Here is a 132063-nt window from a genome sequence, read left to right as displayed (position 1 = left end):
ATTCCAGTCCATCTCACTGAAGTATTATCATGAGGTGTTCACAGACATGCTGGGACTAGCCTTTTACTTACAGGAACATATATCCATGGGGATCTAGTGTGTTATGCAGCAAGAAGCTGCAAGAAGGAGAATGAATTTATTGTTTTCATTTACAGTCAGTAGCCTGAGACTTTACTGTGGCTTTAGCTATTCTTGATTAAGTTCATATGTGGACGCTCCTGTTCCAGAATAAAAGTGGCTTGCATGAAATAATTTAATTCCTTCAGTTTCACTGGGGGGGTAAGCATATCCACACACCTGGCATTTAAATATGAGAGAACTATTTCTCTGTGAATTTACACCCTGCTATGTTCTGGATCAGATCTTATGTGTTCATTTAATGAGACCTGTTTTATTGTTTTAAATGCTTTCTTTAGGGAAGTATCTTGTTGAAAAAGAAAAATTCTGCTTGTAAGTATAAGATGGTCATTGGAACAGGCTGCCCAGGAAGGTGGTGGAGTTACTGTCCCCAGAGGCATTACAAACATGTGTAGACATGGCACGTTGGGCCATGATTTAATGGCCATGGTGGTAGGTTGATGGTTGGGCTCAGTCTTAAAGGTCTTTTCCAACTGAAACAGTTCTATGATTCTGTCAGATGTTATTCTAATGCTTCTTTTGGAAACATCTGTCTTTTGACACTTCTTTTGAGATAATACTTCAAACTGAGAAATACAGCTTTGAAACATGGCTTGGAATGTATAGGTTTTCTGCTGTGAAAATGTGTTTTATGTCTCCATGATCATATCTTCTGATGAAAACACAGCTGGCAGAAATGGTTTGGATTGGCTTTGCAATGCCCAGGTGTCAAGGTAAGAAGCTGCACTCAGAAGTTACTGTATTACACAGTCTCCATGCTGGATGTGGTTTGAGGTCCCTAGGCACAACCCAAGGCTGCTGCAGGGTCTCAGCAGCTGTGGTTAGCTCAGTGTCTCTTGTGAGACCAGTAAAGGAGGAACTGATGAGGGGACAGTTTTCTCTCTAACCTGTCTTTCTGCTCGGGCTCTGAAAAGCATAGTGTCCTCAGGCCTCTTGAGAAGTGTGGTGGTGATGGTAATGTGTTGTCTGGTTCCCAGTGTGACTTGCCTGTTCTGCTGCAGTGCTGTAGTTCAAAGCCTACAGCCGTGTGGATCGAGTTCAGCTGCCAGAGGGGTCTTGCTGTCAGAGGACGGATGTTCACTTCCATAGTGCAGCATGTGCGCTGTGAAAGCACAAGCACAGGGGAGAGCTTTCCTGAAGATGTATTACTAAGCTCTTTAAGATCTAATACTCCTAGAAGTTCAAACCCATGCAAGGGAAGGCTTAAGCAGCTTAATGGGTTAAAATGATCCATGAGTGTGTCCTTCAGACAGTTTAAAGACCCTGCAGCAACCCAAGCGGGCCACCTGTTCCTCTCCCAGACAAACAGGTTACCCTCCTGACCTTTATTCTGCCACCCTTCAGTTTTGCCTGGCCTGGCTCCATTTGTGGAGTGATTGTTCTGAAGTTTGTCATTGTTTAAAATGCCACTTGCCAAAGTTTAATGTGCACAGCTGCAACCTGAGCCATTGCTGTGTGTTAATAAGACTAAAACCATTGGACTGACACCAAAAGATCTGCTTGCACTTGGCATGTCATAAATTAACATCATTCTTACCTGCCAGGGATGATTCACTGCTGGCTCAAAGCATATTTAAACTTTAGAGGATGCCAACAAACTGGGCGGTGGTTTGACCTGCCACGTGGCCTGAGACTGCTGCTTTTCCCTCTGCCTCCCTTCCCTCGGCTGCAGTGTGTGGGGAAACAGAAGCTCTTTATGGCGTTATGAGAGCTTGTGTTTGTGTGCAGCCCTGGCCCTCCTGCCCCCATCTGCCAAAGGGCTGGCCCGTTTGTGGGAAGATCCTCACTGGCTTTCAAATTCCTAGCTAGATTGTTACTGCTGTTTTGGGGAGTGTTCTGGGGACTAATGCTTGACTACACTGTAGCTTGTCATTGCAGCAGCTTCTGCAGGCTTTCTTCCCAGAAATCCTGCCTTCCTTAGGCAGGCAGCAGAGTTGTGACAGCCTCCTAGCATCGGAAACTGCAAGCAAGTTTCATGTTAGTGGAGTGCACTTTCTCAGCTAACAGCCTGGAACAGGTGGGTTAAGATGGTGGCCCTGGTAGGCAGCATAAGAGGCGGAAAGGGATGCCCCACGTGGAAATGATGGGGATCATGTTTCAGGAGTATATGCCAGAGGTTGAACGTGCTCCTTGGAGCCCAGACTCTCGGGCTCCAGTGTCACAGCAGCTGCCCAGCAGTGGGGTGCTGGTCTGTCCTGAGGGACTTGCTGAGCAGGGGGCAGTGCTGCTCTCGGGATTGTTCACTTGCTTCCAGGGAACTGCAGGGTCACAGACTCAAGTCCTGCCCAGGGAGTGGAAATGATCCCCTGGGCTGTAGCATGGCAGAGAGAAATGAGAGATAAAGGGAGATAGTTTAAGACATTTTTGCTCTTCCTCATTTAAATCCATGGATGGGTGGAAAAGATGTGTATCTGTGGTGGCCAGGAGAAGTATTCATGTATGTCCTGATACAGAGTAGGTCTTTTTTATAAAGACTCAAGATTCGACTTCTCACACTAATGCATTCCTTGTAAAACAGTGTGGAGGCATAATGTGCTGCTTCAGTGGAATCTGCTTCTTTACTTCCATTGGTGTCTGCATTGCCTATTTACCTTGGCTCATCCAAGTCATTTGTTAAATACCAAGGTTGCCTAAGCAGCCCTGTGTGGACTTTGGACCCTTGAAGTCTTGCTCTAGACATCAGGAGGGATAGAAACAGTCCCTGTTTCCATCTGAGATGTGTTTGAATCTGGAAATCCAAAGCGTTGTATGGAACAGGGTGTAACCATGATTTGGTTAGGGGTAATTATGGTAGGCAATGCCAACAGGAGACTACAGCCCTTCTCGTGTTCCTCACCGCAGCTGCACGCAGCCTGGCAATTTAACCCTGATGGGACGGTTTTGTTAGAGCCATCCACTGTCTTTTGGTTTCTTTGCCAGCAGGAAAACAAACAACATTACAAATGGTCCACTCTGTATAGGTAAGAAATGAGAAATCCTGGAGATGGATCATGCTATGCAACAGGGCAGACAGGAGACCTGACGCTGCAGCCCCAGGTTACCTGCACTTCAGCATGCTCACCTCCTTCATCAACACTGCTGAAGCACATTCAGAGCAGGAGCAGAGGTTAGACAGTGTCTAGGACAAGGATGGCAGCTCTGCTCTGCCCACCTTGCAGACACATGTAGATTGCTGCTGGAGCTGCATGAAGGCTTAGGCTGCCTAGATTTTCTTTTGTGGGTGGTGTGGGTGGCTGGTTTTATTGGTTTTCTCTTTATACATGGCCAACATGGAGTGTAGGGCTGGTTGCTGGGCAGTGGGGTTTGCAGTTGGTAATAAAGGTCTGTTTTCTCACTTTCTCTGTTTTTGTCTCTGGGCAGGATGAGGCACATGAGGGGAAAATCTGACTTGAAACAGAAGCTCAATTTGAAGTTGGAGTTAGTCCTACTGAGAGATGTTTCCTTGCACCACAGCTGTCCATCATCTCAGGGCACATGGCTGTGACTGCTCATGCAGTGGCAGCCCCTGGGGTTCAGGGCCCCTTCTGTCCTGGACACTAGGCCTCAAGCAGGGTACAGTATTACATCAAACCCTGATCCCCTCATTAGTGTGCAAAGTGGCGTTTTGATATGTGGGGCAGGATATCTGCCTGGTTGTCCCCCAGCTCCTACAGTCATGTGAAGATAGTGCAAAGGTGACATGTATTCTCCTGTCATGAGGGAATGCTCTTTATCAGGCATTGGAGTCAGGACTCCTGGGGCTTACACCTTTTTTTCCTGTTCTGGGCACCTACAGAAATCAGATGGATTCTCTCAGCACAGAGATGTCTCTCTGAGTGTGAGACCCCGCTGGTGGCCTGTTACTTGCAGCAGGATTTTGCTTGCAGGGAGAATTTCTGCAATCACCAAGTGAAAACAGTTCTTTGGAAGAGCTCTGCTTTTGGTACAGACCTCTTGAATCTCTCCAGGTGAGTCTTTCCAACAAGGCCACCGGATATGCTCACATGAGGGGCTGAGTGAATCCAGCTGAGCTGCATTTGTGTATGCCCCCTCTAAAGTGAACTGCAGTGCTGATAAATTCTTTACTCCTTGCCCCTGCCTTCTCTGCAAATCATAGATTATTTCAAAGCTGAAGTGAAAAGTGTCAGACTGCCACAGCCCATTGCAAGTTCAGCTGAGAGACAAGCTGCAGCAAGCCTAGGCATGTCCTGGGGTCACTGCCCAGTCTGGGAGAGGGGATGCCAGTGGTGCTGCTCCCTGGACGGCGCTGGGATGTTGGTTTCTTGTAACCAGTTCGAGGCAAGGGAGATTCAGTTCTCAGCACTGCTGTAGGTAGGAGGAAGGGCTTTCCCCTCTGAACTGCTGGTCAGTGGATACTGCAGCAAGAATCTATAGCTGATACTACTGGTGTTTTGTTTTTGCTGGTATAAAGAAGAGCAGAATCTGGCCTAGGCTGAGGGTGTTTGTGCTTTGGCAGTGGGTGTGAAAGGAGAAACTCCAGAGGGTTGGGCGGCATCATGCTCGTTCTGTTCTCTTCCGTAGATGGCCTTCCGGAGACACGCTGGGTGAGTGGAAAATGTAATGAAATTCCCAGAGCCTCCTGGTGTACTACCAAGGTATTCTTGCCAGCTTTCCAGCCCGAGATGTTGGTGCAGCTGTAGGGGCCAGCCCTGCAGATAGACCTGATTGCAGATTAGCCCCCCATCACAGCGGGAGGATTACTGAGAGAGACCTTTTTTTTCACCTGGGAAATGGCACACACTGCAGTCGTGGTGGCCTTTGGGGTGAAATTAGCTGAATCAAGGGCTCAGAGTAGATCAAGCTTGTTCCAAGCTGCCCTTCTTTTTTGAAAGCTTGTTTGTTTGTTCTGGTTCACAAACTGAGCAGTACAAACATCAGTAAAAATGTGATGCATCCCAAATTCTAGCTGTGAGGATGGGTTTCATGGCCACTGCAGTCTGCACAAGGACTTTAGATCCAAACCATCTGTGGGGTTCAGAGTATGCAAACTATTCATGTTGTCCTAAAGGTTTTCCAGGGAGCAAGGCCTTAGTGTGCCTGAATCTGTAAGAACGCAGAGACCTGCACCACTGACAGTCCTGAGGGTCTTGTTTTCAGTTTCTGTTGAATAGATTGATCATTGTTCTGCAGCATTTAGTGGTGGAGAAAAAAAGTCAGGAAGGGAGTTTAACAAGTGTCTCATATGGTTTATGTTGTCTCTGCTATGCTGAACCTTTCTGCTCACACAGCAGGGTTTTTCTTTGCCTCTGTTTCCTTAGTGCAGATGGCAGCAATAGGTTTTGCCCCCCCCCCCCCCAGCCTTAAAATTAACAGCCTTGGCAAGCTTTCATTTGCTGGCTAGTTTTGGGTGGTGCTGGAGGATTGCTCCACTCAGTACATTTCCAAGACTGGCTGTTTAACCCAAGCTCTAAAAAAACAAACTTTTTTTTTGTTTGTTTATTTGTTTGAGAGAAGGGACCTTGGGAAAGCAGATAGGAAATTTGCTCTGACTGTTTTGTCCTCTAAAGGAGTTAGCTTTGAGTTGCATTAGAATAGCAGATTGGCTTCTTGCACAAATCTCCCACAAGAAAGGGCTGAATTGGGAAATGCTGGTGGGCAGAGGTACTGCAAACAGTCTTCTGCTGTGTTTAAGCATCCACAGGAGGGACTAACAAAAATTCTGGCCTCCACAGCAAAGCTTTCTAGTCCATCCAGTTGCACAGATCAGCTCTAGAACACAATCTCCTAAGCTTGTGAATTTGCAGCGTGATTTTCTCTTCTTTTCCCCCATCACAGTAACCCAAGATGGTATCAAAGAGCAACTGTAGGATGACAGCTTCTCACCATTCTCCAGCATGTGCAGCAATATGTAGCTTACAGAGAAATTAGTGGCCTGAACTGCTCTATTAATACAGATGCTGATGCAAGTGGATTCTATCCAGAAACAGGTGAAGAATTACCATTTTTGTTTTGTAAGTGGAGCAGTTAATTCCAAAGGAAGAGATGGGCACTATGGTTCTTAAACATCTACAAAAAGCCTGTGGGAGGGACATAAACTGAGTCAAGTACTCCTGAGTCCAGGTCCTTATATATTTGTGTGTGTGTGTGCATGTATCTATCAACATGAAAATACTTAATATCTATTTGTACAGTATATACAGTTTATATGTCAAAGGAACTTAACACAAATTTGAAGTTCTTTCCTTGCCTGCCTACATGCCTTTCTAGCTCAGGAAGCTCTGCTCTTGGCATCCTTCTGTAGTACAGCAGCATGTGTGGGCACATCTAGATTGGCAGCGTTGTGCATACTTGGTGCATCTTCACCTATCGGGGCTTACTTTGTGGCAGAGACCTGTAGCATACTAGAGACTGTAGGACCCAGATTTGTGGCTGTCTCCTCTGTCTTGAGGATGTAGTTTGAAAGATTCACTCATCAGGTGTTTCATTTAAACTTGGTTCTACTTGAAAAAGAACCTGAATATCCAATGTGCTGCCACGGCAGGAGCAACAAAAGATCCAGAGCCACTGCTCAGCCTTGCATTTGTTTCTCACATGTGTTCCAGGACTGCTCTCAAACCTCCTCACTGGTTGTTTTCATCTGTTGCTAGAGCCGTATGTCTGGAAGGAAGGACCAGCTCTGCCATTTGAACAGCCCTTCTCCATCTGCTGCTACTGCTCCTGTTGCTGTAGCTGTGCATGGAGGCAACTCAGTGACGCCAGGCTTGCAGACACTTCATCAGTCTATCTGTCATTGCTTGTGTGTTTCCAATAACCTGTGAGCTCATCACAAACTTGGCATTATAGCACTGGGCTTCAGAGGTTTAAGTTTGCTAAGAATAAGACCACTGCCATTGCCAACTAGGCTACCTAGGATAAAAACACCCTGGGCATTCAGGCCCACTGTTCCTGGAGAAACAGGAAACCACTGCCCCTGAGAGCTAGCTCCCAAATCTGGTCTTGGTAAGACTGAACAAAAACTAGTCATATCTGTGCCGTAGTTCAGTTCTCTGTAGGCGAAGCTTATGCTCTAGGATAAATTCCCATCCCCACTAGACTTCCACTTCAGTGGAAACAATCTGTACAGCCAGCCTCAAATTTCATGGAGGGTATGCAAAAATGGGTTAGAGATGCTTATGAAGTTTTCTGTCCTTGTCAATGTGCAACACTGGAAGTAAACCCAGACATTTCACAGAGCATTCGAGAAGCCAGAAGGTCTCCTTTGCTCTGTGTGTGGTTTTACTGAGATGGATATGGATGCACAGCCTGGAACACAAGTTGTTTGTTTCAATTTACAAATTAAAAATAAAGCCATGTTTATTTGCATCAGTTGAGGGGTCTTTTTCTTACAGCTGCTTGAAAAGTGAGCTCCAGTTGCCAAGTAAAATAAGATTCAATGTTACAACTTGTGCTGGGAAGGGCAGAGCTGGTAATTACTCTGCAAGCAGCAAGACTCCAGTAGGTACAACACAGAGAAATCCATGTGAAGTGCAGAAGCTGGCTGGGGCTTTGGGCAGATAAGAGGAGTGAGGTGCGAGGAAGGTGTGGAGAATGGCAGCCACCTACAGCAAGTAACCCCTGTGACTGTGTAGGTGAGGAAGCTGTGTCCTCAGGGATGCTCTTAGGAGCAGTTCCCTCTTGCCACACACTAGCTGCCAACCCATGCCTGGCGTTCCTGTTACAGTTAGCTAGTTGGGAGGTGGCTAGAATCCCTGGTTTCCTTTCAGGCCTTTCTTGTCAAGCTTTGTGCTCTGGTGAACACTTGAAAACATGCTTGTTATGTTGGGCAGTGGTTTGGTCCTTAAAATTGGTGAGGAGAAAGCTCATCTGCCCTGGTCTGCTTTCTCCTATTGCTGTGTGGACGTGTACAGCGTCTGTGACGTCCATGTGGGCTTGGTGTTGGGGACAGCTCTTTGCCTGTGAGATACCCACAAGCCTGCAGGGAGGACAATTGCCAGAGGGCCATCTTTTTTTCTTTTTTTTTTTTTTTTCATCTCTGTTCAATGCTGATGAAGTGGTTTTTGGGGTAGTGATGGCTGGTGTGGTCTCAGCTGTGTTTCATCTGACTCATCTGGTACAGTGGAATAGATGACCAAGATCTAAATGTAGGTTTATTGTGGCTGAATCTGAAAGCCCAACTATCAGTACAACAGTGTGGTGCTAGGTACCATATCTATTTATGGGCAGAGTTCCCCTGTCCTTTAGGGGGTAAATGCAGGAAAAAGAGAGTAGGCAAGGCAGAGGAGGCTCAGACTAGGCTGTTTGACATCTCCATGAAGGAAGCAGAAGTTCAAGTTAGGTTTTTTGGAAGGCTACCAGAATGACTGACTTTGCTCTTGTTAATGAAAAGGAAACATGGTGGAGTCTGACTATAGCCCAGATCACATGGACTGACAGCATCCTCTCAACTCCTGGAGGGTCTCAAGCTGGTTCTTAGAATCACAGAATAGTTTAGGGTGGAAGGGATCATAAAGTTCATCTAGTTGCACCCTTCCTGCTATAGGTAGGGATGCCTTCCACTAGACCAGGTTGCTGAAAGCCCAGTCCCACCTGGCCTGGCTGCAGTGACTGCACTGACTGAGGAGTGTTGCCTGCAGAGCAGGGTACAGTTCTTACCTGCATCTCGCAGCATGACAAGCCATACGCCTGTTCTCTGCTGCTGCTGCCAGAAGCCTTCTGTTGCTGGCCCTCCTCAGCTCTGGATTGCTTTGGGACCAGAATTTAACGAGGCAGTTTACAATGGCTTTGACACCATTTGGGTAGATGAAGCTGGCTCAAAAAGCATCCACCCACTTGCTAAACAATGCCTCAGGCTCTGAACGCATTAAACTGTTGCTCTGCTGCCTACATGCAGCTTTCCAGGTGGAGTTCGTTTTTGATGTTATCCATCCCCCTTGATGGCTAATTCTGACTCCACCTCCCATCTCTCCTGTCTATAATTTGTAGTATAATTTTGGGAGCCTGGTTGTTGCAAAGTCCTGGGCAGACAAAGAATGGTCTTTGTTTCAGAAAATGCCTCTGCCCTTTCAGTTGGTCAATGTGAGAAACCAGGAGCAAGACTTCAATGAAAAGCCAAAGGACACTTTGCGCATTTATTGGAAAGCTCCAAGTCCAGTTTAAGGAATTCTCTCACAGGGAAGCTGATAGGGCTGTCCCTGGTTTGTTTAAGAGCTGGTGTTTTGGTGCTGCATTTGACTTACTGGCATTGCAGAGAGGTGAAATTTAGGAGAGAACTTGATTGAAGTTCCATTCGATGTGACGGAGATTCCAGTTCTGAGTCAAGCTTTGTGAAAACACCAACAATCATCCCAACAACAACTACTTTCTTTTTTTAGCCAGAAGCATATAATCTTCCTTGGACCTTTTCTGAAGCACCAGAAGGGCAAAGAGGTGGATATTGTGAGCTAGCACAATTGGGGTGGTGAGCATCATGCTGTTGTAGATTTCATTAATGCAGATCAACGTGTATGTATGTTGAAACTTCGAGTGAGTAAAGAGCAAACAGCTAGCTGCCATTCTGCCAGAGCTGAATGGGAAATGGCCCAAACACGGGAAAGGGTGGGGGGTTTGCCTTTTTTTTTTCAGAGAGAGAGAGAGAAGAAAAGTAGCTGTCTTCAGGTATGTTTGAAATAATGAAAAGAACTGATGTGCAAAGCGATTAAGAGATCTTTGAGGATCAAAAGCCTTGATTCAGTTTTGCCAATGGAACAAAACTTTTCATCTGTTCTTACGTGGACCTTAAAGTAGGGCAGAAGGGTGTAGTTTTTAAATTATATCATTTCAAAATTTACTTTGGGCAGGGGGAAAGGGTTCTTTCTGTTTGTTCTTGCTCTTGTTATTCAGTGTCCTTAACACAAAAGGCCAGCCTGGCTCTGAAATGAAGAGCAGGGTCGTTCTATGAACTGGTGGTTCATTAGTCTCCTTTTGATATGTCAGAACAGTAAGGGACCCTTTTATTTTTTTTTCCCCTTTCTAGTAATGTCTGTGTTCTTAAATCAAGACATCTTCCCACGTCATGCTGCAGAGGCTGAATCTTTTTTCAGAGATTTCCTAAGTGGGTTGCACCAATAACGCTCATTGTGTGCACACAGAGCATACAGACAAAAGTTTGATGCATAAAGAAGGCAAACCCTGCAGCAAATCCTACTTCCCAGAGCTGTGTTTATGTGGAGATAAATGCCCCCCACCAGGTTAACTCTGTTTGTTTTCTTTGGTAGCTTCTTGCCAGCAGGACCATAGAGCATGCCTAGCCTTGGGAAGGTGAGATAAGGGAGTCTCAGAAGAGCAAATTGCTGAATTCCAGCACTTCAGGCTCATGAACTATGTGCTTTTTTTTTAGGGAAGGGCTGATAGAAGTATCAGTGAAAGAAGGTGAAGGGATCCAGGGCTGTGAGAGCAAAGACAAGAGATTGGGAAGTACATGACAGGGCTCCAGAATGTCCTTGTCTTTGGGTTTCTGCAGGGGACAGTGGAAGAGCTCCCTCTTCCTGTTCTATCCTGCTCTAAGCATTGTGGAAAAAGCCTTCCTTTCAGGCTGTGGCCTCAGCACCCATGAAGCACTGTATTTGCATGCTGGAGGATCCACAGGACAGCATGGATTTGCTGCATAGATTCACCAGCCCATCTGCTGCGTCATACACTGCCACTGAAGGGTTGGTTTTCAGAGCATTCACGGACAAGCACGGTAGTTTTAGGCTATGCCTTTAACCACCACCACCACCACCACAGGAAGTTGCCGGTTTGTTTGGTTTAATGAGAGTAATCACCTTGATGGTGTTGGTCCTGCAGCGCTGCAAAATGCTGGTGCCAGCAGAAAGGTTCTGTGTTTCTGTTGCCATTGCAGATGCATTACTGAGTCAGGCATGTGGTGCCACAGCAGTGCAGGTGCTTCCTGTGACCTGGAGCTCATGTCCTTCCGGTGTGTGGTTTCTCAGTATGGCCTCACTCAGGTCAGGTGGTAGGTGTACTGTAACCCCATCAGTATGGCAGCTGTGACACTCTGATGGCCCAATCCTCTTTTGTATCTAAACAATGCATGTGGTGGGACCAGGCTGATAGCCCTTAATGACTCTGGTGTCTCAAACAAGGTGTGACATACCTGGCACCCCGTCTGATGGCCTTAACAGCTCTGGAGGAGACCTGCTGGCTGCCGTGTCACAGAAATTGCACTGCAGGGGCCGTTGTGATTTGGAGAGACCCCAAGCCCCCTCACTGCCAAAAGGGTATATAGAAGGACCTCAACTTCCAGGGGTCCACGTGTTGCATCTACCACAGAAGATCTAGCTGGGATGTACACCTGACACTGAAGGACTTGGACTGTGAAAACAGCTCTGGATGCAAGGAGTGGTAATGTCCTTTTTCTCTGACTTCTTAACTCCCTCTCTCTCTTTCCCTCTCCTTTTTCTTCCCATTTGCCCTCTGCTCCAGTCCATTTTAGAGACAGCTTTCACTGTCTCTAAAAACCCTACTCAACAGCCCTTTGGTGCCACTTTGCTTTGATTTACTCCAAGGGATTTTTTTAATCTTAGCACAGTCTTCCCCGCTGCCCAGGGTTGGGTTGGGATCCTGGCAGATAATATGGTTTAAACCATATTATATTCTCTCCTCTACAATTTAATTAATATAAGTCCTATTTGGTCCTCACGTGTACAGCAGAGGTGGCAACTCCCATTTATGCTGTTATGGGAACCACATCTGTACACCACACAAGCTCATGCTCTAGCTCTATCCAACAGCAATAGTGGAAACATGAAAACAACATCAGCAAAAGCTGAGAGCTGTGTATTCCCATCACAGAGTAACTCGGTCAGTGGCAGGCTGGAAAAGATCTGCTGATGTGAACTGCAGAATGAATTCATCTGCTTTCTTCTTAGAGAGTCACAGAATGGTTTGAGGTGGAATGGACCTTACAGATCATCTAGTTCACCCCCACTACCTTGGGCAGGGACACCTTTTACTAGACCAGGTTGATCAAAGCCCCATCCAACCTGGCCTTAAACACTTCAAAGCCTGAAGTATTCACAGCTTCTCTGAGCAACCTGTGCCTCTCCACCATCACACTGAAGAATTTTTTCTAATATCTGATCTAAATGTAACCTTTTGCAGTTTGAAATCATTAGCCCTTGTCCTATCACCACGCTCCCTGATAAAGAGTCCTTCTCCAGCTTTCCTATCAACTCCCTTTAACTACTAAAAGGTCTCCCTGGAGCCTCCTCTTCTCCAGACTAACTCCATCTCTCTCTGCTTGTCTTCACTGGAGAGATTAGCTGTTTCTGTCTGTTCCTAGCACTCCTATGTTGGTATCAGTGGCAGGAATGAAATGTCACCATTGATACAAGCCTGGTGTAAAAGCTTGTAATTATAAGCCATTTTCTGAGCAATATGACGGGTGAAAAAATGACCTCCTGTGGGCTGGTGATCTGCACCCTCTTGGGCTTGAAAGCAGGCATGCATTAATTTATGGCATACATTAGTTTACTGCCTAATTTTCATACTGCTCTAACATCATGGTAAGCATGTGTCATTGCAGCATATTATCAATTCCAATGCAGCTGCTGCAAGCAGCAAAAGAGAGGAGAGAGTCTTCATGCCTGCCTTCGGGGTTGAGGGGTGGAGCTTAGATTGTCCATGTGTTCTGTTGTGACAGTAGCTTCTCTCCTGGGGTTCACGTAAATGGCTATTTTTAGGAAGTTCATATATTTCCCAGTAATTGTTTTAAATGCATCAAAGAGCTTGCTGACATAAAGCCTGTGATTTATGGGTTCCTGCTACTTTTTAATAGCTGAACTTAAATCCTGGATTCACTGAAGCCATTTGGAAAATTGGGATTATTCCAAGCTGGAGCAAAGGGAGGGAGACTGGTATTTTGCCAAGATCAGCAGTGATTCATTCCCACATTCATGCTCAGCATCCAGTGAAGGGCAGAAGCTGGGAATGCTGTAAGGAGAGCTAGCAAGAGATTATCATGTTGAAGGTGAATCTGCCCTACTCACTGCCTCTGCTGCTAGATAAGGTCTTTTGAATGAGAAGGACCAAATTTGGTCGTGTTTTTCTGTCATCCCCTCTAAGAGCAGATTTATTCACAGAAGCCCCAAGTTGACTGACTTGCCTGCTGTCTGTAAGGCATAGAGAGAACTGATTATTGGCTGTCCCAAAGAATGTCCCCATAGGGGTGAAGGACCAGAGAACACCTCAGGATAAATATACCTTGGAAATCCCTTACAAAGGGATGTTTTAGTGACTGCTTGGAATGAAGCAGTGTCTGTATCAGGTTAGCCCAGCAGTCTCTGGCAGTGCGAGCAGGGGCCCTGAGGGACCAGTGAAGGGACAGGGTGGACCCAGGACTCATTGCTGGCACATTCTGTCACGCTCTGGTGATACTTGTTCCCTGGAGACCCTGAGTGAGAGGTGAGTTCCAGATAAATTAGATTGGTGATAATATAATTGAGATTAGGTGATAAATCTTGAAGTAAAACAAAAAGTGGAAATTTGCTGTGGTCTAAAATTTACTAGGGTTTAGTTTAGCCTGAGGACATTTATGCTTCTGGTGCCTGCACCCAGGGTTCAGATTCCATCTCCTAGGACAGCTAGACAAACAGTCACTAATATATGGACGTGAGTGATGAAAGGGGCAGTCTGTCCTTGCAGCAGCCTGTCCTCCCTCTGTCCCTCCTTTGTCCATGCTGCTTACCAGAACTGTGCTCCAGCTGCATGTCCAGTAGCCATAGCTGTGCTTATGGGGAGAGCAAGACTTTTATGGCAGGGCAGCTGAAATACTTCTTAGTTGTGAGCCCCTTGGGAATTGCCTTTCCTCAGAGAGATCTGTTCTCCTTGTCATAGGGCCAGCTGACAGCAGAGTAACATTTCTCATCATATTTCAGTTCTCTCAGTCCTGGGAGAGAAGCACAGGAAGATGGTAAAGTAAATGGAGCCAAGTACCCCATGGTTCAGTCACAGCAAAAAGGAAAGGACTTTTTTCTCTCTTGTATCGCAGAGGCACAGCCACAGTGTTTTCTTCTTTTCCTGACACGATATCCCTGTTGAGTATGTTTGAGATACAACCATTCTGAGAGCAAAAATGGCCAAATTTATGTTTGTGGCTAAGAGGCAGTAATAAACCCTTGAACTTTCAAACATATAGAGGGGCATTGACACCTAAATACCAGAAATTCTAAGCCCTTACCTTGCTAATTCATGTGGCATTTGGAGGAGCTGTGGATTTTTATTTCATCCTGGTATTTGTGGTATTTCCTGCCATTAGTATAGGAAAACCCTTGTGTGGTAAATGGTGTCTTTTTCCTTCGTTGGTGGCAGCCATTGAGACTTGGGTTCATGAAAGGCAAATCCTCCTGTTCAATACTGAAGGATCTCAGAGGTACCTGGGAAGGAAAATCTCACTGGGGTTGAATAAGGATGTTGGTGCTGTGACTGGCTGCCAGCTGAACAGCTTGGAGCAGAATCAGATCTTGTCTTGAGATCCAAGAAGTCTGGGACTTAGAAGTCTATGGGAGGTTTCAAAAGCTGTAGCTTGGATACTATGGATAGTAATTTTGTTATAACCTTTTTAAAGTAAGGTTTCAGGTACAAGTATTGCCCCTGCATCAGGTACCCAGCCTTCAGAACTTGCTGGGTTTATTGCAGATTAAACTGTAGATTGGGCAGTTTAGATTTGTAATGGAAAAATATTAGCCAACGTACTTTCCTCCCCTCCACCCTCTATCATCAGGGCATATATCAAATTGCACTATCTGGCAGGGACTCCCAAATGTTATTTGAGAAGAGAGAGGAATGCAAGCGATGTCAGCAGAAAACAGCTGAGTAGTGGTTAAATCTCTTTGGCCTGAACCTGCTCCACAGGGAAAAAGAAATGCAACAACTGGACTTGTTTCATTTCACCCCAGTACAAACCATCCTTTGGAAGCAGCTGATGTTTATGAGCAACTTCTAGACAGAAGCTGGCATTTTGGGATGCTGCTGGGTGCATGAATCCTGCTCTTCTGTGGACGTGGCAGGTTGCTCTCAACGAGGCCGGCACTGGCCACGATCCCTCAGTGGAAGCACTGGACCTTGTGAGGCTCTGGGTATTGCTGATTCCTTGTGCAGCTGGAGTCTGTTACTTTAGAGGAGCAGGTTTAGGTTGCATCTCTATGGCTTGTTAAATGTTTTATCTGCATTGGCTTTAAAGATAAAAGCCTTGAGAGCTGGCTCAAGTGAACTTGCCCAGTGCTGCGAAAGAGCAGTGGAGGTGCGTGCAAGGATACTGTTAGCTGAGAAGTTGGACAGAGTTAAATGGTACCCTTAATCCCCTTGATACTGGCAGAGTCAAGTTAAAAGGTCTTCCCCACTTGGGGTGAAGGCTTTGCACGTGTAGATGCTGGTTCACTTAAGGGCAACACTGTCTCTGCGGGAAAGAGCCCTCTTCTCTGCTGGCATTTGCTTTATTGCTGAGGGAAGGAGTTGGTTCTGCAGGGCCTCACGTCATGAGCTGGGGATGTGTGTTGAATTTTTGGTCCATGGAGGCTTTTTAAATAAACAACAATAAATGGCTAGAAGCAGAATGGCTGAACAGGAGAAGAAAACTAAAGTAAATATAGTCCTTGTTTTCCTTTTGCCAGTCAAATAGTGTCATCTGACTCCTGTGCCTTAAACTCCCCATTTCAGTTGGAATTTGCCTGGTTATTCACATAGCAGAGATCCACATTTTCCTTCTCATTCTCACAGCTGTTGCAAGCAACAGGAGGCTGCAGTCCCCTGGCATGGTTCTTAGGATCTTGTCTGCTGGGGTTTAATGTCCAACCCCTTGCTGTGTTTTTTTAGCTTGCCCCATTTCCTGCCTCTGGACCCCTCTGATAGGACTGCTTGGTCTCCTCTGGAATGAAAATCCACGTGAGCATGGGAACAGGAGCCGCTTTTCTCTGATCTCTCCTCACCTCTGTTTCAGCTCCTAGAGGGAGATTTTCAGCAACAGCTACACAGCAGCCCTAACTGGATCCCTGAATCAGAACTTTTTCTAGCCCCTGGTCTTTAGGATTGCCTTCAGCCTCAGGCAGTGTCCGTAGGTCACAAATGTTTCGTATTGAGATATTTTCCAGGTGGTAGTGTCCAGAATGCTTCAGGTACTGGAGCCCAATTTCCATTTACTTCAGTAAGAGTTACACAGCGATCATTGCAGAGAGTGGATGGGTTTTGAGGTCACTTTGGGCAGATTTTATAGTTGAATGCAAGAGGAGCAAAACAGGCCTAAGGAAGACATGTTTTCTGCAACCCTACTTCAGCTGCAGTCAAAGAAAGCCCCCCTATTCATGCTAATAAAAAGAGAAATAAAGTGTAAATCAGGAAATTAGAGAGTTTGCAGGAGTTCATTTTTTGGGGAGTTGGAGAAAGTACACCTGACAGTAGGGATCTTCATCTTACACTGGAAATAATGTGGCCGAATATTTCTGTATGTAAAATTAGAGTCTTAAATTGCTCGGATAGTTTTCCATAAGGGACTGCAGGAATGACATGAATGTATTGAAACAGTATGTTCAGGATCCTAAACAGAACCCTGTGTGGTGCTCTGAATCCTTTGTCTTTGGGTGTGTTTCCTCTCTTTCTCAACCCAGTTGTCGATGCACTGGTTATGTTGCCTAGTACCGCCTTCTACAACAGATACATTTTTATTTGCATGCAAATTGGTAGGAGGCAGCTTGCCTGCAAATACTGTGCTAATCATTACAAATTCCGTGGTTCATCAGGACTCCGATGCCTAATTGGCTGCTGGATTGCCTGTAACTCTCAACAGCCTGATTCGGAGCAATAGGAATTGTTGAATCTACATAATAAAGGGAGTGTGATGAAAGGTGAGTGCACACCTACTTTATATGTGTGTTATCATTCTCATCAAGGTCAAAGCAATTTTTTTCCTTCCAGATATACATATTCATAGAGTCTGTGCTCAGCTAATGAGTCGGAAGATTAAATGGTTGTGGATTAAGAACAAACCCTACTGTTCTCTTAATTAGATTGAAAGTTACTTAGTTCGTCTGATTAGAATTCTGAATTCAAACTAGCACGGCACTCCTCGTCTACTTGCAAAAGCTGAGCCTAAGAGTCACAACAACGGATTAACATTCTGCTTCATCCAGTCCCTCCCAGTCTCAGAGAGGCCACCCCTGAAGGATCACCAGACCCCCCTCAAATTTACATAGGGTGGGACTGACCCTGGGCAGACTGCAGAGCGGCTGTGCTTCCAGGGTTAGCCAGCACACAGGATCTCAAGCCAGGATTAGGTTTCTGTAATATTATAGCAGAGACATTACCTCTTCTAGTCCCTGGTAATGGGCACATTACCTAAGGTACTGTCAGAAAAGTTCTTTGTCTTACAAGTGCCATGCATTAAAATGTCTGTCTTTTTAACACATACTTAGGTATGTAATTAGCAGCCATGACTCCAAGGAGTCCTTGCCCTGAGCCTGGAGTGTCACCACTGCTCTTCCCTTAGGCTTGGTCCCAGGGCTTGGAAAAGGCTGCAGCATCATCAGGTTTAGAAAACCTTGGGAGACAAATGGCCAGGTCTAACAATAGGTGTGAGTCAGTTGCTTTACAGTTAGGTGATTTGATTTCCTGTTGCTCAGCTGGTCTGGGCTGCTTGTTTTGGGGAACAAATCCTTATTAATGCTTTATCTGTAACACCCTTGCTTCCACCAAAAGGATCCCTCTGTGCATTATTTTCCTGACTTGTGCTGTGTATCACTTCCTCCTGCTCCCCAGCCGCGCAGCTGCTCCTGCTCCAGCTGCCTGAGTGAGGAGTTTTGGCAGAGCTCCTTAATGAATGCGGCTCCAAGATGCTTGGCTTAACTTCATGGCACCCATGAACATTTGTCCTTTCCCTCTAATCTTCTGAATTGCAGGAGTGTTCAGTATTTGGGCTTTAGATCCTTCCTGGTTTTATTTAGGTGTAGAAAAGAGAAGGGAGGGTGATGGAGAGTCTGTTTAAATATAGGAAAAAAAGACCAGGGTTTGGTGCTGCATTTGGTGCTGCATTGTCCTAGTGCTTGCTTCTGCTTTTTTGTTCAGTTGGGGTGGGCATGTATGAATTATTTTAAGTTTTCTGATTGAAGGTGGGGAAGAGACAGAGGGTCAGACCTGTGTATTGAACAAAAAGAGAGCACCAAATGAGAGAATTTCAAGAAGTTTTCACAGGTCTATTAAAATAGGATAAAATTCCTGTTTCCTTAATGAAAAGCAATGTGTGTCATTCCACAACAGATATGAAACAAAGAGAACTAAGAAATGTGTTGGCACTCAAAAAAGCAGGAAAGAAACACTGTTCCTGTCACTGTTAGAAGGTTAAAATCCTGCCTGGCCGCCTATAAACTATTTAAACGATCCTACAGAAATTCCACTTACTGAATCATCTTTGGGATTTATAGCTAAATCCTTCACCCCAGTTGAAGACCCAATGTACTCACAGCCCTGCCAGCAAATACACCTTAATGAGGGGAAATTGTAAAACTGGACAGAAAAAAAAAAGCCCTCTTCAGCAGAGGTCCTTGCTGCAGTGCTCACTTCACATGGCCATTGAGATGATGGCAGCTGTGCTGCTGTGATCATATGTGACCTAGATTTTCCTCACAGTAGTCCTGTGCTCTCCCTGATCTTGTGTAGGCCTGAATGAATTGAATAGAAACATTTCTGGATGCTTTCAGAGAGCAATGATATCTTTTTCTTTCTCTCTTTTTCTTCAAACCACAGCATCTGTTCCCTTGTGGTTTTCTCCCTTTGCTCTCACACAGTGGTTGTGAAAGAGGACAGGGCTGATGTAGCTTTAATTTGGGTAATGGTGGACGAAGAAATCGGGGCAGGTGCGATTCCTCCTTGGTGTACTGCGACACAGCAGAGGGTAAAACTCAAGTCCATGGATTTTAGCACTGACTGCATTAGAGGAAGACAGGAGGGCTGTTGGGAAGATCAATGCGTGAGGCTATAGCATCAGGAAGCCCTGATTTTCTGTGCTGACCATGGGTCTGCACCTGGTATCAAGAATGCTTTCGGGTACCACTCATATTGTACTTTCCTGCCCAGGGTCAGAAATTGCCTTAGTGCAAGCTCCTAATTCTTGGGGGGGAGAAGACTTGGAGAGACTCAGGTCCTCAGTGTGTGCCCAAGCTGTTGTTAATGCTGTTTGGCTGGATTAAGTGTGGGCAGGAATGAGCTCATCTACATTACTGCACCCAGCAGAAAGGCTGGACTCTCCCTGGCTGCTGGTATGGAGGCTGACAGTTCTCAGACCCACTCTCCTGAACATAGCTGTTGACTTTTGACTGCCCAGCCCAATACCATCTGTTTACTTGACCAAAAATCACTCAATTTGGTTAAGGTGCTTGGAAGAGACTAGACAGGTCTGATTTGATTTCCCTTGGGAGAACAGCAGGGTCTTGCAGCAAAAAAGGCTGAAGCAAACTGTAGGGCTGACTGCTAATATTTCCTTCATTCCATGTAGTTCCTGCTGAGCCTGAAAATTCAAGTTTTTAGGATTGAATGTAAATTTTTTTAAACTTCAACCAAGCAGCCAGCACTTACAGTCAGAGTCCAGTGAAGACTTCTAGATACTGTTCTGACAGGAACAAAAATAAACACTTATTCTCTGCTTCAGCTCATATGTAAAATGAAATTGTAATGATCCCATCATCTGCTTGGCAGAAAGCTGTGAGGATGACTTCTCTTGGTGCTGTCTTCAGTTGCAGAGCTGTTCTGACAGTGGCGAGTGAGTGTTACAGGTGGTGGGTGGGGGTTCCTTCCGAAATTTTATATAACTCCAATATTATCTGTTCCTGTGATTGACTTGACACATGAATTTGAAACAGTTGGAGCTTCTCTCCCACTCTGGTGTAGCAAACTGGATGTGAAAATGACACTTCCCCCTGGGAGCTGATAGTTTGCTGTTCGGTGCCTGGTGTTGTGTTCCTTTGTTCGTTGAACGTGGCACTTGGCAAGTGGTTTTTGCCACTTCAGGGCTGTCAGTTCTGTCTGCTAGAGGCCAAGATAAAGCTTCACAAAAAGCCTTTCCCTCCAAACAAATCTTCTCTGTAAAGTACTGAGTCGATGACAAAGCAACCAGGATCTTAGAGGTGATTTGGATTTTTTTCCACCCCAAAGTGTGCACTCTTGTCATGCTTTTTATTTTAATGTGGTATTTCCTACCCTGCTGTAAACACCAGGGTGGGTTTTGTCTTGTGACTCCGTAGTGCTTTGCCACGGCATTCCTTTCATAACGCGTTGCTGATAGCACTTAGATGTGCTGCTGGCTGCTTCCAAACCTTATCAGAGGGTTTGTACCAAGAGCACTTAAATAATCCCATGAGGGGGGCATTAGCAATAAGGAACCTGTGTGAAGCACTGTCGTGATACATTTGTGACAAAGCAGTATTAAAATACATGGGAACAGATCTGTGGTCCCCCAGAACGTTATCATTTCGATACGGCCTGGGGAAGCAATGTACATAGGGTGTCCTGGGCCACGGCGGCGTTTCGTCGGTCAGGTGGCCTCGGGGACTTATGCACAGCATAGTCCCAAGATGCAAAGTTGGGCAGCAGCATCTGTCCTTCTGAAGCCTTTGCCAAGATTCATGTTGGTCTTTATCAAGGTAAGTAGCAGAAATGAGAGAAGTATTCATACCCATGGAACTTGCCCGGCTTTTGGGTTTAGTGGCAGAAAATAGACTGAATTTGTCATAGGGTTCACAAAGGTGTCTGAATACTTAAGAGAGATCTTCAGCAGCCATCACTAGATCCATCCTAGTGGAATTTGCAGCTTTGCCTGTTGAGGTGAAGCCTCATCACTTTGTGGCTGAGTTTTTATTCTGTTGTATTATCCCTTACTCCCCAACAGCACAAGGAATTGGATCTGAATTCAGAATTACCGTGCTTTCAAATTACATGCAAATGGTCTGACCGAAGCCATAAATTGCTATTTTGGCTCATTTTTACTGGCTCCTATAACACAGAATACAAATTACAAGCTGCCCAGAGATACTGGATCCTATTTTGTGTACTGTGCTTTTCCCCTGCAGCCTGGCAGTTGTCTGCTCAGCTCCTAGTGGGGGAGCAGGGCTGGGATACATACAGGGACAAGGCAAAAGCCATAAATTCATGGTCAGACAGGAATAAAAGGAAACGTTTATACTGAAGGGATCTCTCCTGTGTGTTGTGTCAGGACTGTCACAGCCTCCAGCTGCCAGAACAACCTCCAGGGCAGTGGGATAAATACTGAAATGTGGGAAGGCAGCAGTAGTAGGTAATGAATCTGCAAAACTAGAGATACAATACATGCAGTCCAACTGCAGATCCAATTATAATCAATTTAGGTTGTTTTAGGGACTTTGCAGAAACCAGGATTTGACTTCACAAGATGAAATGAGAAATTTAACAAGGATGAAGAAAGGCGTTACCATGCTATTCATAACACTCCTTGTTAGAAGCTGCCAGCTTCTTCCTGCATAAAATGAAGGAAGCTACAGGTGATGGAAAAATAAATTGGTCCCTGTGGGCACAGTGATTTTGACTATACACATGTCTTAGAGATGAGACTGGTGCGCTACCAACTGCAGGTGAAATGGCAACAGTGGGACACAGAAACCTGGTACGTGTCAGTGATGCTGGAGAGCTGCTCAGAAATGGTCAGGGAGTAATGCCACATTTTATTCAGGCTGAGGCTAAAATAAACCCTTCCAAGAACACAGAGTTACTTGTTGGAAGAGTAAATGGCAGATTGTGTGAATACTTCTGAATTTTCTGCCCCCTTCTCACAGTTGCACCTGGCAATGTGGGGCTTGCTAAAGCTATAGGAGAACATTGTGGTACAACAAGGAACTGGATGCAGTTTCCTACAGGTCAGACCTAGCTCCTCATTGCTGGCTCTTTTCCTTGTATGCACTTTCAAAGTGCTGAGTTGTATATGGTACTGAAAAAAAATCAGCTTTTATAACCCCCCCATACAGCTTTGGCTTCAGTCTGAAGCACAGTTATGTGGGCAGAGAGAAAATGTTCTCTGAATGAATCCACCAAAAACATAGCGCCTGTCCTGTAACAGCTGGGGTTGGAGAATAACAAACTAATAAACCAAAGTCTTTTCTTTTTTCCCTTCTTGTAGATCACATACTGAAAGTATCTGAAAAGTGCCTCTGTCTCTCAACCACAAGGCAGGAGCAGAGACAACCTTACAGTTTGCATAGTCAGATGTGCTGAAGAAGAAATATTTGCTGGGTTTGCCTGGAAGCTCACAGCTAGGGTAGGTTTTAAACCTAAATGGGCAAGGTCAAAGTTTTTCAGTAGCTTTGTCTTGTCTAGAATAGGGCTATCTAGATGAAGATGCCTCTGACCACTCCACTGAGGCTCTCTTGTCTCTTGAAGGCTTTCTGGTCTGCCATTACCCCTGGATATTTAGCACCATGTAACATCGCAGAGCTACTGCCATGCTCATGTGGCTATAGAGAGCAACTGTGACTGGGCTATGGGTACAGGACTTGTGTGGTTTTGTCTGAACTTCTGTGAGATGGGTGAATAGTGACAGACAGAGAGGAAGCAGGCTTGTCTTGAGGACCTGGGTTTGCTTGCCAAGACATGGAAGTCCAAGCAAAATCTAAAAGCTGCTTTCATCTCTGGCTGTGCTGCCCAGAAAGAACAGAGTGTGGCCTGACCTTGTTCACACTGCAGGTTTCCCCATGAGCACAAAGTGAAAGACAACTTTCCTCAGTCCTGTCCTACCAGGAGTGTGTAGGATGAGCCCATTCCTGGAAATACATATAAAAATAGAAGATGGCCTTGCTGCCTAAGAGAACTTAGCACCTCTGTTCTCTGCCCATTGGGATGTTGGCTTTTTATCTGTCCTGTGGCCAGTTTTGTGTTGACAGCTTTACATCCAAGAGCTTTTTTTGTGATGCATGGAGAGCTTTGTGAAGCTTCTTTCAGCTCTGTTACAAACATGAAGGTTGTCTCTTATAGTTCAGGTGTACAAAGATAATGACTAAATGGTGGAGGAGAATTGGCCTTAGTGGGGTAATTTAGTACCTTCTTTCAAGCTACAGCACATGATGCTTTTCTTTAGTAACAGGACTCTAAGCTCACCTAGTGCTCCTTCTGGTGACAGTCTGTAAACTCAAACCAGTTTAAGGAGTAAGATATCCCTTTCCAAGGGAGCTCAACAGGCAGTTATGGTGCTGAAAATGCTGGATGCTAAAGCAGTGGTTGAATTATAACAACAAAGACTGGAAATGTTGATCTGGGTATTCAGGTTCCTATCAAAATCAAACAGGCCCCCATTTCAACTATGAAAAAGTCTTTCCGTGGAAGCCCAACGGCCACCCAGAGTGAAGCAGTGGATTTTTGCATAGAAGAGAGATCATACAGGGTGTATCTACCAAGTTATTGCTTCTCCCTCACATTGCTTTTCACTGCCATTTCTCTCCCCAAGCTCTGTGGCCCGAACGCTCCCTGACCTCCACAGGCTGAGGCCAGAGACATCAGGAAAGTGTTGCCTCAGATGAGTTTTTCTCTCCAGTCTTTCTCCAGTACCTTCACAGTTTCTCTGTCTGGTTTATTGCTTTTGGGGACAAAGATTTTATTTCTTTTTTTTGTTGTTGTTTTTAATACTGTGCAGATAATATGATGGTCAAGTACAACATTTGGTAAGTGGACAACCTGTAATCTTGTTTTCACAGCTCTTTTTTTATGCTTGTATCTTGAATGTGAGATGTGGATTTGCACATTTTCCTGCTTCTACAGCACAGCCACCCTGGTACAAAGCATTGGCTGTATTGTATGTAACAGGTCCTAGAAAGTTGCTTCGGTCTTTATTTCTGAGCTTGGCACAAAGAGTATGGCATGAGCATTTTCAATGCTGTTCTCATTACGAAGGTAGAACTTTTCCCTGGAACTCTACAATCATTTTCAGAAAAGAATTGGGAGCAATAGGAATGAGTGACAGCTCTTCCCTCAAACCTTTTCTATTAACCAACAAGAAAGGATGCCATTTGCTTCCTTTGCAAATAAACTGGATAAAATAGTACTAGTGCTACCTGAAAATGTCATGGAGAAGTGGTTGGTAGGAAAAGGCAGCCCTGGTATCTGTTGAGAAAGGATGCTGTTCTTACTCAGTCACAACGAGAAACTTGCCTTCCAGAGCTGGCCACATAGCAGGCTATTTTGAGGGGACAGTCTCTTCACATTGCTTGACTGTTCAAGGCTTAAAAAACCCCCAAAAACCCAAACACACACAAAAAACCCCAACAACAACAAAAAAGTAAATGCAGGCAGTACCACTCATGCATTCAAATGCAAGCTCATCCAATCTTTGACAAATCTTCCTTAATATTATATAATAAGAAATAGATAACTGGGCTTATTTTTACCCTAATTTGCTTTTGTTTGATGATATTTAATAGTAAGATTTATTATTACCCACATGGAAAATATCCTGCCTGGGGGTGGTTGAAACAGATCCTGCAGACAAGTCATCAATCAGCTCATGTTTATCTCTTCAGAGATCAGTGATATCAGTGGCAGGAACAATTTCAACCAATCCAAGACTATTGACTGATAATGAAAGGAAATGTTCGTGTGGATTTCTACTGCATCTCTCACCAGAGGTCACACAATGTTTGTGCAGGAGGGCTGATTTATTGAGCCTCGTTTAAAGATGAGGCGTGGAGGGCTCAGAGGTGCCTGAGCTCTCTCAGCCAGGGGCGGCCGCCCTTAGCCCAACAGGTGCTCCGGCCATCGGCGAGAGGGTCTGACTTCCCTCGGAGAGAGTGGCGTGCAGAGGGCTTCAAGACAACGCTGGTCTCCCTGTCCTTACTGCTGACGAGTTCAGCTAAAAGGATTTGAGACTAATGCAGACAAAAAGACTTTTTACATCAGATGAATAGCATGCAGGAGGGTTGTCGTGGGTCTCTGAGGAGTGAATTGTAGCTTCTAACTTAACTCTCCTTGTTTTAAAGCAGAAGGTTGTGTGTGTGTCCCTGATAGAGAGGTTTTTCAAAATTTTATGAGAACATTCAGAATATTTATAGGTATTGACTGCAGGGTTCAGGACAAAGACCTGTTGTCCTTGAGGCAAAGTAACAACCCTGACTTTACCTAGCATTTGCCTCTCGGTCTAATCAGTCTGGAACTAAGACTGCAATTGTTATTTAACCCATGTGCAGCAGCTTTCTTTCTTTGTCAAAGTCAGTATTGATACTTACTGAAACAAAGGGCACTTTGAATTGCAGCGTGCAGGGTATAGTTTTTAGAAAGTTATAAAGGAGTCTTTTTTAATTTAATTTTTAAAATTGTTCTTGTCTGAGGAAATTGACTGGAACATTAATTTCTCTTTGAGAGGAAACTTGCTGTATGTGGACAATAAAGATGTTAACATCAGGATGAATGTCTATGGGAGATAATAACAGTGAATAAAAAAATGCATCAGTCCAGCGCTCATATTTTCCAGGAACTGCAAGAACTCAGTTCTGGGTTGTGTTGTAAATCTAAGCCCCATTGTTCCTGGCTGGGTTCTGAGTCTGTCAGAAAGACTTCTTCTTTGTTCCTTTGATGAGCTTCAATCTGAAGCATTTGGACCGGTTTCATGCTTTAAGCATGATTTTGAAGATGTACATGTATTTTCCTTCTTTTGGCTTTAGAATGTAAATCAAAGCAGCTTTTTGCCATTTCCTGTTGATCACGAGCAGTGCGCGCTGACACCAGCAGGAATCGTTTGAGCGCGGTACGTGATACGTGCCATTAATACACTGCTCCCCTCCTGCCAGGGAACATGCCTTGTGAGGCCACACAGCGCTAGTGAGAGCTTCACCTCAGGCATCCTGATAGCCTGGCATGTGTGCTGTGGTGATGCTGGCTGTACAGGCTGACACGATTTGTCCTCCAGAGAGATATAAGGTGGGTGAGAACATTACTTTCCTATTGATGCTGGTGCAGTTGGTAGCAATATTATACACTTGCAGCATGGGGACTGGGATTTAGTTGTGCTTTTTCACAGGTGAATGCCCTAGACTGGCAGTGCAGAATAATTTTTCTTTTCTTTTCTTTGTCAGTCAATATGGGGTTTTTACAAAGCAAATGACACTTCAGCTGCGAAGCACTGAGGGTGACCAACCCTCTAATGCTTTGGCATTCACCTTGGCTGCCCTCAGGGGCCTGGGAAGCTGATTCCTGGTCACAGCTGGGATGTGTTGGTAGGTAGAGTTACTCTCCTTGTAAGAGAAGTTATTTGGAAATGCTGTCATTCACCCTTTTGACACACACAAGTTAAACTATTTGCTTTTCAGAATGTTCACATAGGGTTTCCTGGCCCAGCCCAGCCCCCACATTTTGCCCATGTGGCTGTGTCACATCATGCATGAAAGTCTTTCATACCAAGAACCAGAAGAGTCCTAGATGCCTTGTGTCACACTGCATTTGTAAGCCTGCCTCTGCTATTGACAGATCACCAATCTGTGCGACGGCTTTGACAATACAACCTGGCAAATATTAGCCTGGAAAATACTCAGGAGCTTGTTGCCATCAGCAGACCTGGGGTCCCCAAGAGGTCGTTGTCAGCAGCTTGCGGGTGAAGCCATCCAGTACAATCGCGTTAGTGCTAGCACAGAGCATGAACTCCTGAGAGGGGACTTGGCACTGGCTTGTGCTCAAGGGCAGTTGTTGGAGCAGCTTGTGAACAGGCTGCATGCCAGCTAGATGGGCATAGCTGTGGACAGCTAATGGACTCTGTGTGTGTGTGTGCAAGGAAGGCAAGATGCACAGCCGGGAAAGGGGAAAGAGATTTCTATAAACTTGTGCTCTGAGGGGGAAGAGTACGTTCAGGCGATGCCAGTCCACAGAGGAGTAAATAAATGATTTCTGGCAGCTAAGACAGGTTCTTGGTCTGTCTGAATCTGACAGAATGCTATGGGGGAGAACTGGAGATGTCATGGTTAATGAGTATGGAAATTGTATCAGTAGCTTGGCCATCTAGGTTTTAAATGTTGTCAATCTATAACATGCAATACTTCAGTCTAAGGTTTTCTGGCTGTCTAGTTTAAGGCATAAAAGCAGCCAGCCTCTCTGTAATGAGTTGTTATGTACAGACAGCAAGCTGTTTATAGCAAAGCAGAAATCTTGGCTCCTCATCTCAACAAGTGAAGTTTAAATTAATCAAAAAAGATGGTAGGCAGAAGAGGAAAAGGAGTTGTTTTCTCTTGTTTTCACATTTTTGACTCACCTGACAAACTGAATTCCTCATGATGCTTCTGTCTCCCCCACAGGCCCACAGGAGCCTTGTCTCGGTTCCTCTCTTCTCGGCTCTGTGCACCCCAGCTCATGAACAATGCAGGGACCCTTTGGCCCAGCTCATCTTTGCATCTTGGAGTGCGTTTAGAATCTGCACCACGAATGCTGGAACAAGACAAAACCTATTTACTGTAAACACACAGTTTTGCAGTCTAGCAAGGAATAATTACCAAAACTCCAAAACAAAGGGTTTGTCTATCTTCTAACTGGTGCATGGAAAGGATTCTCTTCACGTCTAATGATTCTGTGGCTGTTGCAGACATCCAAGTGGGCCTTGCTGTCTCCAGAAGAGACAGAAAGTGACTCTGGGAAGGCAGAGTGTGGAATCTGACACTACTGTGTAATTGAGGAAAAAGAGGCCATATGCATTATTTATGAGCAGAAGGCTGGGCTTAATGTTAACAAGTGAGAAGAAAGTGGCTTCAAAACACTCGCTTTCTGCTCTTCTCTGTAAGAAAGGTTTCTGTTTTAAATTGCTTGCATTTTAGAGCAGGAGGGAGACAGGGCTGTTATTTATACTGTGCCTTATTCGGTGTGTGTGGTGCTGTACAAGATTGAGGGAGAGGCAGGGATTGCCCTAAGCAGTGCACTCTGTTCAGTCAGGCTGTGGCAAAGATGTGTCATACATGCTGCCCTGTCATCGGCTAATCCTCGTCGGCTCCAGGCAAAAGATTTCACTGCAAGACAGAAGCCAGCAGAATTGCTACCAATTTGGCATTTCCAGTGAGCAGGGACAGTTTTAAAGAGCTGAGGAATTTTCTCTGAATCACTCTATCCACCAGATGTATTGGCCATGCTCTCTACACGTCCAGCTTTGGGGTTAGATGAGCTGTTGTTGTGGCTTTTGTACTCTTTCGGCTCTCTCACCAGCAGGGTCTCTCCTGCCTGGTGTTGGGTATGTACAGGAGCTGGCTTGAGCAGTCCAGCTCTGGCTGCAGCAGTGTCTCACTGCAACAAGCATGCTGGGGATTTGGGTTTCAGCTGCTCTCTGATGAGAAACCAGGCCTGGCTGGCTAATGTCACATTTTGCTTTTAATGTGTGATGTGTGATCAGTGCCAGCGAAAGATATTATGTTCTGAAGAGCACAGGATGCTGAGCTGCCTCTCTCCCTCGGAAAGCAGTGTGGGCTGAGGCAGGGCAAGTCCCTCCCTGTGGAGTGATCCCCTTCCTTACTGAGCAAGTTGCTGTGGCTGTCTGCATGGCAGTCACACCTTAGAGGTCCCAAGCAGAGCCTGAACACTTACTGGAGCGCTTTCCAGATAAGAACATCCATTAAAGGCTCCACCACAAAGGGGTAAAGGGCTCTTCCTCCTACGCCTCCCTGATGGAAATGACCCTTGCTGCTTGTGGCTGCTGACTCTAACCCTGCTTGGGCTGGAGTCCATAGTCAGAATGTTTGTGTGGTAAATCTGGCACCCAGCACTAATCCACGACCTTGTATTTCCAAAAGATGTATCCTGTTACCTTCTGCGGGTCCCAAAAGGTGAAACCCCAATTCACTCTCTTTGTAAAGGCCGGTGGCTTCTCCTGTCCCCATTTCTGCATTACAGACAGCTTGTCCTTCCTATGGCCTACAATCCTGATGCTTTTTGTTTTGGTTTGTTTTTTTCTTCACTTCCTGACTGCTTCCCAGTGTGATCCCAAGCAGACAGTACTTGGTTTCTGGGAGGAAAAGTAGCCAAGTGGGATAAGAAGAGAATAACAAGGCCTCTGTAAAAGTCAGGAAGCAAAAAGTGAGCACCATTGCACTGGAACTGATGGGGGAAAAGCTCTCTGTTCCTTGATTTCTAACACTGGCTCATTGATTCTTCTCTTGGTTCAATCAGCAGTTACTGCTTCTCCTTAAACCAGGTTCATAACTACTTAGTGGAGTGCGTCCTTAACAGAAATCCCCCTGAGAAATCATAACAACAGGGTGGGGGGAAGCTAAAGAACACTGGCGTCTTACCGGTGGCCCAGAATGAATGCATTAGAGCAGGGAATTGCTGCCTTTAACAGACCTGACTTGAAAGTCACTTTGCAGATGGTTTGTGGCTGCACAGCTCCAGAGTGTGTGCACGTCCAGAGGGGCCAGGAGATAGACACCTGAGTGGTGGAAACAACTACTGTGACGTTTTCCTTCTCCCCAAACTTGTTACAGCAAAGAAGGCAATGGTAAGAAGGAATAAGGATGATTTCTGTAAAGGTGGGATTGGAATAGGAGAGCCTGGAGGTGAGGCATAGTGGTGGGGGAGGGAGGCAGCCGTATGGGGACTAGTGAGTCATGCATCCTCCAGCAAGAAGCACTGACTCACTGGGAAGATGATCACCCTGCTGTTCCATTTCTGCTAAGACTGAGGAATAGTCAATTGATGCTCAACTGTGCTCTGCAAGCCCCCGGGTTAGAGAGTGAGATGTAGAAACCACCATGGAAAGATGAAGTGAGAAGTGAACCCTGGCAATTGTAGCTGAGTGGTTGGTGTGTCAGTGGAGGCTCTCTGCAGCAGCTGGAGCAGCGAATCCCCCGGTGCACGGGCTGGGTGTGGACCAGCAGTTCAGCTCCTACAGCCAGGCTATGCACCAGAAGCTCCAATCCCTGTTTGTGTTCCCTCTGCTGCAGGGCCTAGGCTCAGGTGCTCTCAGTCTCTTACAACCGCTGCTCCCAAGGAGGCAGAAAAACTTCATAGCATGCCACCTGGGGGAGGTGACGCCCACCTCCGCTGTGGATTGGAGTTAAGTACAATCAATGGTGAGGTAGTTCTGATGCATGTTATCTCCTGTCCAGCGCATACTGCTTAACAGATGACGACAGACATCATTTGATCCGCAGTATCTGCAGATTTCTAAAGGAAAATAGATCTTTTTATTGCTTGTGTACACAGGAGAGTAATTCAGCATGGCTGAGGAGAGGAACCAGGGGGCCACGTGATTTCTGCCTCCTCTGAGGTAAAGGAGGAAAGAAAACGTCTAAAAAGAATTTAAAATTACCCCAAAAGCTGATTTGCACACAGATTGTTGCAGCTTGAAAGAGGTTGTTTTGTTGTTGTTGTGGGTTTTGTTGTGGGTTGTGGTTGTTTTTTTGGGTGGTGGTGTTGGTGGTGTTTTGTTTTGTTTTTTAATGAGCAAAGTGTAAAGAGCCCTGATACACAACGTGGTGGTGTAATTGTTTTCCAAGCACCGAATGGCTTGGAGTGTGTTTGTGCAGCAAGTGCTGAGGGCAGGCGCTGCAACTGCAGAGTACAGCCAGTCCCTGACTCTGGGATCAGAAAATGTGATGCTGATTGTAAGCCAGTGCTGCAGTTTTCTTTTGCTTTATAAGTTTTATGTTGGTAATGTGAAGTGATTAATGAACCAGAGCAGTGCTGCAGAGGGAGAATAATTTTAATGTTCTTTTTAAAGATGCTACTAAATCAATGGGGCAGTTTAAAAAGGAACGATAGCCTGGAGATTAGGAAACTTAATAGGAGAAATTAGGCAGGGTTTTGAGAGTGATCGAATCTTAAGTAGGCAGGTACTTTGTGATGTGCTGCGTGGGCATTTGTGTGTTTGGCATACACTGGCAAAGGCAGAACTTGCCGAGTTGTAGGCCTAACTACTCAGACACTGCAATCTCGATTGGAAATAAAGATCCTCAGGACCTGGAAAAGGCACTGAGAGGTTGCAAAACACAAGCTACACTCCTGCTCTCCACTGCGCAGGAGCGGTATTTTTCCACTCCTGTCATAGGTCTTCTGGCTACCAGCTACAGAAGCGATGTCTACATGGTCTTTTGAAGGCAGATATGAGCTTACTCTGGCTGCTGTCCAAGAGAACCAGAAGCCATGTAGCTGCAGCTAATGTGCTACATGCCCAAATTACTGTGGCCTGCTGAGAGGCAGGATATTAGCTTGGGCTTAGGGCGCTGGCCAGCTCAGACTATGAGCAAAGTTTTCACCTGCATGCAGTAAAGCATGTAGGCAAGGATAGCCAAGTTGCATAGGATTTGGAAAACCATTTTTATTATCAGTTAGGGCAGGTTAGTTGACCCCATGAAGATCAGGCAGACACAATTTACTGTGTATCCTGCCCCAAGCACAAAGAGCAACACCACATGGTTGGCTTCAGAGCCAGACAGCTTCTCAGTGGCCAAAGAAAACTGCTTTGTGGGCTTGATCCAAATTCTGTGGGCCTCCAGTTGGCCTCCTGTTGTAGGCATACCCAGAGTTTCTCTTCTGTTTTGCATGGCAGTGACTCATTATGGACAGGCAGGGTTTGAATTCAGTCTTCACTAGCCCTGTGAGTTTCTGCAGGAGCTGTGTAATGAGACACCTGGTTGCCCACACTGAATTCTGAGCCCTGAAGGTCTACATGCACATGCAATGTGTATACACAGCCCAACAAGTTAACTAAGAAGAAAGGCTGTCTCCATTTTGCATGAATTTGTTTGCTGTTTTTCCCTTCCTAAAGTTTTTTTCCTTGTCTTAATTTTGAATAATGCTTTCCCTTGAGATATGTCACCATATTTAATGCTAATGAAGGCAGAGCTCTGTGTACATATATATGTATGTGCATATGTACTCCTGGCATGTAGAATACCAGAAAGCAGGTATGTTTACATGTAAGCACATCTACAGGCTTTCTTATCTCAGAGTGATACACACAGATATTAAACATCACAAGAAAATCTAAGACCACAAATGCACTGTGTACTAGTCAGTAACATGGTGCAGTGTATCAGGGACTTCTTTTACTTCTCACTCAGAACACGTAGCCTGCCTCTCCTGCTCTTCTGTTCCCCCATCTGCAACATTTCTGGAACATTAAAGCATTTTAAAAGCAGGAATTTGGGTAGTCGTCTCAGTTACTGAGGACTGAACTGCAGTTTGAACAGGGAGAAGCTTTTATTAAACCCATCAAGTGAAGTCCTGGCCCTGTTAGGGCCAACAGCACAACTCTCACTGGCCCTCCACAGAGTCAGGATTGTGCTCCTATCTTGTAACACTTTCCTTTTCTGAATTTGAGGTCTTAGTCCTATAATGGAGTAGATTAGCTAAAAATGGAAAACAGTCTGACCTAAAATAATTTGACATCCATATCATAGTGCTTATTGTCTGTGAATACATCTAAATGACATGCTGATTAATCCTGAACTGAGGAAAATGTGATTCACTGGAAAGAACTGGGATTGCACCAATAATTCAGTACCAGGAGCTACACAGCCATCGACTCAGTGTGCAGTGTTTCCAGTGAAACTTTATTTGCAAGCTGTCACATTCATCTGCCATTTTCCCAGCTACTTTGGTTCACTTCTGAGTGGCCTGGCTGACATATTCCAATCCAGTTCAAGTGGGCTATCAGCTACTTTACTGAAGCAACTTTTTCCTCTGCCTTTTACTGAAAACAAAACAGTCACAACGAGTCAGGTTGCTGTGAGCAGCTTTTAAGAGAGATGTCGGTTGCACTTAGCACACAGCTGGGGCCGAAGTGAAGCCGTGTAAGTGCCTGAGCTATTCAGCTGGAAATTACATCTTGTGTAGGAACCTAAATGTCAAGTTCCCCAGTCCCCTTCACAGCCATGACTCCGACAACTCCCCTTTTCCCATGACTCTTCTTTACTTTCCTACAGATGTAACTGTGCTTTCCTTCAGCTACAATAAATCATGGCTTGGAATGTCACAATTTAAAGCAAGGCAAGCTGTCACCCAGGACTTCAGATGATACTTAGCCACATTAACGAGTAAACAGAGTCCACAGAAAAGATGCGTTTTGAAATGCACTCTTTGTGTCAGCAGTGCCAAAGCTAACAAAACAAAACAGTGAGGGGAAAAAAGGGAATCATCAGATGCACCTAAAGCTATAGGCTATGAAGTCAGATTGAGCACGAAAAGCTCAAATATGAGTAGATCTCAGAGACAGTACATGCATTATGTTTTCCTGAAGCTGTAAGCCAGCATATACTCCCAGCCATGCACTAAGAGGAAAGCACTAAAAGAAAGACTAAATGTAACCATGTGAAGAGAAGAGAGCAGGAGTCGATGTGTTTTCTTGTTTGGGAACCTTCTCATGGCAAATAAGCAAGACTCAAGCCAAAGTCTTCGGGACACAGAAGGAAGCTGGAACTGTTACACTGTCGCATGGCTCACAAGCAAGCTGGCATGAAGAAAGGGATCAGCTATACGTTGTTTAGATGAGCCACACAGAGCATGCAGCATAACATGCATCCCCAAGGCATTTGGAGGCAATGACTACCAACAGTCAATGGAGCTGGTCCAAATTCACAGCAATGTAACAATGATCATTTCACTGTTGATGATGAAGGAACGGAGATGTGCACCAGAAATAAAAAAACCCAAAACTGGTGGTAGGCTACAGAAATGGTGCTGGGGAAATGGCTTTGCTTTACTTGCTAGCTCCTTCAATTCTGGCTCTTGTAGTACTCACTCTAAAGCTGGTTACTCCTCCATTGAACCACTCCTTAAATAATAATCCTCTGAAGGAACTTTTCAGATCGCTAACACGATGAGAGGAAAACAGTATTAGCTACAGTTCTTGTATTTGTGGTTACTTCATGTTGATACAAACAAAAGTGCTTGGTCTTGAATTGACAATAGCTGTGGTTTAGGTTTTCTTCCTTCAGTGATCCCCAAATTACGCTTGCATGTGTAATTCGCTACTAGAGGCAGAATAAACATCAGCTGTAATAGCTGATTTTTTTTTGAGGTTATTAATGGTAAGTACATAACATTCATGTTCTTCTGAAGAAAGCATGCATGCTCAGGTTGAGGGGGCAGATGAAAACCATGTCTTTGAGAGCAATGGCTGATGGCTTAGTTCTGCATGATCAAATAAATAACTTCGATTAACTTCAAGCTCCAGTACCTCAGATGTTTGTTGTCACAGGGCAGCAGCTTGGCTGATGGGCAGCTCTGGTTTAGTCGACATGTGTTAGCTGAAATTGCTCAATTTACATGGAGTGCTTCAATCTGCTGGTTTAGAAGTCTGCTTCACACAGACTAGCATTTCGGCTTGAGAATAAATGGAGGACTTGTAAGGGTCATTAAAGAAATTGCTAAAGCTTCTGCAAGTGCTGTAGGCCAGATTGCTGACTGAGACGCATAGCATGCACGTGTCACTGCAGATACTTCCCAGAGAATGGTGCTGATTAGGATTTTAATCTGGACAAAGTGCTAGAGGCAACTTTCTTTCCAACACACAATTATCCTGATAATAATATGCTTATTTTCCTCCTGTGCTCAAAATGTGTGGTTTGCTGCAACTGTGCAGTGTGTGTATAGTGCCATTGGTAGGGGGGGGAGGGGGGGCGAAACCCAGTGGACAGAATTCCTGCCACAGCAAAGGGCACTTAGAGCACAAGTTCCATTTTGTGGAGGACAATGTGTTTTTACCTTGGATGGATGAGCCAAGTAACTGGCATGAGAAAGGGCTGCATTGCTTCCCCCAGTCTGCAGGATGACTCCTTACTGGTTCTCAACAGCCACATAGGAATGAATTTGAAGCCCAGCCTGCTGTTAGGTCTATGTAGTGCACTGGGGGGGCGGGGGCTGTGGCAAGACTATCATTTTACTGTGCTTATACATCTTGTAACCTCCCTAGTGGGATGCTGAGTTTTGACAGAGTCTTCCAACATCTCACACAACACAAAGAATTTAGGCTAGTTTCCCACAGACATCCGCCATAAAAGAACTTCTTTAGAAGAGATAACTCAGCCAGGAAATGGGAACTAGGGGGGCAAATTCCTTCACTGAAGTCACCCTCCCATTGGTAGAGGGTTTAAAAAGTTGTCTCTATATGACTAATCCCAACTATGCTTCCCTAATCTCAGCAAGAGTTTTGAGGGATGAAGGGTGAAGCCTTTTGAGAAAAGCAGGCTTTATTTGCTTTTCTTTATTAGGGAGTTTTCTGCTAGATTGAATTACTAGTAACACTTTGTTTATTAACATTTATGAAACCTAGATTTACTTTTCGGTATCTTTAGCATCTTCTGCTCCTTAATACTTTTCATCAAGCTCAAGGAATGAAAACAAACTCAGCTGTTTCATGTTTGTTCACAATCAACTTTTACCAGGATCACCTCAGCACTGTTACATCCTCGTTAGTCAGTGATGGCAGTGTGCACATTTCTGAGACAACACAGGAGACCTGTTCTTACCTTCAGCACTTTACAGCTGGAAATGATTGAGTGTGCCAAACCTGCTAGGAGAGCCAGATAAGGTATTGCTGCTTTCACAGCTTCCTCTGTCCCTCTCTCAGCAGATAGCTGTGCATTTGGCTCACTTTCTTTGTGTCCAATTGTATTTGTTGCTTGGAGTGAATGCACATGCCCTAGGCAATGCACATAAGATTTTTGGCTTTTTATGGCTAGTTTAAAGTCTTTCCATTTATTGAGATAAAGCTGGACTGGATTTAGTTAAGCTAGTGCTGGGCAGCCACTTTTATTCTAGACTAAGCGTGATTTGTGTCAATTTACCTTAAATCCATTCCTAATTGACTTGCACTGAACTGAACTAACACCTGATTTATACCCTCAATTATCCCATTTTAACCAACAGCTCAGGCATGCTGTCCAGTTCCAGCAACTTAACGAGTTGCTGCACATCAGTTGAGCCAGGGTAACCGCAGCCTGCTTCTCTTTAGCCTGCAGCAAACGTGAGGCTCAGTGTGTCAGCTTAACCTCGGGGCCAAGAAAAAGAAAGGCCTAAACTGGTTTCTTCCATCCGAGATGGCCACAGGCGAAGAGCAAACACACATGGTCAATTACCGCGGCTCAGATGATGCATGGTAAGTTGTCAAACATGTCAGAACATGAATGAGATCACTCATTCATGTATTCAGACCCTGGAAGTATCATTTTAAACTGGTGTTACATAAACAAGTATAGCTGGGAGATGGACACATGGACAGATTAGCGTGGGGCCAACAGGGCTTTATGTGTCAGCTTTTTCCATATGCATACATGCATGAAACGCAGGTATGCCTCTCCTCTTGTACCCAGGGGGAAGGTATAGCTGAGGCATGTTAAATTCAGAGTGTGACTTCTGTTGCAGTAGTGGTTTTAACTTAGTTTAGAACAGTTCAGCCTGGCTGAAGTGTAATAAAATAGCTTAAAACCACTTCTACACCAGTTAAACTATACCTATTGTGTACTTTACTCTTTGCTTAGGTGAGGCAGATTGGCAGATAACATCTTTGAATTAATAAGAGGCTTTCCATTGATTTTTTTAGTGCAGTATTTACAGAGAGGTGAAAAGACCCTTGATTTTATAGTCTAATTTAAAGAACAACTTGTGTCTTTCTTAAAAACATTAAAACAACAAACAAACACAAGCCAAACCAACAAAAACCAACTCAATATAATAAACCAAACAATCCCAAGCTCTCACTTTTCCTCCCACATAACACTAGTTTTCTTACTCCACGCTGTGGGAGAGTTAAGAAGACATTTCCATCTTTTCAATGAGGAACATAACAGGATGTGCTAAACTGAAATTAAAGATAAAGAAGTTCCAAACCTAGGATGAGCCTGGACCCTTTCAAACTCTTGACTGAGGCAGGCCAGTGAAACACAGGATCAAACACTAAAACTTTGAATGCTTTTCTTTTTTCATTCAGTAACTTGAACTCAGTCACAGTTAATCTTTCCCTACCTCCGTATGATAAAAGACATTGGATTAGGTTATGTGAGATCACACAGACTGATTCAAGGCATGGCTGCAGCACCAGGCATTATTATCTTGGCTAGCACGGACACATTTTGAACACTGCTTCTCACTCTGCTATCAGCCACCGCCACCTCTGCAGTAATGTGACAGCAAGAGAAAAAGGATGGGAAGGCGATAAAGTTTGCCCACGCAAGTAGAAAAGAACTTTCTGTCTAAAGCCAGCTGGCTTGGCTTGGAAGAGAAATGGCTTTTTAGTATGAGGTGACCTGTTTATGTGTGTATCAGAGCCCTGTCTCAAAACACTAGTCCTAGGGGCAACAGCACAGGGTCTGTGAAGTAGTTTATTGATGAATAACCATAGGAAACAGGTGAGCTGTCTCAGTGCCAGTTCATCTTCTAAGCTGTTTGACAGATAAGAAACCATCCTCAGAGACTGCAACAAATGTGCTGCCGCATTTCATGGTTAGAGCTGAGCATATTTTTAGTAAAGGGTTGAGAAAGTATGTAATAATCCTAAATCACAGCCAAGAAAACCATAAACCCCTTAACAAATGCCTGTTCAGATACAGAACTCAGAAATGTGCACCATTTGATCCATGTTAACACTCTGGTAAAGTTTTTAAGACCTATTTCCAAACTCAAGCAAGCTTCCAAGAGAGGGTCAAATGGCATTTTTGCCTTTACCTGAAAGGGCCAGAGGGAGAAGGGAAGCTGATGTCTGTTATGTATCTTGTGGGACACAGAAGACTGACCCTATGAGTAGCCTGTCAGAAATAAATGGGAAATACACCCAGGACACATGTACTGAGAAGTCTGGACACCATTACAAAAGACCCCAAAATGCCCAGGTAAATTGCCTAAGCTGATGAAGTGAACTATTTCATGAGTTAACTGCTTTAAAAGTCTCATTCCTGTGCCTTGTACATTATATGAGATCACGCAGGGCCGTTGTGGGCTACCTATATGAAGCCTGAAGATCAGGGCAATAGAACGTGCCATTTTGTATGTGGAATTTAGTCAGTGGAGTTTACAATGCAGCAGATCAACTGCAGGAAGAATAACACTTAAACTTACATGTTAAGAGCAGCTTGAGCTAATTGCAGTAGGAGCTGAGGGTCCTCTGCACAAGTCAGGAAAAACTTATCTGGCTTTTAAGAGTTCCACAATCTTTTGTGCCTTGAAGGGACACTGTTAACTTCAAATCTACTTTAAAAAGTAGTTCAAAGACTTTTCAGGTGTTATGGTCTCCTATATCTATTTCTATCCCTTTTGTTTCCTAACCACATGGGATACTGACCACACGTACTGCTGTCAAATACAGAAATTAAACTTACACTAAAAAGGAGACATTTTCTCTTTAATCTCATGGAAAGTCTCCCAGACTAAAGCTTAGTTCTTAAATTGATAATATCCCTTTAAGAATTTATTTGCCATGCAATGTTAGAAGAAAAAAAGACTTTAAGGTCAGTTTGAACATTAAAAGGACCCCCTTCCAAATCCATTTCAAATCTCTATTAGAGATAGTGGCAAGCAGTGTTTGAACACGTTTCCAGATATATTTAACAAAGTAAATAACTTTTAAAGCCAGTTAAATGATTTCTAGATCGTTGGGAAAAGGGCAGGACCTATCCTAAGAAATACTTCATGGCATAAAAATAGTAACTATAGTTGAGCATTGCAATATTTGACAGTCATTTATGAAGTGGCAAAATTGTTAACAGATGAAGGCTTGCAGCATTTGAATCATATAGTAAACAGGATTGGGTTTTTTTAGAGGGGTAGAGTAATACAATACCATCAGAAGAGGAAAATACATTTTAATAACAAAAATATTGAACATAACTATTTTTCTTTAGATCTGCCTAGCAATCTGTGTGTTCTCTCTAAGATGTCAAACTATAGCATGCATATGTACACTTTGCTCTCTCTCTAAATATACATGTGCATGACACATTTCTAAAGGCAGTAAACGAGTGCTGGGGAAATACAGAAACAATGAAGTTCCTAAGAGAGGCTTATTTTTTCAAGTTATTAAAAGAAGGTGGCAAGCATTCATGAGGATATGAAAATTTAAAGCTGTCTGCAGGAAACTCAGAAAACCTCTGGTTAAGGCTGCTGCCAAAAAATCTCAGCTATGTTATGTCAGAATGTTTAATTGCAAGCTGCAATTTTAATGAATGGAAAGATATGGCAAAAGCAGGAAGTTTCTGAAGCAACATAAAGGAGCCATGAAAATAAAATACCAAAGGTTGTAATCTTGAGCGCTGCAGGAAGCAGGAATTTCCATCCACGCTCTGACTCCTTTTCCTACTGTGCAGAATTTGCCAACTGTCTGGCTGAAGAGAGGTGAGCTGCGCTGGATATCATCTCCTGGGCTCAAGGCAGCACTTGGTATGTCTGCGTGAGGAAGTCAGCTTTGCATTTGTCATTATGGGTGTTTACAGAAATGCAGCTTAGGAATAAGGGGAGGAAAGGCAGATGTCATAGTGCATTAAATAACGTATTTTCCTTACTTTCCAAGAAGCTTGCTCGCAGCATGATGTTACTATTTATATCAGATCTCTTAAACCCAGCTGTTGGTTCATGTTAACATGCAGAACGGTGAGAAAATCCCAGCAGAAGAGCGTGAATCCCAGCGAGACTTGTATTCTGTCATTGTGAGTACCTACAAAATATCACAAGTTTTGCTGAGGTATGGGCCAGGCATGCAGGCAGCAAGGCGTGCCATACAAATATTTCCCATGCTGAGCCTCCAGAAGTAGAAGGCCAACAGCAAAGCAAAATGAAAAGTGCCAACTGCTGCAACAGGCAACTTCGGATAACTGCGCTCAAACCCCTGGCTGGAAAAGTTTGAAAGAGAACTTTCACCTGTAGCTCCAAACTAGCAGATATACTGTACACCCACACTACAGCATTCTTAGACAAGCTGTGCCTGATCTGATCTTACGCACCTTGGCCGCAGGTTTTGGAAAAGCAAATAATCCCAAGGCAATCAGGTTGCTGAATGTGCTGTATCACCATGTGGAAGTACCAGCGGTTTACAGAGGGCACTTTATGAAATGGGTTGAGAGAATTTAATTCATGCATTGTCAGCCAATTTGGCCTTAACTAAAATAAGGAAACCTTTACTTGATTATATCAGCCTTTAGTGGAACACCAGAGCCAAATAGTGTAAGAGCAATACTCCCAGCCACAGGCAGGGAGATCGGGGCAGTTTGTTCCAAGCCAGCTTTCTGAGAAAGTCTGTCTGCACTGAAGCGGTCACTACAGGGTTAACAGGGTCACCCGACGTGTTAATGGGAAAGGAACCATTATCTGCTCCTCTCTGATTTCCTGCTCCCTAGGTGGGAGCCCCCCCTGCCCCTACCCTTTGTTTCTGATTCCAGTTCCCATCCTGAAATGCCCCGAGTACAATTTGGTTTTGTTGCACTAAGTGGTCCTTTACGAAATCTTCATTCACGGAGTATTTCCACCATTGTAAGTGAAACAATGTTAGGAATTAATCTGGCCTGCGATTTTAAGAACCTTGTTCTTGAAACCTTGTTCTGAGACCCTTCTTCCCTATGAAGGGTAACTGAATTGTTTGGCAAACATGCGAAAGCTGCGTAACGTCCCCTGCTCCTCTTACCTACACTTTTAGAAGTCTTGCATTTTGTGTTTATACAAAGTTCTCCTTTAGAAGCCTGAGACTAAGAATTTTTCTCCAGGAAGCAAGATGAAAAAGCTGATTTCTGCCATATAAGGAACATTTGTAAGGAGGCCTGAGGAACAGTCATGGTACATCTCTGGAGTGTTTTGTGAGAAGGTCCTAAAATGCAATTTAGAAGTTAGTGGAGATAGGATTTAGGTGGTAGTGCCTCCAAAATACCTTGAATGTATGGGTGGCAATGCACTGGAACAAAGGTGCAAGGGCACCTTTATTGCCACAACAACTGCTGGGTGATGGCTCTATTCAACTGTAAGGCTATTCAGTTAAAATGAAGAGTACTGCTGTCTTTTTGTCCTATTTTTCTCTGCAGTGTGGATTTTTGTTAATCACCTACAGCTTTGTATCCTTTGGATTACCCAGGTGCATTTGGCCTTTGCACTTGTTCTGGAAATCAAACCCCATGCTGAACATGGCCATCAAGTCAAGTAGTGGTTTTAATCATTCTGATATGTAAATTCTTCTGTGATTTTACTTATGTCACCCTAAGGGGTGATATTTTTCATTTATGCTGTTGTGGCACACGTGGACATCTGCAACCTCCCCACCACCCTTTCTCTTCCACTCACAGTCCCAAGAGGGTGCTGGAGAAGCAGGTGCAGCAGCACATCTTAGTGTGTGGAAAACAACATCTGTAATTTCAATTGGAGGCTGTATTTTGCACTTCCTTTTCTCAATTGTTACACAGGGCAGTGTTTCAACTGAAGGAGGAATATGTTTCATTGGGAAGGATGCTGCTCTAGACCCTTACCCATTGTTTGCAAGGCATATAGAGAAATCTCTAGAGCAACACGTTATGCTTATTATTGGAGTGCCACTGTAAAGGACAGAGTAGAACTAATTATTTATCTCTGGCTTCCTGCTCCACTTTTGCCAGCTTAGAGTAATATGATTACATACTAAAAATAATGAGTATATGCAGAAGTCCTTGCTCAGGCCTTGTTTCAGCATCTTACTCAGACTCCCACTGACTTTCGTAACATAAACAAAGAATTCTGGGTTTTATCTAAAATCTTTTCAGCATACTGTTGTCATGAGAGGATTTCATGGTGTTAATCACTGGATGCTAGCAACAGACCCTACAGATGCTATGGATGATAGGTACAGTAATGAAGAGAATAAGCCACTTGTACGAAAATCGGTGACATTTGGAGTGTTTGAGAATTGGAGGAAAACTGTATTTAAATCTCTTTTTGATGAGTACAGGTCAGTAACCATCAGCCTGGAAACACAACAGTACATGGCAAGTATTTGTATTTTGTTTATTCCTTGCCTTTCACACCTCTTATTAGCTTTTCCCTAGGTCCACAGTAAGAAGTGCATACTCTTGTACTTCTGTTTTGAATGGAAGGCGGATGTTTCAGTTGTTGTTCAACTTCCTTATTTATTGGCTGTCTATTTAAATCCTAGGTAAGCTTTACATTATAAATCCTGCATTCCAAAGTTTCTGTGAGCTCAGAATTTCTGCTCTCATTTGGGGTGTTTGGAGATGGACAACAGAAATTTACATTAATTTTTTGGCAGATCTAGCTTTTTCTTTCCCATGGTGTGGTTCTTACACTGCAGGTTTGGTGTTTGTGTCACTGCTTCTTGCATCCTGATTTCTAATCACTTGTGGGACTATTTTTTTTTTTTTTTACTGTTAATGATGGAGTCTTCCCAAAGTGCTCTTTATAGAACAGCCTCTGATCTCCATTTTCCAGAGAGAGCACCTTTGATTCTTGTGTCCTGAAGCAGAGATGAGATCTCTCCATCAGGGATTTACTGCTTTGCAATGGCTCGCACCGTTTCACTCTCAGGCTATGGCTATCTTGCAGGATCAATCTGGAAAGCTGTAGAGAGCAGATAATTTTTGGCAAGTATTTTTTTATCATCAGGTTTTTTTTGGGGGTCATTCTTCAGTTGCTGCCTCCTGTGAAGGAGAAAAACGCCAATTTTGTGTCTTTTGTTGTGTATTCCCAAGTTGTCTTTTCTACTTAAGGTAAAAGTAATGGCAACTGTGACAAAGATAACATAGAAATCGATGGAGGATCCAAGGTGGACTGTCACCTTAGCCTGAAGGTGAAGGCAGAGGTCCTGTCCTCACAGAGCAGTGGTTTTCATAGAAATCTAAACAGAAAAATACTATATATATACACACATATGTATATGTACACTGGGGAGGTGGTGGTTTCTGGGAGGGTGACAGAGCCAGATCGACTATTTGGGGGTGGCAATTGGTGATAATCTTCTTCACCCTCCAGTGACCACGTCGTGCAAGAGGGTAATGGGGCCCTTAACAAGACTTGCTTTAATTATTTCAAGGTCACGGGTGTGGAGCCTAAGAACCAAGCTTTGCCTCATTGCAGAGATGACAGCGGGGGGCAGCAGCTCTGCAGGGGCCTTCCCGCTCTGGTTTCTCCTTCTACGGAGGGAGCTGGGCTTACGCAGCGGTCTGGCGGCCGGTCCAGGACAGGTCCCGACTGCTTGGCACCGCGGTGGACAGGGAGGGAAAGACGCCTCGAAGCCGCAGCCGTTGCCCCCGGCAACCCCTCTGCACGTCGCCACCCGGGCTGGGCCCGGCCCTAGCCGGGGCGAGCACCTCTGCGCAGGCGCTCCTCCGGGGCGGGGCGAGCCGGGCCAGGCCCGGCTACGTGCGTCACTGGCGGCGCAGAAGGCCAGGCCTTTATGCGCAGGCGGCACCGCCGCGATTGGGAGGAGGCGGCACGACCAAGGGCTTCCTCCGCCGTAGGCCCGCACCTGCTCGGCTTCGATTGGCTTCCGGTTCCCCCCCGCCTTGCTGATTGGAGTCTTTCCCGTCACTCAAGTCCTCCACGTTTCGTTACGCCCCACCTACCAACTGCCTCCTGGTTGGCCGGCACCTGGGTTTCTCGCGGGCGCTGTGATTGGTGCTGCTGTCCCTTCACTCCGGCGCGGTACCCTATCGGGTCACGGCACCACAGGAGTGGGTCGGCGGGGAGGAATGTAGAGCCGGCCGCTCCCCATGATAAAACAAAATAATCCGGCGATGCTGGCTGTGCGATCTGGGGCACTCCCAGCCCCGCCACCAGGCGCAGCTTCACCGCGTGTTTCCCTAGGCTTTCCGCCTTGTTCCGCCCCTGCGTGGCTCGGGTGAGAGCTCTCGGCGGCTTCTGAGCTGCTAGGAGAAAAGGGCGGAAGGATATATCCGGGACGTCGCTGCTCCGCTTGAGGAGAGAGTGTGACAGGAAAAGTAGTTCCGGCCCCGATTGGGCCTTGTTTCCCAAAAATAGCGCCCAGCGGGTATCCGTCCGCCGGTGTCAGTGTCTCCTGAGGAGCCTCAGCGGGGAGGAGGCAGGAGTGGCGGCGGCGGGCAGCGAAGGGACGCGGGCGGGTGAGTGAGCCAGGGGGGTCCTTGCTTTGGGGGGGTGATCCGGGAGGGCGTTCTCTCAGCCCGGCGGCTCTGGACAGTGACGAGGGTCGGAGGCGAGTAGCGGGGTCGAAGGCAGGGGCAGCGGGTGACGGGCGGGGGCAGCCACCGAGGGGGCAACTCGGGGTGAGGAGGGGAGGGAAAGGAGGGACGAGGAAGGTTGTCCTTCGCCGTTCCCTGCCTGCTGTTTTCCCGTTGTGCCTTACCGAGCGCAGCGGAGCCAGGGCTGCCGGCGGGGAAGTTGTGGCGGGGGAGGGGCGGGGGCGGCGGGGTCCTGCGGGTGGGCAAGTTCCCCACGGCCGGGGCCGCTCCGCAACTTCCTGCAGTGCTGGCGCAGGGGAGGCCGAAAATGTACGGAGCAGGCCGGCGCTGTCTGCCCGGGGGCTGGTGCAGCAGGAAGGCAGGGTGGGGTGCGAGGCCCTGCCGCTCGGGGAGCGCTTAGGTAAAAGCGGCTTCCCTTGGGTGTCCAAGTTCGTGTTGAGGGGTGCGAGGTTGGGGAGGGGACAGCAGGAGGACCTTTTGTCCTGCTGCTCGGCAGCCACGTTGGGTGAGCAGCATTACGTTAGGGGGAAAAAAAAAGAAAAGATAAAAAGGGACCAGACAAAAAAATTTTCTTCTGGGGGGGTCTGGCCGTGGTAACCGCGAGCGAAAATGATCGGAGGGAAGGAAGCGAAGGTGGAAATTGTTGAAGTAGCTGCACCCCGCATGAAGGAGTGTGACAAATGGGAGGAGAAGCCGCTCGCTAGTGTGTAAACTGGAGGATGTTTTGTCGAGAGGACGAAAAGATTGAAGGTGCAGCTGTAGGATTTTGTGTTCGGCAGCTCTGTGCAGAAGTCAGGAGGATAAGAAAAAGAGACCGTGCTGGAAAGACAGTGAATTCTTTGAGTTTATGGATCTGTGTTTTCTAATGATTTTTTAAATCTGCTTCTGAGATGCTGGGTAGTGAAGAGAATGGAGTTGCTTGGAAAAAACTAAGCCATAGTGGCTTCTTTGACAGGTGATTAATTTCAGAGTTGAGAAACCGGAGTTCTGTTGGGGGAAAGACAATGTAAGAGGAGGGTTTTTTTAATGCTTAGTGTGAAATTACTGTGCCCCGTAGTCATGTAGAGAATGAATTTCTCATAAAGATGGGGGGCAGGGGGTTTGGCAAGTACAAAGGAGCAACAAAGAACAATTTTGGAAGAGTAATAAAAATAATTTTTTCAAAAGTGGCTTGGAATGCTAATAGACAGTGGCTATAGAATTGGCAATACAGGCAGGATTTATTTTAAACCTTTTTCACAGTCACATCAATTTTTATGTATCCAAAGCTTATGTATATAAGCTTTCAACTTAATGATGTTAATTGTCTACAGATAATCGTTCGTTACACAAATCTTTCCCTTTTTTAGGATCTAGGTGTCTATGTTTCCCTGGGTGTTTCTGTTGTTACTGCTAGCTAGTGTTTAAACAACCTGCACAAAAGGTGTCAGAACAACACTCCTATGATCTGTGCTGTCTGGTTTTAAAATGATTTAAAATGTTTATCTCTGTCTCCTGCATGCAAGATTGTAGTCCTCGGTTTTTTCCTTCTTTCTGACAAGTGATTTGCATTTGGGGGAGAAGTGCGAGGTTCTTTTTAACCATTTTTCTCATTTAGGTGATAGAATACGTGCAACATGACGTCTTTACATTACATAATTTAGAAGAGTTGTAATAAAGGATGTAATGCTAACACTTTTGGGCACTACAGGACGCAATTATAAAATGATAGTTTAGAATTTTGCACTTGGTTAGCATAAAAAAATGAGAGGATGGAACAATTTGTCTTGATATGAAGGGTTTATTTTTAATAGTGCTGGCCAATTGGAGATGAGCCTTTTTTCTTTTGACTGAGGGCATTCATTTTGGAATTTAGGAAGGAAAATAACCCAGTGCCCTGGTTAGTTATTTTTCTTCTCCATAATTCTGTTCTAAATCTGTAGCTGACATAGTCCACCAGTGGTAATAGAGGACTGTCATCATAAAGGAGAAGAATGAGAGGGGCAGGATCTGCTTCAGAAGAATTTTAGAGTGGATGGCAGTCTCTGCTAGTGCAGCTCACCTAGGCCAGTTTTAATGTGCTAGCATTTGTAGCGATTTATTTGTGAGAAAATGCTTACAGATTGTAAGGCTAAGGTAGAAATGTGTTAGCCTTTAGCTTGTGTGCTTGCTTGTTTTGCTTTAAGAGTGCATTTAAACCCATGTGGTTACATCTCACTTCTGGAAATGGATGGGCCCACAGCATGCTTTGTGTATGTGTAGATACCTGGATTTAGATACCTGTAGTTTCACATACTAGTATTTTATCTCTGAAAAACAAAGGATGAAGAAATAAATGACCATTGAGTTTAATGTAGCTGGGCCAATTATCTATAGAATTGACTCAAGTGGGACTGGGAAGATGAGAAGGACTTGGCTGAAATAAAACTTTAAATAATTCTAGAGAAGAGAAAGCCTTATTATGGCAGAAGACGTGTCTTATGTAGAGACCCTGGTTGAGCTGAAGTGTGTGTGGTTTGCCTTAAACTGGCTAATGTGGGCAGTAAAGCTTTAACAGGGTTTAGCTTAGAATGTTAGCCAAGTTTCTCAGATAACTTGTTGATGTTGTTCTGTATATTTTGGGCCCTGGGTGCTGCTGGAGAGATAACTGGGAGCACCACTGCAAGTCTGTGGACAATGCCATGCTACCTCCCTGCTGAGGTCAGGCCTGCCTTATAAAGCACAGCTGATAAATTTGCTAGCAATAGTGAAAGCAGAGTAGCATAGTGCTGTGTGATGTGCAAGTCTCCGTTAGCCTGGGAAGTACGTTTTTTGCTTATACGAGAATTATCTTGAAGTCGTAACTTGTGTGTTATGCCTTGCATGAGATGTGACTCTGTGTTTCAGCTCAGTGCCTTCCTGAAAGACCTTTTCTAAAACATGGCATTAGCACATTTTATTCACCCCACTAAATTTTATTATTTTTTGTTTTAGCGGCCACAGGAATAAATACTTTGTGTGAAAACTTGGGCTTTTGGCCTGGTCAGTCCTAGCAGCATGCAAACACTGGGACATACTTCTCTTCATGGGACCCAAACTTGACTTTGAATCAGTTGGAACAGCGTGTGTCTGTGCTATGTAATTCCTAAATACACAGTTGCCTTGGGTAGGTTTTCCACCTTTCTTCTATTTGAAGGATGTTGTCTCGTGTGTAATGATTGGCTCTTCAGTTGGTCACATGGAACACAAGTTACAGTCTCTCTCCCTGATGATATGGGTGAATTCCAGTCCTGAAATAACCAAAAAAATAACAAACAAACAAACAAAGAGCCAGGTGGAGCTGGCTCTTATCCTGAATGTTTACAGTGTGGCTTCGGTGTCTCAGGGAATGTGCAAGATTACAACATGACTTTTTTTTTATCCCCTTCCCCCTTTCTTTTCTTTTTTCCCTTTTGTTGATTGTCTGCTAAAAGACTGGATCAATGACCTAAAATATACCTAGTGACCAAACAGAATACTGTTCCTTTGAGTTAAAACTAGACTTCAGCCTTGTAGTATGATGATAACCCTCCCCCAGCATGTGTGCTGTGGTAGAGTGCCAGCTGAAAAATTATGTCATGGAGGGTTAAATGTGTGGCCTGCAGTAGCGTAGTTTGTTTTGTCTGTTTTAAACTAAGCCTCTGATCTAGGTTTCTACTTCTCGCTCCTCCACTCATATGGTGCATTCTCATTTGAATATTTGATCTTTGAAGTTTCTGCTTGTGGAGTTGAAGGAATTAGTTTATTTTTCTTCAATATTAAGGGAGTAATTTTTATTAACTATTATTTTAACTTCAGTTTAATGATTCTGTGAGAATTTTCCTGGATTTATTTCTCTTTAGCTCATTTTTTTTTTCCTTAGGAAGATAAAGGTCTGCTCTCACCTCCATTTGACACTGAAGAGGAATCAGTATCTTGCAAGACAACTCTGTTACTGAAGTTTCAACCTCCCCTTGCCAAAACAGTCACTGAGTTGAAGTATTTTAAATGGTACATACGGAAAATTTACTTTCTCCTTTTCTCCTTAATCTGGAGCTGCAGATTTTGGTGCAGGGGAACCTTTTCTACATAAAGCACTACGCTTTTTTTGCCCCGTATAGCAAGTCTGTATGGTGAGAATGCGTCCTTCTTAAGTGTGTCATTAATTCAATTATCTTTTCCTGGGAAATAACTACTTTATATTCAAAATGTTAGTGATGCTTAATTCGGTAGGGTCTCCCAGTTCTGTTTGTCTTTGCTTCTGAAGAGCTTTTCAATTCTGCCAAAGTCCTTCCGGGCCAACCTAGAGAGTTAAAAGTGTGTTCTGTATTGCTCTGTGCTCAGCTGAATTTCACTAGCAGTTACTAAGTATTGGATCATGCCTGTGTTAAGCATACCAAGATAAAACGAGTGTTGGGAATTACCAGCCAAGCATAGCTGGGGAGAGGTGTCTGCTTTGAGTTAAGTGTCTGTGTACCAGGCACTGATGCCGAAGCAGTGTTTCTTCCTTGCCTGTGGTTTTTTCCTGCTAGTTATTTAGCTCTTTTTTTTTTTTTTTTTTTTTTATAAAAGTTAGCCTTCATTCTGGAAGTGTAGAACAGGTGTAGAATGGATGGGCTTGTGCTCAGGACACTTTTATGATGGTAAGAGGGGGGGAAAAAGATTATTTTTTTCCCCATTTACTTGAAATCACTTCAAGTGGTTTTGAAACAGCTTCATTTGAAAACCAGTTTGCTTGCAGCACACTAATTCAGGACTTCATGAGCTGGACTGATTTTCTTTTTGTTTGAAAGCTAACCATAGACTTGTGAGAGTATGTAAAGTGGATATGTCATTGTGATAGCTGCAGCAGTGCTTGCAAGCCGTGGTCCGGGTGGGTATTGAGCACTGTACCGATGTACACAGACTTGATGTGTTGTCTGTGATCACTTAAAATGTTTGGGAAGTCAAGGGGGATAAATTATTAAAGTTTTAGCTATAAAATTACATGAGTACATCCATAGCAGAGCCGTGCTGTGACTCTGCTGTTAAACATTTCTTTTGTGAATATATTGGCATATGGAGTTGAGAGAGTGGATACAGATGTCACTTTAGTATCCCTTGTGATGTGTAGGAAGGTATTGTAAGTGTATAAAGATGGAATACAGGGGATTTACAAACACTTCTAAGAGAAGAGAGTAAGGCAGTAGTTGAACCTTGGGAGACCCACACATATGTACAAAAAGATGAGGGGTTGTAAAGGGCAGAAGAGATCTGCCTTGGCTGTGTCTGTTAAAGGAACCAGTGAAAGGCGTCAGGATAAGGTGGCTTCTACTCTGTGTCATGCAAAATCTGCAATACGTGAATCCAGGAGGCTGAGAAAGAAGTTGTAATAGTTTGGGTTTTTTCCCCCTGAGATCCCCAAACCACGTGACCTTGTTTTTAAGTGGGCATCTTTCTCCAGATGTTTTCAGTTGTATTTAATTGACCATCTTGCTGTTGTGGAAAACTTGGATAGTATAGCTCAGAAGTATTGTGTGAGGTTATCAGTGTTAAGGACATCTTGTTTTTGGTATCATTCTTTCACAGCAACTGCCCTCTTCCTGATATGACTGCATGCATCCTGTTTCAAAAATTGCAGACTGACAAGAAGGGCTGCAAACAGGCTGTTGTATATAGCAATTCAAAGTGTTGCTTTATCCAGTGTGAGCTTCCAAAGCTCTGAGCCTTCTGAGAATATTTGAGAAAATGGGATGTTCCATCACTGCTGTGCTTTTATTATGTTGGCACACAGTGAGGGTAATAAACTACATTTTTCAGTGATTAAACATTTTTATCTTTCCTCGAAGCTGTTAAAATTGTGTAGTGATATGAGGGTTTAAATGCAATTTAAGTCTCTTAAATTTCTGAGCAATGTGTGTGTTTCAGGGTAGAAGAGGGGAAAGTAAAAGGGCAAGAGATAGACTTGATGCCTACAGAAAGGGAAAGCACTTTGTGCTAAAATTCTTGAGCCTATAGGCTGACAAATGACGTTTGTTCATCTGAGTTTGATAACACGCCTATTACTTGGCTAGTTGGCTTTGGGCATTTGAAGCTTTTGAGTGCAGAAGAAGGATTTCCTTTGAGGGACTTCCTTAATATCCTGCTGTGTTTCTTCTGGAGCATTAGGGGGGTTGTGGTTTGTGTGGTGGTGTTCTCTTCCTTTTTTTAATCCTCTCGTTGTTCTCCTTATCTTTGCAACATTCCAAATGGTGGTGTCTTAGCTTTTAGTCACTGAAACACGTATGGAGAACTTTGCTGTGAGAGACACTGGGCTCAACTATGAAGAAAGTGTCAGCAGTAAAAGTATTAATGGCTTCCATTAGTAAACACTAAATTAGAACTTCTCCTTCAAGGGAAGGAGGCAAAAGAATGGATGGCTGAAGGGAGATGTGGTCAGTAGGTTAAGGCAGGTATTCACTGGATATGGAAAATATGGAATGTGGGTATGTTTGCAGAAGTACTAGTTACTGACTCAAGTACTCTGGAAATTCACAAGGAGTGTGTAGAGCATGTAATAGCATTGTTGAATATCAAAGAATAAAATCCAGTTTTAAGCAGCTGTTTGTTGTTTTCTTTGTCACAAGTGTGAAAACTGCTAACCTGGATAGCTCTAGCTCTCAACAAAGTACCTGCAGACTATTAATTGAATTAACTGAAATTTAGAAACATTTTCTTTTACCAAATCTGCGTTGCAAAATTAGACTGAAATACAGAGCACTTGTTCTCACTGAAGGACACAGATTCAGGATGGCCCCCCAGATTGTCATAGGCTTAATATGAGCTGAACTTTATGGGGAAGAGGGAAGTAACAAGAGTTGTAAGATAATTATCCAATGATCTTTTTATTATTATTACTATTTTTTTTTAAAAAGCTGTAGGTCAGTGTTTATCACTGTTAGATCAGCAGTGTCAAGTAAGAGACAGCGTTCAAATGATTGAAGGTTCTGGATTTTGGGACATCAATTATTCCTGAATACTGGAGTAATTTAGATACTTTATGCAAAATAGGAGGAAAGTACTTCAGAGAGATGAAATAGGGTTATGGGAGAGTTGAAAATTTCAACTATTACTGTCTTAACGTTCTGAAGCATGTTCCTAGTGGCTCCCAGTTGAATTGCTTTTTGCAGGCTTGTTTCCACAGGAGACTGGGATTGACGGAATAATGAAATGTGACTGGATAACACATGGTTATCCCACAAGCTGCTTGTCAGTGAATCTTTCTGTAGATACTTTTAACATGCTCTCTGTATGAGACTTCTCTAATTCAGCAGGTTGCAATGTCTTTTTTCTCTGCTTGTAGATTGCCTATGTGTTTTTGCTGAGGAGATGGACTCTGTACCGTCAAGTTAACCCTAGTGGTGACATGCATGTTTTATAGTTCTCCTTTGAGGATGCCCTAGACTTAGTCTGTGAACCCTGGTGTTTTCAAGTACATGCATTTACAATGAATAGTGTTAGTACAAGGGGCTTATATAAAACTTGCTACAGATTCTGTCAGAAAATGAGAGTAATTCACTTCAGAGGAGGTGACTGGAGAGGAGATCAAAATGATTGCAAAGACATACAAAGAAGAACTTTTAAAAAAAACTGGGGAAAGGACTTGCCCCATGTGAGAGGTGATGATCCGAGCCCAAATCTGCTACTCTGGAGTCATGTTATGAGCCCCGGCAGCACCCTCTGGTGATCCTAACATGCTTGTGCAGCAGTTGGGGTCCTGGTTGAGCTTCTTAAGCAGTGTAACCATTAGATCTCGCCACAGGACTGAAGAAACACTTCGGAGCAAGCCAAGGCTACAACCAACTTTGTTACTACTGGGTGCTGTTTGGCTTTGCCTTTTTTTTTTTCTTTTTTAATTTAGCTTTATAATTTTTGTCTAAGAGGAGGTGGAGGTCATTAAAGAACCTGCAGACTGTCTTGTTAATATGGGCTCTAGTCAAGCATAACCAGTGTGATTACATGAGATGAAAGGATTCCAGGTTTATGGCTGGGTTGCTGAGGAGCAGAAGAACATGGTATGGGGAAGAGGGAAGAAGAAAGACAATGTGATATGAAAATTCTTATTCTCTGTAATATTAGCCCCTTTATGAAATTTAAATATGACTTGGAGAAATGGTGGAAGTAAATTCAAAGACTGAGCAGTAATAGCGAACTAGAGGGTTTCAAGTAATAAAACTTACAGAACTTCTATTTCCTGTATTTTTCAGCTCTTCTATTATTCCCTGATAATTCAGAGTATCCCTTCTGTACAGTGGATTTCTGTTAAGTTAGTTACATAACTTAGATGGCGTGTTAGCGGTGGCTGGTCTGAGCACAGGTGGCTGCTGGCTGACCGAGTGATCCAGCAGAACCCACTGCCTCTCTGGTCACTGTAGGTTGGGTGCTTTATTGGGGGCTCTGTGCAACTGACAGGTCAAAAATTCTGTACCACTTCTTATAAAGTCTTAAAAATAATTGCTACTTTTACTGTTCTATGTAGTTAAAACACGCTAATTAAATCAGAAGCTGTTAATGAGGGAGAATAGACTAGGATCATGTAAACCTCATTTTACTACAAAAGTAGGTTTTGAAGGTTGTGGGTAATGGACAGTTCTGTCTGCAAGATTTTGTTGCCGTCATTGATAATGCCCTAATCTTATATCAGGAAGCAGTGTTATTTTCTTAAGTGTTTTTATTTAATTTTATGTGAAAATAAATTTAAAGGTAGGATAATTTAAAACTCCACATTCAGTTTCTTAATTTGCTTTGCTTATAATGTCTTTGATTTGATCTAAATGCAGTATTAGCCTGTGATTCATTCATTCAGCAGAATAAAGTTAAGTCTTAAATAGATCTTCATTTTGATGGTGCCTGTTTGTAAGCATTTCTAAGTTGTAGAGAACATCTGATTTCTTCCTACCTAGAAAGTCTGCTCAGGATGTTTGCAAACTTCTGTGGTGGTTTAGGAATTTTGTAGAGGGAATTGACTCTGTGGCATTCGTACTCAGGATTTGATTCTTATGATCTTGATTAGAATGAAACTCAATGGGTTGTCACTGCTACTGTCTGTCCTCTGCTTTTCCCCTGCCAGACCTTGGACCATGATCGTGTGCCATTTGAGACAGCAGTTTGCTTCTCTTACATGTATGTTCTGGAGGTCAGGGAGCAGGAGCTTACTTGCATACAATAAAGTCAGAAGACCTGTTTGTTTAAAAACCATTTAGATGTTTCTCTTTTTTAACACCCTGTGTCTTAATCTCCTGACCCCTAACGCAAAGCCCTCCTCTAAAAAGGGACAGAATAGTGGAGGGAGTAGAGTATTTAGAATAAACACACAATGTGAGGCTCATGTCTGTGGTTTATTGGGGACATTCTGGATCCTATTTTTTAAAAACATGGTGTTTTTAAGGCTGAGTTGTTCAGTAATAAAACCTGCCACAGTACTGCTGAAGATACTGGCTGACTAGCTCTCAAAAGAGGTTTCAGCCTGCTTTTCCATCATACATTCCTTTAATGAAATGTTAATGAGAAGATGATCCGATAAACTTCTTGAAAACTTTGTGCAACTCACAATCTGAGCAGTTTTCTTCAGATCTCTTTCAAGGCATCTGCGTTTGTTTCTGCAGCTGTCTTGCATGCATGTAGATAATGCCTACAAGCAAGCCACGAAGATTTTGGTGTATTGTTCTTCTAAGGCTTGAATGACTAACTTTCTGAAAGTGCAAGGGAAAACAGCCCTTCCTGTGAAGTTTCTTTTGTGCTTGTTACAGCTCTTAGAAGAAAGTACAGACTAAAAGAGTTGCAATCTGAGGAGGAATCCTCCAGGCTTCTAATCTTGAAGAGTTGAGATCACAATTCTTGCTTCTGTTTTATCTGTACTTCACTGCTTTTAATTCTTCATGGTCTCTTCTGCTTAATCTTAATGGCTTATAAGATACTTCACTGGCATAATTAGCTTATCTTAAAATAGTCTGTTCTGTTGGCAATTGGAACAGGGAAGGGACAGCCAGCCCAGTCACTGGGTTTCCTGTCATGCACCCACAGAGATGTGTCAGTATTTGGGCCACAGGGGAGGAAGGAAGGAGTAGGTGAGAATGTTGTGAGGATGTAACTGGAGCTTGAACATGAATGTCCATGTGTGTTAGGATTTGCAGATGCTTTCTTGCAGGATTTTGACAACGTCCAGTTAAAGTAACTAGAAATTTGTTTTAACCAAGATACAAGTGAAGTGTAATGACGATACAAAATTCAATTCCTAGGTTGTTCCTGTCATTAATTGCTTTTTATGATTGTTGCTTGGGTGTGCCTGACTTGGTTTATTGACTTTAACACTTGAGAATGAGCCTCATCTTACCTCAGACTCCTTGGTTCACACTTAGGAGTCCTTTTGGTCTTAGACCTTTAAACTTGGAAGTGTTCTACCATTAATTTATCTACTTAGCTGAGACTGGTTAGCATACTTTCTGTTATTATCTTGTCATCTTTTTCCAGTTCCACACAATTTTAGGCAAGGAAACAATTGTATGTATTAATGGAAACACTGTTGAAGGTGTTTATTTCTGAAGGGGTAAGCTCTGCATTGAAAAGGCATATTTCTGGAAGAGTTTGTGCTGCAGTTGTTGTAGTTGCTACAATATTGAACAAGGGATTAGAGTACTTGTTGCTTGTTACTATGCAGGAGAAGGAACTTGATATACAATACACTCAGGATGCTGCTTGTAATGTGATTTATTCCATATTTTCTGGAAGACATCTTTTTGTTTGGATTTCTGTAGAAGAGCATTTTCTCTCAAGTTCATAACCCCCTCAGAATTATATGCCAAGTTGCCGTGCTTTTTATTGATTAAAAATGGATTTCTTTGTTTAGTGTGATGGAGCTGTTTGATGTTGAGAACCTCAGCAGAAAATGTGTAAAATGCTTTCTAGAAAGTTTGTTCTGCTTGTGGATTGATAATTCTGTTCATTCTGGAATCTAACAAAACTGCACATTGACAATTTTAGGTCTTGTATTTTTGATCTCTCAGATCTGCCCAGACTTCTAAGAAATGCTTTCATTACGTAGTGTTAGCATTTGCAGACCGTCACTGAGAAAATAACTTTTGGACTTAGTAAGAAACAGTGAAAAAATAATTTCCTGATAATGTTTGAGTTTTCTCCTTCCAGGTGGATTTTACATGCTACCTCCATGCAGGAAGTGAAGAAAATAGTTTTAACTGTAAGTTAAGGTCTTGCATATGCTACAGGATTTGGTTTCCCCACCCCTGTAAATGGCAGTAACTTGGCAAGTCCTGTGTGGAGCTAAATGTTTACACTAACTCTAGTTTTCTGTTGCTGGTGCTCTTAGATACAGGAGTAGAATTGCTGTGTAATTGAAAATTGGAAAGTGGAACTTGATTCTTTTCCTGTAGACCTATGCATCCCAAAAGCTTGGTAAGGGCATTGGTTTAGAATGGTTCAGTTAGTTACCACAATGATTCCAGAAGAACTTTTAGACCAGATTAGATGCACTGAATTCAGTTGGAACCTGACTTCATTTTTTGTAACATGGGAGTTTGTGTTGCACATGTGTTGTGGTTTTTGTTTGCTTTCCTCCTCTTCCCACATTTTTTTCCAGTGAATTAGTTTTGCTGTAGTGATGGTGTAACTGGTGGCGATATATTTTGATTTTCGTTTTACTATGTTTGATCTATTGAGATGAAAATGCTGCAAGCTGATGACATTGCTTGTGTGCTTGTTCTCTGTTATGGTATTAATGTTTATATCTTAGTAGAAAGATTATTAGGACAGGAACTCTAGCTCAGGAAAGCTTCTTGTATACCACTTGAAATAGTGGTGCATTCTAACAATATTCCCATGGTAGTGGATGTTTTCTTCAGTACGCATTAGTTGCCTTTTGCTTTTGTCCTCCTTACAATGCAACGTGTTGGCGGTGTTACCGTCAGTACACAAGTTGCTGTAGCAAAACTTCCTCAAACACTATAAAAAAGTACGTAAGTCCATGTTTGGCATAAAACTGCTCAAGGGTTCTAATGATTCCTGACTCTCTAGGGATCTGTCTTGTCTCTTTCTGGCATTCATGTAAGCTTTTTAATCCAAGTCTTTGTCTCTTTTTCCTCTACCAAATTAAATTATTTAACTTTTATTTTAGCAATAGGAGACAATTTGAGCATAATTAAAGTAATGTATCTGTCTAAATGAGTGATACCTAATTGGATTATCATTGTTTAGAGAACATGTCTGCAACGATTCATTGTGGAGCTGCACATTTCTGTTTGAGAGGAACAGTAAATATTGAAGTCTCACTGTTCAATCTAATGGATATAGCGTTAGATCTGCACTTCCACGACCGCTCTTAATTTCCACAAGGAACCAGTGGGTTGAAATGCTGTTTTGGAATTCCAGAACTTTGAAGTGATCTCTAGCTTCAGTTCCATGGCAGAGAAAGGCACATGCTGCTTGCCCACCTGACACGATCAGCCTGTGCATGGCCAGCCCTTCTCTCATTTGTCTGCTGTCCCTTTTACAGGAGGTATCAGCCTTCTTAGTGCTAGGCTTCATACTCTGCCCATGGAAAACTGCACTTGATCTAGAGGTGCTCAGTCATTTGGATAATGAGGGAAGATGTCGTCTTCATTGTTTTAATAATTTTTCTTTGAAAGGTGTTTCTGGGTTACAGTGCTGTCTTTCTAGTCTGAGGCAATTTACATATGAAATCTATACTTGGGAGTTTCTTCACCCAGACCTTAGGTCTGTGCATCCAGTAGGTCTGTTTAGATATGCTACCACTGTACAGGCCTTACCCATTTTTACTATACAGAAACTTCCTTGGCTTATCATAACACTTGCTTGAAAGGCTTTTCAAGGTACTATACTGAACAACTAGGGGGAAAATATTATTAATTGGATCTATTTTTCAAGTTAATAACCAAATTCAGGAAAATAGTCCCTAAGTCTGTTTAGCTAGAATTCCTCAGATGCTCTCTTAGTTCCAAGGTAAAGCTCTGCTGTTATAGGTGTGTGTAGACAGATAAATGCAGGCTACCTTTAAACTAGTTTAATGGAGCTGTGTAAGTGCATGGCATGTTAGGACTCCCACACAGAGAAACCATTTACTTTTTTTATCTTTGCCACTTGAAAATCCATGGTGTCATAAAATGCTCTTTAATTGTGGTACCTTAATGGGGCAAATCTGTTTCTTAATGGAAGACATGCATTAAGAGTCATATTTTTCATCTATTAAGTCTTTAGGGAATGGGGTTAATATGTTCACTGATGACTGTTCACTAGAAGTGGATGGCAGTGCACCTGTGCCTTGAGGTGGGTATATCTTACCACATGGTCTTGTGTGGTTTCTAGCTGTGAATTCCTGTTTCAGCTTTTCTTCATATCTTTAGCAGAAGAGTGCTGCAACTATTTGATATGTTCCATTAAAACATACAACAATCAGCACCCACCAGCTTTTATACTTTTTCCATTTGTTTCCTTATGAAATGTGGTTTGGTCATTTTTTAAAGTATTGTGTGAGCATATTAAGATTTTTTTCGGTTTAGCAAGCCTTGGTGCAGGAAGTGCCTTCAGAAGAAGGCTTGAAATGCTTCATTATTATTGTGTTGCAAATTTAAATGATTCATCCTTAAATGATCATATTTTGCTTTGCATATTTAATTCAGATCATTACAATGAAGTTTGTAGTTTTCAGTAAAACTTGGAGTCCCAAAATTTGTCTGTGGTCTAGGTCGATGCCTCTGTTCTAAAAAGAAAGTTTTAGCTCGTTGGCCTTTAACAAATGGGGAAGACTGGACAGGTAAAAACTTTTGCTTCATTGTGATTGTTATGTGTGAGGAGGTTTCTGAACTGTCCAGCATACAGATCTGCTGGTGTTGATGGTGCTGAAGATTTCTACTCTGTTGTAATTTGACTTCACCAAGTGGTTGCCTGACCGATTTCTTTCTGACTCTACTCCAAATGCCTAAATCATGTCTCCCTGCCTAGGTGCAATTTAACAATCTGTTGTCCTGTTCTTTGTCAATCTGACAGGGCAGAGCAGTATTTTGAAGAGGAGGTATGGCATGAGGTGTGACTTGGCCAAAACACAGTGATGTAAACAGTTGAACCTGTGTTGCACATGATTTTTTGTGTATCTGCAGCAGTCTGCAGACTTCAACTGTGTTTTTGGTTTCTGTTTTGGGAAGTAGTGACAAGTAAACCAGAAGCATTCCTCCCCACCCCTTCTGTCTCCCTTTTTCTGAGCTTTCATTCATTTCACTTCCCAGTGAAGAGATGATGAGTTTCTGTCAGATGTATCTGAAGTGGTAGTGTTTTTTCTTCTGTGAAAGCAAGTCTTGTGAATTCTGCTCTATTTCATTTTTACTTAACATCTTCAATTTTGGGTTTGTTTTTTAGTGCTTTCATGAATAAAGTTCCAGATCAGTCAGCTGGGTATGTCCCATGAAGAGATTTTTGTTCCTTTTTTTCCACCTGGGTTCTTGAAAAGTAGATGCTCTAAAACAGACCAAGTATGTGCTAACGCTTTTGGAGAAACAAATCAGTTACTGTCTGATCTCAAACCCAACATCTGCATAGTTTTACATTATGCAAGCTATGCTTTTGTTCATAATCATATTAGGTAGGTTTTGATGTCTGGTTTTGGGTTTTGTTTGCTTCTGAATATGAGTAACCCATAATGCATGAAACAGTTGCATACAATTTAATTCCAGATCCTTCACCAAGGTCAGTGTTTTGCATAACCTTCTATAACATTGAACATTTATTGTTCTTAATCAAAACAGGTTTCATATGATCTGTAAAACTGAAGCTTTTCTCTGTAGGACTCAAATATTATTGAAGTAGAAACACTGTTACTTCAGTTTTTTACTGTATTGGTGACATTTAGAAGCTGTGTCTTTTGACGTACAGTAAGAGATATGTTAAGACAAGTTGAATTTATTCAATTTCCTTCATAGTGAAGCTTATGGTTTCAGTTATTTAATTTTCTGTGGCTTTTATCAGTATTATCTATTTTGTACTTAAAATGTGCTGGTACCTTTTTGCTAATAGCAGGTCAGAATGGTATGTAATTCTTCAGTCAGTAAGACAGAAACAGAGTTCAAATAAGATGTAATGAAAAATGGGTTCAAGTCTGATGGAGATAATTAGGTGATGGCTTAAATACCCGAGCAGTAACAAGTCAAATGCACAGTTTAGGAGTCAACAATTAGAATTCAGGTAGGCTCATGTTTTTATGACACTTATGCAGAGGTGAACCATGGCTCTTGAAGGTTGGTGTTTCTTCTTTGCAATGACAGCTTCTGTGCTCCCCTGGGTTGGGGGTGGGGAATTCTCACAGCAGCTGCATAGAAACCTGTAAGTGCAAAGGATGGCCCAGATTTGATGGTAAAGCTGTTGGGCATAGTACTTGTGTGTATTAGCACTTTGTCAGTATGATGCTGTTGGACTGGCTAAAGTATCTCAATCATGTGCTTGTGTGTGACGCTGTATGAATGCATGCTTGGCCTGTCGCTAATAGAAGTGTTTCTCCCGGTTCATGACAAAAACCTTCTCTTACACTAGAGATTATTTCGTGCCTCTAAGGCGGTCCTTTGGTACAAAAGTTGTAATGGCAAAATGAAACCTGGTCAATATATCAGAACCATACTGTAGACTTCAGTTAGTTCCGTGCTTAATGTTTGACTCATTAAAACTGCAAGTGTTACCGTGCTGCTGTGAAAACGTGGTGTTCTGTATCTTTCTGTCAGTTGTTACTTGCAAAATGCTAGTGTTCTCTGCAGGCCAGTAGGGAATAAGTCTGGATAGTGAGCTACTTTAAACAACCATCTACTTGAAATGCAGCCACTTACTACAACATACCTGTACCTTTGCCTCTCTGTATTCCCATGATATGCCCGTAGCACATTTTTATGGTGGCTAATGTGGTCAACAGTTAATAGTTCTGTCTGATTTCTAGGTATCTTCCATACAGTTGAAAGGGAGGACCATTGATGTGTGAACAATCTTCCATTTGTCACGCTTTTTGGAGTGGTCAAGGCAGCATCTTTGGAAGCAGTACTGCTAAGGGCTGCGTGCTAGATCAAAGATAGACCAAGCTAGACAAAAGCCTTTCTGGCACTGGGCAGGCAAGGTTTGAGTATGCAGCACAAGAGAGCAACCATCAGCAAACTGTGGGAGAGCTGAGGCAGCACCCAGGGGGCCTGTTGGAATGCCCCTGGGGAGTGTTGGGACCAGGCGGGCAGATGGGGTGGGCAAACAGGTGTAACTCTGTCAGTGGGCAAGGGCAGACCAACAAATTTCATCTGTTGGGACTCTTGTAAAGCCTTTGATGCAGTCTTCCACAACATCCTTCTCTCTGAGATGAAGATACAGATCTGATGGGTGGACTGTCCAGTGGCTAAAGAATTGGTTGGATGGTTGCATCCAAGGGGTAGTGGTCAATGGCTTGATGCCCAGATGGAGGTGGGTGACAAGTGATGTCCCTCAAGGGTCTGTAGTGGGACCAGTGCTGTTTATGTTCACCCTTCCCGCACCTAGGTCAGAGCAATCCTAGATAGCAGTACAGCCTGTGGGATGATGAAATTGAGAGCAGCCCTGCAGAAAAGGACTTGGGGGCGCTGGTGGATGAGAAGCTGAATGTGAGCCAAGAGTTTGTATTTGTGGCCTAGAAGGCCAGTTGCATCCTATGCTCCATCAAGTGTGGCCGGCAGATCAGTAGAAGTGATTCTGCTCCTATGCTTGGCTCTGGTGAGATCTCACCTGGAGTGTTCTGTCCATCTCTGGAGCCCTCAGCAAAGGAAGGGCATGGACTTGATGGATTGGGTCCAGAGGAGGGCCATGATCGTGGGGCTGGATCACCTCTCCTATGAAGACAGGCTGAGGGAACTGGGATTGTTTGAAATTAGAGAAGAATAGATGTAGGTTGGGTGTTAGGAACAAGCTCTTTACCATGAGGGTGGTGGAACATTGGAACAGGTTGCCCAAGGAGACAGTTGAGGCCCTCTCCCTGGAGATATTGAAAGTCAGGCTTGACAAGGCTCTGAGCAACCTGATCTAATGTAGGATGTCCCTGCTGACTGCCCAAGGGTTGGACTAGATGACCTTTGGAGGTCACTTCAAACCCAAACCATTCTATGATTCTATGAATCTCGCAAGGATTGCACTAACTGTGTCAAGATGTGCTTATAGCATGCAGCAAACACGCAGCTGCAGCTTAAGTAGCTATATGAGTAGCTATGTAAGTTAGCTGCTGTGGATATGGTTTCAGCAGAGTAGCAATAGTCTGAGATTTCTCTGTGGGCTATTTACAACAGGTCTGTATGATGTCGCCTGCCTCCAGCTTCAGTGCTGAAGCTTACTGTGATTATGCTCTTGCCAATAAGTATTTCAGTTTTGAGCTGTGTTTTCCTCAGTGCTTATGAAAAGAAAAGCGTTAATGTGTACTCTTCCAGCAAATATGGATGCTTTAGAATAAAGTCTCTTGACTTCTGTGACCAAGTTGCTTCCCCTTTTATTTTAGCGTTCTCCAAGGCAGCAGTCTGAGGCCTTAAAACAGCCTCTCTGAAATGCCCTCTTGTGTGTCTATGGGCAGCTTTTAGAAGAGATTGCCTTCCTTTCCCCACTAAGCTGTTACAACTAACGACAGCCCAGATTTGTTTGTCCTTTTTACATGCCAGTGTGCCTTCTACTTTATATGTCAATGTATGTACACAATGTGTGGAGTTTTTATGTATCTTTGGTAGACAACATCTGCTATCAAACTGTTACAATGGTACACATTGGTACTTGTTTAAAATGTGTTTTAGAAGTTACTGTGTACCCAGTTAGTTTAATCAAACCAACAAAATATTTCAGGTATAAGTGAATGTCCTACCCAGTTAGTAACCAAGTCCTGGTTTGAATTCTATCAGTCTTGCGTGTTGTGTACAGACTATAATCTTGTGACCTTTTCCTTAAATTTCCATAGCAGTAAGACAATCCAATTAGCTTTTGGGTTTTGAATCTTAAAAACTCATCATATAGGTAACATAAATGCAAGGCTTACTTGTGTGTTCTATAGTAGTAAATGGGTTAAAGTAGCATTGGCATACTTAGTTCTCTGTGGGCATAGTTTTTCCTTTGGTTGGTTGGAATGTGAGGCCTCTTCATATATTTGCTGTAGCAGAACTGAACTCTGTTGCTTACAGGAGAAATTTAATACAAGCAACTTGTACAGAACTGACCTGCTGTGATAGCATCTCATCTGTTTAGCATGCATATGTCTAGTAACCATGTGATCTTAATCAAGTGAAAGACACAATGAAACTCTAAAAAGTTATGATTTCTCTGACTGTTTCCAGGGTTCTGTTGATTAAATAAAACGTTACCAAATTATTTGAAGAGACTCAGTTTGTAACAGATGTAACCAAGTGCAGATTTGGAACGATGGAGCATTGTGTACCAGTGTGAGAGAGGACTGTGTATTGAAATGCAGTGGGGTTTTTTTGTTTTTAATCCACCATAATTTTTGGAGTAATTTGTTTGGGTTGTAGGCTGCTATGATTCAGTTTGCTGCTGCCCTGATGACTAAAGGTCAATTTTTTAAAAAATAAAATCTGAAAATAGCAATCTGTTCCTTACTTTTAAGAAAGGCCACAAGTGTAAATTTCAGCAGTGCTGTGATAGTGTCAGAATTTTTTTGGTGTCATCTGTGCATAAGAGCTAATGTGTCAGTGACATGCCTTCTGCAGATTTAACAAGTCACCATTTGGGAGGTGATACACAGGGAAGAGTGGCATACAGAAGTCCTCTCTGAAGACAACATTGCAAGGTGGATGGTATCTTTAATGGAATGTAATCTTTTTGTTGTTCAAAATCCTAATGAAGTTGAACACCATTTTCTCTGCTGGTTTGTTGCTGAAAGTGTGATGTTGATGTTGCTTCACTGTTCAAAGCCTTTTCATGTCTCGTGCTGAGCAGAATAAGATAGCTTGCTCAGTGTCTCCTGTTTCTTGCACAACACCATTTAGCATGCAGTAACAGGATTCTTCTGGCACTGCAGCTACGGGCCCAGGTGAATAAACATGTCCTTGTGAATCTAAGCACCAGAATGGAGCTTTAATACTGAATATAGGACAACATATTTTCTAACAACTCATTGCTAAGGGATTTACTTAGTCTCAGACTTGCATGATTGCCTTCCTTAAGCTTGAAGATTCAAGTGGGTTCTGAATGCTTTGGGAGTTTGTTTCTTCTTCAGGTCCAGTGGTCAAACATGATGCCAGTGAGGCTTGGCTAAAAGCAAAACGAAGGGCTCCACCTCCCCCAGCTCTGATTTAACTTGTACATCTCCCAGATAGAAACTTGTTCAGCTTCTTCCTGTTGAGAAGGCTGTGTAGGCTCTTTCTTCCAGATAATAGGTTGTTGGATTTTGATGCTATTTCTCTAGACATGTTCATTATGGGCTAGTGGCTCCTTCAAGGTCGAAGGTGTTTCCTGTCACATTCTTTAGTTTTGGTAAATACTGCATGTGCAGAAAAATTACAGGGAAGTGCAGTAGGTTTTCTTTGGAGTACTTCAAGGACATAATTTAATTTGTTTTTCTATTTATCTTAAAGTTCCTGAATTAATAACACAATAAAATGACAAGGTCCCTTTAGAGTTCCCATTTTGGTTTTCTGTAACAGCCTGCATCTGAGATACTGAAGAACCACCAGTGGAAACTCAGATCTTGAGAAAAAGCTGAGTTGTTCAGAGTGGGGTTTTTGGGGATATTGGCAAATAGTTATTCATTTCACTTTTGTGATTTAGCTTGCTTTTTCTAACATGGCTCTTCCAAGTTTTTGTTATAAGAATTAAGTCTTCTGCTTAGTTGATTCTGTTTTCAGAAGGCCGAAGAATACCATGTGCATCCTTGCAAGACCTTCCCTTAAGGTGAAATCCTTAAAAGTGAATGAGAACTCTCTTCTTTTTAACGTCCGTTTGAATCTACTCAATTCAGAAAGCCATGTCTGTGTCTTGTTCTGTGCTTTGTGGCATCAAATTAGGTAAAATGCCATAGGTAGAGCTCCCTACAGATAAACTTACTGTTAACTCTTTCTCTGCTGCTGCTGTCCACCGTGTGCTGTGCTTTACTTTTGGAGACCTTTAATGCCTTTCTACTGGCTGTATGAGGTGAACATATTTACTGAAGTGAACTTGGACTCATTCCAAGAAAGAACAAACAGTGAGACTTGAGAGCTGTCTTGCCTCCCTATGGGAAGACTATAGGGAAGATTACCATCCTGTTCAGGAGTATTTTGGCTTCAGTTCCACCAACTGAAAGAATTAAGCACGGGATCTCATTTGTATAAAATGAGATTTTGAGTTGGAGGATTCAGTATCTAGTGTAAGTGATCTTCCTTTCCATGTCCCAACTGACATCTTGCAAATAATGCATATAGACTGACTTAGCAGCATTAAAATGCCAGAGCAGAAATCTTAGTTTACTGTTTAAACCTGAGCTCAGTGCATTGCTGCTTTCTAGCTGCTGTACTATGCAATAGACCAAGCTTCTGCAGCTTGTCAGCATCCGATGCCTACAAAGGCCTGCTCTCTATAAAGGCTTGTTAATGTTGTTAATTGGGTATTACCATTGAAATTAAATGTGTTCCCCCTTTGTCTGCAACTGAAGGAAAATCTGCAAGAAGCTCGAAGGAAGATTCTCTGCAGTGTTGGCTGACATAACATGTTAAGAGTAGTGCCTGCTAGAAGTACAGGGTAAGCTTGTTTCGATTCATATCTTCCCCCTGAAAGCAGGCAAATATTTACAGTGTGAAGGATGTCTCCACCCCTCCCTGCAGTGAAGCTGTGTGCTGGATTAAATGATGACATTGTCTGTTGGTGAATTCTTAAAAATCTAAACATAATCAGAGGTGTGTCTGTGTGGTGGTAAAAATCTGTTGGCTTCAGATGAAATCATATGCTGAAGTTTTGAGAACTAGGTCTGACTCAGTGGTCTGGGCTGTACTAAGAAGTCTCAGTTTCACATCTCATAAATAATCATTTAGCAGCATTATGAAATTGCTGGAAAACAGCTATCAATCTGAAGTTAGCCTGAACTCCAGAGAGAATTGCTGCAGAGATACCTTTCTTCCAGTAGGAAGGTAGAATTTTGTTACCTTTGTCCTTGATTTTTGCTTTGGTTTTAATTTTCTTTCTTAAAGTCTGAATGCATTTCCTTGCAGCTTCTGTAATTCCCCCTAAAACTAGGGGATATGAGCACTGAGAGGAAAGCAGAACTCTGTTACCAATGTGAGCTCTTGGACAAGCCCACTTTATTAATTCTTTCATCATTTATGTGCTGGCAGGAGTATCTCATGTTTTTGCACAGATTTGTTTGCCGTGTTTGCTCTAAGTTGGTTGTGTAGTTTTTATTATTGACCTCACATACAAAATCTACAAAGCACAAGTTAGGGGAGAAAGTGCCGAGCTGCGTAAGGGTGTGAAAGGATGGGACTGAATGCTGGAAGCTGCTTCTTGCAGTACAACTTGTAGCCAGAGTTACATTTTAGGTACAGTATATGTGTATGTGGCAATGATATTTAGTAGATAATGGACATTCTCAGAGTCATCTATGAAAGCAGGTATGTTCAGAGGTGCATCAGTGTTATTGAGAGGAAAATACGCTTTTAATGCAGACAAAGCAACAGCAGGGCAGGTGAACATACTGGGCTCTAGCTGCACTGTCCCTTGTAGGCTCTGCCTTTGCTGATGCAGGTGAAATTGGAGACTGCGAGCTCTGGTATCTGCTCTTTGCCAGCTAGCTGTCAATATTTATTGCTTCAGCTGCTGCAGGACTTCCAGTCAGCATGTGAAAGACAGTTTTAATGTCCTGAAGGCCTGGAGTATGCAACAATAACTTTTTTAGGAGCTAAGATTTCTTGTAGGTGTAAGGAGGTTTCTAAGCAGATTCTTGAAAGTCACATATACACTGCATGCCAGTTCACTGTTTCACTTTTCTGTTTATATAACTTATATATTTGTTCCCTGATTATTTACTTTGAGTAAAAAGAGATGTAAAATAACTAAGATGGCATATGATTTTAGCAGAATCCACTTGCAGTAATATGTTTAATATGCAAGGTTTTATGATTGTTTGGTTTTGCTTAAGGAAATAAGTATATAGGGTTTTTTGTGAAGACAATGTTTTGTTGTCGTAGCAGAAAGGAATGGAAAAGGTTACAGATTCTTCCTGGTGTACTGTAGCGATAATGTTAGAATAATAGATTTAACCACTCATTTCTCCAAGCTCAAAGGTTGACCAAAGTGTCTGAACTTGCACATTGCACGCTTCCATCTAACAGGGCTACAGACAGTATCAAAGATTCTTATAGTGGGATGCAGCTGCTCTTACCAAAATAAAATACTGCTGTTACCATTAAGTGCAGCAATTAGAGCTAATACCTTCAAGAAGTCACTCATGTCTAACTGATATGTATTTGCTTTACAGCTGAAATACAGTTCCTGCATCTTTTAGCTAGGTTTTTGTTTGAGATGGACAAGACAACTGCATGGATGGAAGGGATCCAGCTGTGTGTGTGAAATGGGCACTACTTTGTCGTTTTCATAGCATGTTTAAGTTACTGATGCAATAATTAAGTGCTGAGATTTCCACTTTGACCATCTAATATTGCAAGAAACTGAGGCTGATCATCTACACCTCATTTCTGAAGTGTTTTCAAACTGGTTTCTTAGCATTTCTGGTCGTTTCTGTGGTGGTGAGGATAATAATTTGTTTCCAGAATCAGGATATAAGCTGTATGTGACTGTATTATTTTATTCATTTAATGCATTATTGCAGGTCTGGATGGCCAGCTACATTTTAGTCTTTGCTTTCTGACCTGTCCTGGTTTCTGTCAGGTCTAGGAAGTCATTGCATTAGATAGCGCTTGGCTGACTAAGTAGTGAAGATGGTGATGTCTGCCTTACAGTTTCAAAAAGCTTGCATTTGCATCTAACATTTCATGTCAGAGTTAAATGAATATACTTGCTTAAACGGCAGAGGTTTTCAGTAAGGGAAGTCTATGATGATCTGAGCCTGTCTGGGCTTCTGCTTCACATCTTGGGCTACTTAATGTAATTGAAAATAGGCCAGCTGCCCTACATGTACACTGCAATTCAGCTTTTGTTTTACCTGGCTTTTCTTGACATCCTTACTCTTCTTGAGCTCTTCAGTGAGGGCTTTGTTTATTTACATATGCATCACTTTGTTGATTCTTGCTTGGGACCTCAAATTTTTGTGGTCCTTCATTTTTGTCAGCTGTTGTCTTCTTGTTCAGAGCTTTTTGGTGGCTCTGTTTATGCAACAGGGTTTGCTGACATGAAGGGAAATTGAGATATTTTCTAAGTTTTGAGGACTTGTGCTTTTAATACTGTAATGGGGACAACTGGGTCAGACTACTCTCTATTTATAGTCTCTGAATATTTCATTCCAGAAGCTATTGAAACATAGTTTAAAACATCTTGCTATGCACTGCTTGAATCATGGAACTTTGATGTGAAGCATTAATGTTTGTTAGGGTCAAATGACATTAAGTTTTCTGTTTGCAGCAAGCTGCGAGAAAGGTGAAATATTTTATCTGCTCTGTCTTGCAGGTATAGCATGTAGCCGAATTACTGCAGCATCCTAATTTCCACTTACTAACTAAAACATGTTAACTGACTGTGGTACTTGTTTTCCTTGCAATGGCAACAAACCAGCATCCCAAGTTACTTAGTTTTAAAATGAGCTTTCTATTGGGAGATGAGTTCTTCTCTGAAAGCGCAGTGTATTGTGATCAGTGGAGTTTAGGTAACATGTTTGCAAGTGAATCAAAGTGGCTCAGTTAATATTAATGACATGTGAATGTCCAGACTACCAGATATCACCTGCCAATAAAGAAAAAAATTGATGTGCAGGAGCAGAAAATACTGTGAGTAGTGTTCTCTCTTCTTTTCTTAGTAGAAACTGGCTTTACTGCAGTATTTTTAGGTGTTTGGTTTTGTATCTTAATGTGGCTAATTTTTGTTTTCAGTGGCCTGCCTTGAGGGGGAAGCTGATAGGTGGGTAAAGAGGTTAGTGAAGTACTTGTCAATAAAATATTTTTAGGTCTAAAGAATTTCAGTCTAGGTTGCTTTTAAAAAGGGGTGCTGAAATTAGAAAGCCTTCATGCATGTTTAGAAAGGGCCTTTCCTGTGATCTGCTGTAGCCAGCAATAATGGTGTTTTACTTAAATATAATAGGACTGTTTGCTTAAAAGGATGCAGGGATGGGAATAATTCACTGAAATGTGGTTTAAATATCTTTGAAGTACAGTACAACTTTTTTATTTAGGAATTTGAACTGATGATGTATCTGTGTTGTAAGAGAGATTGAGTTTTTGAACAAAGCCTATAGCAGCCACAGAAAAGAATTTACCACTAATCTGTTAGAAACATGTAGGCGTCTTTATGGTTTACTGAAAGTCTTACTGAGGCATGCAGGCTGTTTGAAGCACTGTGTTGTCGTGTCTGTCTGGTTTGTAATTGTTGCACTTCAACAATATGACTGCATGCTGTCATTTAATCAGACATCGAATACATTATCAAGAAAGCTCTTGGATAATTGTTCAGTGAGTTAGAGCGTCTTAAATTCTTTGATGTGTGATATTTCTTCTATTTGTTGTTGGTTTTCCTGCCCTGCTCTCTTTAAAAGGAGAGTGTCTGTATCATGTGGAAGACTGGAAATAGGGATTTGGTAAGAGAGAGAGTGTGTGTGTGATTGTGGAGACTACCTCTTATAGTAGGTTACAGAAAAAAACCACCGAAACAAACAAAAAGCCAACCAAAACCGCCCGCCAAAAAGCCAAACAGAAGTTCCACAAATGGAAGTTGGGCAAGAAACTTGGAGCCTGCAGCTTGTGCAGAGCACATAGAAAAGCTGATGGATCAGGAAGAAGCAGATAGTAAAAAGGAGCAAAACCTTGGGAAGAAGTTTCCCAGGTACAAAATGTGACCGTATAGCAATCTGCATCATAAAGCCGCTGTTGACCAAAGTCAAACTAGGAAACAAAGGCCTGTCTTGCAAAGGCACAGGAAAGAATCTTGTTTGTGATCCCTCTGTGTTTTCATGCTCTTACCTACTCATGTTTTCCCTTGTTAGGAACTTTAATAAAATCTGGTACTTTTTAGTTCAAAGTCTTGTTTGAGGAAGCTCTCTATAGCTAGCACAAGGTGTAAGCAGAGGCATGGAAAAGCTGTGGCTGCCTTTGTATCCCACTACATTCCTGAAGCCAGATGTAAATGTTTTTGATTGCTTTAATGTTTGCTCAATGATGTGTTGAAGTTGCTGTCATGCAGCTGTTTGTTGCATTACCTCAACCCTTTGCACTTTGTAGGCAGAGTGGACAGTTTTCATAACAATGAATTACTAGAAGTTTAGTCACTGATAAGAGTTCAAAACTTCACTTCGTTTTGGAATTCGTACTGCAGATTAGTTTGCTGTGCTATCCAGCTCATGCAGTTTCCTATGGCAGGTAAACTCACTGTAAAATAAGATTACCTCATCATTCATGTGCTTTGTTTTTCCCAGTAGAAGAAATTAAAAAACAAGCAATGAAATGCCTTTTATATACATACTTCATGAGGAAAAATCTCTGATGGTTTTTACACTCGCCTTGGGAAACTGTGCCAGTTCTACACCAGTCAGTTTTAATGTACTGAGAACAGACACTGTTTTACTGAACTGGAGAGCTGCTTATTTGGCATTTGCTGCAAGGAAGCTGAATGCAGCCTACAAAATCTTTGCATGACTTTTTCTGCCTGTCTTAATTTCTATAAACTTTAAATCTTAGATTACAAAGTCTTACATTTATAGATTTGAAGACATCCAGGATGTTGTTTAAATTAGCTCAGTTGGCCCCTTGTTGAATTTTGAACTATGTGTAAAAGTAGTACGCTCTCTTTATGTTTTTTGATGTTGCTTTCAGCTGTTTTTTTCCCTGAATAATCCAGCTGTGAGATGTGGTTATGGTACCTTAGAACTTTGAAAGAGAGCTATTGAGATTTTTTAAAAATACATATATATATATATTTGTTTGTTTATGAGTGTGCAGTTCTTTATGTGCAGGTTATTTGTTCAGATTCTAAACGGATTGTAAAATTAGTGTTCTTCCAAGCACCCATTTTAAAGTCTTCGGTACTCCTCAGAAAAGACAATCTACCAAATGATATAGTTCTCAAAAGCAAAAAGGACAATACTCTTCTGGATAAAGATGTCCAAATAGAAATTCCAGCAGCCTGACTTTTTAAGGTTATTTTGACACGTTTATGTTATGCTTACATTTAGTGTGCTGCTTCCTCTGAATTCAGCCTGGCATGGGCATGTTAAAATCAGAGCAAAGCTGTAATTATCTATAAAATTATGAAAGCACGAAGTGACCACATACAGCAAGAAAAAAACAGGTCATGCACCTTGTCTGGAATTTCATAAAAATCTGACCAAATAATTTTATGATTTAAGAGTACAGCTGTAACTGAAAACATCTTCTGTCCACTTGCAGTCCCCACTGTTACTCTGCTTTGCTTGACTGATTTCCGTGGTGATAAATATAGATGCGACAGGTGGGGCAGAGGTGGTGTGAGAACTTTGAGATATAGTGAGCTCTGCCGTTGCCAAATGCATGTTGGTATGCAAAATAAGGTGATCTGTATTCTCTGATCTATTGATAAACTGAAGTTGAGGGAAAAGTAATGAGCCAAGATAGCAGTAATTAATGCCTGAGTGTCACTGTGGTAACTGATGAAATATGAAGACTTCTGGAAAGAGATATTGCAATGATAATACTTTTTCTTGCAGCCACAACTTAACAGTCTGTAATATGTTTTAAGTGTTATCTCAAGATGCATGAAGAAGGTTGAAGTGTTAAGGTGCTGAAAAACCAGAAGTTTCCTTTGGTTGGTAAATACATTATTTGGAAACCAAACAGTCCCATGTGTGTATGTTATTCTCTCTTACAGTAAGATGAAGGAAAATATTGAAATGACCCTTTCAGTTGTTCATGCTGTTAGGTTTTTACTGTTCAGTTCATGACCAATGCTTGTGAAGGTGCCTTTTCAGATGATTCTTACTGAATCATTAGGCTGGCTTTAAAGAACGGAAATTATTTTCCCAGCTGAGAATAGCAGCATGATTTTGGTCATTTCTGCCCCAGATGAATTGAAGTTGATTTCACAGGGTTCCATTTTGTCTTCTGTAACAGAGAGCAGCTGTTCTGTGGCATCTTTCCACTGTCAGTGGAAGGGTGTATACTTTAAAGCCCTCTCTAGTAGACATTTTATTAGCATTTTGGAAGGTACATAGGAGGGCTTCCTTCTTTGGTGGCAGAGGAGAGTTTTGATAAGGAGCCATGTTGCTCTGTCCTTTTTTATTAGTAGTATTTTTTAAAAAAGATAATATTTTGACCATGTAGTAGTTTAGTTTCACAAGCATTACAGATTCATAATGATAACCTTGAATAACCTTTTTGGTCTTGAAAAACATTTATGTGTATTTTCCTTCAGGAAAGAAACTTGTCTTCTGTTTCTCACATACAGAGGTGTATGAGTTTAAAACCTGCTTTTAAATGCTTTTCATTGCACTTTGATCTTGTTACTGTGGAAGTTATGAAACGTAGTCAATTGTAACTGAACTCAGTACCTGCAAATGCCTTTCTATTTGGTTATGGAGCAATCATCTCTAAACGTTAAGTTTAGATTTCTATGTCTACTGCAGTTATTTTCCAAGCACTGTAAGTGGAAAATGGGAGGATTATCTGATCAAAAGTTTTACAGTTGTGATAAAACTGACATGGTTGTTCTAAAACTGTACACTGCACTGGTTAGGCCGCACCTCAAGTCCTGTGTCCAGTTCTGGGCCCCTCAGTTTAGGAAGGATGTTGACTTGCTGGAGCGAGTCCAGAGAAGATCAACAAAGTTGGTGAGGGGTTTGGAACATAAGCCCTACGAGGAGAGGCTGAGGGAGCTGGAGTTGCTTAGCCTGGAGAAGAGGAGACTCAGGGGTGACCTTATTACTCTCTAAAACTACCTGAAGGGAGGTTGTAGACAGACAGATGTTAGTCTCTTCTCCCAGGCAGCCAGTACCAGGACAAGAGCACACAGTCTCAGGCTGTGCCAGGGGAGGTTCAGGCTAGATGTTAGGAAGAAGTTCTGTACAGCAAGAGTGATTGCCCATTGGAATGGGCTGCCTGGGGAGGTGGTGGAGTCACCATCACTGGAGGTTTTCAGGAGAAGACTTGATGGGGTGCTTGGTGCCGTGGGTTAGTTGTTTGGGTGGTGTTGGATTGGTTGATGGGTTGGACGTGATGATCTCGAAGGTCTCTTCCAACCTGGTTTATTCTATGTATTCTAAAAGCTCCTGTTCATTCACTAAGAAATTAGTCTTTCTGGTCATAGCTTTTAAATAGTGAGGTTTGTTCTATTAACAATGTCCAGAACCATCTATCTTTGTGCCTGTTTTTGTATACCATGGAGAAGTTGCATCTTTCAACCACTTACATGATAAATTAGAAATGGGTTTCTGGAGACCCTTTTTGGAGCACGTTTTCCAGACTGTTGTTCAGTCATGCAGTTAGTTTCTTAATCTGTTTGTACAAGTGTGGCAACAGAATTGTTGTGATTACTTAACATTTTAAGTTCTGCTTCTATCTAAAATTTGATTTCAATTCGGTATTGGAAGGTTAGTACTCTTTCTGTGGTTCTTTCTCCACTGTTAGCTCATCAGTTCCCAGATCCAAGGTTTATCTGTTAATAATGTTGTTTTGAGAATGTAAAGATTATTTTAGAAGAATTAAGACCAAATTTATGAACAGTAATAATAATGACACTTGAAACCATGTGGTAAAGATACCTGCTTTTACAAATAACTGGATAATGGCATCTAGAGAGTATAAATGGTCAAAATAAGATGATACATAATTTTTGGACTCTAAGCAGTAGGCCAAGAAAAAAGTTTATAGCAATGTGTAGCAGTATGAAAAAATACTTAATTTTAGATAATTAGAGCAGGATTCTTGCCCATCCCTGGTCCTAGACAAGGCCACATTTGTCATATTGTCTAGGAGTGTCATAGGTGGTGCTGATCGTTCTCAAACTGGTTTGTCAACTCAGGAAAGTCGTATCTTAAATATTAAAAAATGTGTTCTAGGAGTAATAAAACTTGTTTTAGAAACAGGTGTCTGAATCTCAGTTCATTTTTCATACAGCCTAGATTTGTGTTGTTTTGTGTGCAAGAAAATGTAGCTGTCTTTGTCTTAGACAGGACTTAATGCATGTCTAAGAGCAGCAGCAGAGGCCATTTTGAGTAGCATGCTTAAATAGTATTTGGAAGTTGCAGTTCTTCAGTAAGACTAGCCTTTGGGTTTGGTTTCTTGTTTTTGAGAGTGCTCTGAGATGTTTTGTAATATGCCTTCAAAACTTGGTTTGAAAAGCTGTATAACTTCCAAATTAGCTCAAAACCAGATTTAATTTTTATGTGGAACCTGAGGACCACATTTAGTTGCAAAACTCCACTGATCTGCTCTTAGAAGTACAGCTTACTGAAGTGGTTCGGTATCAGAGATGCACATTGTTCTTCCTGGCTGAAAGAATCAAGTGTTTTATGATGCATAAAAAAGGAATATCAATAAAGAATTGTTTATGGCTTCCTGTTTTTTATGTTGTCCTGTTTGGTTTTTTTTTTTTAAGTTATTTTGGCTGAGGCTTGTATTATTGTTTTATAACAATGCTTGTGTGTTGCTTGCTAGCCGAGGACCTTGGAGCTCTGAGGGCAGTCTCATTTACTGTAAGGCTCTTCTTGGCTGTAGAAGAATGGCTCCTAAACTGAGGATGGAAAAAAGATTTATTTCCTAATACTGTAGTACATCAAGTAGTGTTAGATAAATGACAACATTGTTTTGAGGGGGTAGGCTTTTCTAGTGTTTTGTACTTATATTTGACATTACTTACAGCAGTCTATGATGACAGGGGCTATGGAAATATGACTGCAGGAAACATTTTTGTCACTTTTTGCACACCTCTGAAGAAATCCCAGCAAGAATCTGAATACAGATAGAGTCCCTATGCTTGAAATGTTAATTTTGTAATCTAGCTTCCAAGTGGCAGAAAATAATTTGGAGCAGTGCTGGTAGAATGTTTCAAGCACAGTAATCACATCCCATGGCTCTCAACATGTCTCAGTGCAGATCCAAATCTGACTGAATATATTTTAAGTAGATTGAGATTTAGGAGAAAAAAGGTGGCTGGGGTAGTATACTTTGTATGAGGTTGCATTCATGCTGAGCTTATGAAGAATAAAAAGTTCCTAGCTCAATTCTGGACAGTGGAATCAAGCCTGAGAATCATGTTTTACTTGGCTCTTTTGATTGTTTTGGTGAAGACATTATGGCAGTCTCTTTTTTTTTTTTTTTCCTTCTAGCTATTTCCACTTAATGCTATAGGACAGGGAGGAAGGAAGGACCTGTACATGTTTATAGGTACTTTGGAAAAAAAGACATGCTCTGTGGTAACCTGCCTTGTTAATGTAGAGCATTCAACACGTGGGGATGGGCCTTGTGACTGTACTGATACATATGGAATTTTCTTTTCTGGTCACATCCTTGGTCAGCACACAGAGTGTTAGGTAGAATTGCCAGTCAGTGCAGCAATGACTGTTGTGCAGCCTGTGCCCATCAATTCATGCTTAGGGGACAAAAATTTCTGTCCAGTCTCCTGGACCCACTAACCTTGGTTTAGTAAAAATTGTCTGCTATTGTGTAAGCCATACCTCTGGTTTACCAGTGCAAGATGCTTTTGTACAGATCTGTGTTTTCATGCAGCTGTGGCTTTGAGAGTTACCATGCAAATGATCCAACGTCGTGACACGCATTTCTTTGTGTGCATTGCAGTAAATGAGCTCTGATGACACAGTTGCTGTCAAATGTAACCTGCAACTCTGATGGTGAAATAGAAGTTCCAAGAAAACAATGAGGCAGAGGGAAACAAAAGGAAAATAAATGGAGTATAATTCTGACAGGGTTTTTCCTAACCTCTTCTGCCAGAAGGCTTCAAGACCTTGTGGATTTCTGCACAAATAACATTTCTTTCCATCAAACCCTTAAAAAGTCTTTAAAAATAGGTCAAATACAGCTTCTTTGCTTTAAAGTTACACGTTTCTTACTATTTATGAAATTGTGAGCAACCTTGACAACAAGTTCCTGAAAATATGCAGTCCCAGAGGTGTGTGTTTTGCTTATGGTTCAGTTGTCTTTCAGCATTTAGTGGTGTTCTCACATGTGTTGGGGAAGGGACTAAATAAATAAATAAGCCATGGTTGCTTTTATACAATAATAGAGCTTTCACTTGGACAGCTGCAAACATTTTTCTTGCTATTATTGCAGGCTGACTTTTTTCTGTTTGAAGCTCATCATGAAGCATGTGTGGGGTTTTTTTGTTTAATTTGCTTATACTGTTCTGTTTAATAGATGCTTGACATTCTTAAAAAGAAAAGAATTAACAATAATTTTCTGTGTGCCCATGTAAGTGATGTAAAGCTGGTTTGGTGGCTGTAATTCGAGTCTGTCAGTGGAGGAAGTAGAATTTTTTCTTTATCAAGGTTATGTAACATAAATTTCAGATTTACTTTCAGAAATTAGTGTGTGTTGATCTTCACGTCTCAATTTTCCTTTCCTTTCATTCTGCCCTTCATTGGGCAGAAGTTTATTGATCTAAATGAAGTGATTTTGATTTAAGAATATTACCGAAGTATGTTGCTGTGCAACAATGATTTAGCAAAATTAAAACTATGCTGGTTATATTTTGATGCAGTCATGTAGTGGACATAGTCTTGTATCTTATCTTACATAGTTTTGTTGCTATTCAGGAAGGAAAAAAACCCTGCAACTGTGACGTGATCAAGGATTAGAAAAAGGAAAAGTCTTTGCTCCCATGAGGGATGTAATGTGTGTTTGCATGGGGTGGTAACTTCCCACCCATGAAAGGTGGGTTTTTACTGCTCAATTTACTAGGAGTTTGCAGTTCATGACAAGATCCTTTCTACTCTAACCTCATACTTCAATTCTTAGCTTAGGAAATCATCTTCTGTGTGACTTCAAAATTAAAGGGAAGTGGTATTTCAGAGCTGGGTTGCCTTTGGCAAATGTGTTTCAAAGCCAGGTTTCTGGTGTCCATAGCAACCTGCGGAGAGGGAGGAGAAGCTGGACCCAGATGGGGACAGATTTGCAACGAGGAATTTGCACTTTGCTAAGTGAGAAAAGCGCTTGAGGTTGAAGAAAGTAGCAGACCTTAGAGGCTATAGTGGACTGATTAAGGAGGGTGAGGCAGATCTCACAAATGGTGAATGGATTGATGCATATGCCTAGTAGAGCGCAATTTGTTTAAAAGACCTGAAATAATACCCCCAAGCCTATAACACAGTGTTGGTGAAAATTTAGTGTCAGTTTTCCTGTTTCCCTTTGTGCGACGGTGCATGGAGCAGATTGCGTTTCCCTTAGCTTTCCTTCCATTAGTTATGGAAAATGTTTGTGCATCTCTTCTATTTTGTATCCTTAAGTGTAGCTACTGCATAATGTCATGTCTTTTTTCTCTTCCTCTCTACCCTGTTCTAGTATGAGCTTATTTTATTCACTGCATAGACTTGGTTTTGAGTATCGGTTGCAGAAGATGGAAGAGGCGAGCGAATATGACAGGAGTATGTGAAGAAAATGTGTGGTCCTACATAGGGGTTTTAAAGTTGTTCCAGAGCATAGGTCTGTCTCTATAGGAAAAATTTGAGAAGCAGTATATTTGCCTAGGTGTATGTCTTAATACAGGAGAAAATAAAATGCTGATATACTTCTGTATACGTCTGCAGTAGATTGTCATAAAACTTTATACACCTTGTTGTAACTCTAAATGTGCTCTGTCCTTATGTTTCAAAAGAACAGTGTGAAAATGGGAGAGGGGAGGATGGAATGGGTGGCCAGGGAATGGCTTTTGGGTTAGAAGTAGTAAAGAGTGGAATTCTTTAGTTACCAGTAAAGGTGGCTGAAGGACTAACATGAAAGTAGAATATGACTGCTTATTCACTGCCTTATGCAATTGAAAATCTGTGGAGGCCAAGTGTGAGTAGCAGGATCAGGCTTAAATGAAAGGCTTTATCTTCTACTCGGATGCATTACTAAGCCATGAAACTCCTTGCTTCTAGGTGGTAGAAATGTACACAGGTTCAAAAGTAATATTAATAGAATGAAGATTTAGTCTTCAATGTGAGGTTCCACACAAGACTCCATAAGTTCCTCACTGAGTATCTGGAGAAAATGCTTGCTAGATACTGCTTGTAACTGATACATGCTTACTCTGCTCCTGCGTTTTACCTCTGCTGTCCTACTGAATTTGCAAATAGACACAGGTGAAGTGTTGGACCAAATGGACTGTTGGTCTTGCATGTAGTGGCTATTTGTGTGCACTGGTTGGTATGGTGAGTGCTTTTAACAAGCAGAGAAAGGAAACCGATAGCTCTGTATGCTGAGAACAGTGTCAATAATGTGTATTTTAAAGAAAGCAACATATGAAGGAGAAAAATTTGAAGAGCTGCTTATAGAGATCCTTTTGTTAGGTATGTTTAAGGAATGCAACTAGTTTTTTGCAGAACTGAATTTCATGTGTGGTCACAGCAGGAGCTGAGGAGTGGTTTTCCTTGTGGGTTTGGGTGTGTGTTTTGTGTGGTGGTTGTTTTTTTTTAAAAGTGGGGCAGCTGGCTTAAGGCTGAAAATTGTATGAATTGAAGCTCATGTCCAGTGGCTGTTCTTGGTGGTGGGCTTTGTTTTGTTTTCTTTTGGGTTTTGTTTTTCACCCCCCCCCCCCCCAAACAACAACAAACAAACCAACCACAAAAACCCACCAAGAAACAAACCAAAAAAACCCACCACCCAAAAAAGATACACAGATACACACCTGTGCTGCTTTTCATGTGCAGTATTTGCAGTGTGCTATTGGTTGTGTAGAGCCTTGTTCACCTGGCCTCGGCAAGCTATTCATACCTTTTCAGCAGCACACTGGATGAAATTTCTTTTGTTGAAGCAAATAAACAGAATGCAACGCTGATGCTCTCTTAAGTTTTGCTGTATAAACAATGTCTTATGTCCTGTTGACCAGTGGACATCAGATAATCTTAGTGTTGATTTGATCACAGCTTCCCTGGGATAGTGTTTCTAAATACTGCTGGGCATTTTGTGATGTGTTACAGAAGCAGGCCTTTGTTGATATCAGGTAAATACAGAATGACAGCCCTTCATTTTGTGCTGTTCCTCCACCTTTTTAATATTTTTTCCCCCCTCCCTTGCAAGCTGCATCAGAACATCATGGTTGTTTCCTCAGTGCAGATTGAATGTATTGTGAAGTATAGCCTGTGACTAATCGCCTCTTGCTGTCTCTGCTTATTAACTCTCTGATGGTGATGTGGTTGCACCACTTTCTACATATGGCCTCAAGGGCATGGCGTTGTGACACCCATGTTAAAATATACAAGGCTTGATTTCAAAAGATGGTTTGGGTTGGAAAGTTAGGGAGGTTATAAGCTAGTATTGTGGCTGATTTTACCTCCTTTATTTTAATGAATATTAGGTAGTTATACAATAAGGTGTACCTATTTCCTATTTATATGTTCTAGTATACAGTTCATGTTCCAGAGGCTGTTTATTTTCAATCGTTCTTCAGATTTGTGGAACTAACGTTCTCCTATGGTTAAAGCAGTATGCTGGGAATATGGCTTTGCACTGAACATGCCTTTAAATCTTGTTCTACAAGTCAATGGGATGCATTAGTACTAGATGAAAGTATTAAGCTTTTCAAGTTGCACACATCTTTGTCTTTCTAAACAGTATAACAAAATGAAACAAGTGCTGCACTGATAGTTGGTTATTGGCAAATATGTAAGTTACAGGTTATTGTAGAGAGAGAGTAACTGTAGAGTGAGAGTAACTCTCTGAATGTCTTAATTGTTCACTGGTGCCTTGGTTGCTGTGAAACATTTCTGTGAAAATATTTGCTTTGGTCTTTATCCTTTTTAAGTAAAGATATTCCCTCTTCTCTCCTTCCTGCTTCCCAATGAAACTCTAAATATTGTCTTATCAAATGAGATGTAATTAGTTTAGGAACAGAACCTTTATATTCTCATGGCTTTGCCTCATTACCATGGTGATAGTTTTGCAAGAGAAAGAGGAATTATACTGGATTCTTTCTAAGGTTTCTTAAAATAAATGAATGGAGTTTACCAAAAGTTTATGGGTAAATTTTTGAAACCTCCCATAACTCAAGGCCTACAGCTTAGAGTGGTGAGCACTGCTCCCTTTGACCTGTGTAAATTTTTAAGGCATCAATTGAAACTGCCTGAAATGGTTAGTCATTTTAAATCTCTAGCTTATAGATACTCACTGGAATTGTTTTATGCATGCAGTTATTATATTGCTATGCAGTGTACACTGATTTTCTTTTCTTTTTTTAAATTTAGGTGGTTATAAGAAGAAATAGGAACCTGAACCTCCAGCTGAAGACAAAGTGAAAGAAAGCTGTATCATGTGTTAGAATACTGAAGAGTGACATTTCTCGGATTAGTGTATTTCGGGATAGCAAAGTGAAAGAAAGAAGAGGCTGAAAATGGGGAGAAAGAAAATACAGATCACAAGAATAATGGATGAACGGAATAGACAGGTGAGAAACAAGGAGTTTACATGAGCAAGTTCATCAGTACTCCTAAAAATGAATGGAAACTGAATACATTAATCTTATTTCCCTCTTCTAAAGCTGAGCTTCGTCTTCATGTATCGACAGATGGCATGACCAGAATACAAATAAGAAATAGGTCTCAGTAGTTTTACTGTTGTTTGAGGGGAAAGTTGTTACTTACAAGTAATGTGAATTACTACTTGAAAACAAATTCACTGTGAAACTGGTATTCCTATTCAGACAGTATCCTAGTCTGTACTTGAAGTAGACTGGAGGGTTGTGTTGAAGCAGAAACCTTACTTGATCTGATAGATACTAGGAATAGTTAGTAATGAAGGTGAAGCATGAGACATTCAGAGTGGCTGTAGTAAAAGTATTTACTGCAGCCTCCTTGATTGAAGAGTTTGACATAGCTGTGGACTATTATCTACAGTAGTTTGTATATGATAATGAATTTTGTTAACAGGATTCTATTTAAAGGCACAGTAGCCTTCAAGAATAGTTTTTGTCAAGAGGGAAGAGTACTCAGAAATGTGCTGCTTTGCTTTGCTGCTCTTGCCCTAATAAAGAGGTGTCCTCTGAACTTGAAAGGTGCCAAAACCTGGTGACTCTGTAGGAGTAGTTTCCTCTTAACTTCTAAATTGCTTCATGAGATAATAGCCAATTAAAACTTTATTTCTTAAAATGTATAGTGGGGTATCTGGAAGCTGTTGTTTTTAAGTAGTGTAGGAATGAGGGGCCATCCTCAGGAAGAGTGGTGGTGAGTCAGACCAAGGATACTGCTGGACAAGGATCTTTTGTCCAATGATGGTCATAAGCAAGTAAGTGTAGGATGGAGTTGCACGTGTTACACTACTCTGTAATCCTCTTTCAGCTTCTAACTATTCTTAGCTCAGGGATTTCCTGAGCTGGATGTGGTTTCTGTATATTTAGTAACCCTTAATGGATGGGGTTTTTTTGTTTTGTTTGCTTTCCCTGCCCCCTACCAGTGAACTTGTTCAGTTATCCTTTGAGCCCTTAACAGTTGCAGCGTAAATGCAGTTGCTGCAGTATCTTTTGGCTGGAATTTTCTGTAGGTCCATTACTTGTTGTTTCAAGAAACACCTTTCTGTTTTCACTTTGTCACGATTCTATTAATTATTTAGCTCTTCTGTGGAAGAGGCAGCAGTCACTCCCTATCTAGTCTGTCCGTCTTGCTTGTTCTTCTGTGGACCTCTGCCATATCTTATTTTTCTCTCTTAAAATAATATTTCCAGGCTGAAGCACTCTAGCTTGCTTAGTTTTAATACAGAATTCACTCCATGTCTTTGCTCATTCGTACAACTTTCCCCCATACCTTCTTGAGTGTTTTATATTTGGTGGCAAAGGGACCCAGAATGGCACGGACTTACACAGCGGTATGCTGATGTTTATTCTCTGTTCTGTTCCTAGTGTTTGATTTGCTTTTTTAACAACTTCTGAGCACCAACTTGATTTCAGAGTAATGTCAGAATTCCATGACATAGTCTTGCTGCTGACACATCAGTTCAGAGCCCACTGTTTGTTTGTGAAACAAGGATTGTTTTTCTGCCTGTATCACTTTAAAGCAATGTAAACTGCGAAGCCTATATATAGCACGAAAAGTATTACTGGAGTTTGGGTGAAAGCCAAGTATTGTGTTTGAACAGCTTTAATCACACACTGACAGTATGTTTGATGTAGATAAATGTCTCAAGTACACGTAATAAAAGTAGATGAATGAATAACTTCATTTTTTCAGATCTTAAGGCATGTTGAAGAGGTGGAAATTGATCCCCCTCCCTCCTTTTTCCATGTTATTTGGAGTGAGTTGGACAAACCAGACATCATACTACTAAACCCTGACTTTTCTTTTTCTTCCATCATCATATCATTGTTCAGGTTGGAACAATGGAGAGGAGGAGAACTAGTGGATTTGTATCAAATTCTGGTCCACTTGTACCATTACTGTGACTTGAAGGAAAACGTGGGGATTAAATTGAGGCTTTGTTTCTGGCTGTTCTTTGACTAGAGCTTCTTCTTAAATGACTAGGAAGAGGATGTCAGTGAAAACGGGAAACTCTTGAGATGGTGACATACTGCATCTTGGTTTTAAAAGCTACCTTTTTTGTTACTGGAATCGGTTTTATTATCTAGAGGTATTGATGGTGTTTCAGCCCACAGGTGTCATGTGGGTTTGGTAGTTAGTATATAGAGTTTTAATCTGCTAAAATACCCTGCTGCCTTGAATATTTCACAGGTATTAATTTACTTTTGGGATTTATTTTTTTTGCACTGACCCAGATAAGGCCATTTCTGGTTTGTTTTGCCAAATGGAAAGCATAGTTCAGTAGTTTTGTCTCCTACAGCCCCTGTGGCATACACAGCTGGTTCAGGAACATACATACAACGTCCTGTTCAGATGTTGGTGGGGGTGTGTTTGGTGTGTTGTTGTTTTTATTTAGTAGAATGGGGTAGAGCTTTGCCTGCAGCATGAGTTTATGTAACTTAGGAGGCAAGAAAAGCTGTTGTCCTATCAGAAGCATCTTATTTCTGATGGGGTTGTATGTGAACTCAAAACAGAATATATAGACCGCTACTCTGGGGGATTACAATTGTCATGAGACCATCATTGTATTATTAATTAAGCAGTCTTATCTGCTTGAATGAGCTGCAGGACATTCATCTTCATTAAGCTGAAGAGAATAAAGTACAGTAAATTAGTTATCAAAGGACCTCAATTTTGCTGCCTTTGCTTTCTCCTCCTCACTCATTTTTTGCTAAGCAATATTAGAATAGTGCTGAGGAAGCCATTGGCCTGCAGTAAAGATACACATTGTTGGCTTTAGTGTGGTCCTAAATGGCAAGGGGAAAAAAAAAAAAAGTGGAGATCTAATGTTCTGCTTTCTGCATTCTTAAATGAAAACTGAGTTTTTAATAAACTGTGTGTTAAAGAGAGACTTGAACTCCAGTGGTATCGGGGTTCGTGCTAAGCATTGTCCAAATATAAAGTGGTGAATTGATGCTATCTTGCAAGTAACATATGCTTTTAAGAGGCAAGAGAGAACTTTCAGTTGAGAAGATACCTTGACCCAGGCTCTTATCTGTCCTTAGTGCAACTTAGCCTTCAGTCTTTTCATTTAATGACTTCTTTCAGTAATATAGCACACTCTCCACCCCTGTGTTTTATGGTGCCTTTTTCCTGGCAAAACCAAAACAGTAGTACCTGTCTATACCTTCTTGTACTTGGGTACTAACTGCTTTAGTGTCTTGTAATTAAGTATCAAAAGAACAACAGCAGCTGTATAAAATGCCCAGTTTTCCCAGATAGCCAGAGGAATCCATATGAAGTAATTCTTAATGTCCTATCAAGAGGGGATAAATGAATCCCAAGTGTTGTGCAAGAGGGTATGTATCAAGTGGCAGAACTACTGGGAGACTTAGGCAAGATGGATTGTGCTTTTGAAAAGCAGCTGTATTGTGTTATATGTGGATAGTAGAATTTCCACCTATATTTGGGCAAAGTACAGGCCAGTGCAGCCTACTTCTGTACTTACTCAACTTGTTCAATTGATAACTGAAAATAAAACAAGATGCATTAAGGTGAAGGCTGTCAGATTTTTTTGGTGTCTTGTCTCACTAATGTATTGTAATTGTGAAACAATAAGTAGGTTAAAAGATTTGCTTATACTAGCTGAACCTGGGATCTGTTACAGCCTTCTTACATGAAATTGTTTAAGAAATAGTGCTGTATCTTAATGGAGCTTCTCCCCAAACTTGCTTTGAAAGGGTTGAATAAAAATTTATGGTAAGTGTACTCGCTTTGCATCTGAGCAGGGATTATTTAAGGGTCTATCTCTCTAAACTGCAAGAACTTTCTAAATTAGAAGCACTGCATGGTAGCTTAGGTGGGACTATGGTTATCACAATGTGCCTGATGTTCTGTGTTGTCATCTTTTTAGGTCTTTTGTTTATTATCTCCTTTGCTACTGTGGCTAATTGTTCACAGTCCCAATTTTAAAAAATCAAATTCACAGTGCATTTTTGGGAGGAGAAGGCATATGCTAAAACAGATACCTTATTTTTTGTTTGCTGTGGGTACCTGTGCTGGTACTGAGTTGGTCTGGCAAAGTTAATGTTGGGGGCAGACTTGAACCCACCACAGTACCTTTTTAAAGCTGGAGAGGAATCTCATGCCCACAGTACCTTTGCAAAGCTTTGTGATCGAGGAGCTACGAATGCAGTTATTGTCAGCATCCTATATACACACTGTTGTTAGTATTGGTTTGCACCCCCCTGACTATTTATGAAGTGGGAAGGATAGTATATATTCTTTTATTATGGATAATATTTAAAAAGTAGTATGTATGAGACGATACTCTTCCCTGGAAAAACTGCCTGGAGGTGTGCACACACTGAATTTTCCCATCCATCTTCCAGAACTTGATGTACAACTAGGCAATTAACATGTTAAACTACAGAAACCCATAAAACAGGTTTGTTTTCTTGTGTTTCACTTCATTCCTATCTTGCAAAACTATACTGACTATTGTCTGACATACAGGGCGGGTAGGCCACTAACTTGTCGCAAGGGTACATACTTCGAATTGTAATACGGGGGTGTGAATATGGCCACAGACAGCAGTGTTCCATTCAGCACTGAAGCTCAAATGGAAAGGCATCTCTATTTAAAAAGTCTCAGAACATTAACTTCATGTAGATTAAGTGCCTTGTTGAAGCATAGGAGAGAACATAAAAATATTCTCAGTTAAGAGAAGTTTGCCTCAGTGTCAGACCCGTGTTTGATTGAACTTTTGCACGTCAATACTCTTTCATCCTTAACTGAAATCTTGTGAAAGGAATGTTTTTTTAAATCTTTTTATCATAGTTGATAGTGATTTTTGTGACTGTGGTTCCCCCTTCCTTGGTGGACAGGCTCTCCTTTGTGATGGTCTGTAATGGATTTATTTCCCTGTGGCAGTTCTAACTGGATAGAAGGATTTATTTTGTCGTGTTCCCAGGTGGCAGAAACCAAAAGTGTAAGTGAACTCGATTAGAAGATTTAATAGCCAAAAAAGTGAGAGTACATATTAGCTCTGCATAATTAGAAAACATATTGCATAGCAACTGTGTTCCTTTTGATATTGTTGTATTCTGTTATTTTATTAGAATTCAGTTTGTGAGTAACTTGTAAACTAGAATAACTCATCTAGAATAACAGAAGAAAATATTGTGATACCTGGAAAGTCAATGCTTGGTTGAACAGAAGGAAATGTGGTTAGAGGATCCTTCAAACTTCAGTTCCCCTTAGTAGTTACATACTTTCTCCTTAGTAGTTGTATACCAGTGGAGGAGTTGGAGTAGTGCAATTGTCGCGTTTAGTTTAATGAAGAGCAGAAGACAGCCAGATACAAGAGGCATTTCTTTTGTTAAGCTTGTACACATGCTCAGTTATGACTCTCATTAGTAGGAATAAATAATGTAGGCTCAGTGGGTATGTTCCTTGAATTCTTAATTAGAGTCCTTCTAACCCTTGTTAGGCAGTTTTAAAACAAAAATAATTTTTTTTTTTTCTTCTCCAGGTCACCTTTACAAAGAGGAAGTTTGGATTAATGAAGAAGGCATATGAGTTGAGTGTACTCTGTGACTGTGAAATAGCACTCATCATTTTTAACAGCTCTAACAAACTCTTTCAGTATGCCAGCACTGATATGGACAAAGTTCTCCTTAAATACACAGAATACAACGAGCCCCACGAAAGCAGAACCAACTCAGATATCGTTGAGGTAACAATTTGAAAAGACACGTCAGTTTTCTTAGCTCCTTCAGGCTTGTCATATAGAGCAATATAGTGTGTCTTAAGAATTCTTAACCAAATGTATTTAAGAACTTGAAAACCTTGTCATAAAATGTAACCTGCTGCTTTTAGTCTGCTTTCTCTAAGGCAGTAAGTTGTCTTTATAGCCATGTTGGTTTCCCATCTGCCCTCCAGCCCCTGCCAGTTTCTGGGAAACGTGATTGATTTCAGCCACATTTGGCAATGGAAATAGAGGTGTGAAAGATGGTTGTTTTTCTGGGGGAGGAGGGGAGGGGAAGTGTTCAAGGTTTTAATAGCAAAAATCAGTTGGATGGAGGACAAGGTCCAAAAAAATGTCCTCAACCTTAACAGTTACTCTTGGCCCCTTTTATCTTCTGAGACAGTAGCCATTTTAGCAATCAAATATTGTGCCCGGCTCAAATTGGTCACAGCCTGTACTACTACTTGTACAGAAAAAACAATGAAACAAGCAAAAACCCTGCAACAAACTAGAATAAAAAAAGTAAATCTGTGGAGGAAGTGAAGTTAATGAAATTTGTTGTCCAGTCGCTCTCCATGTCACTTAAGACATAGCAGTAGAATGACTGATTTCTGCAGTAATAAAATAGTGTGAATATAATTACTCAAAGGTATTGGGATTTTCAGTTTTTATTATGCTTGGGCATTAAATAGAAACTCCTTCTAGTACACAATTTCTGAGTTAGGTACAGTAGAAAGCAAGGATTTTCTTGGCAGTTGGAGCCTTTATGTACTGTAACTGCATTTCAGATAAGAGTCATGTCTCCCGTAGTCCTGTAGATAGACCAAAACAGGTGGCTGACTTAAGTGCTTAATTTAAGTTCTCAAGTTGTCTTCCAAAGAAATGCCTTGCTTTTTAGGAATGTTTTAGGAATAGTGATTAGCCTTATATAGCTGCAGAACCTATTGCCAAAGGGATCACAGAGTATCTTGTAAATAGGTTTTTAATAAAATCATCAGATTGACAAAACCGAGAAATAGACAAATGTATTTCTTTCAGAGGAGTTTCTCTGCTGATTTGTTAATTGCCTTTTATGATCAGAAAGAAAACCTCCCTACCTTCTGTCTTCAGTGCTGTGTACTAATGAGAGGGATAATACAAGCTTTGAAGAGCTGAAGAGTATTACATAGTCACGGGATTAGCTTAAATAAGGGATAGACAATGCAGAGGAAGGGAAAACCTAATGCTTTCAAGATGAGCCTTTGATTGTGACAGACGTATTTGAGATAGGGATGCAAGCAAGTCAGTTTGCCAGTCTGATTTTTGTTCTGCATCTAAGGCCTCTTTGTGTTATGAATTGCAGTAGTGCTTCTTCACAGAATGAGGGCTAAGAACCTCTTCCTGAACAATTTCTGTGCCATGCTGCCTGCATTTGGACGGGGTGGGGGGGGCGGTGTTTACTGCTGGGTTTTTTAAGGTGGTGTCAAGCGTTTGACCTCTGGCAATAGCATAGCAAAGTGAAGTCAGTACCCAAGTACATCTCTGGTTTCTGTTCTGGGAGAACACGCAAGGACTCTCATCTGCAGATTCTTATTTTCCTCTGTAAGTTTACTGTATCATAGTAGTAGGAGATTAAGGATTTTGCTCTCGCCTTTCAAATGTAGCGTACTTTAGGAGTGCTCTCTTCACATCAGCCCTGTGTTCTTTCTGGCTTTTTTCTTTCATTGCAGGAATTTATTTAGCTATGAAGGAGAGTGTATAACTTTTTTCCTAGGGAGATGTGTTCTTGAATTTTGTCTGTGTTCTGGATGGGAAGGTTAAGTCAGTAGGATGAAAGATTTACAAGCTAAAACAGAGTGATGTTTTATCTTTTTTTTTTTTTGCAACTGTTTGCATTTCAGATTTGCTCTGCCTGTGTGGTAACTTTGTGGTCTATTAACAATTGTTCTTCAGGCAGTTGAGATATAATTCATGGTTGGATTCGGATGGTTTGCTTCCCACTGGAGGTAAATAATGTCCTTGATTTAGAAAAAACATTCATTTTCAGCAGAAAAACCAGTGGAAAAGTATCTACTTTTTTGCTTTAAAACAGAGCTTTAATAGAATCATTGGAGAATATGATGTGCTTTAGAGCAGCTGCAGCGACAGGTACAGCATAAGCAGGGAGGAGCATGGGAGATGAGATGGTGAGAGTAGGAGTCCTGTATTTAAGCAGCAGCAGGTTGGCAGAAACTCAGAGCTTGATGTAGTTCCTCCATTGACAGATGCTTATGGCATGATAAAGGTGAAGTTGCAGAACCAGCATTTTGGACATGTTCTGAAAACATTGTTGTGTCTGTGTAGAAATAATATTTTAACAAATAAAAATTACAAAACCCCTCTCTAGAATCAGTAATTCTATTTTATGGAGTTATAGGTGATGCATTTATCTTAGGTAATGTTTCAGTAATTCACTTGCCTCCTTGATTTGGTTGTCCTGTAGGCTCACCATGAAACTAGGCTTGATCCTCTCTGGTCCTGATACGCATGAGAGAAGGGGGTTGTTGTTGTATTAGAAGGAAAGCTAATTGTACACAGCTTAGAAGCTGTGTAAGGGAAGAAACACATCTCTTGTTACTTATTTTCAGACTGATGGCAATGTTGTAAATGATTAAGTGAAATTGATGAGGCATCTTCCTGTTATAGTTGCCTCCTGTTCAGTTTTGGCATAAGAATTGCTTTTATATGCCCAGAGCTTGGTATCTTCTGTTGCTCCTGAAACGTTTGTCTGAAAACATAGTAGGAGGGAGAGCAGTGGCGTCTTAAATGAATGCTAGAGTCTTTTGATACGTGCCCTTACGTCTTTCACTCTGTGTTACTGTAAATGTGAATGCTCTGTTGCTGTCCCTTACCTATTCTTTTCTAACCTTTTTGAACATTTTAATGTCTTTTTATTAGTTCTAGTGTTCTTTTTAATATGTTGATGCTTCTTTGTTCTCTACTTTCTTTGATTTCTAAACAGTTTATCCCATCAATAAATTGTTGGTTTCTTAACCTGTGGCTTTCTGTAGGTTTTTTGTAGCTACTTGATAGCTAGTACCTGCTGTGGGTGTTAAGACTACTTTTTTTTTTTTTCCTCCAGCCACCTTGGCAGAATCAGAGAATTTTGAATAGCTGGCATTGGAAGTTCTGGTACTTTGTTATAATGTAAGCTTAGTTTTCTAACTGTCAGCATCGAACTTGGGGATAGTCCATGTCCTGCCATTTGGTACTTCTAAATTATGGGCGGAGATCTTGCAACAGATGGCCTGTAACCAGCTTCCATGGTAATCTGTGTGGCATTTTGAGCTGGGCTTCACACTCTGTGATCTTCAACTTTTTTGCTGTTTCAATCTGGTTTACAGCAGTAAAAAAAATACGTGAATAGAAGAACCAGCATTGTATGCAGTAGTCCAAATCAGAACATGTGAAAGCCTGTGAAAAAACTTCCATGCTCATCAGATGAGGCATAATTGGTCTAAGGGGGTTTTTAGATAAATTTCTGCATCCTTGTGAAAGGTGAAACTTTGCTTATGACTGCTGATCTCCTGACCTTTTAGTAAAAGGTATTTACTTAAGGAGCAGCAAGTTGTTTCCTTTAAGCCTCATAAAGGAAAAAAAAAGTCTTCTGTTGAAATGTTAAAATTACCCTGTTGTTAAATAACCTTTTTGTTATTCTGTTTAAAAAAAATATCTCTGAAGCTCTTGGAGTGTGCGGTCCTTCTCACATCTCAGAGAGAGGTTTTTTCACCTGATGTACAATATTTTTTCATAGTTATTTGAGTGAAAGCTAGGGCCTTTGCACAGGTTAGCTGGGCCATACAGGGATACTGGAAAAAAATAGAAATTTTCATTGTGTGCACTTTGAAATCTGGGATTATGTATTTCGTTTTCAACTGTGCCATTACAGCTTTGTGAAATTGTTACAATGAAGTACTATCTATAATTTGAAGGGCTTGCCATAGGTGTTAGAGCATTTGATGCTTTAATGTTCATGGCCTTTTTTTCTGTCATACATTATTCCTGGCAAGTAATTATTTTTTTTTTCCTGAAGGAAGAGTGCTTCTGCAGAGCAAAATGGGAAGAATTTTAGGTTCTATCCGGATTCTGTATCCATGTGGTTGACAGAATGTTTTAGTGTGTAAAAGATAATTTGAGACAGTGCTCATTCTTTTTTGCTCCAAAAGAATAGAGGGAAATGACCAGGCATGCATACTCAATCTTCTTTAGTGCAGGGGTGTTGAGATTATTACAGATTATTTAAAAGGTAATACTTCCATGTGTCCCTCACCAGGCCTTGGAAAGCAGCAGCTGTGCAGTTTTCCGTCTCCTCTAGTCTTGTTTATTCTGGAGTTGAGGGTTGAAGACAGGCTCTTCTTGCCTATTTAGCTTGACCTTTTTATCTCTCTTCCACGTTTTCCTTGAGTGATACAGCAAAAGAGGTTTATTTCAGCTACACTTGGCTGTAGGTGGATTGGATGTGTTCCATCACAACATCTCATCAAATTGAGAAGATTTGCTTTTTTTAGGAGACTAAAATGTGACCTTTGATGGTTGGCATTTGTTCCCATGAGAATTTTGGATAGGTGTCAGTTAATGAGCCTCTTCTATATGCTTTAATGCTGTTTTCAGTACGGTATAATGTGCTTAGGTTACACCCCAAATATTGACAGCTGTCCTTGAGATATGCTATAATCTGTAATAAAAGTCATAAATAACAAGTACCAAAAAAAGTACTGGGAACATGCTCGTTGTTGTGAACGGACTGCTGTATGGGAATGACCAGAATTGTTTCTTGGTGTAAGTTGCAGCAGGTGATTTGGATGTTTGTATTAAATCTCTTAAACACGGAAAGTGTCTTTAACAGGAAGGAACACGTGTGGTGGCTTGATGTGCTAGTGGTCATGACATGCTTTTGACAGAAAGCAGATAACCATACCTGCTGCTGCTTGCAGTGGTGTAAATAAGCCAGTTTAATCTTGCAGAAGCTGCATTCAGTGCATCATCTTGTATAAAATACAAAGTGGGCATTCTGTTTCCCTGCCTTTTCACAAAATGTTAATGGGAGCTGTTAGAGGAGCAATACATGTTCTTTAGTCATAGGCATACGTAGTGTCAGCGATGTGATTGTCAGATCTTAGTTTTGAGAAAGCCTGTAGAGCTCATCTGCACGTGTAGAGCCTGCAGCACAAAGAAGCAGATGCATCTCCACAGCCAGATGGAGCATATGCCAAGAGACAAGTGTAACAGTGTAGGGAGCATAAACAGAAAAGTTGGTGTTGAAGCACTGTGTTTATAAACCAAAAGCTTTTGGGTGTTGTGGTTGTTTTTTTGTTTGTTGTTCGTTTGGGGGGTTTTAATCCATTTTTCTCCACCTCCTCAGCATTGCTTCTTTTCCAGGTTATGCATTACCAACATGTGTTTTGTACTGTTGTTTGCTGTATGACACACATAGTACTGTGTGAGCTATGGGATGCTATGGTGTTTTGGTAGCACTTGAATTAGTTCCTAGCTTCTTTTTAAACATTTGGTAAACTTCAATCTGGGAATTATATCTCAATATACATGGAAGCATGCATACAAAATTAGATGAGAAAGATGTCCAGTTAATTGATCCCATTTCCTTTCCTGGTGTGGATACCTGGTGTATCCAATTTAGATATGCATTTGGCAAACAAGTTGGGCTTCCATACTTTGCTTTTGAATGCTAAGAAGTGTGATGATGGTAATTGCATCACATGCTTCAAAAGTACATTAATTCAAAATGTTCCATAAGAGATGTTAAATAGTGGGGTTTGGGACATTAAGAAGGAAGAGAATGCTCTGCCACAGCTTCAGTTGAAAATGAAACCCAGTGCTTAATATAGGGGACTAAAATCTCCAAATTTATTGGAGCACAGCTGTATAGAACTGAGATAATTCTGAGGGGCGATACTATGAATGATGGTGGTCAGACCCACACTAAAGATTGGAGGAAAGCTGACAATGGATTAATTAATGTTGGTTTGCATCCCTTCATATTTGGTAGATGGAGGAATGCCAGAGGTGGGCTTAGGCCTATGGGGGGAAAAAAAAACCTGACAAGCTTTGAGCATGTAGCAGGATACCTATGAGTACTGTGAATAGTATCATGTGGTTTTGTTGTCTGGCATTTGCTTTGGTCTCCAAATAGCATGGAACATGCTAGAAATAAGTGGTATACATTTATAAGGAGGAAGAAGCTTAAAAATGGTTTCAGTGAAGAACAGAAATGATTTTGTAATCGGCTCATGATGCTGAGAAAATGTCGCCTTTATTGGGCTTGATTTGCTAAATCATTATGTAAATGTAATTATCCTGCATAGAACTTCTCAAACAATTTGAGGCAGCACACACATGCCTTTGAGACATTTTAAGGAGGTGATTGAGGAGGACTTATGTATGATTAAGGACTAAAATCTCACTTTCAGGTTACCATTACAAGGAGAAGAAAAGGCATAAAAACTGAAGTGGTCTGGAATATGACTCATCAAAACCTGAGACAGAGAAAAATACATGTGTAAACAGGTTATGCTTTGGAGGTTTGTTTCCCCTACAGAGCTCTGGCAGAAACAGCTTCCTTGAAAAGTGGAAAGTGTAGTGAAGGTAGCAAATATTTATTTTGAACATAGTGACAGAAGACAGCTGTGTACTTTGTGTACATCATGGTTTCTCTGTCTCATCTTTCTCTGTATATGTATTTTTTTTGAGCTTAAGCTAAATGTCTTCAAAGTTGTTTTATTTGATCTTTTTACTGCTGTAATAGATTTATTATTTTTTTTTTTTAAAATTCCTTATCTTGCATTTCGTAATATTGTTCTACTTAAGAAAACTCTTTTCATTCTTTGGCGTTGCTGAAATTGCTTTGTACAGGCTGCTTCCTAACGTTGATGTGCATTTATTTATTTATTTTAAAAGACAGATTGTTGTGGACTTTTAGAAAGATGATACTGCTACAATAATTTTTTTTTCCCTAGTTAATGTCATTTTGTGTTCCTTCATTTCTGACACACATTAAAAAATACTGGAAGTAGGATAGACTTCATTATCATCATTATTTTAAACAGCTTTGGTTTGCCTGCAAATAATCTGAAGCAGCACATGCCTTGTCTCTAAACCAATGATTAGGTTTAATGGTTTCAAGTTAAGAAAGTAGATTTCTTCCACATCTGAAAATAGCACTGGGGTTTTCAACTTACCATGCTGTATTGATATGCTGAGTTTTGCTGAATTGCAGTTTTAGTCACTGATTAAGGCACATATATTTCTGAAGTTTGTCTAGATAGGATGCACTTTTTGGAGTGTCTTTAACGGTTGTGCTTAGCCGTTGTATTACCACTAGCAATTTGATGTAGTTCCACTTCACATTGCTCTCTATCCTTCAACAGTGCTATGGCAGTTAGACTAGTGAGGTTAACTTCAAGCTGTGAAATGAAATTTGCTGTGATAGTCTCAATTTTTTTCTAAGTAAGTTAACAGAGAAAGCTCTAATCACTTAACTGGTGAGTGACCGCTTACCTGGCTGCACAGGAGTAGAATCTCACATTGAATCAGATGGCTCTTCAGGAGGCTGTGCTGCTGTGAGGACTAGAATGTTAATTGTATGTCAAATACTAATAGAGGAGCTTGGTATGGTACCTGCCTACCAAAAACTCTGCAGAAGCAACCTTGAAACAGGTGATGTGGATGTGTTTTAAGAACCAGTATAACTTTCAGTATAAATTTCATCCAGAAGACACAACAGGAGTTTGAATTCTTCATAATAAAGAGTTTGTCTCATTGAAATTTTTTCCCCCTATTCATGTTAATTTCTCTTTAGAGAAGAATGAACAATATGGGTCCAAATATCATTAGCAAAAAAGAAAATGCCTAAATCTTTCCTGTCTTCCACTACCTACAAGCTATTCATGATCAGTACAGTTCCAAGAGACTTATTTTAGTTCTTAGAACGTCACTGAATGTGACAGACATGACCATGGGCATGACTGCTGAGTGTCCTGCCCTACCAGTCTGTGCTATAATTCTGTTGTTTGTAATCCTAAAGTGCAGACCAAATCTAAACAGAAAGCAGTGTTATTTCAAAGTTCTTGTCACAGTTTCTAGTGGCAACATGAGTTGTTAAGGTGATGAATATAACAAATATTTTGGATTCTAACTACGTAACATGAGCTTGTGTGATTTTAGAATAGAATAGAAGTAACCATCTTGGAAAAGACCTTCGAGATCATCAAGTCCAACCTATCACCCAGCACCATCTAATCAACTAAACCATGGCACCAAGTGCCTCATCCAGGCTCTTTCTAAACACCTCCAGTGATGGTGACTCCACCACCTCCCTGGGCAGCACATTCCAATGGCCAATCTCTTTCTGTGAGGAACTTCTTCCTAACATCCAGCCTAAACCTCCCCTGGTGCAGCTTGAGACTGTGTCCTCTTGTTCTGGTGCTGGTTGCCTGGGAGAAGAGACCAAGCCCCACCTGGCTACAACCTCCCTTCAGGTAGTTGTACACAGCAATAAGGTCTCCTCTGTGCCTCCTCTTCTCCAGGGTAAGCAACCCTAGCTTTTTAGTGCTTTCCTTTGCGGTATTTAGATGTAATTGGAATAAATCAAAGTAGTCAACAACCCAAAGATTAAGAGCAAAACCTGTTTTCACTGTTCCTGTAGAACTTACTAGGATGAGGTTTGAATTAAGAAACTTTCACTTCTGCTCGGTTTACTGTAAAAAAACTCAGGCTGTTTTGCTTTTGAATGAGGTCTTAATGATGTAAAACTTGCCATTAGGTGGAACCTGTTATGGTTTTATACCTTACGGCTATTGTTTCCTATGAAAACTACCCTTGGCTCTGGTTTATATTGCAAATTAGCAGAGAGTAGTAACTTATTTATTCCACCCTTCTTCACAAACATTTATTGAAATGCAGACTTTGAACTGTAGAAGCCAAAATGTGTCCAATGTTCTAGACATTTGTAAAATGGAGATGTAATTTCAAGGGCAGTAGCTAAGAGTGTTTTGAGAGATTCTTTAAGGATCTGTCTTGTCTGGGATTCTTTGGTCTGTGAGGGTTTGTTGGAGTGATTCCTACATCCTGTATCTCCTAATGAGGCTCTGTGTTTATGTATTAGTAGCAGAGACTTGGATAACACATTCCAAAAAGTCAAAACTTAATAAAGGTGACTTTTTCCCCCCTCTTTAAAATTTTTTTTAAAAATAATATTTTAGTTTTTAGAAAATCACTGAATGTGACAGACAATACCCAGTTGAGTAATCAAGTGTAGGTGTGCTGAGATACTTCTGATCTTATGATGGAGATTGTGGTTTGTTCATGGTTAGTGTTTCTCTGCAAGTGATGTGGCCCATCTAGGCTGTGATGTTCTCAAGGCTCATCTGAACGAAAGACTTCACACTGATCCTTTCACCTGGTTTGTTTTGCATAGACTGTTCTATCACCTGAATAAAGAAAATATTTATGGTGGCAGTTTTTGTGCTACAGACCAAGGAATCTCCCAGCAGCCCTTATTATAGCATATTGATTTATAATATCATTCTTGCAAATCAATACATATGCAGTGTTAATGTCTTTGTGATATACCACTGATAGTTATTACATCTTATTAATGTCATACCAATGATGTAAGCTCCCCTCTGGATATTATACATCCATGATACATACTAGGGACTGTGGAACGCTAGTTAAGTTTGTTAAATTGTCAGTAGTCTGAATTTTAACATTTAAAATGAGGTTTTACTGGAAGTGTTTGTCAGCTTTGTTCAGTAGGAAGTGGACAATATATTGTTTAAATTAAAACCTCACAAATCCATTGGGAATATTGTGACCATTTTCTAGATCAAAGCTCATGTACATTCTTCCATTGGAAGCTCTTCTAACTGTAACAAGCCATTGCTATTTAAACTTCTGCTCTTTTCTGCATTAACTTAAAATTGGTACCTGTTGAGTATAGTCACTTGCTAAAATGAAAAAAAGTTGAGCATGCCAGTTGTTATCCAATGTTGCCATGAGTTACACCTCATAGCATAAAGTTTAACTCATCTTTCACTGTTCCTCATTCCTATAGACTGTTCCCTTTCCTTCTCTAGGTCCCATCTTTGAGTCCTCCTTACCTTTTAATTTTCCACTGCCTTCTCAGGTTAGGTAAGGACAGGCTCCAAAGAGGTGCTTTGGCTTTCGAATAATTCACCTTAAGTGAAGATTATGCAAGGAAAAACATTAAGTGTATTCCTTGGACACATAACTGAGAAGCTTAGTACTCAAAACATGAGTTGTGACATACTTATTATAGCTTTGTGTCTTGAAGTCCTACATTCTAATTATTTTAATTCAGTGAAAAGAGATGTATCTGCTTGCACCCTGCTTCTTTATTGCTGGCGAGTCTCACTGTCTCATTGTACAGACTTACCTCGGTTGGGATTTTCAAGGAGCTGCTTTCATTGTCTTATTCAAATAGCATCTTTGGATTTTTTTTTCTTTTTTCCTTTTCTTTTTTTGTTTGTTGTTTTGGTCAATACTCTGCACCAATGCTGTGAGCTGGGCTAGTGGCTGTTTGGAGAACACGTGCCCTGTGCACACAGCCGTTCAGCTCTTTGCTTACACACTTGGACATCTTTTTAGGTGAAACAAAATGGTGGTTCCACAGCAGTGCTAATCGAAGCTGGTTCTGGTAGATGTTAGTGTAGCCAGCTCCCATTATCTTCCATCTTAATGATATTATAACAGTTGCATGAATGCTTAGAATCCACTAAATATTTTCCTTTGGAATAGTGTTCTTTGTCTTGTAATTACTATTCTGACAATACTAAATTATCTTGAGTCCCAAGACTTTCAAACTTTGTAACACTTTCCAATTGTCAAGCTGTAAGGAGGAATTCAGGACAAGAACTGTTCAGAATAGCGATGCTGCATAGGGAGGTAGACTAAAAGAAATTTGTTCTTTTATTTCATTTTGTTACTATCAGGGTTAAAGAATTTTTTTTCTTGGCAAACTATGAGTTGGAGATAATATTTTTACCAAAGAACTTCTAAAAGATTATGAAGGACATTTTGCAGATGGGTTGCTACACTTGGAAACTTTTCATGTTCCATATGGCTTATCTGCAGTATACTGTTGCTGTAAGGAGACGTTCAGCTGGTTATTGCTGTTGCTGAGTTATATGTTAACCATTGCAAGTATGTGAAGAGGTATATATGGGAGTATGTGTAGGTACATATGTATATTGTCACTTGAGTAAGGATTGAAAAAAGCTTATATGTACCATGAAATATCTCTTTGAACATTCTAACACAGAACTGTTTTTTCCTTGTTTTTACCCTTGATTTTCTTTGTGTCAGATGTCATTCCCTGAATGAACAATAAAATAGATTTAATTCATATGCTGAGGGGTAGCTTCTGCTTCCTGAAAAATGAACATCAGTGTACTTTGTCTTTCGTTTTTAATAAACAGATTGGATAAGATCACCTTAGACTGGCAATTTAGTGCTCTCTAATGGAATAACTTAGTTGGTGGTACTTTCTATAAAACAGGCAAAAGAAAAATCTGCTTAGCAATACAGAATCTATGTTAAGTTGTATAGAAGTGAAGCAGACAGGCGCATCAAGTATCAGATTTGGAGAGCTTGGCTTAGCTTTTGCTGTGGAAACAGTATTATCAGTGCTAATGGATTACTAATCTTTTTAAGTCTTGAGAAGTTCATTTCGGAGTGAGGAATTCAGCTTGTTTGTAGGTCAGCAACTGCATTATAAAGTCCACAGTTTGCAGATAGTGTTTCTCTAAAATCACAAATTCAAAGCAGCAGCTTTCCTTCCTATACCTTCCAGTACAGTACATGGTGTAATATTCCAGGAATTGTTATTAAGAGGGAATTGTTATTAACAATTGCTTGTGGTTTATCTACTTAAAATAATGTTTCTCGGCAAAGATACCTCAAGCTGGAATTTAAGCTTTTTACAGTATTGTGTCTAAAACCCTTTTGTATGTGTTATTTTATATAAATGAGAGCTTGAATCCCGAGTGCCATCTTTATCATATCTGGGAGGAATTTGACAGCTAGCTTTCAGGTTTGGCAAGCGAGGGATACATGTTAAAATTTGCCAGATACTGGAAGTGCTCCAACAGTTGAAAGAAGACTGTGTCTTTTCTTAGAGTGGTATATAACAGGGACACTGATAAAATTTCAAATCATGAACATTTTTCTGCTGTAAATCATGAGTACCTTTGCCTAAAACTGAATATAGCAGAGAATTGCTTAAAGGGCTCTTGCGTTTCATGGGCTAGTGGTACAGGTTTAGAGCTGAGGGCTTTTTGTTTGTAAGATCCTGGAATAAGTAATCCTAACCCTTTTTATTTATTTATTATTATTTTTTTATTTCCCCTAACATATCTACTACAATATTTGGGCAAGATACATAATCATTGTATCAAACTTTGTTGAAGTACAGCACTTGGGTTTTTTTGCAGAAGATCAACTACTTTTGAAATACCACTGCTAATTGAGCACAGATACAGAGAGTATCACTTCAGTAAGCTGCAAGTAGAGTGTGTCTGGTTTTCAGTTTTTACTTAGTATACATTTTTTTTTTTTGTTTGGGGACCCTACCAGAAAGATGCTGAGGCCTTGTTCTTTAAGAAGTTAAGCTCTCCAAGTTGCTTAGCTTGTGGAAATGTCTGTCGTAATCTAATTTGACTTCCTATGCGTTTCACTGAAGCTTTGAAAGCTGGGCACTGCTCTGCTTGACTGTGCTGGTTTGGGATGTATGTATTTGTGGCTATAATTAGAATGTGAAATGTGAGCTGATAGCATAGCAAAATGTAATTGAAAATGTGTCGGGGGTACTGCAAGGAACAGTATTAGGGCTAAACTTAAGTAGCCTCCTAACTCAGAGGAAAGGAAAACAGCTTCCTAATGAAATTTGAAGCTGCTTCAGTGGGTGAAGTTGAGAGTATTAACAGACCCTGAGGAAAATTTACAAAATGTGTAAACATTACATAAAACAATCCAGTACATCTAACTTTTTTCCAAAGAAATTGGAGCATACAGAGCTTCCAACACAAACCCCTTAGGAGCTACGTGGCTTTTGTCTGGCTGTTCACTTCTGATGCATATGCTGCACTTAGGGTTCCCCCCTGCTTGTATTTTAGACGGTGGTCAAATTCCTGTGCTCAGCACTGCAGGGTCAAGCTCGGACTTTGCAGAACTTCAGAGAAAAGAAACAGAAATCATGATACTTCTAAAGCCAAACTGACCTGCAGGAAGTTGAAAAACAACTATAAATAGCTTTCAGTTACCAGAAACTCTCCTCAGATACTTGAATATGCCTTATATATAACAGGGGAAAAATGACCATGTGTGAAGCATGATACACTGTAGTATTGTTCGAGATGATGAAAGGCAAATTTCGTGTTCCAAAAAAGAAAAATCCAGCCTGGTTTTAGGCTCAACTTCTTGGCACCAGTGTGGAACAGGAAGCAAATAATAAAGCAATTGTCATGTTTTCAGCATGAGTTTTTGCTATATGTGAAGTCTGTAGTGGTACATATAGTTCTTGCCAGCTGAAGTTGTTCTCCACTGTGGGAAGGCAGCTGAACTGCATTAAAGGAATATGCCCTGTTTTTTCTTCCACAAGTGGTTCTTACAATAAGAATGAAAACTGAGTGGGAGTCTAGTGCTGTGACTACTGTATTTACCCTTCATCTTGTGAATATCTCAGAAAAACAGGTGCAGCTTTTAATGTAGGATGTGATTATCAGTGGTGGCTAAAGCAATGGTTTGCTGCTGCCAGGAAGGGACAGGCCATTCTTTACGCCTGCTTTGTACATGCCAGCTCAGCTTGTACAGTGCAAAATCACCTTATTCCTGCTACAATTGAAAACAAACCCAACAAAAATAAGTTAAAGAATGGCCAAGGAGAATTTTCTATCATTTCAGTGAAGCAAAAATTATTTACTGCAGGCTCAAGCAAACATCAGTTGGTATAAAGGTGCTCTCCTGGATCATGCACTTTCTGCGGCAGTAAGTTGTTACTGTCAATGAGTTCATCAAACTGCTTCCACAGAGGTTTCAGCAATTCCCTGAAAACATGGAGAAACAACCTTAAAGCGTGGATCTCCATAATCATCTTCAGAGATGGACTGTGAGACTGATCCTGAAGGCTATGATATGGCTGCGTAGCTTTCGGTTGTCCTTGGCTCTCGGTTTTAGGAATAATTTTAATTGGCAGGAAAGGCACTGTTGCAACCTGGGCTAATGCTTCTGGTTTTTACGTTTTGGTGGTGTGACTGCAGCTTCAGTCTTTTGCTTCAGTGATCTTACCATAGCTGAGCATTGCTCCTCATGACAGCGTGATGTTTAGTCCTGACCTTCCTTTACATTGCTGCATGAGTGCTTGGCAGCTGCATTCTTCGGTGAGGAGTCTTTGCAAGTGGCAGCAGTGTCCTCTCCCTCTCTGCTCTTACGTGGCAGCTCTCTAGGCTATCAGGAAACTGTTTAGTTGGTTGGTTATCCTTTTGATAACCACAGTGTATGTGCCTGCTGGAGCAGCGGTACTATTTGACAGTATTAGTGGAGCCTTCTCACTACTTCAAGTCTGAGGAATGCTTCTTAAAATTATGGTTTCAAAGGAGGTACTTACTTCAAATTTATTCTGCTTCACAGCTTTTCTGTGTTCTGACTGCAACAGCAGAAACACAACAAGCCAAGTGAAAGGTTTACCTTATCCAAGGGAAATCGCTTTTCATTTCAATCTTAGTCAAATTTTGGAATAGTTTTTTTTCTCATGTTTTTGGATGAAGCACCATCAAAAATCCTGTTTGGCCAGCTCCAAGAGTAAGTGCAAAAATAGAGCTGTTAACATGATACATGGTAGCATTGATAGCAACAACCATTTCCTTTTTGTGTAATATTACAAGAAGCCCAACGCTGAAAATGTTTTGAATGAACTGACACTTTCTTGCACTTTATAACACTTTCACATGAGGTCATCCAGCTTTCTTGCTTTAAGGCATAAAAATATTGTTTCCTGAGGTGACAATGAACATAATCAAGTTCTCTGCAGTTTTGCCAGAGCTGGTAAGGAGCCCAGACCACTAATATCAGAAACCTTGGCTTTTTAACCACACTCACTGAATCGGAGCACAAAACAAGCTGATTGTGCTCCTTCAGCCACTAGCATCATGTCTCTTCAGAGTCAGATATAAAAACCAGGATCTTTCATGGGGAGGACAGTTGGGGCTTGTCACTTAACGTCTTCTCTGGTAGCAGTAATAGGTGTTTACTAGTTCAGAGTTTCTGGTTTCCAGAGCTGCTGCTGACCAGTACATTGAGCCTGTGTAAGTTTGTGTGAGAGAAGCTGTGTGCAGCTGGGCTGGAACAAGCCTTGGAGAGAAGGTGGTGACTTGATTTCATGCTATGGAGTCTCGGCATTCTGCATTTTACATTTCTCTGGATTTTGTGGAAGGAAGTTTATGCTAAGATAATTACATTGTGATGGTTGAATATCATCTTTGCTTGCACATGGATCATACAATAAATAATTGTATTTTTGTGCTCTTTGCTATCTGCTGCAGTGAAATTCATCTTGAATTGTGAAAGGAACTAATTTTTTTCTTTCATGTTTTGCATGAAACCCTTCTACTGTTCCGTAGATGTTTCCGGCCTAAGCACGATTCTTTTCTTAAATTAGCAAAACCCAGTGCAATTGAAAAGTACTTTGCATAGTATGGGGAAGTCAAGGGAAGTACTTGGGACCTTGTACCATGTGCTTGAATATAAAATTGAAACTTGTCATAGCCAGCCCAGCCATTCTTATACAGTGTTTATGAACTCTGCCATTAAAATCTAATTTACCAATAAATAGACTATTTTGCATATCTTTAGTTTTACACAGTAGAACAAAAGCATTTTAAAACTTCTGGGCCATTCTGCAATATTGGTATGATCAGAGCTGTCTGGAACAGTTGCATAGCAGCTTTGTATGACACAGGTCTCTTGTTGTCTTTGTTTCATTCTTTTTTTCTTTTTTCTTTCTTTTAACCTGCTTTGGTTCCTTGTGGATATTTAGCACAACTTTCTGACAAAAATCACTCCTTTTCTCTCTCATCAGTGAGTTAATCCAGTCTAATATCAAAGCTGCACAATCTCAGTTACTGAAGGCACAATGCAGTGTGTTGGCAAACATGTTGGAACGATTTCCAGTAATTTTGGCTAAGTCTTAGAGGAAGTGGAAAATAATACAGATTAACTCAAAAGGCCTCACATTCCCTTAGATAATCTGGAAAACAAGGCTTAACACCAGAAGGTAATTACTGGGAGCACCCAATAGCAAAACTTTAGATTTAATGTACTTTTTCCTTCTTACAGTAGTAAGAAAACTTAGTTATTGGCCTCAACTGCAAAATCTGTTTTTATTCTAAACAACCTTGTGGGTCCCAGCAGAAAAACACAACTCTTTCTTTTGTGCAAATACTACATGGTCTCACTAACTGTTACGCTGGTGTTTTCTTGTTTGGTTTGGGTTTTTTTTCCTGTACCTCTCTCACTCTTCAGTTGTCAGAGTTAATGATTTCCATCTCCATGACAATAATGTCCTGGAAATAGCTGAGGGGAGCGGGTGAGTTTATCTACATTAATGGGAGAAATACTAAGTTTTAGCTGTAGAGGATCTGGAGGGTGGGGTCAGCAGTTGTTTATGGAGTTTCGCTTTCCTGTGTCCCCACAGCGACTCCCAGCAGTTGTGCCTCCCTTGTTTTCCCTTCAGCAGTGGCCTGTTATCGTGTCTCACTCTTCAGCCGGCAAGAGAGCCGAGGCTGGGCTGGCTCGCGTCGGCTTCGCCTGCCCGTGTGAACAGATTGCAGCATTCCGCTTGTTCAGACGAGCTGCCGAGCAGAAATGTTTTACTCTTGTTACTGGGCAATGATAAAGTTGGCAGTCTTTTTATGGTTAGGTCCTCAAAGTGGCAGTTCATGTTTTAGTGATATGGAGACAGAGCTTTGGATATCAGACCCAGACTTATTATCTGTAACAGTGAGCCATGGCTTAAATCCTTCCACAATGACAGGAACCCCATCTGGAGTGACGGTTTCCAGAATCTGAAACGGGAGATACTGAGGCATTTTCCTTCCTCATGAGTCAAAGCAGAGTTAACCCTATTGTTATAAAATATAAAACCAAACATCATCAAGAGGAAGGATGCAATTTTATGATTAACTAAAATGTCTTCCTTTATATTAGAACTTTGAGTCTAATTTTCAGACAGATCTGGGAGTGTGAATTAGCAGCATGACACTTAAAAGCTTTTGCTTTAGTGTTTTAGAATATTGAAAGGAACACTAATGAATCTCTCCTGCTGCAGTACTTGCAAGTGCTGTAATGCATTTATCAAAGGAGGAGAACTAGATAATGTGGATTTCATGCAAGATCTTCCCTTATAGTATCTAAATACAGCTCCTAATTGTCTCTTGGACACTCCTTAAGCATATTGACGCTGAGCACCATGTGAAGATCTGCTGGGATTCTATTTACAGAATTCTGTGGGTTGCAGGGGTTAAGTGTAATCCAGATTACACAGTGTTAACATTTTCCCTACTGATATGAAAGTGTAGAAGACTGGCAGGCTGACTTGTTAGGAAGGGCTGGGAGAGGGATAAGAGGCTCCGACCTTGAGAGGCCGAGCAGCCGGCCCTTGTATGGCCAAGTCCCTATACGTGTCCTGCTGATTGGTTAGAAGAGCAGGATCAGTGGTGTGACAGGTGTTGGAGGAACCTACACCTGTTTTCCCCATATGCTGATTTAGTGACTACATTTTTGTGGGAGTTCCAGATACTGCGTGGGATACACAGAGCGAGCCAAGAAACTTGAGAAGGAATTCTAGCGTATGGTGACCTGTGATATTAAAGAATTTCAGCCGGTGTAATTGAATTTTCAAGTGCTGCTTTAAAAGTGAAGTACAGACAGGCAGTAATTTGCATATACGTAGATGAATAGTGAGAAAGCCTTGTGTCTCTCTTTTATTGTATTAAAATGAGTTGATAGCTCCTCGGGAAAAATGCTGACAAATACTACAGTCTAAATTGAGTTTGTATTTTTTTATCAAATAGTCAGTGTTATGGAAATGTAGCAAAACCAAATGCAATTTCTATATGGTGCTGAGAACATCAGCTTGCAGGTTTCCAGTCTTACGATTTTAGTGTGAAATTCATAGAATATAGAGAATTTCTCACCAAAAATCCCCTAAATACACAGTGTTTCATGCCTGTCTAGATCTGTTGCTCCCTTATGTATTGCTAATATGTACTTGTTACAAAATTTTATGTTGCTTTTCTTTTGAAACTTGCAGTAGCAGTTTTTCCACAGGTGATCTTTTCAATTGTGCTTTGGTTTAAATGAAAACTTGCAAAGAAGGATTTCTGATTGTGTAATGGTGGAAAAAAGCCACCAAACAACAAGGAATGTAAACTTCTTTAAAACCTTGCAGTTCCATATCCTTCCTTGTGGTAGTTTATTTGTAATGCCTAGGTTGTGGACAATTTTGGTTTTTTCATCAGGGGATGTTGATGTGAATTCTCCATCAGGAAACGGGAAGTGGCCCAATAAAGCAGTTGCATCAAATTCATCTAAAGGAGTCTGAAAAAAACATATTTAGCAAACTAAGTAGTTTTAGAGAGGGATTATGTAACTTCTTCCCTATATGTTTTGCAGTCCTTGTGCAGGATGGCAGAAGTGCAGGGAAATCCTGCCTTTGTAAATTAATGAGACCGAGTGTTACATGCATTCGTGTGCTGCAATTGTTGAATTCCAATATCTTAGCCACTGTATTTCTCAGTTTAACCATATGCTCCATAAAATGTGAATGTATGGAAACCCATTCATTAAAGATCCAGTCAACTGGCTTTTAATTAGCAGTGATTAACTCCTTTACCATAGGCTTTGAGTGTTTCTTGTGTGTCAGGCAACTTTACTCTGTCAACCAGAATCTAAAAACGATTTTGTGCGGAACAGTGTGGGGACAAAATGGTTGTAGGTTGAAGTTATCCAGGAGGTGGCACTTGGGGAAAAGCCTGTGCCTCTGAATGGACCTTTTCTTTGTGTACTATGCCACTATTTTGAAAGACTAAGCTTGTCTGTTGAACAGTGAGTTTTGTCTGTGAAAGTTTAATGTAGTTTCAGGGGCTCTGAATGATTCAGTAGTGTACAAAACTTCTTGGCAAGTTAGTATGATTTGTATGTGAATTTTCCAATTGTATTTCAGACCTTAAGAAAGAAAGGCCTTAATGGTTGTGAGAGTCCTGATGCTGACGATTACTTTGAGCACAGTCCGCTATCGGAGGACAGATTCAGCAAACTAAATGAAGATAGTGATTTTATTTTCAAGCGAGGCCCTGTAAGTACTTTTATTTTATCTCTACTTTTTATTTGTTGATCCTTTTTATTAACTTCATTATTTAGGCTCTGAACAAGAAGGAACACAGAGGGTGCGACAGCCCGGACCCTGACACTTCATATGTGCTCACGCCACATACAGAAGAAAAATATAAAAAAATTAATGAAGAGTTTGATAATATGATGCGGAATCATAAAATCGCAGTGAGTACTACAGTATGGCTTGTGCTTCTCTTACGTGCATGAGAATGTCCATGGGGTTTGCTTACGGCTGAAACCACTGCAGAGACAAGAGTGTAATGGTTTGAGAAGGGAGTACGTACTGTAGGGGAAAGCGAGATGCTGACACTTGACCTTCTTAAAATACAGCTTACCTTAAAGAATAAAGGTTTGTCTCCGGTTCCCTTTTTTTGCACTCAATTTTTCATACCTTGTGAATATGAGGTAACACTTCTCAATTTCAGGAGACTAGCTGCATTGCTTAATCCTACCTAAAATACTCTTGTAAAGATAGATTTTTGTCGTGGGATGTTGGATAGTTTATTTACATCTTCTAGCTCTTTGTTGCTGAAGATTTTACAGTATGTTCAAATCAGCCAGAAAGAATTGGATTGATTTTGTCATCAAATCAGTGTAATTTGTTTTGCTGAAGACTGGATGTAGAAAGATGCTTAGATCTTTAAAAGTGAAGACTGATACACGGTGGGAGCCTCAAAAGATCAGTGTCCTACTTGTGCTGCAATTGATGGAAGCTGCTGGTTTGAAAATTTTGTCCCAAGTGCTTAACCTGTGTGGAGCCATAATTCTTAGCTCTGGAACTCACGGAGTTTGGGGATAACAGCAGTGTAAATTTTGCATGTTTTTCATGGACATTTAATTTCCATCTGCAGAAAGCAATTTATGTGGAGTATTACAGGGGAAGTATTTCGTAATGCAGAGCTCTGCCACGACCTTTCGAGTTTAAAGTTGCAAATCTTGCAACAATTAAAGTAAATGGCCTGGTTAGGGCAATCGGCACAGACCCTGGGGCAATCAAGTAGGGTGTCCCCAAACTGCTTGCTGAAACTTAGAATTATTTCATTGTTGAGAGCAATAAGGGACGTCTCTGGGGACTTACCGGCAAAACCAGTCGTGACACCCAGCCTCACCTCTTTAGCTTCATTCAAGTAAAAAGAAATTGCTAAATATGCTTTCTTCTTACTTTGTTTTGAAGCTCTTGATAGCCAGTATTTCTGTGTTGAGACATCTTGAGGCCTCATTTCTTAGTGTGCTGCAGCTCAATTGCTCTTCCTTGATTTTCTGTGCTCTTCATGAACAGCCTAAATTATTTGTGGACCAGTGTAAATGAAAATGGCAAGATGATTTTAATTTAGCTCTGCAGTTCTGTATTTATAGCTTAAATTGGACCTGTTACGGTTCAGTTTCCAGTACTTAAGGTTCTGTATAAGAACATAGTTTCCTTTGTTCTAGCGTATTCATTACTTCAAAGGCTAGGAATGAGGCAAAGCATGAAGTATTCAGTCATAACCAAATGAGTGCTGCAGATGGGCAGAGGTAGTCTTTATTGTAAGGTGTGGGGAGAAGCTGCCATTTATTAGTTCTATATTGAGAAACCTACAGAAAAAAATGTTCCAGCTGTTAGCTTCTAGCATTGTTTTAAGCATACTTAAGGTATTTCAAGTTTAGGTCGAATTACTCAACAGCTGCTGTTTAAAAACAACCTTTTTCTGTAGATACTGAACAGTTACTTGAAGTAATTTCCTCTGAAAACAAATACCAGTACAGCTTGCCATTAGTTTGATACAGTGAATGATTTGCTAGCATTACGTCGCTATGCTTCATTACTTTTTCCTTCCATCTGTGCCAAACATTGATAATTATTCTTAGAATGCTTCAGTAGGGACACTGTTGTTGGCTCTCACTAGTAAGAGATGTTGTTCTGTGTAGAACATGTATTCTACTCTTTGAATGGGAATGGATATTGTTGTATTTCTAATACTGTTGTACAAAAGGATCACTCTGAGTAAATTTTAAGCTGCACATCACAAAAGTGGATCTTTTTAACTATACCTGCTAGATCGTGAATGTTTATGATCTGCATTTGACTTCTAAATCCAGACTGTTACCTCTGTTTTGTCAATAAATGCTGCTGACTTTTTACCCTGAAATTGTACCTGTCATGGGTTTGTTTCTAGTAGTTACGAGAGCTGTGACAGAAAAAAGTCCCTCTTATTTCAGAAACTCGTCACTGTCAAAGGATAGGAATGAGACAAAGGCCAAAGAAGTTAGTCATAAGCAAATGAGTACCATAGATGGGCAGGCATCTAAGCTTTTGATTCAGATTGTTGAATAACAAACATACATGCTTCAGGGATATAGTTGCCTTTTAAATAATGCTAGAAAAATTAGAATTGTAGAAAATAAGATTTGGCAAAAAGAAAGAGTGGTTGTTTATGCAGAGCTTTATGGAACACAGCTCGGAATAATGAGAACTGAAATGCTGAAATCCAAATCAGTGAACTTGGTGAATTTCTAAATCTCTCTCCCTTCTTTGGTTGTTGAAAATGACAGTTCTGGAGCTGAGTAGCAATGTTTTATGATGGTTATCAATAGAAAATGTATTCACTAACTTCTTTTTTTGTGTGTGTGTAACAACTGGCTATTTTATACTGTGCATGATTATGCTTACATTTTGGAGGTACCACAGTTCCTGGGTTTGTAGACATGTTCTGCTTGTCATTGCTTTGCAATAATCCAAATTAACTGGTAAATCTGTTGTATTTCTGAGTTTGTGAATTCATGTGGATAGCTTCAATTTTTGTATTTGACCTTTCAGTATTTCAGAAGTTTGTGTAATTCTTTTGGAACTGTATTTATATAATGCATAAGAATTTCACACTATGTGGCAAATGGATGTTCTAGTACGGTTTAAAAACTAACATGATTAACTGTGTGGTGGTCTGTTTTTTAAAACCTCAGTAGTTCTTGACAAACTTCAATGTGTATTTTTATGATATGCTATTTTTCCAGAGTCACTACTAATATTGTCTTGTGTCTGTTCCTCATCTTCTTTCCTCCAGCCTGGCTTGCCTGCTCAGAATTTCTCGATGTCAGTTACAGTTCCAGTGTCCAATCCCAACACTTTAACCTACAGTAATCCAGGGAGTTCCCTCGTATCCCCATCGCTGGCAGCCAGTTCATCGTTAACGGACACAACCATGCTCTCCCCACCTCAGACCACCCTACATCGGAACGTATCGCCTGGGGCCCCTCAGAGACCACCGAGTACTGGCAACGCAGGTAAGGTTTCACTGCTGTGGTGCTTTCCTTTTGTACTCTCATTTTAGTGAGTTAAAGGCCACCTTCAATCCCTCTCCTCCCCCAGGTAATAAGTCCTTAATGATATCAGTGCATTTTCTTAAGTTTTGAAGTACAAAATGCTACAGTATTTCAATAAGAGCAAGTGAGTTTAATGCTCTGGCTGTTTTTTAATTAGGTGGGATGCTGGGGACAACTGACCTCACAGTCCCAAATGGAGCTGGTACCAGTCCAGTTGGTAAGTGTAATATCATGTCTGTGTTGAAAAATACTATTGTGGGTTTAGTTCCACTGTTACTTAAAAGCAGCTTAATATTTTCACTCTGAAAACATGGTTGTAGAAAAACACAGGTTGCCATTTTTGTAGTTGCTGTGAAATTGTCAAGTCTTGTCAATCCTTATCAGGCATTTAACTTTTTACTGCCATGCCCTTTCCACTTCAGTAATATTTACTTTTGTGATTTTAGTGGTTTTCAGTAGTAGTGTGCTGCTCTTGCTTTTGTATTTCTCTACAGCACTTTGAAAAGGTCTTGTGTTCAGCGCATTTCTGACTTTGCATGAAATTCACTGCACTTACTCAACCATCACACAGAAGACAACTCATCTGTGTTCTCAACTCTAGTATTCACAAGACCTGGATGTTTGGTACTGGTTGTGGTGCCAATCAAAATGAAGAAAATACAGACTGTATTGTTTGTATTGCCATGTGTATCGTGTTAATTACAAATCTTGGAAGCCAGTAGCTAGGTTCTGTCTTAATTCTGGAAGATGATCAGAATTTCTTTCAAAAACAAATTAGAGGTCTTGCCAAAAATCGAATTCGGAGTATTTTTCGATCTTCAGTAAAAAGATATGGCAGCACTTTTTCATTTAAATAATATGTTGTCTCCCCTAAACAAATTTTACTACTTTGATAGAGGGCAGGCAGCCATTGAAATTTGCTGTGCCTTAGAAAGACAGTTCACCCATTTCCTTCATGGTCCTTCCATTTCTTTAGGTGTCTTGGTAACTGAAGGTTGGAATTGCATGCAACTTTCCTTGGTATGTGTTTGGAGCAATGAATTAGAGAAGCAACTGTTGGCCTTTCAGTAGTTGCCCACTGACTACTTAGTGTGGCAACTGGGCAAAAGTTCTTTGAAGATAGAGTCAGGCAGTTGAATTTATAAATAAAAAAAGCTGCAGCTACAAGGCTGAAAGCACAGGATTACCTTTCTACTCTCCATTCTTTGCTTATGTGCAGCAAAGATATGAAATATTTAAGTGTGGTTTCCATCAGGTAAGCAAGATTTTAAATGAAGGAAACTTCTTCAGTTGAAAAAGATTACTATTTTTAGAAAGTGTGGAGGTCAGATGCTGATTTCCATAGTATTTCTCAAGTTGGACTAAATAAGTTTATTATCAGGCCATTTCAGGCCTCTTTTCCAACATCAGACTTTAGTAGCAGCAGCCTCAGATTTAAGACTCGTTCTTTCAGTAAGCAAATAAAGCAGTTGCTCACAGCCCTTGCTAGGAAATGTTGAACGGTCGGAACCCCCAGTTACAGCAGCTTGGTGAACATATTTAACGCGGTAAAATGTTTTCCTTCTTGCGTTTATTAATAGTTTATGTGAAAAGTCAAAATGCATCACTTATCTCTTACTTTCCAGAACATTGCACCCAAAATGTTATGCATATACCCACTCGTTTCTAGAAAGACTTTTTCATGCAGGAGTTGTGGCTGTACGGGAACAGAGAAACATCTATAACCCGTACCTCTAGCGAAACTAATGCCTAGCTAACAGCAGAGTGCCCTAAGCTGTTAGAGCTCCACTTGGTACTAGCTTACAGCGTGCCAGCTTTTAAATACTGTCAGGTGCTGAGTAGCCTTCTCAATTGCAACCAAACTCAAGAAACTATCCACAACCAGACTTACTCAATCTGCTAACTCGTCAGTTTAAGCTTTGACGGCTGCCGTTGAAGTGTGTGTATCAAGTTAATTATGTCTGCAGATGACAATGGCTTTAGTTTCTTTCTGGTTTTATTACAGAACTCACTTTTAAAAATTCCTCTTTTGAGCTTCTCAGAAATGGACAATTCTCCTATGGTTATATTTGTAAAAGGTCATGTGTCAAATCTGCAGCTCACAATTTATAGGACAGGTGTCAGATTTGAAGATGAAGGACTGACAGACCCATCTCCACAGACGAAGGGGGAAAACACAAGTCTTGCCTGACTTTATAAAGTTTGAGAATTTGAGATCTTATTCCATTGAAAGATGCTTATATGCCTTTTACTCTCAGTGAAAAGCAAAGAAAGGTTATCTTGTGTATTTGGGACCCAGTTCAAACAAAAATGTTGCATAAAATGACTCCTATTGAGTTCAGATGAGTCTTTTTCTCAAGTCCTGTGGCACTTGATTGGAATAGATATGATTTGCTTTAGCAGTCAATCTGCCAACTTAACAGCTTTTCTGTGGAAAATAAGTGAGTAAAAATATCTGCATGTTGTAGCAAGTACTGGTAGGTGGCTTTCAATGTCTAGGACAGAAGATTTTGTGACCATTTTATAATATTGGGAGCTCTCTTCATGTGCAGCTGTCAGAACTCTGAAAAGGCATTTTTATTTGGTAATATTTTTAAAATGTTACCCACCACATAAAAAGCATTTGCTGAAAATTTTCACTTGGCAAGTGTGTCTCTTCGGAGGGGAAGAATGTCTGGCATTATGACAGTGTTTGCTTTTGAGCTGATTTATTTTATCTGTTAATTAGGTCAAATGTTTAGGAGAGAGAATTTTCGTGTTACTGTTGCCCCTGGTGGGGGTTAAACCCTGTTTGGTTTGTGCTGGACACCTCATGTCTTTCAAGTTTGAGGCTTGTATTACCAGGATGTGTGCAACTTGCTGTTCTCAACAGCATCCTGGCTTGAACACATGTCTGTTATGCCTTTCAGAAGGCTGTGGTTTTAATTAGGCAAATTGTAGCCTCCCTTGCTCTGAGTACCCAGATACAGGGGACAGTTAATTTGACATTGAACTGAAAGGACTTGATGGATGGATCACCTTCAGATTTGTCACGAGGATCTCCACTTTGCTATGTTCAGTAGATTTGGCAGCGAAATGCACCTCCAGTGAAACGGTCCAGTCTCTAAGGATTCTAAGAGTCAGAAAGGCTCAAAAGAGTTACAACTTTTACCCAATCTCTGCTTTTTCTTCCATACCTTTCACATGCAGCGTTGAGCTAGAACCATGCAAAGGACCCGAGTTGCTTTTTGTCTCATAGGCTGCATGAAAACCATAAACTGAGTAATTTGGACTAAGATGAGTTCCTTAAGTTCTTCCCAGTCCTAGGTGATTTTGAAGGAGTTCTTTGAAGGGGAGGTTCTTTATGGTCTGACAAGAGCACAATACATTTCTTTGTCAGTGAAGTAGCCCTTGTGGTCAGTAATGCAGATTAAGGACCCAGTAAATCTTCTGGGAAATTCTTTGCTTTTAAAATTTTATCAGGAGAAAGGGGTAAGAAAGATCTAAGTCTTCTTGAGTACTGCATTTCTCCTCTTTATTCCAGAGCTGTCTCTTCTCTAATGTCTTGCTAATATTCAGATTCTGAGAATGTGAAATAACTCAGGAGTGTTCCACTTCTGTGAGTAGAGCTGAAGGATATCCCTGCTTGAAAAGCTGTTTCTTGTGAGCTGTTGAATCTCTGTTAAAAGCCAGCCCAGATCATGTGTGATCTTTTATCCTGGCCTCAGGAAGGATTATGCAGAGGTGCAACTGACAGTTTGCACACACCTGTAAACCACTTGCATATTGCGAGAAAGGGATCAAAACTAAGAACTGTGAAAAGCCACACCTAGAAATGGTTCCCTTTGTCTTGAGGGCTTGGCTGATCTGGAGAGCTGCTTCTGCATGTCTGAGGATAAAATAATGTGCTTTGTCTTTCACAACCCAGAGTCAAGTGGCTAATAGGCTGCAATTCTTCAGAGTAGACCAGAAGACTGCAGCACCACTTTGTGTGCACACCTTGCTATTAGTGTTGGGTTATCTATTAAATGAGAGATGCCCCAATTAAAAGTATCTATGTAATTCTAGAAAATCATACCTCCTGCAAGAATCTTGCTTGAAACTGGATTGATGCTATCAGCCCCTTCCTTAAGGAAACAGATTTTCTTCTCCCTCCAACCCCGCTTTCAAACTCACCGGCTTGGATCATCTGCATCAGCTAAACAACTTGGAACTATTGCTGTAGACAGTACACCTGGAGCATATTCCTGCTTAAGGTTGCATGTCACCAGTGGTATTTCTGACGTGCTCTGTGCTTTCTGTGTGGTGCTCTGTGCAGTGTGAAAGGTGGTATCTGTCACAGCTAGTCTTTCACTAGACAGAGCTCCTCCCTTCCTCGCCTGTATTTAGAGGAGTTTGACTTGGAGGTATGTTCAAATGATGCTAAATGCAGTGGACAAAGGTTCTGGATCTGCAGTATCAGTAGTGTTGGTATAGTGTTTTGCCTTGTTGTCATCTTCAGGATTACACAGGTAAATACAAGAGCCAGTGTTCTACCCTTCTCAAAAGAAATTGAGGGATCCCAGAACGCAGAGCAGCCTCTTTACTCTTACAGCTTGTAAGCTCTTCTCCAAGAAGTACTGGAAGCTCTCTGCGGACCAGCTGTTTCACAGGGTGCAAGCTGAACCGTTTGCTACTCACTGTCAGCATGTAACCAAGTTTGATCCATCCATCATTCTCTGATTAGATGAGCTCACAGGAAACAATTGGCATGAAAAATATGTTTGTAGAAGAAAGTATTTGAATTTGTTGGGTTTCTTAGATTGTAGCAATCTCTTCTTGGAAATCACCCATCCACATATGGTCAGTTCAGCCCCTGAAATATCCTTACCTTTCAGTTCACATTTCATATATTATATGTATTCATTATCTGGTGAAGAGGTGCAACACAATTCTGGTTAGAATTTGCCACATATACAACAAATCATTAATCTCTCATCTGAATTCAGATACTGCAATGTATCTGTGTATGTGAAGTCTCAACATTGATGTGATGTCACCTTGCCAGGGTACACTGCCACACATTCTCAGATACTCTAAACGTACTGCTTTTGTCATCCATTCTTTACCATGCTTTACGTTGGCTCTGTGTAGATGCAGAGAAATCAACAAGGTCAGAAGGCAGAATTCTGATTTCATTAACTGTAAACTGTTCAGTTGACAAAAGACCAAAAAGGCATCCAATTGCCACTGCTGATGTTTCTCGTGAAGTAGTAGTATTCAGATACAAAAGCTTTTGGGGGGGCTGCTGCTGCATTCTGAATAATAACCCTTGTCTTGAAAAAAGCCCATTTGAATTCTAAGCAACCTTGAAAATTTTCTCTTCTTTTATGTAACTTGAGGCAATTTTTATTTTTCCCCAGCAACCTGGGAAATGAGAGGTTTTTTAGTTTTGTAACATGAGTAAGCATTCCCTTGACACTTAGTCATGTCTTTTTGCTGCATTTTAATATCTCAAGTTCTGCCTTGGAAGTACACGTCTTCCATGTTAGATGATTTTCAGTATCTTCTGTTACTGTCAAAGAGACATTTTAATTTAAGTGCAGTATTATCTGAAGTATTGATTTGTAAAGACCGGTGCAAATAAATTTATTTCAGCTCCTTTGAGATTTTCTTGTGAATTCTTTCCAAAGCTAACAGAGGCTTTTTGAAACCAGCAGTGATTCCTGTGCAGAACTGGAAATGGTACGAAGAGCATATGCTCATTTGTTTTTTGCTTTGTGTAGCTTTTTTTGTTTGAATTTCTACTTGAAGCTGTCATACAAAAAAAAGGGCAAACAAATTCAGCAACTAATGCCCAAAGAAATGCTGTGATTGGATTTACTTGCGATGCGCTCCCCCCTGCCTTAGGCTCCTACATGTAACTGGTTTTCTTCAGTAGATTTTTCTCTGATATCCTAGTTGTGTAGTGATTTGATAGCTTACTGCAAATACCATTTTCACTTCTAATTAATGGCGTTTGTCAGGTTGTGTGATGTCACCTGAGGCATAAATATTTATTTACAACTGTTGTCATGCTCAATCTTACATTGCTAAGCTGTTGCCCACAATTCTTCTCCAAAACAGTGTGTAACTGTTCAGTTTCTCCAAAGGTGAACCACACAAAAAATTAATGGCATCAATGACTGTAATTTATTCCCTGAGTAGTATGAAGTACATGGAGTACTTTCCAGCCACGTGTATTCATTGTTTCGGCTGATGTGATTTATACACTGAAATGTGAGTCTGGCTCATGTAATTGAATGCTACATCTTATGCTGCAGGACAATAAATGAGATTAAGCCATATTAGGTTTCTGAAGGCAGAATATACAGTGGTTAAAATGGGTGGGTTTTAACATTTATCTTCAGAAAAGATTTTCCTTCGAAACCAAACATTTTCTGACTAAACAAGAAGTAGGCTAATGTGCATTGGCAGTGTTTGTTATGATAAAATCTAATTAAATTGTGATTCATGTAGTTGGAAACTGATCATCCTTGCATTGGTGTCTGTTTTCTAAAGAAGTGTTTCCAACATGCTTTTGTGGACTGCTTTAAAGAATTAGAATTAAATCAAACTCCTCAGATGGAAGTAAACCCAGTGGTCTTAATTTACATGTACGTAGGATTCGATGTTCTGTTTCCATTTTTCAGTTTGGTAGTGGTTTTTAGCCATAATTGTCTTTGGGGAAGATCTCTAGTGGGTGGGGTAGATACAATTTTTGTATCATACAAAATAGTAAGTAGACTTTACGTGGTTATTAAAGCCTCGGTTTGGCTAAGGGCCACATAGTTGCATCATCCTGTAATCATTATCTTTTTCTGGCTCCTGACCTTACTCTAAGAAATACCATGCTTTTAGTTATCCTTTCACTCTTAACTTGTAATTTGATTTTCTGATTAGATTATTAGCAGGAAAAAAGGCTTTGAGTTTCCCATTAAAAATGAATATTCTACAGCCTTATTGCAGCCCTAGCATGAGTCTTCAAATAATCAATAGAGACACTCCAGTGTTTGCTAAATGTTCAGTGCTTGCTATTTATAACACAGGGCTACAATTGGATTAATACCTCGAGTATTGCACACAACATTTTTTGCTTCTCCTATTCTTAATAAGTTTTTTTCTGAACGCTCTTCTAAAGAAATGTTTTGCCTGTGCCCTGCTGCCGAATGACATTGCACAGAGAAGGCAATGGCAAGGAGTTTGTTGTTTTTGACAGCACCACTAAAAGCATGAAATGTTGCTGAAGGACTGGCACAGCCTTGTAATAAGGGCTGCAGGAAATGACTGTATTGGGTGTGGAAAAAAGACACTGTCCAGATTTAACACACGAGCTACTGAAATACTTGAAAACAGAGGACAGGAAATGGTATCATAGGATAGACTAAAATGCTGTACAGAACTCCATTGTTTATACAGAGTGTTATTGTTCTGGAGTTTAAATTCAACTCGGAACACCGCAGCTTTGGCCTGTGAAAGCTAACACTGACGGCCCAGTGAGTAATAAAATGCTATTTATTACTAGATGAAAGCCCAGGCTTCACGCTTTTTAATAAAGGTAAGCTGTTTAAACGTTCTGGCATTTCAGCTGAAAGTGGAAGGTACTGTAGCAGTTTCTCAGAGGTAATTTGGTGAAAAATGATGCTATTTTCTAAATCTCTCCTTCACATCTGTTTCCCAATCCACTAAATTTTTGCCACATCTATCATGCAAGGTTTCTCTTGCTGTCTGATGCTTTGTAGGCTGTAACTAATGTTTACACTCATTTACAATGGGTAGGTATTGATGCACAACTGTACTTCACAAAGCCACGCTTTGATAGTTTTCATCTCACAGTTTCAGGACTCTCAGGGCTAGCACAGAACTTAATTTCTCTTTCTTGGCTGGTTGTTTTTCCTGTGTGACCTAGCTGGTGGCTAGTTTTCTCCTAGCAGTCAAGAGCATATTTACCTCTGTATGTATTCTCAGCTCCAGCCCAACTTTTCAGCTACCTTAACTAAATTTTATCACTAGCCTAGAAGCATCCCAATAAACTGCTGTTTTCTGCTGAGGAATGTAGGTGCTTTCATCACAAACCCAGTTTTTGCTGTGCTTTTCTAACACAGAAGGAAGAATGCTGACATAATAAGCTTTTTCTTTGTTCTGCTGTGTTTCTTCTTTCCCCCTATAACTTCTGAGATTGAAGAGTATAATTCTCAAAAAAAAGTATGCCCAGACCTCTCCTGCAGATGCTTCAGGAGAGCTCTGAATTGGCATGTCTCCTCCTTGCTCTGTTAGCCTGGGAAAACTCGAGGGACCTGTCAGGTCATCCACGTGTGGCCAGGCTTTGGGCACAGCAGGAAATCCACAAAGAAAGTAAATCCAGAATTTGAAATCCTGGCTTTACAGTTCCGCATTTCACACTCCTCCATATGTGAACAAGCATACTCTGGCTGCAGATTCCAGTAAATTCTACCTATTTTCTTTAAAAATATTTAGCAACAACTTTGTGCCCAAAAGACCTTTATAAAGCTGCCTATCTTCAGACCAGCACAAGAACTTTGTTGTTATTCTTCTATTAGTACTTGCTTTTTCCATTTCTAAATTGATAAACTTATATGCAGGGTTCTATTTGTAGTGGACAGGGAAAAGGTGAGGACTACATTTGGCAGCTCCCCCACTGTGTAACGATGATGAATAGTCATGGAGGAGACTCCCTCATGAGAATCCTGGTGGATTCACCTCTGGGTTCCTAACGTAGCCTAGCCAAGTGGCTCTGCAGTTCCGGTCACCTTCATGAGTGTTGTGCTGTTACTGAGCTGTGTTACTGCTCGTTCTTGCTAAGCTTGTAAAGGCACACAAATTCTGCTAAAGGAGATGGGATGTGACACTGACAACTGTCTTATTTTAATTGCTTTTAGATTAATATGTACTTAATGCAATAAATTGGATTGGGCATAGGGGCCTATTCAAATTAGAATAATACAAAATTCCTGCCAGTGTGGTGCTACAGGCTATTAGGAGAGAATTTCCCACACAGACAACTTTGTGTAGTAGACTTTGTGACTATAAAGGCTGCTTTCAGAACTGCAGTGTTAGTGTAAACAATCTTACCATGAATTGTATTTATTCATACATACACAAGTTCTGTAGTGTGAACTATAGGCTTCCCTGTTGCAACATTCCCCATGCTTAACAACTTCTTTTAATTCTTTAGGTTTTTTTCACTTGCAGCTGAATAAGGTGTGTGTGTGTTTTGGGAATTGTTGCTATACATAGGATGAAATAATTGGCATGTGGCTTTAACATTTTTCTGAGAAATATATTTGTATTTACATGATTGGTGCTGTTGTCAGTATGGGAAAACAGAATCCCAGGCACTGGTTTTTTCTGGTCAGTTTTGCAAGTATGCTGTGACCTGTATCTTGAAGCTGTATGCAGCTTTTGGAGATTTCAGTGTTGAAGCCGGGTCCTGTAGGCTTTGCCCAGGCTAATTCTACTTAGAATGAGTATCAGAAGCAGCGGAGAGGAGGGCCTGTGTAAAATAAATTGATGAGCATGAATGACATACACCTGTGTCCAGAGCTTGGCATGAGTTTACTGGGAGAGGATTTGTTCTCCTCACTGTTGCTAAATAAAATAACCAGGCAGTGTATCTCTCTGTGTATTTTAATTTTACTCGAGAAGAGATGCCAGAGTCCTGCAGATCTTGAATACATCTTAGACACAGAGCGGACTTTTATTCTCACGCACAGCGATGGGGTGTAACTGATGTGTGAGGGTGGGGATGGAGTGGGGCTGTGCAAAAGCTCCTGCTTTTTTGCAGGCTCAGCCTGGAGGAACTTCAAAGAGCAAAATAAAAAAACCCAATAGATGTTATTAGAAACAGGTCTCTGGCAATATGCTCTTCTCAGCGTTTAAGCTACCCCAGTGTGTCCTTGAGATGATATTACCTTTACATATTGATCTTCTGGTGAGAGCAGGTTTTGTTTGCTCAATTATTCAATACTGCACCTCCTGTGAGAAGTTTGTTGTTGGAAGTTTTACAAAAAGAGTATTTCCTAATTGGTACTCGTGCACCAAAAGTCTGCATTGCTGCTTCAGTCTTAACGGTGCCTTTGTGTTTCCTCTTTCAGGAAATGGCTTTGTGAATTCTCGAGCTTCACCAAGTCTACTTGGAACTACTGGTGGTGGGAATGGCTTAGGCAAAGTCATGCCTACAAAGTCTCCACCTCCACCTGGAGGAGGTAATATCGGAATGAACAATCGCAAACCTGACCTCCGTGTTGTCATCCCACCCTCCAGCAAGGGTATGATGCCACCACTGGTAAGTTCAAACATGAGTTGTCTTGACTGGCTTTGTAAAATTGAGGTGTTTGGCCACATACACAGGGCAAAACTACCTTATCTGCTTACCACAGGTTATAGTAATAGAAAGGTGTTTGCATTATGAAGTGTCACTAAGGAAGATCTGAGGTAGAAGTTGTTACCTTGGGAGAAGTTACATTTGTAAGAAATTTTTTTGGGTTTAGCAGTATAAAAGAGCAGCCTGCCCTAAGTGCAGCTGGAGTGCAATCCTAGAGACTGACTGGGATTGCCTTGTTTTGATTGGACACCTCACTGACTTGGTACCGAGAGCTTTGCTGCTTTGGAGGACGTGGGTTTTACAAAGGGTTAATTCTGCGTGGGGCATTGCCACTCTTATTGGTAATGTGAACTGTATTAACATGCCCTAAGGCACACCTTGTACCTGTTTTTCCTGGATCACGATGATTGTGGGGTGTAAAATGTAGCTTCGGTGGCAATGATGGTCTGAAAGAAAAGCGCGTTTGATGTGGTGTGCTGGAATGCAACCTTGTGTGGCCTGTGATGGACGTCTTGTCTTCAATGAAGGCTTGAAAGAGTAATGAAGATCAGGTTCAGTCCCTATTTGTGTACTTTTCAATACTACTGTGCCGTTTGGCATGTTGGTAGTAATGTTTGTTCCGCCTAGATTCAGAATAGCACACCAGTTTCGTGTCAGGCATGAGGCAACCACAGCACTAAGACCAGAACAGGTCTTTCAGGAAGAGTTACTCTGGTTTTCCTTTAATTTGGTTGGCCAGATTCTTTGGTCTTAGTCTCTCACTGTCATGCAGAAATTTTAAACAGCCATGTGTACACTTTCTGTGTTCTGTGTGTGGAAGAATGCCCTGTAGCCAAGAGGGGCAGGATACAAACAGTGCGAGTACTCGCTGTGTAATTCTGACTTGTTTTTAAGATACCGCAAGTGCTTACGGTTGTTATTGGTGTTCACAGTGAAGAACACAGAGTTAATGCAAATAACAAAAGCTGTAATTATCCTCAGTAATGATTTCTTGGAGTTCTTGGTTTTTCTAGGAATACTGAAGTGGAGAAGATACAGGAAATACACTGATGGATTAAGTGAATAATACTCTTGAAAATCACTTACAAGAGAGGGTCTTGCTAAAGCAGGTGCTCTAACATTAGTGGTGAACAGTGCCTATGCATTGTGGTAGCTTAGGTTTTGTCTGTGCTTTTGAGGAAATTAGGAAGGAGTATGGATGCTGGGATGGTATGATGGTTCTATGTGAAAAATAATTTCTGTGCTGGATGTTTATTGGATCAGGCCAGCCAGAAACTGCTGTGCTCCACTTCTACATGTGTTGGCAATGTGTAGCTGTGTCCTTGTTTTCACTGTGCTCCTTCTGCACTAATTTCATCGGAGCCTATGTTCCTTCAGTACAGCATTTTCTAACAGCCCCAAATTATGTGCAGTATCATACTTCCCAGCGGTGTTATTTACAGAATCAGGGGGAAATTCACATAATCAATTAAAGTAAATAAAAGTCCTGAAGCAGAAATATGACTGTTTCTTTCATTTTTGAAAGCAATGCTATTTTGAGTAACTGTGTTATCCCTCTTGTTTGCTGAGTACAGTCGGAGGAGGATGAATTGGAGTTGGTGAGTTTGGGCTGCTGTTTGATCAGAGAGAGCAAGATGCTGAAAATGTCTTTTACTACAGCTTTTAACTGTAGTTTCATTACCTATTTTCAGTAATTCCAGTGTTCCCTTGGTAGCAGACAAAAATACGTTTGTTTTATCAAACTCAAAACCTGAGCAATTCAAGTTAAAAACGCATCCAAAGTCCAGCACTTTCCATTTGTAAACTTACTTTTTGTTTCCTGAAAATATTTCTGTTTTTCTTGGAGGGAACATTGGAAAAGAGCCTTACAGAGTAACTGTCCATGTGTATAGGATATTTACTATCTTCCATGCAAGCTATAAATAACCACTTATCATCCCCTAAATTGCTGGGTTATTTTTAGAATGTGGCTTCACTTGTGAAGTTCTTCAGATTGTAACACAAGCCCTCTATTACTTCTCTTGTTTTCAAGGAGATTACATCATTGCTGGTGAGGTCACCTTTCTGAGGTTTAGAATTATTTCATCCTGCATGAGATTATCAAACCACAGGGGTGTTCCCTGTTTACCAAAAGGAATAGAGGATCGCAAGTGAATAATTCTATCTTTTTTTCCAGTGGAAAGATATTCTGCTGTTGAAAGGAAACTCTTGGGATTTGTCTGTCTTCTAGTGGTTTTGGTTTGGTTTGGTTTGGTTTTTTCCCAAAAGGTTTTAACATTTGGCATTCTGTCTGGAAAATAAGGCTAAAATACTTCCTAACTTATTTTTAGAGCGATTTGCAAATTTCGTAGCTGCTGTAGCACAAAGGCCACAGAATATGCTGCGTCAGAGTGTGATTGTAAAGATACGCAAAGGCTTCTGCCTATTGCAGACCTTGATTTGGTTTCGAACATGGACCTGTTGCTAATGAGGCTCTAATTGCATGAAAGCATGGAAAATGTAGTGATTTAGATGCATTTCTTGATGACTGCATGCTGTTGGTTGATACATGTATATTTATTTTACCTTAAATAACAGCAATAGATTTACAAAAGAGGGAATGATTGTTGAAAGTCAGTATTGAGGTTCTTAAGGTGTATTGCAATGACTTGCTAACTGAACAGGTAAACAGCCTTCATGCATGTTCTTCTCACCTTTATCGAGGAGTGCCTGGTTCCAGTGCAAGACACAGCATCCTAATTCCATGTACAAACACTTAAATCAACATCAAAATATCGCTGCAATTGGAATTAAAGCAAAAGCTCTTGAATTTAGGTATTCCTCCCTGGCAGCGTGGAGCGGTGGGACGTGGTGGCAGCGGGCTGGGCCATGGATAGAGCGTGGAACGTGGGCCCTCTAGTGGAGTTCAGAGCTGGGCTCCTCTGGTGGGGAGCAGCTCACACAAAGGAGATGGCGTAGTGCCTGCCTCAGGGCTGCTGAGCAAATAGCAGCTACACCTCACTGCACTTAGTGTGCTAATTCCAGCGCTAGAAAGCAGTTCCAGACCGTCTGTGAGCACTGGTTGTGTGCTAGGAGCAGAGCACTGGATGTGAAACCAGATACGAATGATAGCCTAGCGGGAAACCAAGCTATTGAATCCTTCCTGTTAGTGCTCTCATTTCCACCAGTTAAAAAAAAAAAAGGTTAAAAATTCCTGAAATTTGTCTTGGTTTTTTGGCTGAATCTCAGAGTACAACAAATACCTGACACATCTAAATGTTTCTTTGTGTCTTTGTATTGGCTGAATGTTCAGGAGTTATATTCAGAAATAAATTACCTCAGAAAACCACCTTTATTAGCCACTCCAAAAAAAAACTCCCCATGGGGAAATCCTTTGGTCTGGATTGTTTCCCAGTATACTCCTCTTAACTTTTCCATTATCCAGTAATCCCAACTTTATAGGCTGCCATCCAAGAAAGCTTTGGAAAAAGGTCAATTCCTGCACACAAAAATCTGCACTAATAACATATCTTTGTGCCAGATAAATTTGGTCTAGTGGAGGTTTTCAGAAGTACATGAGTGATTTAAAGGGGTAAGTTACACAGAAAATCAGTGGGACTTTCTCTGTGACCTAGAGCTGAAGCGGAGTGGGTACACCTAATGCCAGAGAGGCTCCAGATCCCTGTGAGGCTCCAAGTTGGGCTTTCAGCAGCAGCCAGACAAAACGGGGCTCACAATCCTGGTAGCCAGTGGCAGGCTGTGCTGATTTTTAACCTGGGAGCTGTGCTATATTTTTTTTTCCCTTTAAAACGGAAAGATACAAGCCCAGGATTGATAACACTCAGGTTATACTCACGAGTTTTAGCTTGCAACTGAGTTCAGCCCTGCATCTGTACCTGCTCATCCCATTATTATAAAGGGAGTCATGCATTTTTAATACCACTCCTCTCTCAAGATCAGAGTGAAGCTCAAAACTGAGTGCTGCAGATACTGAAATGCTGTATACCTGTCCAAAATAAGGAAAAAGTAGTAGCAGCTTCAATCCCATAAATCTATGAAATTGAATTCTACCAGAGAGATGGAAAAATGCTACTTCTGTTGCAGATACTTTTTAGAGATGGAGAGGGCCTTGCTATAAAAACATTTTCAGCAGCTTGAAATCAGTAATGGTTCTCTAAGAATGTAGCAATACAGGGTGCAGAGACTTCTAGGCCTTCCAAGCCTTCGGTAGGTAAAACTAAGTATCTGTTGCTTGAAAATAACACAAATGCAGCCTTTTCTGATCCTGACAGTACCTGCCTTGATAAGATGGTGTTTGGAAGAAAGATTTTAAGGTTGCTTCCATGAAGAGTAGTAGATTCTGTGACAGAGCAGCTTTGCTGTCTGGTGGTGTTCACCACTGTGTTTAACACAAAGTTTTCTAGACAGAAATTTGGTTGAAGAGCTTCATGTGAGTAATGTTTGCTGCAGATGTTCATTGCAGTGTATGGGAAAGACAGACATTAAACAGCCACATTGTGCCTACAGTTAGCTCATCTGAGGCAGTCTACTTTAGCTGTTTTTTCTGTACGAAAGCACAGTTGCACTGTGTGAACTCAAATGTCATTTGCTTGGAAACATAGCTGCATTATAACAAGTACTCTCTCAGTTTCTCAGGAACCATGGGAACAGTGAGATTATTTTATCACTGAAGTCTTATCAACACAAATTTAGAAGATCTCTGTGTGCCTTTCAGGACAGGTGTAGTCAGCACAGTGTCAAAACTGGCAGCTAAAATGCTGAAAATTGGCTAAACAACTGGAAGTGGGAGACTCTCTTCTGGTGGAACTGCACCTCACCATCTGCACTAAACCCTCTTAGAAAAATAAGACTGAAAACTATCAAATCACTTTAGAACTTCTGAGAATGGCTGTGCATATCCCGAGGGAATTGCCTTTGGTTTTGTGTCCCACAGCTCTAACACCATTGAAATCTGCATGCATGGGAGGTGGACCAGTGAGTCTGAACTTTTCATTTTCATTTCGGTTTGCCAAGATCAATTTGGTACTCTTGAAATGTTTTGGCTTGTGTGGAAAACCTATCCTGAGAAAAGGATATGTTTGTTACTAAAAAACAAAGCAAAGAAACGCATTTTAATTGAGCACTGTTTTTGTACTAGCACTTGATTTGCCATGGTTCTCACTGATCTCACAAGACATGTTGTTATTTTTAATCATTCATAGAACACCCAAAGGATAAGTAGTTCTCAGTCTACACAGCCTCTTGCTACCCCTGTGGTGTCGGTGACAACTCCCAGCTTGCCTCCGCAGGGACTGGTGTATTCGGCCATGCCTACTGCCTACAACACTGGTAAGCATTGTCTGGGTAAGTGGCATGGTGTGTCAGGTGTACAAAGCTTTTGTGAGTCATAAGCCCAGAAGATTTGCATTTCTCTGACACTTGACTTTTCCCCCCTTTTCAGTTCAAATGAAGGCTCTTATTCATCAGAAATGAGCCCTTAGCTTGGAGATGTGTCTGTGTTGAGACTTAGAGCAGGAAGAGGCTTTTAGTCAGCCAGGTTGCACACAGCTGAATACAGGGAGACACAACCAAGTGTGCTGCTTACAGCACTGGTGTTCACACTGTGCATCAGAGAACTGAAGTGCCTCATGTTTAAGTAGCAGTTCAGGGCATTCTGTCCCTTCCCTTCTGCTCTGCTCAGTGTCAACAGCTGGAGGGAATGAATCGGCTTCTACTGGGGCTTTCCCTTTGCCCTAAGAGAGCCTTCTCTTTAGCAGTTGTATCAAGAGCAAGGTGGGGCCTCACAGGAAGGTGTTGTCAGCATGACACCACTGTTGAGTCTCTGTTTTGCAGGACTTAAAACTACTTTTTATCCAAGGTGGGTGTGATGCATGGGATTTGGTGATATAAGTGCTAATTACTTTGCTGGTTTGGAAAGTAACTCATAATGTGGTGTCTCTTGCTTTGTCTCCCTAGCAGTAGAGATAGTTTTGACTTCAATCTCAAGGTGATTTGTTACAGACCCTGTATGTAATTAGTCAAGGAATTGTAATCATTTCCTTGAAAGCCTGCAGCCGTGATGGCCTCAGGTTGATTACCACTGCTCTGTGAAGCACAGTTTAATTTTCAGTGCACCTGCAGATAAGCTGCACAGCAGATGAGTGTCAGTAACTGCTGCGTGCCAGAGTTAGAGCAGCTGCTGGGTACACCTGAAAAGGAAAAGAAAGGGAATCTTTCCCCAGTTCACTGTTGGGTTTAGGTGGTCTGGTGAACCATTCAAGTGTTAAGTGCCTTAATTTGTTCAAAGGGGAATTCTGGCCTGGTGAGCACTGTAAGTCTCATTGGGTTGGCTTTCAAATGTTCTGAAAAAAATGTAACTACTACTGAAAAATATCTTGCTTCTTTCTTCTGCAACAATAGCTCTTGGGACAGAACTACACTGGAGAGCTTCTGTTTGTAGCTGATCAGCTCTGGCTAGACAGGAAGGCCTGAGAGCATTAGGCTCTTCTTTCTGTGACTCCAAGATCCGTGCCTCCAGGAGAGGAGACTCCCTGGTAGCATTTCTTCCCTTAAGCTGTGTCATCTGATGGCTGTACACAAGTAGCTGGTATGCATGAGATGCTCAGGAACCTGGAAGGCAGGGGAGGGCCTTCTGCAAAGGAACAAATTGCTTCTCCTTAAGGAGCCACTGTGTTGTGTGGCAAGGGAAGGAGGGAATGAGGACACATGTACTGCCGGAGTGGCTTCTCTAGAAGTGGATCAAGAGCTGCCCCATATCAGACAGAGCATGTTTCAGCTGGCTTCAAAGCTGAGGCCAGCAGCAGAGCTGGTGGCACCTCTGATAATATGTGTAACAAGGGGCAGAAACTGCTGAGCCAGCCTGTTATCAGTGACCTGATGTTCTTGTGCAAAGGTCAGGACAAATTGGAAGAAAAAAACCTACAAGGTTTGTAGGAAATGGCCCAAACCTGAGTGATAGAGAGGTTTTGTAACCTCGTTTTCTGCACCATCAGAAGTCTGAAGTGTTGGTAAAGGGGATAGATACAGCAGCCATAGTCATCATCATTTCCCCCCTCCCCCCCAAGATGGGATTTTACACATCGCCTCTACATTTTCCTTAATAGCTTTGGAAGGCTTCACTGCAGCTCGTAGTTAAGCCTGTAACCATCATCCAGCCAAGCAACTCGCATCCTCCTGTGCTAACGTGCTCATTAACTGACATCTTCTACCCTTCAGCTTCCCTCTGTCACTTTGCCTTGCAGGCACTGCCCGGGGCATGTGCTGGCATGCAGGAGGTTTGTGTTGGGAGGGAAGGTTTAGTCAGCAGCAACAGTAAATATTTGTACTGTGGCAGCACCCAGCTAAATTATAACTACCCTGGGGGGTTTTAAAGAAATAGAGAAGCTAGGGTGGCAGCAACACTGTAAATGACGACCAGAGCGAAGGACTCTGGTTGGTGACTGGTTTTGAATTACAAGCTCAGGTATGAATTTGCTGGACACACACATCTTGGCTCGATACTTGCCACAGAGATTGTTCCTCCATTGGATTGCATTTAGTGGCTGCTTGAAGTAAACAAATAATGCTGGTCCCTGCTCAGAAGGCCCATGTTGTTTTACCTGTCACCTCACTGGTCTCTTAATTCTCTTATGCGGTCTGACATTTCAGGAGGCAGTGTATGTTCCTCATCCAGAATAACCCCTAAACTGATGGCTAAAACATCAACAAGCTGAGAGGGACTGTAGCCTGCGTCTTGGGAAGCAGCAGACAACTGAAACTGGTGTCCTACGTAACAGACAAGTGCTGTTAGTGCTGGGATATCACTTTAAAACCCAGCCCATTTCCTTGATAATGCAATTGTTTGTGAAAAGCTTTTAGCCTTTTGGTGTTCTTCAGACACTTTATTTCTGTTAGATTGAGCCTTTTAGGGGATTTGCAACAAGAAATTTGATGTTGAAACCACATTGTCTGCTGGGTATTCTCAGGGTAGTCACCACTTAGGTGGCAGTTTCAGTTCTGCAGTTCAAGAACTAAGATGAAATTCAGATCCTTCAATTGTTTCTCTGGATTGATATGGGTTTGGGTGTTTTTCAGGGCTGGAGGGGATAGATTCAGCTCTTAGGTCCTTAATTAAAGCACTGGATGTCAGTTTTGCCAAACATACCATGTTATATAACTGGTTTTGCTGGAGAAGTGTTCTCCCTGCAGATGACTGGAGGAAGGGCCAGAATGAAGCAGTCCAGGCATCTCTAAAACATGATACTGACTTACACCTGAGCAGAGCTTGTCCAGCCAGAAACGACATTATTGGCTTTAGGTCCCTTATTTAGCAAAGGCACAAAGTTCAAAGGTCACCACAGCAGTGACTCTGTGCTCCCCCCATCATATAGAAAACTCTCCTCTGTCTGCACCGCTCATCCATCTTGCATCTAGTCACTTGCGTAGGTGTCCTGCTGGCAGACAGAGGATTACCAGGAGGGACGATAGCTGTGCAGAGATGCATGTAATCCCTTGGAAAAGGATCTCCTCGGACCCCTGTCATCAGGCATGTCCTGCCTAAAGCATCAAAAGTTAATTGTCCATATCTCAAAACCTTCACTGTAAAGAAAAAAACCCAAACAACAAAAGCATGGGAAGTGAATTCCTATCAACATTGTCTGTGTGCTGGTACAGAGATCGCCTTGGCACAGAACAGCTCATCCGTTCGCACTGCTCACGCTTGCCACATCTGCAGCCTCTCGCTGCTCTGGCTGCTCCCAAGGCTGGGTGCATTGGCTAGAGATAGGTCAGGGCTGGACTTTAGATTCTGAGAGTTTCATTGTGGCCTCGCAAAGGGGTTCTGCATCTGTGCAGAAATCCTTGTGAGGGTTTTCCAGAGTTCCAATAAAAATGGTAAGTGAGAAGAAATGAAGGAAAAGGTGGTGTCAGCAGCTGCACCTGCTGAGGTGCAACCCAGGGTCTTCTGGAATATTCCTGCCCTGAAGCATCTGTGCACGGTGCAGTGCCCTGCTGGCACTGGGCTCACCTGCCTCCCTGGGCAAAGGGAAACCTAGAAGCTGTCCTTAGCAAGCAAGGAAGGTGGTGGATGGGCATGGAGAAATAGCTCAAGAAAGCTTACCTCAAGAACGATGAATGGGAAGGGTGGTTTTATCTTAGGACAATGATTTAAAAAAAAAATAATAAAAAATCAAAACCCCAAATAAATTTTAAGCAGAATTTCTGCTTCGTCCTCTGGCAGTGTGAAACAAGTTTGTCTGCTGGCATTTTGTCACGTTCTTAAGAGACTGGAAACTATTTTAAGGATGCTGTGTTGCAAAATAATTAAAAGCAGAGAAGTGTTTGGCTTTGTTTTAAAACCTGAAAGAAAAGAGTGAGTGCTAAAGTGAAAATAACTTCACCCCTGTGAGGGAAGTGAGAAGTGTCTCAGCACTGCAGCCTCGCCAAGACTAGCAGCCGCTCACTGATTAGTGAGAGATTTTGTTACCTGCTTGTGTTTCAAATAATCACATTCTTCTCAGGGCATTTGTGAGATGGAGAAATGACAGTTTAATCAGACCAAGGAAAGAGTGAAACCATTCTGGGCACAGGGAAATTCAGAGCAACAGGCACTATGCCTTCTACTGACCTGTATGAATTCTCCCCTTTCTGTTCTAAAATTTCCGTACAAGTGAGACTCTTCAAAAATGGAAATGCTGCTCTTCACTGCAAGACACATTTTATATATATGTATAAAAATACAGATGTAAAGGCATAAATACCTTCTGCCTGTGGGTTCAGAAGAAGCTCCGAGAGACAGCAACGTGTGGACATGGAAAGCAGAACACAAAAGAAATTGCCACTTAGAGGCTTATGTCCTGCTAAACTCTGGTGGGGACTGCTCCCAGGCTCCAGTTTCCGTGGTTGGTCTCCTTTGGGTCACTTGCCTTTGTTTTGTGCAGAAGCCTTTCTATTTCGGGGGGGGGGGGGGTACTGCCTGTGTCCTCATGTATTTATATATATATAAAAATACATCTACAAACTGCTTTCTTGTTTTGTTTCCCCCTTAGATTACTCCTTGACTAGTGCAGACCTGTCTGCCTTGCAGGGGTTTAACTCCCCAGGGATGCTGTCCTTGGGGCAGGTGTCAGCCTGGCAGCAGCACCACCTTGGTCCATCCGCCCTCAGCTCTCTCGTGTAAGTACCTCTGACCCAGCAGTCACTTGGGAGCTGCTCTCACTTCAGGCTAATAATCTGTTCTGGGGAATGTTTAGCACCAGCAGCATATCTCTGGTGATGGTCATTGCCTTTTGAATTTGCTCGGTGGCTGAGAAGCATTCGTGTTTCATGTCTTTGATCAGTCAGTCCTGGGGCTGAGAAGCTGTGTCCCTGCTGGCCTAGCTTCACACACAGGAGTCATTGTGTGGTGAAATGTTTGGAAATGGGGATTGTTTCTGTTTGGTTGTAACTGCTGTGATGCATTCAGACCCTTAATCAATGCTTTTTCCAGCTTGGTCTCTTCACTTCAGTAAGTTGTGTTTATTCACAGACTCATGTTGAGGGTGCTGAACCACACGGCCACGCCATCACCCCGACACGTGAATTGTCACTTTCTTTTCCTTTTTCCTGTTGTCTTATTTCTGCCTTTTGGTTTTCTTTTCCCCAGTACTGGCAGCCAGCTATCTCAGGGTTCAAATTTATCCATTAACACCAACCAAAACATCAACATAAAATCTGAACCAATTTCACCTCCCCGGGACCGTGTAACTCCCTCTGGGTTCCCGCAGCAGCAGCAGCCCCAGTCACAGCCGCAGCCCCAGCCCCAGCCTCAGCCCCAGCCCCAGCAGCAGCAGCAGCAGCAGCAGTCGCGGCAGGAACTGGGTCGCTCTCCTGTCGACAGTCTCAGCAGCTCCAGCAGCTCCTACGACGGCAGCGACCGGGAAGACCCGCGAAGCGATTTCCATTCGCCCGTCGTGCTGGGCAGGCCACCGAATTCAGAAGACCGGGAGAGTCCCTCGGTGAAGCGGATGAGGATGGACACGTGGGTGACATAAATGCTTGGCTCTACCACCTCAGTTTTGTGTTCTCAAAGTGAACTGTCCTGACATATCTAAATTTATAAATAAGGACATAAGTATATTTATATGTATATACATACATGCATATATATATCTTCACACGCATATATATGTGCTAGTGTGTGTAGCATACACAAAATCATCAGGCACTTACGACAAACTTCTTGTATAGCTGCAGATGTCCCATGGTAAAACGTAAGAGAACAATCCTGTAGGTATTGATCTAGTCTGGCACTTACCTGGACTCGTTGTTTTCATGATATAATCTGTTTTGCAGAGAAACCCTCTACCCGCAGTATAACCCGACCACACTAGATTGCCGAAACCGGGAGGGCTCGCCTGTAGTAACGTCCCTGTGTGTGTATTCAAGCTGTATGGTTACTCGTAGTTAAGAAATAATGCTTTGTAGCAGCAGAGCAGTAGAGAAGCAGGAAGAAGAAAGCAATACTGTACATAAAACGACCTTTATATTACCCAACCTGGCATGGGTCTCTATCGCAGAGGGTGCATGGAGAAGGGCTGATGCTATAAGAAATAAACAAAAACCCTGTTTTGCACGTGCTAAAAAACCATAAAAATAGTGTATTGGGTCAAAGAAGTGATTTTTTTTAACGAGTGAGAGAGAGACATAGAGAACTCGCATGAACTATTCAGAAACTATTAGCCTAGAAAATAGAACATTAACAAAATAAAATTAATATATTAAGTTATAATTGGAATATGTTTGACAAATTTGTTTTTACGTTCATACCTTTGACAAATATAGAAACGGATTTTAGCTCATGTATATTTTATATTAAAGAAAACAATACCCTAATGGATTGAAGACTATATATAAAGTTATATACAGTACTTTTGAACACATTCTGCTATGAATTATTTATATAAGCCAAAGCTGTATGTTGTAGCTTTTTTGTAGAGTATAGTTTTATCTTATTTTGACTTTCTAGTTTTTGCTTTCGAAGACGAAAAGGAAAAACTTGCAGGCGGAACCTTGGGGGAAAAATAAGCCATGAACACTTCTATGTAAATTTAAATTTGAGCCAAACTCTTTGTGTATATAGCATCCTAAATATATTATCACCTTTGGTGTAAGTACCGACGTATCGTACGTTCACCAGATTACAAAGTATATTTTTGTGGATTGACGCCGACTTGAGAAAGGCGAGGTCCTTATTAAGTAGAGTATTCACTGTTTAATATTTACTATTTTGTTAAATATACTGTACTTTCTTTGGATTTTAATTATTATTAATATTATTATCCAGATTTTTCAGAGGGTGTATAAAGGGGTTATTCCCCTCACTGGTGGTGAATGTGTGCCGTTCAATTGTAATCTCTGTGCTGTATGGTTAAGCTTCATTATACATTTTATATATATGTATATAAATAGCAAAGTGGCAAAAAAATAATCCGGTGTTAAGTTCATCCTGCATAAATACACAAAAGGTTTTAAGGCATCATTTTAAAGCTGCCTATTCTGAGGAGGAAAAACAAACAAAAGCAAAACAAAAACCAAAACGAAACAGTGGAAAAACTTGACCTAATTTCTCCTGGTAGGGAAATAACACATATCAGAGGAGCACAAAAGGTTTTCTGAGTTGGTAAGTGGTTTGGGGTAAAGCCGCAGCCTCAGAAACAAATGTGCTGTTCCTTTGTGCTGCTGCTGTGAGATGCGGAGACCTGGCTGGGAAGGGTCTGCTTTGTGCTTGCGGTTGCTAGTGGGATCCTGCGTGCAGCCTGGCTGTGCTGGAACAAGGAGAGCAGCAGGACAGAGTCCTCTCTCCTGTTAACTTAGAGACTTCCAGGCAAAAGCTGGGCTTCAGCAGCAGTCTCTGGAGCCAAAACCTTGCTGCAGGGGCTGAGGCCAGCCAGGTTTGGTGGAGCCGATGCTGCAGGAGGGAGCATCCTGGCCATGCCCCCCTCTGGTCCCTTTCCAGGTCCAGACTGGCTGTGCATCTCTTCTCCCTGCACATGTGGCACCCCTTCATACTGGGAACCAAATTACGTAGGTACAACTCAGTCTCACTGCTGATGGTTCCAGTGCTGGGGAAGAACCTACAGCGCTGGTTGGCGTTCCAAAAGCCTGTAAAGTTAGCCCTGTTTTTTATTACAGACTCGCTTTGACTTTAAATCTTCCAGTTTAAAGTCTTACCGGATCCTGTAGCCAACAAGTGTGAGAAATGGGAAGCCAGAGTGGACTCGGCTCCCACTGTCCTTGCTTTAAGGTGCAATTGAAGAAC

The 132063-nt window shown here is 41.5% G+C and overlaps 1 protein-coding gene across 1 annotated transcript; it reads left to right on the top strand.

The window, feature by feature from the left end:
- Positions 1–43999: 43999 nt before the first annotated feature.
- Positions 44000–131323, top strand: MEF2A (myocyte enhancer factor 2A). The gene is made up of 12 exons (XM_054168853.1): positions 44000–44114; positions 79693–79892; positions 85487–85690; positions 104976–105107; positions 105173–105310; positions 108187–108406; positions 108603–108662; positions 118558–118748; positions 120362–120385; positions 123989–124115; positions 128813–128939; positions 129409–131323. Exons 2-12 carry the CDS (start codon positions 79839–79841, stop codon positions 129794–129796), a joined length of 1665 nt encoding a protein of 554 aa, XP_054024828.1. The 5' UTR covers positions 44000–44114; positions 79693–79838; the 3' UTR covers positions 129797–131323.
- Positions 131324–132063: the final 740 nt, after the last annotated feature.

This window comes from Dryobates pubescens, chromosome 17, assembly GCF_014839835.1.
Source record: "Dryobates pubescens isolate bDryPub1 chromosome 17, bDryPub1.pri, whole genome shotgun sequence".
NCBI classification, from domain to species: Eukaryota; Metazoa; Chordata; class Aves; order Piciformes; family Picidae; genus Dryobates; species Dryobates pubescens.
This window is presented reverse-complemented; position numbering and strand designations above follow the sequence as displayed.

Excerpts from the sequence above, each read along its gene's own strand:
- MEF2A (XM_054168853.1), top strand. The coding sequence starts at position 79,839 with ATGGGGAGAAAGAAAATACAGATCACAAGAATAATGGATGAACGGAAT. Across the intron at positions 79,893-85,486 it reads TGGATGAACGGAATAGACAG|GTCACCTTTACAAAGAGGAA; the intron begins GTGAGAAACAAG and ends TTTCTTCTCCAG. Across the intron at positions 128,940-129,408 it reads TCCGCCCTCAGCTCTCTCGT|TACTGGCAGCCAGCTATCTC; the intron begins GTAAGTACCTCT and ends TCTTTTCCCCAG.